Genomic DNA, 138,963 nt, shown 5'->3' with positions numbered 1-138,963 from the left:
AGGACGGGCTGGGATGCTCGGTGGGATGCTCCCAGCATCATCCCGCTCCCTGCATCCCGGGGCTGCCCCGGGTCCCTGCGCCACAGCTTCGTCTGGGCAAAGCTCCGGGGATGTGGTGCACTGCGAGATCCTGACTCGTTTTCTCAGGGTTGTGTGGTCCAACTTAGCGCTGTGCTGGGTTTGTTCAGTCCCCGTGAACTCTGATGGCAGCTCTGATGGGTGGTAGGACAGTTTTCCCATCTCTAAACCTACTTCTTTGCAGCCTCTTGAAGTTTTGGAAGTCCCAAGCCAGGGGCTTAGCCTCCTGCTCCCTCTCCTGGGGCCCAAAGCTTTGCCATTCATCAAGGACATGTCAGCCCATCAAATCCCCAAGCTCACCACCAAACCTCTCCAGAGAAATGGTGGCTGCCTTTGCTGAAGTGGAGGAAATCAAATCCTTTGTTTATTCCGAAGGATCTCTGTTTTATCTCTCATTGGGCTGCAGTAATTAAAGGAGACCTGTGCTTGAGCTATTTGCCTGGCTTTTGTTTTCTCTTAAGGTTATCCTGGAGGATTTTATTCCCTCCAAAAGGGCATGTGGAAACATTTAGTGTTTTCAGCTGTATTTCATTTGTGTACTATTGATTGGCTCTCCAGCAGAGAGATTTTCTAAGGGATGGTGGAATATTCCACCCCAACAGAGGCTTGTGTTTCCGGGGCTGTTTTTTTTCCCCTTCCCCAGCTTTGCCCCTTTTGCTTCCCTAAGCCTCAGAATTCCCTGTGATTCTGTTTGAGGGATACTGTGTGTACTGGGGCTGCTGGTTGGCATTCAGCTTTGTTCCTGCAGGATCCAAAGGGTTCTAGCCAGGGGTTGGGTGAAAAGGCTTTTCCTAGGAAGGACTTTTTCACCTGTTGAAAATCCAGGAGGGTAGAGCATCAGTAGGCTGCCATTCTGGATGTGATGGTGAACATCATATCAGTGAGTTCCTATTCCAGCACCATCTCTGCTGGGATGTGAAATCCTCATCCATCTCTTTCCAAAATGCTGGATTTTAACCTGGCCACAGGCCTGAGGGCAGCCAGCTCCAGAGACCTGCCTTGGAGAGACAGCCCAGCCCTGCACTCTTCCAGCCCAAAAGACCCTTTGCAGGGTGGAAATTACGTGTGAAGGATTTTCCACTTGGCAAACCCTCCTCTGGAGAAATGCAGAGCATCCTCCAGCCATTTTGCATGGGGCATTTTGGGTGCATGGACCAACAGGAGAGCTGGCAGCTGTGTGTGTCTGCTGGGAAGAGTCAGGATGGAGCATTGAGCTGCTCCCAGCTGGTGCAGGATCACCCAGCTTAGCCATGGGCACAAACAGGAACATGAGATATGCTCCTATTTCTGGGAGCTGCTTTGTGGTCATGCCTCAAATCTGATAGCCCTCAGGGCAAGTGGCAAACAGAAATAAGGTCAGGCTGTGGTGTTCCCTTTGTTCCCTGCCCTGGCTGCCTCCAACTTCTCCCCCTCGATCCCCCATCCCTGCTGCCCCCTATCCCTCCTGGCATCTCTGCCCTCCTAACCTTCCCTGTTGCTGCTTCCCACCAGGATGAAATATTTATCGTGGCTCTGTTACTTTTGTTGTCTTGAAAACGAGTTTCACACTTCATTTGCATGAGACATTTAGAGACTTCACGTTGGGTTTTCCTCCTCACTGGGTGTGTGTGGCAGTGTGTGTGTGACCACCCCGGCTGGCCCCTCTCCTTCCTGATGGGGCTGCTGAGGTGGAGCACCCTGAGTGATGGATGAGTCTGTAGCCCTGCTGTGTGATAAATCAACAAGAAGGGGAAAAAAGGTCTGAAATCCAGCAAAGGGTTTAGCTCTGCAGGGGTGACCTGCCTGTGTCCAGTTGCATTGTGGCTCCTTGCTCTGCCTGGGGTGCAGTGGGTGGTGAAAGGAGTGTGAGTAGCAACTGCAGGTGAGCTTTTCCCACAGCTTTATGGAAAAGTCAGTGCTGGACCTGATCCTGGAATGACTCCACTTGGATTTACCACAAACAGTGGGGTTTGGGTCAGATGCTGTGCCCTGTGTTTGACCCCAGAGCCAGCTGTGCCCCAGCTTTCCCTGGTGTGTGCAGCCATGGGGCTGTGGTCCAGGATCCTGATGGATGAGCCATCTCTGGGAGATGGATTCCTGCTGGCTTGGAAAGCAGAACTGTGGCTGGGTGACCCTGTCCATCCCACGGGGTGTCTGTTTCCAGATGGGCTGTCCTCCCACAGCACACTGTCAGCATCATTGTGGGTACTGGGGTGTCTGAACTGCAGAGCAGGAAAGGGGACCCGTGGCTTTCTCATCCCTGCATGGGGCAACTTTCCAGGAGGAAAGGACCCTCAGGTTGATATCAGTGGATTCACTCTGGTGAGAAGGACAGGAGGGGCTTCCCAGTACGTGTCCTGAGGGTGGGCATCTCTGGAGGACAGAGTGGCTGTAAGCTCCTGTTCCCATGGGTGGTGTGGCTGTCCCTGGGTCTGCAGAGCCATTGGGAAGGATGAGGTACGTGGGCTCCTTGTGGGCAGTGTCAGATTCCCTGGGTTGCCAGTGGTGGGGTTTGGGCTGGCTCCCCTCCAGGCTGCCTGGTTTTCATCCTGGTGCCCTCAGGTTGGGAGGAGCAGCTCATCCCTCTGTCATGTCCATCTCTCTGCCGGGGTGACCTGCAGTGGCTCCTGTGCAAATCCCACCCTGCTCCTGCTGTGCTTCCTTGGAAGCCTGGGGGAAGTTACAAACATTTTTGTTCCCAAAGCTAGAAGATGGTCACCCAGAGGCCCTGGAGATGGGCATCCAAGCTCTGGGCAAGTCACGTCTCCTCCCTGGAGCTCAGGGATGAGCAGCTGGTAGCAGCTGCCACATTGGGCAGACAGAGGCAAATGAAGAGAAGATCAGAGAGTTTTCTGGGTTGTTTTTTGGATCCTGATCACAAAGCCTCCCTTCCAGAGCCAGCAGCTGGCCCCGATGTCTGGCCCCAAAAAGAGACAGACTGTCTGCCTTGTGCTTTCGGGGAGGCTCTGAGAGCCCTCCCGACTGTAGTACTGGTGCACGTGGGAGGCTCCTCTCTCTGTATTGCTGCCTGAATGCAATTAGGCTTTAATGAGTCATTAAAATAAATCTCTGTTTCTACTCCAAGCAAACATGCTGGGGGGATGCTGACAGTCGGAGCAGCAGGTCTTGCATCATGCAGAGGAAGAGGCTGCCCTTCCCCGTGCCTTCCTCCCCTGGGCTGGCACCCTCCATCTCCCTTTCCCTTGGAAAAAAAGACATTTCCCAAGCACCATGCAGATTAGCAGCTACTGTGAGAGCAGGATTAGACTATAACCAGCCCTAGGGTTGGGTTTTTTGTTGGAGGAGCTGTGACCTGGGGGGTTGTCTGTTCCCTGGTGCCAAAGGGCACCTGGCCAGCTGGAAGTGGGCAGAGATGTACCTCGTTTGTTAGAGATGCTCATGGCCATGTCCTGTTTAACCCTTACCTGGATATGGTGGGCAGCTGGGAGAGATCTCAGCTGGCCCCATGGCTGGATGGAGATGATTGTGAGGCAAGCAGCAAAATGTGAAAGGGAAAGTGCAGTAATTCACCAGCAGGCATCCATGTAGTTTTCCTAACAGTAATGTAAATGGGATTTAAAGACCTGAGCCAAGAGGGGTGGTGGTGGCCTCTCACCTTATGGGCAAACACAAGGCTCATCTCCTGTCATTCTTCTTAACTGGTAAACAGTGCAATTACCCCTAATGATGTCTCTGCTAATTGAATCCCTCCACAGTGGCTGTCTAGCTGGCACACTTGCAGGCAGGAGGGCAGATGCTGGCAGGACACAGAGGGACATCCCCTGCGTGCCCCTGAGGAGCAGCACCCTTCCAACACCTCCCACTGTTTCAGCCACCAGTCCCCAGGCTGTGGGAGGGCACGGGTTAAACCCTGGGGGCGAGACAGAGAATTTATTTTGTGTTTTATTTTTGCAAAACACGTAAATTGGGTGACGCCGCGGCACAACGGCTCCGCCCCGGTGTGCCGTGCCAGGGGGGCTGGAGCTGATGGGATTACAGAGGCTCCAGCTTCATCCAGAGCTCTTCCCCTGGGCTTTGCTTTTGGGAGCAGAGCTTGCTGCTGCTACATGGAAAGGTTTTGTTTCAAGGCTGGGAGGAACTGGGATAGGGCAGCAAGGACAGATCCATGTGGGAACTGGGAAACTGGGGAAAGAGTTTTCATGGGAATAGTGGAAATGAGGTGGCAAGGGTGAAATGTCATCAATGTCCAGGGCAAGAAGGGTGACAATGAAGTGGTGCTTTGGAGAAGTTGTCCTGGGGGTTTTTTCACAGCAAGCTGCTGAGAAACTGGCTTTATGAAAAATAGTCTTTGGAGGGAAACTCACTGCTCTGCTTGGCTGGATCTTGTTGGGGATGCTCTGTGGGGTATCTCTGAGCAATGCTTCTGGGATCGATGCTCCTCTTCCACTCTGTGCCCGGGATGAAGATGCATTTGTTGTCCCTGAATGGAATCATCCCTGCTGGAGAGCAGAGCATGCACCTTCCTGTGGGGGAGGAGTAAGACAAACCAGGGAGAAGATCATGTATCCACAGAGTGTGTTTGCAGCCCCCAGGGAATGGAGGGCTTTGCCTGAGGTCTTCATGTCCTTGCCCTGATGGGAAGAGCCCACTGGTGTGCGAGGTTGAAGGTTTCATCTTGAAGCAATGAGAGTGCTGGAGAGACCTTCCAGGGTTGGGAATGAACAGTTCAGCATCCTTGGTGGGAGGCTGACACCATCACACTGCTGGGGAGAGTGCTGAGAATGCTGGCTGTGATGCTGGGGAATAGCTGTGCTGTGTTGGTGCCTTGCCACAGGGTTAAATAAGTCATGGGATACCCCAGCAGTGCAAGGGGCAAGCACCAAGGGTGGAATCAGGGTGGAAGCAAATAACCTTTCCTGATCCTTTCCACTCCCACAAGGATCTGTGTCTTTTGCTGGGTGTTGTAAGCACCCATTGTGACAGGGACAGCACGGGGTGCAAGTAAGATCCGTGTCCTGGCTCTCCAGATCTGTGTCCTCCAGGGATCCACAGTGCAGCAGGATCCAGCCTGGGCTCTGGCTCTCCTCAAGCCGTGGCCACAGGCAAGGTCCCAAGCCTTTAGCACATGTGTGTGGGAAAATTCTCCAGCTTTTTGGCCAGGGTCAGTCTCACCTGGGACACACCCAGCACCCTGGCTCGCTCCTCAGGGGCTGTGTGGCTGCTGGCAGGGACAGGGATGCTGGCCAGGTGCTGGCTGGCTCCGGAGCGCCCGTGGGGATCTGACGTGCAGGATATAATCTCAAAAGCCTTTCTCTGTGTGACCTGGCTTCATGCCACCGGTTTTGTCCCTGGTTATTTTGTTATTTTGGGAGCACACGGAGCTTTCGGCAGGACCTGCCCCGGGAGGAGCCCTGGGCACAGCGGCGGGACATGAGCCGTGTGGATATTCCCATCCTGCATCCCGCTCTGGGCTGCCCATGTCTGACACCTTCCCTCTGTCCGGGGCTTCTCCCCGCCCTTCCCGGGACTGCATCCACCCAGCCTGGCTCCCTGGGCTGACTGGGAGCCGGCTGAGCGAGCACAGCGGGGAGGAGACGTGTGGGAGGATGAGGAGGGAGCTGCCATTCTCGCACGCTGGGTTTTAAGCCGCCCTGCAGCGAGGAGGAGCTGCAAATGGGGTTGGAATTGTATAGAGACTTGCCTCGGTCCAGGTGTAGCCCTGGCTGAGCCCACGGGTTTGGTGTCTGTGTGTTTTTGGGGATAGGGTGGGGTGACAGTCCCTTCTGTGTCCCTCCATCGTGTCCACGGCTGCAGTTAATCCACTCAGCAGGCGAGAGGGGATCTGAATAGTCTCTTAAGGAGATAAAGGGCAGATGAGATGCCCAAGTAACGAGATACCAGGATAATCCGTGCCTGAGACGTCCCAGCCTGCAAAGCTGCCCTTCCTCCCGAAGTCTGAGGAGTGCTGGGAGGTCTCCCGGGCAGAGGAATGTGGATGTGCCAGCTGGTCCCAGGATGTGCCACACCTGGACAGAGATCGGAGGGGGATGCTTGGTCCTTTGTGGTCTTTTGCTGTTGGCAGGGAAGTTCTCCTGGGCTCCCACAGGGCAGGATGAGACGTGGTGTGGGAGGCAGTGAACCTGGGTGGGCAAGAAGGTGGTTTTTGGTCGAGTTTGATGGCCAGGAGAAGGGATCTCCTGGGCTCAGAGGGTCAGGAGCACGGTGTTACAGCAGGAGTGCAGCCCTTCATGCCCACCAGGAGCTGGGGTCTGCCTGGCAGCTTCCACCATTGAAGGTGTTTGATTTTTTTAACATTGAAATTAATATATTGCTTTTCCACAAAGCTTTTGCCAGAAAAGAGCTGGTTTCACATCCTTGGTATTTTGTTTTTCTATCCCTGGGCTGGGAAGAGGCAGTGGGGAGCCCTGGGGAGCTGGTCCAAGTGGTGGAGGGAAAGCAAGGGCAGACTTGCAGCAGGGCATAGAATTTTTGGTTTTGATGACTGACTGTGAGTCACTGGAGCCTCAGCTGGGGGACAGTGTCACCTCTGCAACCTGGCTGCCCTTGTGGTAGCCGGGAGCAGGGTGTTGGCTGCAGGAAAACTGCTGGGAAAACCCCACGTGGCTCAAGGCACCAAAGGCATCACAGCAGGAAAAAGCCTCGGGCAAGAAATGGGTCACACAAAACACCCTTTCTGCTGGGAAAAACCTTATTTGGAGTTCTCTGCAGCAGGCAGAAATAAAAGTTTTCCCAACTGCTGCTGTGATTTCTGTCTGCAGACCAGTCCAGACTCCAGTATAACTCCAGCAGAACCAGCAGCAGGTTCAGCTGATTGGGCTTCACATGACCCAAGGGTTTTCCACCTGGGCTGGGGGCGAGCACTGGGACCAGAGGGAGGCTCCTGGGGGCTGCCAGCTGCATCCCACCACATTGCCATTGCTCTGGGTAAAACTTCCTTTGGCTCAGCTCGTTTGTGTGGTGGGGTCTCCTTGGCTCTGCTCCCCCATGGCTTGGCTTGTCCCCTCATGCTTTGCAGTACAGAGCAGCTGAGGTGCAGGGAGTCTGGGGGAGCCCAGCCTTGCCTGAGCACCCACCCTGCCCCGTGGCTGGGGGTTTGCAGCAGAGGGTTGATCCCCCTGCATCTCGCTGGGCTGGGTCCGTGTGGGGCAGGTCGCAGCTGCCTGGGAGCTGCCCTGTTGCCTGCTGCCATAATCTGTTTTGAAAATGCTGGTTTTTTCCAATTAGGCCTCTGGTGAGGCAGCGGCCGGGCTAATTTACCAGGCAGACATTTCATTGAATTATCCCGTGAGCTGCAGAGCAAAACCAGGAGAGCAGAGCTTGGGTTGGGGCAGGACTTGTGGCAAGGTTTGGCATGATGCTCCTGGTGTAAAACTGTGCCCTGCCCCAGCCTGAACCTGCTGCCGAGCTCTGGTGGGAGTGCTTGACTCCCACCAGGGATGAGGAGAGGCTGCAGGAACACCCAGGGTAAGGATGGCAGTGTCTCAGCTGGGCTGGGAGTGCTGCTGGCTGCCAAAAACCTCGCCATGGACTTGCAAACCCTGCAAATCTGCTATGGACGTTAATGAAGGAGAATAAATACAGAAGCCTGAGATGCCCCTCCTCCCCAGAGTCACTTTTCAGGCCCTAACTTTGAGCCGTGAGGCACCATCAATTAAAGAAAATGTGTCTCTGCAGCCAGCGGCTCGGAGAGGAGTTGGGTAGAGCCGCGGAGCCGCCCTCCGCCCAGCCCCGGGGACAGAGTGACAGCGCTCCGGTCACTCCCCGGAGGGCAGGCAGCACGGCAACGCAGCCCTGCTCGTAGAAATCCTGCTTTTATTCAGATGATTCGTGTGCCACAGGGTCCCCGTGCCTGTCCCCAGGCACCCGGGAGCGGCTGAGCAGCGAGTGCCAAGGCATCTGCTCGACCTGGGATATTTAAATATTTAAACAACTCTCGACTCCCTTTTTAAGCCAGAAGGATAAATGGGACCGTGCCTCGGGGAATTGGATTTGTGCATCCCCTCTGTCCTATCCTGCTCCTCCGTGTCCTATCCTGCTCAGCTCACAGTGCAGCCTAGGATTTACAGGATCCATAAAATGTATGGCCTTTTGTTGGGATGGAGGAGTGGAGCTGAGCCAGTGGAGCCCAAAATGCTCCTGGGATGTGCTTGGGAAGGGTGGATGGAAAAGGGGTATGGGCTGGTTCCTGGTGGCAAAAACATGAAAAGGCTGCTGTACTTGTCCTGCCCCTTTCTGGACATACTTAATTTGTAATTCCCAAAACCCCACTTACTCCTGAGACTGTGGCTCTTGCTTCTTCCCTGGGAGGTGTCACATTCCCTTCTTCATCCATGCAGGAGAGAACTGTGGGCTAGAGAAAGCTATTTTATAGTCACAAATGTGGTGGGAAATGAACTTCTGGGCTGCTGGTGGGGAAAGGGAGAAGGGTAGGAACTTCCTCCTCTTGAAAAATACCCCCTCCAAAGAGAAGAGGAAAGGCAGTGCTTCTCTTGTGCTTCATTTTCATTTTTGCCTTTGTTTAACATTCATTATGTTAATAAGGAAGAGCTCAGTTTCTGAGAGGGGCTAGTGAAATGCTGACCCCAGCATTCCCAGAAATGGGACCAGAGATGGGGCACGAGGAAGTGCAGCCATCCTGAGACACTCAGGTCTCAGAGGTGACCAAAGGATCCCCAAGGCTAGTCCCTCCTTACCCAGGGTCATTCTCCAGGGCTGCCTGCTCACTCCAATCCTCAGGCTAATTGGATGCTGCTCTCTGAGCTCTAAATCAAATCACAGCTCCCATGAAATGAAGTTTTCTGGATGTGAACAGCTGCCTGCATCATCCATCACCGCCCAGCTTGCAGTGTGTCTGTCTCGGGGTCATCAAAGGTCAGCATTTGCCATTTTCAGCCACCCACTGTCACCTTTTCCCTGTTAAGGAAGGCACCTGGGAGGTGACAACTGCACCAAAGGCTCCCTGTGTGTCCCCTCACACTCCTGGCAGTGGTTCAGGGTACAGTTTGGTAACAGGGAGCGGCAGCTGAGTGTGTTGGTCTCTATTATTAGCTCTGTGCTGGGTCTCCTGATGGATGGCAATATTAGCTGGGTTATGGACATATTGATTTCTTTGGGTTTTTTTTTTCCTTTGTTTTGTGTGTGAGAGCGGCTCAAGGAGGAAATCCAATGCGTGCCTGCCTTTTGCCTTCCTCCAGGAACTTCCCATGAGCTGAAAATCAATTTGTGGCAGGCAGGATGTGCAGACCACCACAGCAGAGCGAGGAGGGTGGGTGATTTTTGGGCAGGAGGGTTCCACACTGTGCCTGCTGGGACGTGCAGCGGAGAGGGGCCAGGGCAGAGTTGGGAAGGTCTCTCCTGGAAGCTGCCACCTCTCTCTGTCAATTAGAGCCGCGTGGTGAGCGGGTAATTAGATCTCCTCAGCTGCAACGGGCTGGCACTTGGGCCCTATCAATTATCCCTGCTCTGGACGAGGCACAGAGGGACACGGGGGCCAATAATGAAATGTGGCTGTGCTGCTATCGCTGGGGGTGACGGGGCGATGGCTGCACCCACTTCTTGCTACAAGCCCCCAGCTTTGGTGAAACAGCAGATTTGGGGCACGGCATCACCCCTTCCTGGAAGCTTGCTTTATCCACCTTTTCAGCACCCACCTGTCCCAACAGCCTCCCTAAAAAAAAACCAATTTATTTAGCCCCACTGCAGTGAGAGAGGTGGCACTGGTGGGGATGGGGACACTGGGCAGCCCCTTTGGGAAGGAGGATGAGCTGACAGTGGAGTTTTTCTCCTTGTTCTGCCTCCCAGGGCTGCTGAGTCTCCCTGTGGCCATGTGGTGCTGCCTGTCCCCACAGTCCAGCCTGGGACCAGTGTGACTGTGACATCCTGCCTGTCCTTTTCTGGGTAAGTGTCAGTGGGGTGGGGTGGGGGGGATGCTGGGGCCTGTCCTAGAGGGGATGGAGGAGAGATTTCATTTCCCAGCGGCACCTGAAACATCAGTGATGGTGCATCCGCCTTCCTTGTAATAAATTTGAAAGTGGAAAAGGCCAAGTGCTGACTAAGCCAGGCCTGCACCCTGTTCCTGTACAGCTTGGGAAATGCCTTCTTACCCTGCTTCAAATTAAAGAAAATAACATGGGGGTGAAGAAGGGCTTCCCTCACATCCCAAATCAAGGCAAATTCTTGGGAAATGGGAAAAGGCAGGCAGGTGCAAGGGCTGCTGTCAGGCCATGTCTAACCTCTCCCTCCACTTCTTCCAGGTCCAACGCCTCCGTCACTGAACGTGAGTATCCCCTGGGTGCCATGGCATGGGGATGGGCATGGGGGCTGCTTGGCCTTGTAAGTGCAAGGGCTCAGACTGTTGTGGAGTTCAGAGGCTCCCCTTTGGCTTTGCCTGGTGAAAAGTCCAGGATTGCTCCTGCATTTTGAAGCAGAAACTGGCTTTACTGCCAGGAGGGTGGAAATCATCCCTTTTGGATCAGTAAGGGTGAGGTTTTGCCAGTGGGCTGTGGGGTGTTTGACAAAGACCCCAAGCCAGAGCAGCAATAACAGGGAGGAGATGTGATGCTGCATCTCATGTGTCCTCTTACTAAGAGGAGGAGGAGGAGAATATTGGATGAAGCTTTCCCAGCTGGGGAGAGGGGAATGAGGATGCAGTATTTTGGGACGGCTTGTGGGGATCACATCCATGATGTAATGACAGGGAAGGTGAGTTTTGTGTCCCTGCCTTCCAGAGTTTGATGGAGAATCGGTCGGATGACAGCGGGAACTGTTGTTATCACCGGGGGAATCCTAGCAACGGTGATCCTACTGTGCATCATTGCTGTGCTCTGCTACTGTAGGCTACAGGTGAGTGTCCTCTGCCTTGTCACCCCCACCTTGCACTGGAACAGGCTCCCCAGGGCGGTGGTCACAGCCCCAAGCCTCCCAGAGCTTAAGAAGTGCTTGGACAATGCTCTGAGGCACACGGTGTGATTTTTGGGCTGTGCTGTGCAGGGCCAGGAGTTGGACTCTATCCTTCCAGCTTGGGATATTTTAGGATTTTGTGCTCCCTGGGCCAAGGTGCTGCTGCAGGAAGGGTCTGGATGGCAGGGAGTTGAAACCTCCTATCCCCCCAGGTGCTGCAGTTATGTCCTTCCCTCCCCTAGGTGTGGAGGGTACTGCCCTGCGGCTTTTGAGGCTCTGCAGCACTTGCTAATTGAGGTGCAGGCTTGACTGGGTTTGCAATACCAGATGGAGATTTTTATATACTTTTTTTTTTCCCCTTGTAAATTAACCGAGGAGGCTTTCAACAACGGCTAGCTACAACCTCCTGCTCTTTAAAAGTTAATGTGAAGTCTGTGCCATGCAGCAATGCCCGTGTGATGAAAAGCACAGCGCTCACTTGGAGCAGTTTTCAGCCGGCAGGATGAAATACCTTCCCCTTGCAAACCTCACGGGGGGATGGATGAGGGTGAGTTCCCCAGCAGGTGCCTCCTGCAGCACGCTCGGGTCCGGGTTTTGTCCGGCTTCTGCCGCTTCCCAGGACGCAGGAATGACGGAGCAGATCAGCGAGAGGCCCCGGAGGGTTCCTGTGGCAGCGGGATGAGGGGAGTGGGGATGTGGCAGGGCTGCTCCGCTTCCCCTCACACAACCCCTTCCCTCTCCTGCAGTACTACTGCTGCAAGAAAAATGACTCCGATGAGGAAGAGGAGGAGGAAGAGGAGGAGGAGGAGGAAGAGCCCGACCTGCCCACACACTCACACCTCGTCATGTGCAACGCCTGCAGCTCCCGCATGGTGGACGGGCAGGGCAGCCCCGCGCCGCCGCCCAGCGAGCTCAACCAGCACGGGGCTCACACCTACTGCCCGACCTGCTCCCCGTACGGCTCCCCCTTTTACATCCGGACTGCCGACATGGTGCGCAACGGGGGCGAGAGGGTCGCCTACGGCCCCGCGTGCTACAAGGAGATGGGGCCGCCCCTCAACATGGCCTCCCTGCAAAGCTACACGGTGAGCCGCCACGGCCTCCTCCGCGACAGCTTCCCGAACCCGCGGGCCATCAGCACGGAGGTGTAGTCACCATCGCCACTAGCACAGGGTGTCCCCAGCTGGCACCCGCTCCAGGGAAGGGGCTTTTCACGTGTTTTTGAGGAGAGGAGCCCGTCGCCCAGCCCGAGGCCAGCGCGGTCCTGCTGAGGCGCCCAGCACGGCCGAGCCTCACAGGCCAGAAGGCGAGGGAGACCTCAAAGGGCAGCGCTGAACCGGCCACCTCCGAACCCATCATAAGTGTCATTATTATCTACTCTCTCTCCCAAAGGGACTTGTCTAACGAGGGCTATGTACAGTACAACCTAACTTCATTACCCCCTGAGCCCAGCGAGGCCTTCGGTGTCCCCACCCAGCCAGCCGAGGTGATGCCCGCTGCCTCCGGCACACGGAGCAATGGGCTGATCATCCAGGGCCAGCTGCCATTCCCGGTGAATCCCAGTGCCCAGCAGGGCATGGCAGCGCTCCTCAGCCATGGGGAAGTGAAGAAGGGAAGATCCAGGTCATCCTGCTCCCCTCGTACTGCGTCAGTTGCCACTAGCAGTTAGCTTTTCTGTTCAAGTGTAAGATAAGGGCACTGTCTCCCACCTGCTTCGGTCTTTGCACGTGCTGAAGAAGTTCAGGACATGAATTTAGGTCACTGATGGGGGAGGCAAAGTTCCTCATAAAAGTGCTCACCCACGCCAACAGGCACAGGCCAGTCCTTCTGTGGCCAAAGCCCCCACCTCTTCTACTCTTCACAAGCTTTCTTAGGAACAATTTTAACTTGGACCCATGAATATGGCAAGATTTTACTTATGGGAAGAATTGAATTCCTAAATAACCACAGTTTTGGTCACCTTCAGCTTTCAAAGCCCCACCCTGACAGCTCCGACAGCCAGAGGAAGGTTTGCTTTAGGATGGATTTTGCTTTTGACAGCAACAGCAGAGCCCACTGGCTCACATCTCCTTTGCAGGGCCCTCCCACTGGAGAGTGATGTTCAGGTGATTGGTGTGCCCCTGCTTTTGCTTTTGGAAGAAGAGGGTACAAGACCCAAATGTGTCTTGAGCATGTTCTGAACGTGGGTTCACAGGCACTGCAGCCGGCAATGACAGCCAGTGACTCTGCCTTTCTGCAAAAATGAATGTGGGAAAGTTTCTTCTTCCTCCATAAATCAAATTAGGTGAAAAATCACTAAAGGGACATCTCCATCATTCCCAGGAACTTCCATAGCAACCAGTGCAGGACTGCTCTGCTGAGCACTTCTCATTCACAGCAGGGAGGAGGAACCAGGACAGCAGTGATCCCTGCGGATGCTGTTGGAGGCAATGGCAGAAAACCCTTGCTGTGCCTTTGCAATATAGGGTAGGACTGCTCAGAAACGTGAGCAGTGGGATTTTATTTTCACTGTTGTGATTTATAAATCATTCCACTGCTCACAGAAGGATTTGGACTTGACCTTCCCACTCACACACAGAAAAAGTAGATCTCAGCACAGAGGCACACTGCACCAGCCTCAAATGTCCACGTTACCAGGCAAAAGGCTGATGTACACATTGGACCTGCCCATGCCTTGGCACTTCTGATCTGAAGAAAGGAGCCAAAACATCCCAAAACATGGTGATGGTCCTTGTAACCAAACACCTTGCCCCAGCCTGCATTTCACACACACTTCTGAGCAAATGTTATGCACCATCTCCCCCACCTCCAGCCCAAAAAGACATTGCATTTCCATTATCTGGAGACTCAGTCTAGCTGCATTGCTTTTAGAGTCTCTATCCATTCTCCAAATAGTGACAGCAGATTTTAATGTCCTCTCACATTAAGGGCAGGCAGGAGGGAAGATGAAAGTTACCAGCAGCAAAGCTCTCTGGACCCACTGGTCAACAGTCTGTGGCTCCTACTGCCTCCCATCTAGCCAGTGCTCCTCCCTGAAAACATGGTTTGTAACTGGAAGAAAATCTTGGCTAACTTGATAAATCCCATTCTTTCCCACTAGAGCATCTGCTCAGCTAGGTCTCATTGTGCTGGGAGCCAGGAGAGGTTAATGTGTCCCAGCGTGGCCTCTGCCAGACGGCCCCGTGATGCCATCCCCTCGGCAGGCACAGAGCCAGCACACGGACACGGCGGCTCCCGGCATCCAACTCTACCTCTTGGCACACAGAAAGGCTTTCCACCTCCACGAGTGACACACTTCTGGGGGTCACCCTTGTGGTTGAAGGGAGGCCACTCCATTGTCACCTTCATCACAAGCAAATTAAGCGTGACCTGTCGCGGGCTAACGAGGCGCCAAGGCTGGGGAGGCAGTTCCAGAGCAGCCAGATGGCCAAGATGAGGGTTGGCCTTGCAGCCAACACACGCCCTGGATCTGGAATGGCTACAGGGAAATGGGTGAGTCTGGAAGGGCTGAAAACGTGGGGGATGCAGCTGAGAATTAGAGGGTTTGGGAGCGGGTGGAAGAACAGGATGGGGTAGGGGCAGGGATCCCAGGTTTTTTTCCACTTCAGATTCCTCCTGTTACTATTCTCTGTCTTTGTTGCTCAGCTATGGGTCCAAATTCAATGTCAGAAATAAATGAGGACTTTGAAATACAAACCAGAAGTGGTTTCTGTTCTTTTGGCAGGCAACACCAAAAGGGCTTTATCCAGTGCTGCCTGGAAGCTCTACTGGTGCATGGATTTTTCCTCCCCACCCTTCCTGCTCCTGCTTTTGCTCCTCTTGTGTCCCCTCCTCCTCCCTTGGCTCTGGCCTAGGCATATGCATTCCAAATCCATAGTTTTATAGTTTATCTCTTTATTGTGACACAATTTTTTCGGTGTGTTTTGGCAGTTGCCCTTGTAGTAGGAAGCCTGCAGGGCAGAGCAGAGGGATGCTGCTGTCCCTGCCCTGCTGCAGGCTGGCCTCGGCACCTTCAGAGACGGTGACAGCAGGGACAGGCTCTCCCAACTCACTCCTCAGTAGCTTTCTAGGCACTGATGGTTTGTCTTGTGTAAAACCCTCTTGGTGGAGAGGGAACAGTGATGACTAAGTCATAAAAATCCTTCCTCGCTGAGCAGGCTGCTCTACAGGGACTAGCTCCACAGCCAGGCCAAGTGGGGTGGCTTCAAGTGGAAAGTCTGGCTTGAGGGGCTGCTGCCCCTGAACTTGGAAGGAAAGTAGGACCTGGCAGCACTCAGGATGACTTGAGGCGACAGGACCAGCAGCAGGCCTTCCTGTAGTACCAGTGTGAGCACAGCTTCACCTTCAGCACCAGCACGCAGTTGGCCGTCGCTTTGTCTTCGCAGGCATCTTCTGGGGAGCAGAAGCACACACAGAAGGGGTTACAAAGGAGATGTGCTTCCCCAGCACGGACATCACGGGCAAAGCCAAGGGCTCCTCCACCTCCCTGCCCTCCCAGGCGTACCTGGTGCCTCCGTGGGGCATGGCTGGAGCTGGCACGTCTGCCTGGCCTCTGGTTTGGCAGCGGGGTCACAGCCCTGAGCCAGTGCTTCCCCCTGGTAGCACTTCACCTCCCGCAGTCGCACTCCAGCACCGCACGTCTTGCTGCACTGTCGGGGTCAAGGAACAGCAGAGAGAGCATGAGAGGCATTTTCTGGTTTTCTGTAGCTCCCGAGTTCTTTGCTGTACTGAAGTCTCCCAATCCCTGCTTTGGATCCCTGGTCTTGAGGAGGTTTGGGTCAAATGCCACACTGATCTCAAACTTACTCTCGCTTTTTTTTTTGCTGGAGGAAAGCACCCCTGAGTTGGGGTTGGGGTAGAGCAAGGGAGAGTTTGGTTTTTGTCTCTTTGTTGTGGCTCAGAACTAATTTTTTTGGACCGTTGATGCTGTGACAGAAAATGGAGAAAATGGCTGCTATAAGCCAGACACAGGTCCCCAGTCTTCCCATACCCTAAATGTTCACCAGTTACTATCAAGGGAAAGAGGGAAAGACAAAACATAGACTTCTGTGAGTAGAGGAGCCATGTGCATCCTGTATGCTTGGAGTGTGGTGCATCCTCTTCTTGAGGCAATAACCCCCATGCTCCAAGATTTTCTCCAGCCTGTGTGTGCCAGTCTCTTATCCTGCTGCCTGTTCTGCAGAAGAGCAGAACTTGGGGTCCCATCCATAGATCCTTGGCAGAGCAGAACTTGGGGTCCCATCCAGACTAAGCAGATCCTTGGCAGAGCAGGCTGCCAGAGAACCTCAGCACAGGTCCTGCTCCACCAAGAGCCACGAGGCCTCCCCTGCCCCTTCCCCACCACCCCCAGCCCTACCTGGGACCAGGAGGTGGTGAACCACGTTGAACACGGCCTCCTGAAGCAGACAGCTTGTTCCTCAGGCTTCGGAGAGGCCTCGCAGCGTTTCTCAGGGTACTCCCTGTAGTGCCCGTTCTCCAGGCCCACGCACAGCACCAGCCGCGTCTTCACCCCTCGCCCACAGCTGGCGTCACACTGCGAGGGAACAGAGCAGCCCGGTGACAAATGGTGCTCCAGCTTCAGGCAAGAGGGCATTCTGCTCAGAAGGAAGGCTTAATGCCTGTGCTAACACCAGTCTAACAGAGGGAAATGCTGTCCTGCTGCTCCCAGGAGCAGGGAGTGTCTCCAGATTTCCCAGGGAGCAGGGACAGATGCTGGTAATTAGTGTTCAGCTGAGTTCACCTTGGCTGGCCTCGAGTGCAGCTACCACAGGGCACCTGGGGCAGCCAAGCTAGGACTGTAAAAAGCTGTTTCTGTCTGATTTTATGTGTATCTCTGCTCTGAAAATCCACATAGCACATCCATGTAGCAACCTACATCTTGGAGTACTGCCAAGCTTTCTGAAGGCCCAAGGGGACCGAAGTGGTGCAGTGCAGGTGATGTGCACAGACAAGCAATGCTGAATCCAGAGCTATGCAGGCTGAGCTGGGAGGGCTCTCTCCCCCAGGACACCACCAGGAAAAGCAGCAGGAGGCCAGATCTGCTCCCTGATGCCCATGCAGGCAGTTGCCAGTTTGAGATTTCACTGCTTTGAGTCCTTTTTCACCAAAGCAGGGCCAGCACAACTGGCTTGCATCCACCCTTAATCATCCTGAAAACTCAGAGCTCATCAGAGAACACTGTAAAGAAGCTGGCATCAGCAAAGGTGGGGAGCTCAGCTGGTCTTTCAGAGCTCTGCTGAATTTCACAGCTGGGTCACAGCTGAAAATGGCACTTCAGGACTGTGTGTGACCCACACGGAGGGCCAGAGCAGGACAGGGCTACAGAACTGCCAGGTTTAACCAGCCTGTGCTTTTTCCTGGTGCTGGAGAAGGCTCAGCTGAATGCAGTCAGCAGCTATAAAGGGAGCAAAGTGAGAAGAGAGGCTTAGAAATGACTAGAGAGAAGAGGGCTTGGCTGCTTCCCTTATTTCCTAGAAACCTTCTTCCTTAGTGCTATACGAATCCCTGCTTTGCTCAAGACTTCAAAGAAAAAGCCCAAGCCTCACAACTGACTCAATGTGTTTCTTTGGATACTCTGGCATTTGGATCAGCATGTATGGGGAAGCCTGAAGTCTTTTGGCCTTGAGCAACAGAAAGAGAGTAAAAAGATGTGCAGAGACTGAGTATTAGGTGGAACAGAGCACCTGGACCACGTTCACTGGACTGTAATCCCTGAAGCAAGTACACAGTTATGGTCTGGATGTGATTTCCAGCACAGGGATCTGGGCTGTGGTTCAGGATTACCTCCAGCTGTTACTTATCAGAGATGAAGCCGGTTTTGCTCAGACTTTCTCTTTACTGGTGGGAAACTCGTGTCCTCTGTGGGGGTGAGTGAGCACGGCTCTGCTGAGGAGCCAGGTGGGAGAGCAGTTTCCTCAAGATATTGCTGCCCTCCCGTGGAGCTCCTTGGGAAGGCAGCAAATGCCACAAACTTTGGGGTTTTTATGGGGTACGGCAGGGACAAGCTGGGGTATTCACCACTCCTTCCCTCTTTCTAAAGGAGCCAAGGCAAGGATACAGATCCATGTCTGGAGGTCACACTGTACAACTGTGCTCTGCCAAGGGAACCAAGCTCCACCACATCCTGTGGGATATGGGGCGGAAAGGAGGTCTGAGGCCACAGGGCTGGGCTTGGCTTTACCTGCTCCCACTCCTGCTCCACCCAGTGCGCGGGGCAGTTCTTGTCTCCACACGGGTGGACAGCCAGGGGCTTGGTGGCCGGGTCACACTGCGAGCTGGAGATCACCTTGCCCTCCAGGTTGCGACACGCGACGAAGCGGCTCATGCGCCCCTCGCCACACGAACCTGAGCACTTGGAGAGCAAAAGGCATTTAGACACATCAGAAAGCAGGGAATTGGAGAGGTCAGGGTTGGTGGTGCCAGTAGAGTTGAGTCCAGAGTCCAGCCCTGACACTGGGACTGTTCACTGGATCCCAAGGGGCTTTAGAGGTTCATTTAGTCAGGGCCTTCCATTCTCCAGGTGCCGTGAGCTTCCCAGATTATTGACTAGAGACAGTTAACCAAAATATACAGCAAGGAGAGGCAAAACCTGAGGTTATTTCAATTTCTGCAGCTTGGCCCTGCCAGAAGAGAGCCGACAGAGATCTGCAGCAGATCTGGCCAGCTGCTCCCACCCTCCGGCCCAGCGCGGGGTGCAAGGGGCGCAGCACTCACGGGGCCCCAGTCGGAGGCGGTCCAGCGGCGGTCGCAGGGCGGGCCCGTGCACTCCTTCTCGCTGCTGGGCCTGCGGGACTCGTCGCACAGGGCAGCCTCCACGGAGCAGCGCACCTCGCGCTTCATGGTCCCCGGCGAGCCGCACCGCGCCGAGCACTGCAAGGGCCGCACCGCGTCAGCCCCGAGCGCAGAGCAGGGAGGGGAAGCAGCTCTGCCGCCTCCTGTTTTCCTCCTGCTGCTCTAGGAGAGAGGGGAAGGGCCCCAGCAGGGACAGAAAAAGGTGTCTGCCTCTGTCTTTGCTGCTCATTTATTTTGGGACCTAGAGCTCCAACACATCAATGGGCTCTGCCACAAGCAGAGCTCAAGCAGAGCTCAAGCAGAGCATGCAGTCAAAGCGACTGCAATGAGCTTTCTGTATCTCCATGGTACTGTTTCCCAATTGCCTCTCAGTTTGGACCCTCCAGAAGAGAAAGCTTCTCGCTGGCAGGGCTTTCACTTGGTCACTGTCAAAGGGACTGCAATGAGCTTTCTGTATCTCCATGGGACTGTTTCCCAATTGCCCCTCAGTCTGGACCCTCCAGAAGAGGAAGCTTCTTGCTGGCAGGGCTTTCACTCGGTCACTGTCCTGCTTTAGAAGTGACCTTAGAAAAAATGTTTTGCAATGGGCTTTGTCTGCTGAGCAGTGCCAGAACAGGGCAGCTGCAGATTACTGAAACCTGATTCTCCTCCACACTCCTTGTGGGGAACCAGGGTGCAGTTGGCCAGGGGCTTCCTCAGCACCCAACATCTGCCAGCCACCTTCCTCCAGGCCCCCCCCAGCCCTGGCTGCTCAGCTCTGGGAGCAAAGCCTACCTCAGACCACTCGGAGAGCTCCCACTGAGGCCCACAGGCCTTGTTCTTGCAGGCTTTCCTCTCCATGGGCCTGGCCAGCCCCGCTGCCTCGCAGAGGTCATCGTAGACGGAGCTGTCGAAGCCTGGTGCCAGCATCTTCCAGCAGCGCACGGTGCGGTACTGGAAGCCCTCGCCGCAGGTCCGGGAGCACTCGCTCCACCGGCTGGTCTCCCACCTCCACGAGCAGAGAAAGCACAAAGGGACACCCAGGTGAGGGGGACTGGGGGCATGGGGTGGCAGAAACACAGGGCTACACACCCAGGGCTCCCTCACCCAGCAGCTGCTGCTGTGGTTCTGCTCATCACATCGGAGTAAATGTGGTGCTGGACTTTGAGCCAGCTTTGCCCTTAGCAGGCAATACAGGTCCCAAATTCTTCCCCTCTTTTTGCTTACAAGGGGATATGAGTTCTTAGTTTAAGCATACCTTTCAGCCCAAAAATGGCTGTATGCCTTGAGCAGAAAATGATCCTTGGAAAGATATCTCCCTGTGGACAGCTGATGTCACTTCCACTCACCTAGGCTGGCAGTCTCTCCCTGTGCAAAATTCGTGGGTAGGTTCTGGTCGGGTCAGGGCATCACAGTAGGATTCATCCACTTCCACTCCATCATAGCGCACACACATGGCATAGGAGGTGCTGATACCTGCTGGGCCAGCAACACCCTCAGCTGTGCTCCATCAGAGCCAAGAGCCTCCTCCCACCAGCACTAAACAGCTGGAGTTCTCACTGCATCTGAAACTCTCCCTGTCACACAAAGAAATACCAGGATTCTCTCCCTCAACAGCTCAAAAGGACCTCATGTGATCAGTCACCTGAAGCCAAACCTACCTGAAGTGCAGGTGGAGCTGCAGGGGGCATAAGCTGAGACCTTCCACCGATACATGTCAGCCAAGCTGATGTCGTCATGGCCCACGGGGCTCACATCAAACTCATTGCTGTGGAAAAAGGAGGTGGTGTGAGCTAAAAATGAAAAAAAATTGCTGCAAACATGAAATATGGGGAAATTCCTCCTTGCTGTCTTTGAAGATGGAAAGAAAGCCAGTGTTTCTGCTTTCCATTTCCCCCACCTTGGGCAAGGCTGATGAAGAGAGAGTGCAAAGCCTTGATCCACCTCCCAAATTCAACTAGCAAGGAGGAAGCATCATTCATAGTGAGTCTTGTGTGTATCATTGTTTGCTAGCCACGGGGCTGCCCTCAGCCTCAGCTTGTACCTTGCCTCAAGGCATGATTTGTGTTGGTAAGGGAAGCTCAGGCAAGGTCCCTTTCATATCATATAATGTGATAGGAAGAGTTCGTATGTGCCTTGCCAGAAATATTTAAAAGCTGGTCCTCAGTCTCCTGCCAGATGTTTACAGAAGCTTCAGAAGCTTATGTGCCCAGAGCAATGGGACAGAAGGGGCATGACGTGATGGTAGATGTGTATATGTGACATGCTAAGGTTTCCTGGCCTTGTTTACAGCCACACCAGGTCCTTCAGTACCATTTAAATGGACCCTGAAATATGTTCCAGGAGCTCCATGTCAGGCCAGTTGTAACAATCAGTCCTTGGAGGAAGCTTCCATGGATAGACACTGGTGAATGGGGACATCAAGGACAGGAGGGGACTGGCTTGGCCCTCCCTCCCCAGCCAACCATGCTCTGCTTTGCCCAGGAAATCAGGTGCCACCTTTCAGTGCCAGGGGCTCGCAGCGGCTCTGCCTGGCTGATGTTGGCGGTCGGGCTGGCCCCGAGCAGAGGGCTCTGCACAGATGCCATCATGCTGTAGTTGGCTGCTTCCCCCTGGCTCCCAGCAAACACCTCCACCTTCAGGTCCTCCAGCGAGTTCTTGCGAGCCAGGGCTCTGTGGAGGCCCTGTGGCCAGCGGGGCCAGAGCCTGGCCGTGGAGTTCCTGGGGGCTGGCCTGGCTGCCAGGGGCTGCAGCTCCCTGCAGAAGGCAGCGTTGTGAGGCTCTCGGTGACAGAGGTGCTTGAAGAGACGGAGCCTGGAGGATGTCCCATGGCTGTTCTCTGACAGCTCGGGTCTCCTCATGCTGTAGGGCACAGCTGTGCTGATGGAGATTTGGTTGAACCTGAGAGCTGGAATTAAAACACATGCTTTAACTATATGGGATGGCTTGTACTTCCGTGTGTGGCATTTAACAAGGCAAAAAAACATTCAGCGTTCAGCCTAAAAGTCAAACATTTCTACCAGGGAGCATCAGCAGGCTTTAATTACCCTGGCCAAGCCCTCACTCTGTCTGCCCACTACTCTGGAGCCCCATTTAAGCTCCAGTCTGGGCATTCAGTCTTGGGTTGCACAATGTTGCACATGTTCTTTGTTCCTGAATTGTTGTATGGCTCTCCCAGATCGACCTCAGATTTGACTTGTCCCCTTGCTGTCCCCTGATGGTCACTGCCCTGCCTGAAAAGCTCAGGCCCCGTGTGAGTGCCCTGCCTAACCCATATTACAGGATCACAGAACCACAGAATGAACCAGACTGGGAAAGACCTTCGAGATCATCAAGTCCAACCTATGACCTAACACCTCCTCACTGTGGCCATCCTCTCACAGGCTCCCTTCCCTCACAGAGATACTGGCCCTTGCTGCTCCCTGACCCACTATTTACCATCCTTCTCTCCTGTTCACCTGATGTGAAAGCCACCTCAGATTTCAAGAAGACCACTGCACAATGTCTGCCTCCAGTCAATAAAATGGGGGAAGGAAGAACAAAGCAACCAACCCAACTCTGTTTCTCCACCAACTGCTGCTGCTTCCTCCTCCTCTTCCTCTCCTGCTGTGTTTGCATGGTAGACCTGTCTGATCTGAAAGTCGTACTTCTCCTTCTCTTCACTTTGTTCCCAGCCCCAGTCCCGGGTCTGGCTGCTAGAGTTGGTCTGGAAGAAGTGCGGGGGACCAAAGTCTAAATCTTCTTGCCCTTCCCTTAGAGGAAGCTGTTCACTGGTGTCATCTGGTGACAGGGAGAGCCACGTGGCATTGAAGTCTGTCTGGGCAGCTCTGGAGCTGGCTGGAACGGGATGGCTCTGGCTGGTCACTGGTAGGTGGTGATAGAGAGGCCTGGCAAGAGCAGGGGCTGCAGTTCGGAGGGGCGGTGTCCGGGGCACAGTGTAGTCATAAGTTATGTGAGGCATTTTCCCATTAAAGTTATAGTACTGGAGAAAACGGGGAAAGAAAACAAAACTGCTTTTATTTTAAGGGTATGAATTTTCCAAAAGCCTTTTCTAGCCACATGTGTTTGGTGATGGTTGTTAAGAGAAGACAGCAATCCCATAAATGCAAAAGGAAAGCCCCCACCCACCTGCCTGGCTTCCTCAACCCACGTACCCCCAGGTTTGGCTTGGGAACCAGGTTATGTTCCCATTATCTGAGGGAGGCAGGAAAGCCTGAAGCTGGTTCCTCACATACCATGGCATTCAGGGACTGGTTCGTGGGCCCATGAGCTATGATGTACTCCAGCCCATCCGAGTTCAGGCTCGAGGGCCGCCGGTACTTGAAGACGGTGCCAGCCACTCTGAAGTTCTGGGGGTTGTCAATGGCAGAGTTGCCATTGAAGAAGAAATGCCCAGATTCATCAGCAAGTGCTTCAAAGAGAGAGAAAACAAACAAATGGGACATTCTGCAGAGCTCTGGCACTGAGGAGAGCAAAGAGCCCACAAACGAGGAAAGCCCAGCAGAAATAGAACCCCAGGCCCTGCCCATACCAAACTTGGGCTCCAAATGTCTCTCCTGGCACTGGAGATGTGGTAGCCCTGGTTTTTGGAGAGATGAAGCACCCAAGTAGCTACCCTGGAGGAAATGCTCTCAGTAGCTCTCTCACAGAGCCTCCTCCCACTCCCAGGCAGCTGAACTGGGGTCTCCACACCCTCCAGCTCCTCTGCTCACCCAGGATGTTTTCTGTTTTCCTGCGCTCAATGATGAGGATGTCTGTGGCACCAGCAGGGATGTTGGTGATGAACACGTAACCTGAGGAACAGAACAGTGTGAGGAGACCCCCAGGGCAGAATAAAAAGGTCTGAGTGGGAAAAGCAGCTCATGGGACAAGTGTGTTTGTAGGGAGGCAGCACTGCCCTTCAGGAGCAGGGTGCCAAGGACCTAAGTGCATGTTGCGCCAGTCTGTGAGCTCTCATCCCAGATCTCCTCTGAAATCCCATTAACAGATCACCACTACGGATGTCAGTCTGAGCACTGCTGGGTTTGGAGTCGGGAAGGAACTGCACAATGAAACAGTCTGGCTTTGGGGGTGTGGATGAATGTGCTTTCACACTCCTTCTGGCAAGAGCACAGAAAAAAAGCTTAGTAGTGATCAGGGCTGATGCTGAACAGAGGGTGGAAAAAGAGCATAGGTCCCTTCAGCTCCTGACTCCATGGGATTTGTCTCAGGAGTAACATAAAAATTGACCTTTAAAGGGAGAGGAAATAAGAGGCTTTTAAAGTTGCATGGTTTGGCAGTTTGTCTTTCCCGCTGGAAACGCAGGTCCTGTCTGTTCTGTAAGATATTATGAGGGCTGGAATGGGAGCCCAAAACTGTACCCACACTGCTACAGGGGGTAAGACCATTATCCCTGCCCTGGAAAGGGGCCTGAGTGCTTCTCTAGGCTGCTGTTTGTAGGGAGTGAGGCAAACCAGTGAAACAACATCAGTGTGAAATGTGTTCCAAAACATCCTCAAACCACAGCTTGTTAATTACTAATGAGCATACCACGGTGCATTCCTCCTGTGGCTGGAGGACAGGGCCATCAGGCTGTAGGGAACATCAGCCCTATTTCAGAGGGGACTGTCCCTCAGCTGTGCCAGCTGCAGGACTGGGGAAAGCAGGAGATTAAATGCAGGTTGAAAAAATGCTGTGACCCTCATCATAGCTTAAGTTTCAAATGAACACGTAGCACAAATAAAAGAAGATTCATTGATCTCTTCACATTATCTGAGGTGGGCGAGATGCCAAAATCAATAGGAACAAAAAGATCCCCAGCTGCTTCCTATTCTAAACAGGTGAAGGGAAACCTTACCAGCCTAATACAGAGCACATCAACCCAATCTCCTCTGATGATTAAGTGAGAAGGACAAAACACAGGCATTTAAGCAGGGGCGGTGGCACTCCTCAACTCTTTCCACCAAGCAGCTGGGAAAGCTCCTACCCCCATTCAATCCAGTCCCCCTCCGTGCCAGCTGGTGGTAAGAAGCAGCAGGTGAAGTCTCCAGACTGGTAGCAGGGAGTACCTATCTGTGAGATTGCCCTTCGGAAGGTGCCCGAGACACGGAGGCAAGTGCTGCCGTCCCCTCCACACACCCTGCATCTGTCCATGGTCCGGGGCGAGTACAGGCTCCCATCGCACCCCACTGGCTGCAAAGGACAAAACAAGACAGGGTTTCCTGGGGCCAGCTCACCTCCACAGGGGCAGGGTCTTTCCCTGTGTGCTCTTTTAGGGGGTTCTGGGGGGTAGAAATGAATGAATCCAGTGAGAGGCCTCTGTTTCAATTCCCTGCTGGGACCTCTTGGCTTTGCGGAGGACCAGCCATGCAAGTCAAATCCCAGCTTCTCTACTGCTTCCTCCCAGGGCCTCACCTCACACTTCCCATTGATGCAGACCCCTTGATAGGTCCTGTCCTTGCAGGAGGTACCATCCTGTGCTCGGGCCATCAGCTGCCTCTCTCCACTCCGGGTGGTGCACTGCAGGTCACACGGCTTGTTGGAGATACTGGTGTAGTCATCTGCAGGGACAGAGGCACAGGGTCACCAGGCAGCTCAAGGTGCCCAGAGATGGGCAGCGAGGAAGGGGACCTTCCCCTTGTCCCTGCTGATGGTTTGATGTCACCTTGGATGTTCCTGCTGCTCATGATAACACCCCAAGGCCATGGATTTTACATGAAGGGGTCATGGTGTGAGGTTGTACTGGGGACCATGCCAAGCAGAAATACTTCCTGCTGGCAAACCCTCTTCATTGCCATGTCCTTGTAGTGCCATCACTGTGCCCAACACGGGAATGTGCATCAGCAGATCCCAGGCCACACATAAATGCACAAGAGTAAAAAAAGGGCTGTAAGAGGGACACTGACTGTGTGGGCTGGTGGCCAGCTCTGCCCCGTTCACCTGAGCAGGTGCAGGTGTTCCATGTCCTCTTGGCAGCTCATGGAAAAACAGGTGAGTCCAGAAACAGGGTAATATCTTAGGTGAGCTCAGTCTGAGCCTCAAGGCACAACTGGACACCCATGTGAAGTCACTGTGTAGGAAATGGATGAGCATCCTGTTCAGAGCAACCCAGAGCAGCCAGGAGCATCCGTCCCTTGTCCCCTAGGACTTTACTTTTCTGTGCCCAAGAAGATCCTGTGGGTGTTTTCTGACCCTCACCCCCTGTGTGAAGTTGTGAAAACCCACCTGGATAGAGGGGCATCCAGTGGTAATAGTGCTTCCCAAAGGCTTTGGCATTGAAGCTGGAGCACTGCTGCTGTTTGAAGCTTGCTGTGTTGGCTGGGCAGGGCTATGGAGGGAATAAATGCAATCATGAAGCTCCCTATCTCACAGCCATTCTTGTGACAGCTGCTTGTCCCTGCTCCATCCTTGCAGGATGAAAATGCCCTGTCCACCCAGGAAGGAATTGGTGATGGGCTTGGAGGTTCCCTAAGAGAGGCAGAAAGGCCAGGCCTTCATTGCCAAGGGCCTCTCAAAACAGCTGCATTTAACAGCCCTGCAAAAATTCCTTCCAGCAATGGGAAAAGCAGCAACAAGAAAAGCATGCTGGGAAAGCTTCATCCCTCCCCTCACCCCACAACAAATATGCTTTTACATCCTTTTGTCCTGTCTCCCAGTCCCAAAGAATAGAGCCCATCTGCCGCATCCTCAAAGGCACACCATCCACCACCAGAGGATCATATCCTTGTCTCCATCCTCTGAGGGACCAACCCCACCCCCAGTGCTGGTGATTTTGCAGCTCCAGGTAGGACCCCCCTGAGTCCCACACTCCCCAGTAAGGACCAGGCAGAACTGGGAGTGGTTCTCACCTGCTGCTGGCACAGTTGGTAGTGCTTGGCTTGACCAACACACATGGTGCTATTTGTTCCCTGAGGCATCTGGAGCCTGAAAAGCAGAAGTTTCCAGATATAATCTGGAGGTCTGTGAAGTGCCCAGGTACTGAGGATGATACAGGAGTCAGACTTAAGTGGGAGGAACAAGGCAAGTGTGTCATCAGAGCAGAGCTTTCTGGATCTAGACTGGCCAACATCTCCTCTGAAATATGAAATACATCTTCAGTGCTTTTAGGTGGGCTGTGATTTTAGGCTGGTCTTGTTTTGGGTTGAGCAGACAGGGAGCAACTGCAGTATTGGCACCCCTGTGTCCCTTCACCTCTGAGCTCCAGAAGGGCTGATGTGACAAAAAGACAACAGAACCTGATGGTCCATCACTCCTATGGACGTGCCCAGGGCTTGCAGTGACTGGGGGAGGTGATTTCAGAATCCCCTGTGCAATAGGCAGAGAGATGGAGCCTGTCAGGGGGACTGGCCACCCCAGAGATTATCACAGGTACAGGTGATGAGCCAAAACCACAGGAGTTTCTCAGCACTTGAATCTTTCACTCTGGCCAGTGTGAGCTATCCAGGAGATACTGGGCTGATGCAAAGACAAAAAATTCTTGAAAGCTGTGCAGATATATGGAGAGTGGCTGAGACCACAGGTTAAGGCAATGCAGTAATGATCTGCAAAATAATTTAGGCAATGTGTAAAGATCTGCAGCAGACAGTGTGTTAACAGCACTGGGAACTGAGAATACAAGAACACCATAAGCATATTCAGGCTGGCCTGGCTGGAGGTACTGCAGCTGTCCCTCCAGAGCAATGCTTTACATGACACAGGCACAGCCTAAATTTGCAGTAAGACTTCAAAAGTCTCATGCCTTTCAGAAGCAGAGGCTACCTACAGACTCAGGCAGATTTTGCTTTGTGGCCATACCTGGTTCACGCTTAAGCCATTCACCTTAAAGCTGCAAAAGCTGCAAAAGCTCTTTTTTTTTTTAAATTCAAATTTGATCCCTGGACTAAAACACCACAGCAAAACCCTTCCCTGCCCAGCTGGGGAGTCAAGGATAGAGCTGGCATCAAATGGAGAGAAAAATCTCTCTTCTGGAAGCAGGCAAAGGGCAGAAGGGCTGCTCTGGCTGTAGGGGTGCAGGACAGCCCCAGGCTCCCTCCCCATGCTGTTCCCCACTGATTTCACAGGATGCTGGAGAGGAGGAGCAGCAGCAGAGACATCCAGGGAGGCCACAGCCTGAGGGAAGGTCCTGCAGCACATCTGGACCTTCACCACGCTGTCACCCAGCCCACCAAAAAGAAGTTTTGTGCTGCAGGAAGGAGGGCAGGCGGGGGCCCTGCTCTGAGCTTGCTGTGCTCAGGAGTGCAGTCACGCAGAAGGGAAAGCTGGCTGTGCTGCAGGATGCCTGCTCTCATTAACATCCCTCCAGCCCCGAGCAGCAGCTCAGAGCTGCTGGAGGACGAGGAGAGGAGGAGGAGGAGGAGGGGAATTGGTGGCAAGGTAGCTCAGAGAGGACAGCAGAAGTTCAGGCAGCTGCAGTTCCCCTGCTCTCCCCACTCCCACAAACCCAATCCCACCGGTCCCAGGACTGGAACAGCTGTAGGGGACAAATGCAGATGCTGTGAGAGCCAGATAAATGACAGAGGGGAAAAAACTTGCCAGCTCTGCAGGGAATAAAGAGGGGAAATTGCTGAGATGTGGCTGAGCTGGCTGCTGCCAGGAGTAAATCAAGTCCCCATAAGGTGTCTGGCAGCATGTGCCCACATCCTGAGCACAGGAACTGGCCACAAATCAGGGCTGGGCTGCTCAGAGCAGCCATGGCAATAAAGGTTTGTGAGGGAAAGAAGAGGAACAGAGCCAGCCCATAACTCTGTCATCTTCAGGACTCCAAGAGAGGACCAACCCCTTGCTCCCTGTCAGATAAGTCAATCTGAGTGGGTGACATCAGGGAACCTGCCACCACTGCCCACACACAACAGCTGCCTTCCTTTCCCAGAGGCCACAGCTGAGGGGACAGCTGGCCCTGCAAACCCAGGAGGCTCAGCCCCAAAACAGCTCTGGGGCACCCCACTGCCCTGGCAGGGCTCAGGCCACAGCTCACCTCTGTCTCAAGCAGTGCCTCTCCCGGGACGTGACTCCCCCTCCGCAGGACCGGGAGCAGGTGGACCAGGAGCTCCACTCTCCCCACCACTTGGTGACTTCTTCATCCCAGGAGCCAGCTCCATCTGCTGCCTCACTACTGTCCTGACAGAAACAGAGCATTGTTAGCTGGAGGACCTGGCTCCTCAGCACCAAGGGCAGCTGTCCTGTCACCTGGATGCCTCCTGAACACCCAGCAGTGGGACAAATGTGCCAAGGACACAGCAGGATCTCAAAATTAAAAGACTGAGCTCTGCTTGGGAAGCAGGATGCCTTGGGATCTCATGGGATGGAGAAGGGCTGTAGGGCTGGACGTGGGTGGCAGAAAGAGCAGCCTGGCCACAGCATCACTCCCAGCACAGCTCACACCTGCCTCAGGAGAGGAGAGCTGCAGTTCTTGGCTGTGCAGGGAAGCTGGGAATACACAGGTGTCAATCCTCAGAGCTGTATTTCATGAATAACCTTCCCTTTGTGACTAAAGCAGCTCAGATCCAGGCTCCTCATCCCCCAATAATTTTCAAGAGAGCTTCAGAACAAGAGCCTCATCCCCACGAACCCCACTACGTTCAGAGGAGGAATGCTCCCTCTCCCAGCACACCTTGCTGGGTCTCAGCCTTTAAATTTGGCAAACCTGAGCTCCTCTGGCCCCAGCAGGGTTCAGGCTGCTGTTGGCTGTGCCTCCACAATTCCCAGCAGGTAAGCAATTCCGTGGTTTAGTTGTTTTTTTTTTTTCCTGGCAGTATTTTCCTGTTTAGTGTCTGATGGTCTAAAAGCTCCCAGGGACTTTGGCAAACTTGCCTGTGCAAGAACTAATCTCCTGTTTAGTGAAACACAGCTGTGAATAGTGTTGAATGCAGCCCTGAGTTTAACACAGGACAGTGACTGGAAGGGATTTATCCAGCTAAGATGCCAAGTGTTTAAATATTAATGGGCAAAAATTAATACTCTGTGTGTGTGTGAAGTGTGCTTTCTTAAAGCAAGGGCTCAGGGAAGTTGTATCAGTGCTACTGTTAGTAAAACACACCGGGTTTAGTTGGTCCTGTTGTAAACAACCCTCTGCAAAGCAGAACTGATGGATGGGAGAGAAAACTCTGCAGGGTTTGCTCATCTCTAAATGTGCTCTGCTCACTGCTTGGGCTGTCTCTTGGCTTTAATGCTCTTTCACGGTGTAATAAAGCCAAAGTGCTCTTCTTTTTGTCATGTAATTCCTGCCTGAGAACTTGTGTTTCCTCAGTGCCTGCCAACAGAGCAGCCTCTGGGCAGAGGAGATGCAGCTGCTTTATGCAAATGGTTTGAAGTTGTAAGTTAAATGGCTGAAATGTGCATAGTGCCTCTTTCTGATGGCAAACTCTGCTGCAAAAAAAGCACCCTGGTACCTGATGCCTTGCTTTGCAGTGATTGCAATAGCTGATTTCAAAAACAAGACAACAAAACTCTTTGTTGTACTTCAGTGTTCTGGCTGGAGCTGACAGGGACCAAATGCTGTGGGCAGCAGCTGAGCTGCTCATTAGGAAAACGAAATTAAAACATACAGACATGTTTACAAAAATACCTTTTTCTGTTCTTCCAAGCTATCATCTTAACCAATTTCCTATGAGAATTTTTGTCTCATTGTATATTATCAGACTGTAAATGGAAATTCTGACTGTGCAGCTTCCACATTTACAAAGGAAATAAACCAAAAGTCTCTCATTGTAAGGGAGTTTCAGCTAAAATCTTTCCCTGACCACTCCTATGCTTCTTTGTGACACATATTTCAAGGCTGGGGTGGAAGAGCTCTTCACAGCTGTCAGGAAGGAGAATTCCAGTGATTTATCTGGTGTCTGAGTGGAGAGCTCAGCACAAAATTTCTTCTCCCATAGCTGAAGAAAAAAACAAAGCTGGTGTCTTACCCCTTCCATGAGGCACATGGACTGCCTGGACAGAAGATAAAAACATGAGTAGCTGTAACCTACAAGGCAGTCCTGCCCTGAGGATCTTGTGAGAAGGGGCAGGAGGAGAGCAGGTGAAGTGGAATACTCTGCTCTGTTGTCTAGCCCAGGTGCAAAGCAGGGTTTGTGTATTTGGAATGGTGAGAAGCCGCAGGCTCCTTTCAGGGTTTCTGCTCTTGGGGTGCTTTGCCTGGGTGCAAGGAGATCAGGGATGTGGGGGCACAGCTGAGGTTTGGGGAAGATCAGCATCCCTGCCTTTGTGAGCTTCTTTCTGTGAGAAATTTGATAGGACACATCTCTGCACTGCACCTCTCTGACAGGAGGAGGATTTATTGAAAGATGCTGGTCAGGGAGATTTGTTCTTTTAATAGAATGTGTTCCCCATATCCATAATCCCTGCTCCTGCTTCCTCCCTGTGCTGGAGGAATCAATCACTTTTTAAGTAGATTGATTTGGCTCTCAGGTTTTCCATGAGCAAGCTGCCTTGCCAGACCTTCCCCAGGAGCATTTCTTTCCTTGTGTAAGCAAGGACAATGCTGAGCTGTCCCCTTGGCCATGTCCCTTATGGCAGACTGCATCTGAGTCCTAGGCCTGGACTAGGAGTGGGAACTTCAGGTACTTAGAGCTGGGGCAGCTGGTTCCAATCTCTGCTGAATTTATTGTATTGTCAGAAATAAGTCTATGTCAACCATGACACACAAATGGTTCTTGTTTTTAATTGAAGATATATGCATTTTCCAAAAGTCTAGATAATAAATTAAGGACTGTGGGACAGAGTCCAGATTAGATTAACTCCTACCTTCAGTTTCCCAAGCCTCTCCACAAATCCTAAGAGTGAATTCTGGACAAATTAATTCCCCTACCCACCTACTCCTCACAGAGGGAGAAATAAAAGGGGCTGAGTTTTGAGCTCTTTTGCACTGTCCTGGTTATGGGGCATGCTGGAGCTGCTCTAATTTGCACTCTGCTACAGAATCATGGAAAAGGAGCAGGCTAGAAACACCAGAGCACAGGAGATGCACGTGGATCCAGCCTTTATAAAGCTGGATCTGCCTGTGTCTGGCCATGGGTTCTGCCTAAAGGAGTTATGATTCCTTAGGTGATGAGAATTTCCATCCCTAGAAAAGACAGACCATATTCCAGCTCAGCCAGGTGCTCCCCACAAGAATTTCCCCCGAGGTGCCTGTGGTTTGGTACCTGGTGGTTACAGAGCTGCAGCTTTTCCTCTCTGAGGCCAACCAAGGAATTCCTGTGCCTCCACACCTGTGCTGGGGGCCATGGCAGGGCTGCCCTCCCATCCCCTCACGGGGGAGCACAGCTGGGAACCCCAACCTGCAGGGAGCTTTTCCAGGATAAAATTCGTGTCTCCAGACTTGCCAAAGTGTCAAAGGAACATCCCTGTCCAAGCCAGTGCTACTGAAAGCCCTTTCTGCCCAAGCCAAGGCCCAGCAGCTGCTTCCCCTCTCCCCCCTGCCAAACAAAGGCTGCCACAAGCAAAAAATGCTTCAGCCCTGCACAGAAGGGTGGGCCTGGCCTGACATCCTATCGGATTTCCAGGCGGCCTTTCTGAAGTTTAAAGGGATAAAATAAATTCTCCACTGCCTGTCTGTCATGCCCTGGATCAGCTCAGAGCTACTCTGGCTTTCCCAGAGACCTGGGGGCTGCTGCAATCACCGTGTCGGTGGCCCAGTCCCCCGTGTTGCTCATTGTTGTGCCTAATCTTGAGATTCATTAGAGCCTGGCTCCTGGAAAAAAAAGCTGTCTGGGAAGAGAGACCACAAACATGCCTCCTTAATAGAGGAGCTGGGGGAAAGGCTCTCCCTGCAGCCTTGAGGGCTGGCCCACCACTGAAGGGCACAGTAGCTGTTGTAAAACTCAGCCCTGTCTGAGCGTGTAGGACAACTCGAAACAGCAGCTGAAAATGAAATAAATTCTTCCCAGACCTTTTCTGAGGCTGTTAACTGTATGTCCTCTACCAAAAAAATTCCACAATCCCTTTACTGAAGGGTTTCTCTCTACAGCAAACCACGCCACTTACTGAAATACTAAGCAGCTTCAGATGTCTGAATGCCTGGAATGAATGGCAGATTATTATCTGGGAATGAATGACCGTGTTCAACGCCCCTGGTTTGGATTCCTCTTCTCATTCTGTGACTAAAACTGTGGTGATACACTCTACCAGAGCCCTGAGAAAAAACAATAGCAGTTGCAATTATGCCCCGATGTTTCACAAAAGAAGTGGGGTTTGTATAAAGCTATTTCTCATCCTGTCATTGTTTTACACTATTTGTGTAGACTAAATAGTCTGTGTGAGAGATTCAATACTGGAAGCATACGCAAACCCAAATTTTCCCTAGAAAAGCTGAAACAAGGTATCTGAGGAGTTTCTCATAGGGGCAGGTATCCTGAGGTAAAACAAGCAATGCAGAATAATTTTTAAGGGATCAGGAAAAACAGTAATCTGTGGGGAAATGGAAGCTTGTTAAGGATGTGGAATTGCAGCAGATAAGTAACAAAAATCTGGACATATAACGAGGCACAGATGAAAACCAAATTAGAAAAGCAGTGAACATAAGTCAGTGGGGAAACTACCAAGTTCTGTTCATAATCCTGACACGACAGAAAGTTCACAGGCAAGTGCTGCACGTCATCCCAAAATACTGGGTCCGAGTCAGTGCAAGCAGGACAACACTGTTATCTCGGGGCAAGCTGCTGGAAAGGATGGAAAACTGTGAAGGGGGAGAAGGGAGAGAAGGTGAGACACGTCTATCACCAGGTTTTGCAGAGGCATTGAATGCAGCTAGGAAGGAAGTTAGTTTGGAAGTTGCTTGCCCAAAGTCTGGATTGAGGTTTTCTGATGCTCTTTGTTAAATGTTTTATATGGATAACGGGAGGGCAGGGGGAATTCCCCAATGAGCATTTTGTGCCTTGCACCAGAGATCGACAAGGATCAGTACCAGCAGCCGGGACAATTCACAATCATGTGGAATGGGGAGCAGGGGAATGTTCAGGACAGAGCTGGTGTGTGTCTGTCCTCCTCCCACCTGGGGATGCCCTCGTCTGAGGCGTTGTGCAAACACAGCTGCTGGGGGCAGGGAGAACGGAGCAGCCAGGGCTTGTGCACACGTGGTGATGGAGGAGTCCATCCAGATCGGTCCCAAATTAAGGACTTCACATCTGTTTAGCTTGACCTGGCTTGCTCTGCCTGGAGCTTCTGACTTAGCCCTGCAGCTCAGGGGTAAACAGAACAGGCAGCAGATGTGCAGGGAGGTAAAAACAAAGTGGGAATGAGACGCTTGAGCTTCAAAATTAAGACAAACCCCAGAACAGGAGACACTGCTGCTCCTCAAACCCGAGTTATCCCCAGTAAATCTGCAGTGCCTGGTCTTCTCTGTGTCTAAAATGGCTCACGTGGGATTGCTTTATCCCAGCCATGAGTCTGGGGGTGGGAAACACAACCCAAAACCCTCTTCCTTTAGCAGAGCAGAATTCCTTAGGCAGCAAAGAAATCCGGCTGGGTTCCCCTGGAGCAAACGGGAGCGCCGAGGCACAAAGCAGGCAGTGACCCGTGGCGGCAGGGGCACCGCCGGCACCCCGCGAAGCCGGGATTTCTGCCGGGAACACGGAATTCTGCCGGCCCTGCCACGGGAACGGGGGCGATTCACCCCGGGAAGGAGACGGGACGGGCACAGGGGTCTCGGTGCTGCCGTGGAACAAGTGCCACGGGAGGAGGGCCAGGCTGAGGGGAGCTTTGTGGAGGGGAGAAGGGATGAGGGCAGCGCGGGGCTCCGGTGCCTGGGCAGGCACCCCATGGTTAGTGGGAAAGCAGCTGCCTAAAGCCAAGCTCGGGGTGGACAGGAAAGGGGGAAATCTGTTTGTTTCCAGCCCTAAACTTGAGCCAACCTTCTGCTAGGGACGAACGTGGAGGGATGAAGGTGGTGGGCAGCTTCGGGCACAACCCCAGCCAGGGAAAGGCGCCGCGCCCCCGCGGTCCCTCGGGTGATGCTGGGACCCTCTTGGTGCATCCTCACACCCCCGACAGCCTTTTGTGAGCGCCAGGCGCGGCGAGCGGGCAAAGCCTGCTCCTGGGCTCAGCCTGGGGGGGACAGGCGACGAAAGCCCCTCGCCAAGCAGCGCAGGAGCGCGGGAGGGAAGCGCGGGGACCCCGAGCACGGGAACCCGAAACCTGCGGGGAAGGGCGAGGGGCCGCGGGTCGGACCCCCCTCGGTCCCTGCCCCGCCGCGGCTCCCCGAGGGGAGGGAGGACGGGAGGGAAGGAAGGCAGGCGGGAGAGAGGGAGGGAGGGCGCGGGGGCGGCTCGGCGGCCGCCGCTTACCTTATCGCCGAGGGGGGCGGCGGCGCGGAGGAGGAGGAGGAGGAGGAGGAGGAGGAGGAGGAGGAGGCGGCGGGGAGCGGCGGCCATGCCGCGCTGCTGCTGCCGCTGCCGCGGAGGAGGAGGCGGCTCGGCGGCCCACCAGCGGCGGCTGCGGGCGCGGCGGGGCCCGCGGAGCTCGGCCCGGCATGGCTGGGGGAGTTAATGACTTTACAACCTGCCGGGCGGCGGGCGGCGACCCGCGGCGCGGCCGCTCGGCGGGGGAGGGATGGAGGGATAGGATGGGGCAGGGATGGGATGGGGGCCGGGCGCTCCTCGGGCCCCGCCGCGCCCCCCTGCCCCTCGCACCGCCCTGCCGCCGCCGCTCCCGGGGCTCTCTCGGCGCTCCGTGCGGTTCTTCCCGAGCCCCCGCGCTGCCCCTCGCCCTCGAGCGGAGCGCTCCGATCCTTTCCTCCCGTGTTTTGCCGCCCGATTCCTCCTTCCTGCCCTCTGTAGGCAAGCTCTGCTTGCCAGGGCATCCCTCTGTCCGTGCTGGGACAGAGCACAGCATCCCCGGGACACAACACAGCATCCCCGGGACACCGGGAGCTGCTCTTGCTGGGGTGGTGGTTGATTCACAAAATCCTAGGATGGTTTGGGTTGGAAGGGACCTTAGGGACTGCCTTGTTACACTCCCTGCCACGGGGCAGGGACACTTTCCAATATCCCAGGCTGCTCCAAGCCCTGCCCAACCTGGCCTTGGCACTTCCAGGGATGGGGCAGCCACAGCTTCCCTGGGCACCCCCCTGCCAGGGGAAAGAATTTTTTCCAAATATCCCATCTAACCCTCTGACATTCTCCCTTGTCCTGTCACTCCATGCCCTTAACAAAGCCTCCCTCTCCAGCTCTCTTGGAGCCCCTTTAGGCACTGGAAGAGGCTCTCCGATCCCTTGCTCTCTCCTTTCGGGGTTGCTGTGGCCAGAAGGCAGCTTTTGGCAGGATGGTGCCCGTGCCCGTGCTGGCACACCTCCGGGAGCTGCCCGCTGCGGTCCGTGGCCACAGGCTGGGCAGAAATGGCATCAGGTGTGCCCGGTGCTGCCTGCCAGATGTGCTGGAATTAGTGCGGGGAGCGCTCCCTCAGGGTGGAGGCAGGGGAGAGGAAAGACAGGGATGTCAGCTCCTGATCAAAGCTGCTTCCCGGCAGGGAGGGGCAAGGGGAGGAGGGGCCGATCTGCCTCTGACCCAGCCGGGGAAAACGAGCAGCACTGACAAAGAACACGGCTGGGTCTACAAAAGCAGGGAGGGGACAAAAGCTTCAGGCAGCTCCTGGCGGTCCTGCCCCGTGTAATGCTCCTCCGAGCCAGCTCCTGCCCCGCAGATAAGAAAAATCGTGGAGGGGCACGGAGATGGGGAAGAGGCTGTGCCTAAGCAGGAAAAGGGGCTGGCTGGCTCCAGCTGAGCGAGTTTCAGCAGTTTTAGCCCAGTTTCAGCGTCTGATCTCCTTCAGCCGCTCTCCAAAGCAGTGTCCCAGAGGAGCCCTGGCAGGCAGGGAGGCTGGGCACGGATCTCTTGGGGAGGGGATCTGCTTGGGGCTCTGCGGGAGCGTGACCGGGCAAATCCAGACGGGGCAAATCCAGGCGGGGCAAATCCAGGCAGCCTCTCCTGCTCTCCCCTCCTGGGCCTCTCCGTGCCCCCCTCTCCTGACCCTTCTCCCTGGTCCTGCTTTCATCCCCTTTCATCACTCCTGAGCCTCCTGGGCTCACAGGGCTGATACCAGTGCAGTGACGGGGTTTAAAATGCTGCCCTTGTCATTTCACATCCTGAGTTCAGGCACTGTGGTTGTTTCCTCCAGGTGCAGAGGAGGGTTTGAGTACTCTCAGTCAATGTGGGAACAAGGATATGGGAGATAAAGTAGTCTTGAGACACCCCCAACACTAACCTGTGTCTGGGAAGGTTTGGTAACTCAGCTGATTAAATGAAGCCACCACAACTTACTCCCAGCCTCTTAATAATTTCCATTCCAATTGGAAATCTCAATTAATTTTTTTTCCTACTGTCTTTATTGAGACCACTTTCCAATTGGGCCAGCTGGTTCTGCTGTTATGTGTGAGCAGACTGAGCCTGGCATGTGCAGCAGCCCTTGGTGGCCTTGCATTCAGCTCTGCCATCACAAGGGCCTTTCCCCTGGTTGCTTTCCAGTTTCGTGTGTCCTGTTAACAGAAACAGGTCTGTACTGCCACCAGAAAGTGTTTAAATGATTCATGAGTTTGAGGATCACCCCTGTGGTAGCACCCATGGTTTGATCCCAGCTGTGTCTCCATAGCCAGTGTTTTCCATTATAGGATGCCAATCCTGTTTGGGACTGATTCACACTCATCCCCTGCCCTCTGGAAGTTGCCTGGGATCATTTCAGCCTCTTGTTTCATTGAATTTGGTTCCATCAGCCAACAGTTTCCCAAAAAATCCCCCAAACACAATCAGGAGGGGAACCACAGGCCTCTGGAATTGAGAAGCAGTGTTTGTGGCTGCTGTTGCATCAGGTCCTGGTGCATTCTGCTCCCAACTCACCTGTCACAGGCAGCAGCTGCCTTCTCATGGGGAAAGTCTTGGGATCATAATTATAGAGGCTGAGAGTTAAGAAAGATGTATGTGAGACTGGCCTGATGTGGAGAGGTCTTTAGGCACCTCTTTGTTTCCCTGTGTGTTCCTGCTGCTGCCCAGCCTGCTGGAGGGAGCCTGGTGCTTGCCCCAGAGCAGGAACAATTGGACTTTCCTCTCCCTCTGGGGAGGAACCTGTGTGGTCCAGGCACTCTGCAGACACAAACTTTGCCCAGGACTGTGGCTGATCCTTTTTCCTACTGCTCTGAGCAGCCCTAAGGATTCAGCTCTGTTAACACAGAGATCAGGGGCTTCCTTCAGCTCAAGCTGTCATTGTCTGCCCAGGTCTGCTCCCCTGTGGACATTGCCATGTCCTGGGTTTTGTTTCCCTGAGTGGTTCCTGGGCTGCTGGGGCAGGGATGGAGCAGACCCCAAAGGACTGTGAACTCTGTGCAGGCTGTTTCCATCCCTTGATTTGTGCTGTCCTGGTACCTCTGCATCGGCTCCGAGAGGATCCTCAGCTCTTGAGTGCCCTCAGGAGGGATCTGCAGAGCCTCTCCTCAGCCTCAGCAGAACTGCACAGTCCAGCTACAGCAGGGGGATGCCTGCCATGGCTTAGCCCCCTCCCTCTGTGGGCAACACACTTTTAAGCTGCATTCTTTGAGCCTTTTCATGGATCCACATCCCACAGGCTGAGGCCAAGCTCCTTTGTGCGATCCATTGTACAGCTGCTTCCCCTGCAGAGTCTGAGGTGGGAAATAAAAACAGCTTCCAGCTCCCAATATCTGCAAATCTCAATTACAATGGAGGTTTTGTAGGCCAGAAAGTGGCCCCCGAGGGAGCAGCCTTGTGCATGGAGCTGCAGGAGGCTTAAGCTGCAGATGAGCTCACAGGAGAGATGTGGCTGGACTGGGATCACTCCTCTTTGTGCCCTGCCTTCTTCCAGCTCCAGCTGCTGCAAAAAGGTGAGCAGGAATGTGGCAGGAATGTGCCTGTCACAGGGGCAGGGGTGCTGCAGGCAGCACAGGGGGATGTGCCACACCTGGGCAGCACTGGGTGGCTTTAAACGCTGAGGGTGACAAAGCTGCACCTGCTCCAGGACAGCAGCATGTTCACAGGGATAATCAGTGCTGATTTTGTGGTGCAGCAGTCCAGGCTGGCCTTGCAGGACTGGTTGTGCCCCTCAGTTGTGCTCCTGTGTAATTTTCAAGGTGATTTTTAGGATTGTTGAGCACCTTGTGGCAACACATCCTTTCCTGCAGAGACTGGGACTCAAAAAAACCCATCAGTGCACCTTTCTGCCTCTGAGCTTGTTCTTAAAAAACTTTAAAGAGATTTTAAAAGACTTCAGTCTTTAAAAAAGCAGCCTGGTTTTTGCATCAAAAAACTAGTGTTGCTGTACCTGGGGACACCGGGTTCTCATGTGAATCTTTGGTGTAAGACCAAATCTTCTCCTCTGGCATCAAAAAGGAGATGGGTGATGTTTACTTCTGGCAATCCATCACATGGACATCCAAGTGAAGGCAGGTGCCATTGTTATGGGTATTGTTGTCAGGGGACTGAAGAAAATCCAAACTAACAGGGTAAATCCTTTCTTTTCCAGACCTCTCTCTGTTTAGGCTAGAGCTGGGCAAAATAATTCATCACAAAAGTAAAGGTTTGAGTGTGGTGGAATATCAAGTGGAACCAATCTGTTGAAATGAGACATATTTGCTTTTTGTATTTCTGAAACATTTGAGTTGTCAGTGGATTTCAGCTTCATTTATTATCATTAAGTATTATGCAAACCCCAGTGCACTTCAGCCTGGGTTGAATCTTTGGGGGTTTGTTTTTAATTTTGCCACAGTTGAAAAAGCTGCAAATATTTGCCCCAAACAACTGAGAAAAATATTGTTTAGAGTTTTTCCAGGAAAAGCAAATATTCACTTTGTTTGCACAACTACAGCCCTGACCTAAATAAAACTTTGCCTAATATGATGATCTCTTTAGCTTAATGAAAATAGCTGAGAAAAAAGTATGGAATACAGTCAGACTCCACTCTCACCTTGCTGGCTTCTTTTATAATCTCACCATTTATTTTTAAATAGAAATCCTGTTCCAGAAGCAAGCAGATATTTGTCTTTAGAAGGCCATAAAAATATCTCTGTATTGGAAGAACTCAGGTGGGTGACACTTTCAGCAACGGGGAGTTGCCTTTGCATACCTGGGCTATGCATTGCAAACACAGTATGCAAAATGGAGAGAGGGAACATTAAAATACAGATTTCCAACAAAATACTGGCATAGCATGATTAATGCTCTGCTGGTTCTTACATCAACACCCTGCAGAGCAGGATACAGTGTTTTCTCTCACCAAAGTAGTGTACAGCAATAGAAAAGAGGGAGAAGAGGAAGCAATTATCTTCTATCAAACCCTGCCCTGGGCTCCAGCAGGTAGTTCCCACATTTAGCCCAGAGTTTATCACGGTTAAAACCCCTGTGGTCTTGTCTTCATGCCCCCAGCCAACCAAAAAGTCTGTTCTTTGGCCAGAATTTGAACAAATAACCCTTCCTCTTCCTTCATTTTGTCCCCTCCTCAAAGTTAAGGGCCACTACTCTCCTGGGACAGGTCAAGGCACACGACAGGGGGAAAGAAGAGACAGGGCTGTGGTTTTTAGGGTGCAGGGCTGCACCTCCTCAAGCCCTTGGTGGGGCAGATCAGCAAGGCACTGTTGGCAGGAGACCACCCAACACCAGGGTCCAGCTGCTGTAAGGAGCACCCTGATGTGCAGCTGCTGAAAACCACCGTGGTGCTGTGGATTTGTTCTTGTTTGGACACAGAGCCTGGCTCTGCAAGGCCATGATCTGCTACAGCTGCTCCTGCACAGGCACATGGGGCTGCTCCCTGGGGCTGCCCCTGGGTCAGAATAAATGCTGTAACCTGCACCTGCCCCTCCAGGGGCTCCTGAGTTGGCTGCTCTGCCCCACAGCACCTGCAAAAACACAGTGTGCAGGGAAACCACGGTGCTTCCAGGACTTGGATTTCTCTTCCTAGGATGCAGAAGAGAAGGCACGGAAAGAAGCTAATCTGCTTTGTCAAGGAATTTTAGTGTTAATGGCAGAGATTTGGTCTTTACCAGCTAACCCAGCTCTGCTCCTACTTGCTTTGGCAGATGCCAGAGCTCCGTCTGCCTGGCAGGGAGGCAAATGTGCCCTTGGAGGGCAAGGACCTGGTGTGCTACCCTACATGGTTTGAAATACCAATGTTAACATCTACATTCACCAATAGAAGTCACCTGGGGAGAGGCTGGCACAGGCTGCCAGCCCTGCACACAGACCAGAGATCCAGGTGAAGAACAATCTGTTGTGTGGGAACAAAGCATCAGCCCGAGGAGAGTCACAGCCTTTGTGTGGCATAGGGATAGAGTGGACTTGTTTTAGAGAGAGGAAGCTTTAAATTACATTGTATTATTCATTTTTTCACCTGTGTAATCCCTTGAGGCTTCACACTATCACAGTGGCAGCAACTGTTCCATTGCTCTCTGGTTCTGGAGCTTGTTCTCTGGCACCTGGGATCCCCTCGTGGCATCCCTGCCATTAGAGCACTGTTCAAGTGCTGACAACCAGGAATTTCTGGTAATTGATGTTTAGGGGATCTCTGAATTGCAGGTTTGTCTGAGGATCTGGGCTTTGCCTGGTGTCAATCGGGCTGTGCAAGTGGGACACTACTGGGGCTGACTGGTCACACCCTTAACTGGCAAACTAATTTCTTTTTGAAGCAAGCCTTCAAAATTTTGGGCCTTGAGGAATTTGACCTTTCTGTGTTCCAGCAGCTCCCTGGATAAAATATATTGTGAGACTGATGTACACAACTTTAGCAAGCTGAGGGGCAGGGAGAGATGAAAGAGCTGCTGAATCACAGCATCTTTCTGTTCTACTAGCTGTGAACATTGTCTGTTTCTTGATAGAAAGGCTACCTGCCAGGTCCTGTTTTCCCTCCTGATGTTCTCCCATGGAACTCTGAAATACCCCGTTCCCATCTGCCAGAAGGAAGTGTGTGTATCACCTCCAGGACTCAGCTGCCCAAATGTCCTGGATCAACTTCTACCTGCCAAACCTCTTCCCAGGAACCTACAAGAAACAAATTGAAGAGAAGTAACACCAGTTGTGCCTCTGCCTGTACCAGAGCCAGCCAGGACCATCTTTCCAACCCTCCTCGGGGCTCTGGCCACTCGTGTCCCTAGGCTTTGGCATGGCAGCCCCCCTCCTCGATGGCCTGCACCGGGTGTACGGGTAGGACCAGGTGGGAGATGCGGCTCCACAGCCCGCTCAGCTTGTCGGAGTCCATGCGGTCGTAGGAGCCGGGGCTCCTGGCGCTGGTGAACTTGGCCCAGAGGAAGTCACGGACCCTCTCCTCCACCTGCTGGAGGCTGATGCGGCTCTCCAGCACGTCCTCCTCCAGCAGCACCGTCAGCAGCAGCGCCACGTCCTTGAAGGCGGCGCTCTCGTGGTCGCAGTACTTGTAGAAGATGAGGGTGGCCCCCGCGGGCAGCAGCTCGAAGCGGTGAACCACCGCGGCCCGGCCGCCGGCCTGGAACGCCGCGCTCAGCTCCGAGTCCACCTGCAGCTTGGCGTGGTCGCTGTGGAGCCTGGCTTTGTCCCTGCCCTCGACGTGCACCGTGCTGCCGTGCAGGGCGGCCGAGTAGCAGTCGGCCAGGCGGGCGCTGAGGCAGCGCAGGGTCCGCTCGCCGCGGCGGGCGGCCGTGAGGATGACGATGGCCGGCTGCGTGGGCCGCGACGCGTTCAGGTGCTTGCGCAGGAACTTGCGCCCGCGGAGCCACAGGTCGGGGCTCTGGCCCGGGAAGCTGTGCTGCAGCTGCTCGAACTGGGACAGGAACGCCTCCACCGCGGGGTTCTTGCGGGGCTGCTGGGAGCTGGAGGTCGGGCTGCCGAAGCAGAAAATGCACAAGCACAGCACCGTGAAGCCCACAATGAAGAGCCCTGTTCAGCAGGGAGAGACACGACATGGGGAACAGGATCAGTTCCAAGTGACCCGCAGTGACATGCTGGAAAGTAGCTACAGTGGCTATTTCTCCCCTCCCAGAACTTCCAGTGGCTATTTCTTCCCCCTGAACTAGGAAAGTGGAGCAAGTTGGCCAGGAAAGGTGAAGGGGCTGCTGGCTCTGTGTTGTGAGATTCCCACTCCAGTACGCCAGGTGAGGGGGCTGCAGCTCCAGGGACGAGGGCAGGGATTGTGCAAACCTTCCTGAGGAAATTGCAGCTGCCCACAAGCTTTCTTCTCTTTCCCCCTCCTCTGTTTTGTTCAGGGTTTGTGGCTGTTCAGAGCACCACATAGGGAGGTGTCTGACCCAGGTAAAGTGCTGCTTTCACTGCCCTCCTCCATGCTGTGAGTGGACAAAGGCCACCTTGCTCCTGCTCAGAAAACAGAAGGCAGCAAGGTCCAGACACAATGCCCTGTGTCCCCTCCAAGACAAAGCAGTCTCCTTCTAACAGGAGAAATGTGCTGGTGCAGATCAGCATCACTGTCCCTGCTTAGAGCCCCAGGACAGAGCAGGGCTGGGGAGGGGGACGCTCAGCACAGCAGCCCCCAGACCTCCCAGGACAGCCCAGGGCACTCACAGCATGATGACCACAATATGCCAGCTTTGGAGGCTGAAGAGCTGGAGGGGAAGCTGCCACTATAGGCTTGAACTGAGCCTGTATTGAAGGGGATGTTTTTTTTTCTCTCAAACCCTCAGAAGAGGCTGTGAAAGGTCTCGAGAGAGAAGAGTAATTAAATGTGCTTTATTACTTGCTCTTGGAGGATCAGTGCCTTCTGGTCGATGAGTAACATGCAAGGGAAGCTTCTTTTCCTCACCTTTCCACAGGAGGGACTTTTTGGCCTTCTCCTGCTCTGTGTTTTGGGTGGTGATGTTCTGCAGGGAAGACAGAGTCTCTGGGTTTGGGGCTGTGTCCCCTGCAACAGGAGAAAAGAAATGTGCCACTCACTGCTGAGGGAACAGGTAAATGGAGCTGCAGTAAGCCAAGCAGGAGCTCCCAGCTGAGGAAATACTGCTTTGGGTTATACAGCCCTGAGTCTTGGCTCTCTCCTCTTGGGCTGGGCAAGGAGAAAGACAGTGCAGAGTGCAGTGTGGCTTCATGCCTTTCAAAGCACAACAGGAGCAAAGGCAAGAGAAAGAGAGAAGCCAATTAATGTTTTGTACCTTCTTTGCTGCTTGACTCCAGGGAAGTGACAATGGCTATGAAAGATCTCACCCAAATATTATTCTAGTGCCTATGGGAATAGGAAGTGGAAGAGCAGCAGTGTGCAGCCACCAGCTCACCTTTTGGTCTTTTCCTTAATGTGCCTTGGGACCTGCTCTCCTGTGTTTCTTGCCCTTTGGGTGCCTCTGGCTCCCAGTCTGGAAGAGTGGCACTGCTCCTCCCTGCCAAGTGGCCCCTGGGGACATCTTCCACACCAGTCACATCCAAGTGTGTCATTTCACTGTCAGAGCTCCGTGCCTTGCTGGCTGATGAGGCATCTTCCTCTGCTTTGCAGAGATTTTCACACTGCCCAGTTGTCTCCTGGTGCTCCTGTGTTTCCTGGTGGACAGGGCTGCCTCCTTTGCTTTCCAGGTTCTCATGGCCCAGCCCAGCTGTGGGGAATAAAATTCACAGAGCTACACTTCGTCTCTTTTAGCCCAAGAACCAACAACCCTTTCTCCTGCTCTGCCTCCTCTAAGCCAAGGCCCAAGTTATCAGGCCCAAGGGTGGGGAGAGACTCACCTTCATCCAAGTCCTGTTTTTCCAGGGGTCTTTCTGAGACACCATCTCTTGTCTTGTCAGATTCTTCTGGCAATACTTCAGTTTCCTGGGCAGATTTCTCTTCTAGTGTGGGACCAGGTGAACCCAGGAGTGTTGTCTCACCCCCATCAGCAGCTGATTCACACACTGAAGAGCTCTCCTCTGGTTTGCAGGATGTCTCAGGGCACCTGCCTGTCACTTGGTGCCCAGGTGCTTCCTGGGTGTCCTCTTGGTGCACAGGATACTCTGCTGTGCTCCCCACCTCACCCTGGGCTGGTCCAGCTGCTGGGATCAGAGTTCACAAGCCCAGTGAGCCACACAGGAGTCAAGAATGCCCAGTGCTTCACCACCACCCACACAACTCCCAGTTCTGGCACTGCAGAAACATTTACCCCCAGTGAGATGGAGAGAACAGAGTGACCAGAAGTGACAAAACTCTTGGGTTGAGATTCAGACAGCTGAGTGAAGGAGGCAATCAGGATGCAAAGGCAATCACTCACCACCTCCTGCAAGCAGACTGATGCCAGGCCAGTCTCCCAGCAATGGCCACCTTGGAAGCCACCCCCTTTCTCCCTTTGCCCCAGTTTTTGTTGCTGAGCATGATGTTATATTGTGTTCAACAACCCTTTTCCCACCTTGGGTCCCTGCCCAATCTTCTGCCCACCCCAGGGTATTTGCTGGGCAGGGGCAGAAAGCCTTGATGCTGTGTTCAGCAACAGCCAAAACATTGCTCTGTTTTCAACATTTTTTTTCTCTGAGCCCACAAATCCAAACCACAACCCTTACAGCTGCCATGCTAAAGCTAACTCAAGTCCAGCTTATGTCCTAGGTGGGAATGGCAGGCAATTCCTTCCTTCAGTGGTAAAATAAGTTACCACATCTTCCACAGATAGTGGGTTTTCACAGATAGTGATGGATTTGAATAATTCCTAAGGCTGTTGTTGAGTACAGTTATGCCAATGCACTTCAAGCATCTGTCTGAATGTAAATGATAATTTTGCTCATGCTCTGTCTCTGTTTCTGTGCTGGAGCTGCTCTCCCAAAGAGCTATGGCAACATTTAATTAGAAACAAACACTGGAGCATAATTCAATAGAGGATTCTGTGACTGAACAGTGTTTGTGACATATTCTGACTCTCACAGAACCAAAGTGCAGCTCAAATTTCAGGTACTATTTGTGAAAAAATGCTTATGAATGATCAAGCACTACATAAATGATTATGCTATAATTAGAATAAACGCTGATTAAAAGGGCGAGGAACTCCCTTCTAATTTGAAAACAAAGAAAAAGCTGTACTTGTCACTTGATTTTTACATTCTTTGTTCCTGAGTATTACAGTGACACTTCTGACTAGCTAGGACAGACCTGAGCTGGTGATGGCATCACTTTATCACTGACACATTTGTAGGTACTAGTCATAACAAGGCTCCCAGAGAAGGTAAGTACATAATAGAAACTGAAACACGAGGAACGTGGAGATATCCTGCTGTTCAAGCTGGGCACAAACTACTCCCTGCCCTGCCTCTTCCAGAGTTTTTCCAACCACAGGTGGTGGAAAACTGGCTTATTCTTTAAGCATCTGCAGATGGGAAGCACCAGGATGTGGGGAAGAAAGCTCTTCCAGTCTGGCTCTCTCCCTTCAGCATTCCTTGTGCTGCCATCTTGGGACACAGAGTCTAAACCTGTCGCAGATCAGAATCTAAAACTGAAAGTAACTTGTTCACCTTTCAACCTTCAAAAAATGATAGCAACTTGCTTTCCTTGGCCTGGAAAAGATGGGATTCTTTTGCTGGTTTATTTTCCTTCTGCACAGGCTTCTCATGTCACTGCTGAAAACTGGCAGCAAAGGGATTTTCCCAGCAGATAGAGTAAGTAAAGGATTCACTTACCTCCAAGCAGATCCACGCTTGGATTCTCTTCCATTTTCCTTTTCCCCTGGAGCTGTGGCACTGCTTGGTTTCACTTTCCCCGGCGTTCACAGGGAGCTGTACCTCCCTGCTGCTCCGGAGGCTGACCGAGTCCTGCCCTGCTCACAGCCACCATCCCGTCCCGGGCCGCACAATCCCACAAACCTGATAAGCAGAAACACGGCAGCCGTGAATCACGGTGGAGGAAGCTCCTCCTCCGTCATTCCCAAGGTGAAAATGGGCGGATGTCGCCCCTAACCATGAACCTTCCTCCCGTGGGCTGTCAGCTTGCAGTCAGTGCGGGGGTTAAGGCGAACCGCATTTATCCCGGGATATGCCAGGGGGGTGAGGCGCTGCTGTCTCATCCCCACGGAGGCCAGGCCTGGAGTGTGGGGCCCGACACGGAGCAATGACCCTGCTGCTGCTGCTGCTCCCCCCGGCGGGACCCGGAGGCGATCCGGCAGAACCACCCCGCGGGCTCAGCCTGGGCCCTGCGCGCCTGCAGCCGCGATTGCCCCGGGAAAGCGCTTCGGGACGGGGCACTGACGGAGCCGCGCTCGCTGGGGCGGATGGAAAACTCCCAAGAAACTTTCCACGCCGGAGAGCGGTTTTCTGTGCGGAAAGTTCCAGCCCAGCCTCCGAAAGCAGCAGCTTCGCGGCCCCTCGCCCCCAGCCGTGTCTCGGGGGCTCTGGGGTGCAGCGGCGCTCGTCCCTCCCCTCCCTGCTCCCGGCGCTGAGGCTCCGGCAGGAGAAGGAAATCAGCAGAAGAAAGTGGAGCCGGACGCTTACCCAGGCAGGCTGGGAGCCGGTCAGGAGCAGCGAGGCGGCAAGAGGAGGCCAGCGCTGGCCTGTCCCCTCGCCCTCCGTCCCAGAGGCCCTTTGGTGGCAGGGCACAGCGCACACCCTGAACCCTCCGCTGGAAACGTGACGGTGAACTCTGCCCTGCCCTGGCTCCCGGCTGCCTGCTGGGAGCTGTAGTTTTCCTTCCCGCAGTCATTCTCGGGAGCCTTCAGGAAACATTAACTTCCTTTTTTTGGCTGTTTCCTGCATTCCGTAACAGTGTTGCGGATTTGAAGCGAGGAAACGATAGTGAAAGGAGGGAACTGGTTTGCGAGTTGATTTAGGAAAAGTACTGCAAGAAAAGTAACCCAAACACACAGGCAGCGAAGCCCAGACTCTGGAAATGTCACGTTGCCAGTGCAGGGAGGCTGGGGAGAGCGGGGAATGGAGAGTCCTCAGCACCAGCCTGGGGGAGGGATGTGGAGCCCACCCAGCGTCCCCTGGAGTGATTCAGAGACTGCAAAGCAGGGAAAGGTCTGACAGTGTGTGTGTCAGCCCTTGGCTTCATTTAGGGAATGCTTTTCCAAAAAAATACCTGTTCTAACAGGTGGTGCCTGCACGGTGGCATGGGTATGTTCCAACCCCTTCCCCATTGCCCCTGCCCAGGACACGTTTCATGGAAGGCAGCAGCACGGAGAACTCCAGAGGAAAGGCAGCGGCACAGGCAGCAGCAGAACAGAGACAGCAATGCCCCTGGAACTCAGCTTGCTGCCTTTTCACCAGCATCCCCAGAGGAACCCAGCAGGAAATGGCTGAGACAAAACACAGGGAAAGGCAAGTGAGGCAGTGCTGGAAAGGAGCAGGCACTGAGTGGCTGGGACTCCTCAAACTGGGGAGCAGAGGGTGAAAGTGGGGATGGGATTAATGTGTTTGGTTTGTTTTAATTTGATTAAATCCTCCCCCCCACCCCATTAGTACTGGAGGCACATGTAAAACAGGCGAGAGGTTGGGTTCAAATGGGAAGGAAAAAATACTTTATGCTGTATGGAGGAACACTTGCTGGCCCAGGGAGCACAGAGGCAGTGTCAAAGGAGTGAATAAAATGTGTGTGCCATGTTTCCCGGGGTGTCAGCATGTGCACAGGCATCAATACTGACACTGCTCGTGTCAGGAAGGGGGTGAGAAGGCGAGGTGTGCTGGCCACTACTCCTCATTTCTGACAGTGGCGTCCCCTGTCACCCACAGAGCCTGGGAGGGGACAGTGGCCATGGCAGACTCAGCACATTCCCTCGTCATGACCGACCTCTCACCAGGTGCAGCAGAGGCTGTAAACCCAGGAGAATGGAAAAGCAGGAAGGAAAAACTCAGCATGGCTGATTCACAGGAGCCAAGGTCACCTTGAGAGCCCTGCTCCTGGCTGCTCTCACCACGACTTTATCTCCCTCAGCAAGGAACAGCACAGAGGGGCTGCAGGAGGCAAGGGCTTCATGGAAATCCAGACATTATCTATCCCTCTGTCCCTAAAACCATCCAGTCCCTTCAACACAGTGTTTGGGGCTGAGAGGACACCCTTTCCATGGAAGCACAAGTGTCACAAAACTGGTGGCAAGAGTGTGACAAAATCAGGGGGTCATTTCAGCCTCTCCAGGTTGAGAATCTGGTTCCCAAAAAGTAGTTTGGCAGGAAAATTAACTGGCTGGCCTAGGGCATGAAGTCATCACAAAACAGTTACAAAAAAGGATCTTGCCATTGTTATGTTGATTTTCTTTTCCTGGTGTGAGATTTGTTACATCCTTTTATTTTTGCTTTAGAAAACAATGTTCAATGTGTGTGTTCTGCTTTTAGGACGGAAAAGAAGAACAATATTTAGTGCTGGTACAGTAGGAGCTATGTATAACTTACCTCACAAACATTCACTTGCTTTTGAGTGAAACATTTATGGTGTGTTAGTAAAGAATTTAAGGTATTTTTTGTTTTGAAATCTTTGTACAGAGCAGACAGGCACAGGTGTGGAGGCTGAATGGCACTTTCCTCATGCAGCCTTCCTGCTGGATTGCACAATGTGCCAGACTCTCCTCAGTGACAGGACAAGGAGCAGTGGCCATAAACTAAACCACAAGAAGTTCCACCTCAACATGAGGAAGGATTTCTTTACATTGAGGGTGGCAGAGCACTGGGAAAGGCTGCCCAGGGAGGGCGAGGGGTCTCCCTGTCCGGAGAGATTCCAAATCCACCTGGATGTGTTCCTGTCACCTGCTCCAGGTGACCCTGCCTTGGCTGGGGTGGTTGGATGATCTCCAGAGGTCCCATCGAAATGGAACAATTCTGTGAGTCTGTGGATTTGTAAAAGGATCTCTATTTGCTTAGCAACTCGTTTCCAAGCTGGTCTAGAGCTGCTGGGGAGGGAGTCTAGAGGAGACCTTGCAGTCCTGTCAAATTGCATCTTGAAAACCTCCAGCCATAGGAACTCTACCACATGGCTGGGTAAAAAAGCTTTATCAAGAATGCAATCAAACACATTTAAAAATCCCCGTTTACCAGTAATGCATGTGAGCAAACAGGTAAGTAAACTCAAATGCCTAGTGAGATATTATAGATCTGAATAACCAAAATGATTCCCACACTAAGGAACAGAGCAGTTCAACGTTTTCGGTGCCAGAGGCTCTCACGTCCCCCGAAGCACCTCCAAGTTTGCTCTCTCTGCTACTCAGCCGCTATTTGTGCTCATTTCACAGGCTTTCGTGCCTCCGATAAAGGCACAGCCGGCCTTGCGGCGCTGCGGTGGGCTCGCACACAGAGAACAGCGCGGTGCGGAGCGGAGCGGGCCCGGGCAGCCCTCAGGGCCGCGCCCGCCCCGCGTTTCCCTCACTGGGGGGCAGCAGCCGCGGGGCCGCCCGCCGGCCGTTGCAGGGGCCGGGCCCGCTCCGGGCCCCGCGGGCGCTCCGGCGGCACCGGGGCCATGGCGGACGGGCCCCGGGACCCGGACCCGGACCCGGACCGGCCCCGCTACCACGTGGCGGCGCGGCGGCCGCTCCGCGCTCGGGCGGAAGCGGAGGGCGCGGGTCCCGCCCCGCGGGAAGTGAGGCCCGCGGAGCCGCCCCCGCCGCCGCGGGAAGGCGGCAGCTGCAGGCCCGAGCAGGCGGCGGCGGGCGGACGGGGAAGAGGACGGGGCAGGGGACGGGGTCGGGGCAGGCGGCGCGGCGCGGCGGCGGGCGGCATGGTGGGCAGCGGCGACGACGAGGCGGCCCCGCCGGACGGCCCCGAGGCGGCTCCGGCGGACGGCTCCGGGCTGAAGCGGCGGCGGAAGAGCCCGCGGCTGGCGGCGGCGCGGCCGGAGGAGGCCGGGGACGAGGTGGACAGCGCGGGCCTGCGGGGTGAGCGGCGCGGGCGGGCGCAGCGGCCCGCCGTGGATCATGTGGTTGAGGGCGCGGTGGGGCGGCGCGAGGCGAGGCGGGCGGGCGGCGCGCGGCTCCCCTCCCGGTGTGTGGTGAGGGGGCCGCGGGCTCCCGGTGGGCCCGGTGCTCCTGGCGGGCTCCCAGGCCGGGCCCCGGGGGCTTGAGCTGAGTTACCGGCTGTGCCCATCACCCGTTTGTCGTTCCAGGGGACGAGCATCACTTCGGGACGCCAGACTCCCTGACGCGACCCCCGATAAAGGCGTACAGATCGCCAGGTAGGCTCCAGCTCCCGGGGCTCCCGAGGGGCTGGAGTGCCCAGGAAATGGGGTTTGTGGGTTCTAGCTCCTTGGCAGGTGTTACCGTGGCACATAGGCGAGGAAATCCCGCTGTGGCTCTTAGCCCATACACAGGGATGGGAGGAGAAGCGATCCTTTAAAGGCTCAGTGGATGCAGAGCACGCTGAAACCCTCAGGTGGCTGGTTTTTGTAGGGCGTCACTTGGAACAGTGCCACAGCATCCAAATTTTACTGACGCTGCTTGGTTTTGAAAGGCAGGATTTAAATAAGGGATGCTGAGCAGCAGGAAGTGCAAAACTGGGGTTTTTCTTCCTTTGGAACACCAGGGATGCTCTGGGACTTGCTCCTGGACAAGCTGCTGTGCTAGCACTGTGTGGCACCCACTTGTTGCTTTAGGAGATGGAACCTGTGTCTTTCTCCAAGCTATAGAAACATGCTAACTCATTGTAACATAGTCACATGGCTTTAGCCTGTCATTCCACCAGGAAACTGTGAATAAATTGTGCTTCCTTCCTCTTTTCTCTGTTTTGGAGTGTGGCACTGCTCAGGGATATGTTGGGCTAGCCTGAGAGTGTTCTCCATTTCCATCTGTGTTTTTGTCTGCCTGTATTCTGCTCCAGAAGCAGAATTTCCAGGAGGCATGGGGAAAAAAAATTCTTATCTTGAGGAAGGTTATGAGTATTTCTTTAGGCAAATACAGAAGTTTGTCTATGAAAAAAGCTCTTGCTCCCACGTGGTGGCTAACAGGGTATAATAGGCTCAGTGTTTTAAACGTGGCTGTGCTGCTTCAGGAGGTACAGCTGAGGTTTTTAATTAGATGGCTCTAAAAATGAGGCTCCTCTCCCTCCCACCCTCCCCAGCTCTTAACAGCTGTATTGGATTATAGGCACAACAGGTGTAAAAGTATGACAACAGACTCTTAATAGTTCATATAGAAGCAGAGGATTAGTTTCCTCCCCATTTGTAGATGTGCAGTATTTTGCTTTTCCTGCAGAGTTTAGGGGATGGTCTGTGAGGCAGGAATAAGCAGGCTGGGTTGTTGGGGGAGCATAATTGTCCTGCTTCCCTGAGAACTGAATGGGAGCAAAACCACACCTTGAGAAACTGGTTCCTGGCTTCCACTAAGAGGTTTTAAATACAGGTTAGGCAACTTGCCTGGGGAGCTGGAAAGCTTTAAGAGCTTTGAGAAGAGCTTGCAGAGTTTTAAGAGCCTAAAACCCCCTGCCTTGAATCAGGGCAGCTTCTAGATCAGTGAGCTGAAGATACATGTTAGCAGTCTCCATGGAAATTGTCTTACATTGTCCTTTCTTTTCTACAGCTTCTAAGAAGTCTCTGTAACACAAAGAATAGTGGTTGATCCCAAGAAAGGGAGAGGAATTAAGAGTAGGGACTGCCTGAGTAGCCCTCTTTAGATTAATTTTTTTTTGGGGGAGATTTTCCTTGTAAAACCTGGGTACATTGTGAAATATTATGCATATGTAGTTTGGCATTCCTGAAAATAATTTGGTGAGGAGCTTTGTGGGAAATCAGTCACTTAACAGCTTTTTAAGATGGGTTTAAAACATAGGGGCCACATTAAGTGTGTGCAAATACTTAACTGTTGCACCTGTGACTTACCATAGTTTAAAACTTACATCTTTTTCCCATTTTCTGTGGTTTGGATGGGTTTGGTGGTTTTGTTTTTCTCCTCAGTATGTTTGACATACACTGGTGTGCTGAAGCTGCCAGAACACATTAGGAAAAGGCTGTTTTCCTAGCTGAAATAAAATGACTAAACACTAGGTGGCAAGCTGTGCCTTGCCCTTGGCATGTGGCAAAAGAGCTACAGAAACACACTGAACCCCAGCAGGAACCTGGGTTTAAAGAGTAAAAGGGCTCAGAGTGAATGGTATAAAATAATTACCAGGTGTATTCTTGCCTTTGCTGTTTGCTCTGCTGATGCTTGATAGCTGTGCCATGATCTCTGTTCCCCAGCAGCTTTTTATTCCATACCTGAGCTTTTTCTTGTCAGCCTCTTGGTTCTGGGATTGCACTTTGTCCTCTCCTGCATTTGGTTTCCCAGCCCTGACCTTTGCTCTGTGATCTCTGATGTCCTGCAGGGTTTACTCTTTCTAGTTAGGGGCATTAACTGAGCTGGGTTTCACAGCTGAATGATTGTAATTTGGCAAACAGCTGAAAGATGTTGGTTTAGATTCTTCCCACCTACCTGAGGGGTGAAATTAGGTAGCTGTTATGGATTAGGAGAGAATCAGAGCTAACTAAAGGATGGCTTGGACTGCATTAAAATATTTTCTATATTTGCTTCTGTCTCTTTTCCCCTCTGCCCATTGCTGCATAAAAAAGACAGCACAATTATTGTTTGGAAGTTGAGTGCCCAAAGCTGTGGGAAAAACTCTTTCATGGTCTTTACACTGAATCCCCTTAGTGTAAGGAATTTCTTGGTTCCTAGTATTCATGTTTTTAAGCCAAGAACTCCTAAAACTTTATCTTTTTTAAAGAGATGTATGGTGTAGACAGCTGTATTTCTAGTGAACTCAAATTTACCATAAGCATTTCAAGTCTTAGTTGCTTTTTGTTGCATTTTAAGAGGGTAACTTTTGGGAGTTCACAACTTGGAAAATCACTGATTTAGGTTATTGATATTCCAAAACCACAACTTGGTCCTTCAGATTTATGATGTTGCCAATCCTCTTTTTATTCTTTTTTTGCTCCTGGCAGGTGGTACTACAGTTTACTTTGAACAGAATCCAGTAAAGGAAAATGCAAGGGCTCATGACAGTAACAAAACTGAGAAACCAAATGTTTCTGCACCATTAAGAGGTAACAGCTTTAATCAGTACTTCTTCCATGGCATAACAAATCATTGCTTAAATGTATTAAAATGATAATAATTCAGTTCTTTTAGAAAAGGGGGAGTTTTTGAGTGGAAATCTGAATGGATTAAGAAGGGTTTCTTTAAAAAAAAAATCAGTGCCTACTCCTGCCTGAGCCAAAGTAAAACTGGTTATAATATGATGATAATCTGCTTGGGTGAAAAACGTTAAAGTTCAAGAAAAGACAGATTTCAACTTGCATAAATATCCAGCTGTGTGGTTTTTGAAAAGCAGAATGGAAAGAAGTTTTTTTCCTTGCTTCAAAAAGCTTATGAGAGTGGATCTTTGATTGCCCCAGGGAAAGAAAACTAAAACTGTTCTTTTTCTAAAGAGGTGAGTTATCTTTGACTTTAGCAGGAGGAATGACTACACCAAGCAATTTCAAGCTGAGGGAGCAGTTTGCTCATTGCTCAGAGATTTTTCTCCATGTGTATTGCAGAAGCAGTGGGGAGATACAGTGAGAAAAAAATGGGATCATTTTTAGCCACAGAAGGAAGTTACATCTCTTTTTAAAAGAAGACATAAGAAGAATGATTTGTCATATTGGCAGAATCCTTGGGGTGAAGGGCCAAATAAAGCTCTTTCTAATAGATAACAGCAACTTTCTCCAGCTCAGAGGGGTCCAAGAGGCTGTGCCTGTGCTGCAGGCTTGGTTTGGCAGCACAGCATGTCCTCCTGCCCTAAAAAGCCTTGAGGATTTCACAGAAAGAGCTAGAAGCATGTATGGCTGGTCTGTCCTATTCTGACCTTGATGTGGTAACTGAGTTCTTCCATGGGTGCTTTGCTTTCAGAAACAAAGGCTGACTTCCTTGAGAAAAATCAAGAGTGCTACTCAACTTCTGCACCACAGAGTAAGTAAAACAAGGGAACCTAGTCTTTCCCTGTCATTAGATGAAAAGGACAGAGTTATTTTCCTTTCCTCTGCTCCTGGTTTTTCTTGTGCCCTGGGACACTGTCTGGGAAGATGGGCATGCACTCAGGAGGCAGATTGAAACAGAAGCTGGAGAAGGCAGCACATTCCAGTCAGAGCCTTTCTATGAGGCTATTCAGCCTGCTGACCACAGCAAATGCTCCACTTTCTCTTTTATTTTTCTTTTTGGAGTTGACTCATGGGACAGTAAGTGCAGAGCATGGAGTAGAGGCATTGTGAGGTAAGCTGAGGAAGGGAACAAAAACCTTCACCTTTGGGTGGCAGTGGATGTTAGTTTGCACACAAACCTTCTCTTTTATCCTTTCCCTGAGAAGTGGTGGCTTGCTGTTTGTCTTATATTCCTGAAAAGGAGCAGCATTTTTCTTTGCTGGTAAAATCCAGTCTGCTCATCTAATGACCAGCTCCCAGTGTTTCATGAAGTTTTGTAAATCAGATTTCAGTCTGAAGACCCTGCAGAGTACTTGCTGCTTTTTGGTTTTGTTGTTTTGGCTGGGTTGTTGTTTGGTTTTTTTTTTAACCATGGTGCTATCAGGAAGAGAAGTTCATCTTCTGTGGTAGCTGCACATCTGTGAAATGCCTTTGAAAAATGAATTGATGCAGAGTGTCTATCTTGTCTGGTAGTTCTACTTTTTTATGCCACTCCAGGTGCTGCAGGAGTGGTTAGTTGTGTGTAGGGTGAAGAGCTTTGGAAGATCACTTAGAACTCTGAAATCTTTAAGGTGGCTGCAGAAGTTAGACTTTCTGAATTAAGCAAGACAAAATTTACTGGGCCCTTGTGCAAATTGTGTTGTAAACAATGCACAATTCTTAGGCAGAGTAAGACCTGGTTTTAGACTGCTTATTGAATTATTTTTTCCTTTAGTGTAGGAGTTACAGCTGTCACCCAGATATGGAGCCTGCTGTGTGCAAACAGAGCTGCATTGTGATGTTTCACAGAATTGGGGTGATTTTGAGCTGTTAACTCTTAGAAGATTGAGATAAGCTTAGCCAGTGACAAGCTCCATGGCTGTGCCCTTTTGGGGTAGGGGGTTGAAATTACAGAATAGGGCAGTTCATTAAGCCAGTTAAGCCCCAGCTTAAACCAGAGCTGCTTTTAGCACCTTCTGCAATTACATTCGCACAGAAACAAGGTTATGGAGTTTATTTCAGCGTCTTTAAATAACTACTGCAGGGTATGTTTGTTCAATTTATTCTCAATAGTGCCATTGACGGTGTCCTGATTTGGTTATATATTAAAGAGCTTCAGCTTTGAACCAGTTGCTGTTCAACAAGGAGACATAAATTCTCCTGTCTTTTTAATTAACTGGCTAAATGTAGAAAACATGCTGACCAAAAATTGCACAGTATATATTCATACTGGTCTCTTGGGAAAGTTGTTCATAACACTTTATGGATAATGCCTCTTGTACTTTGCTGTCTGAGGCCATTTAAATAGACCAAAAGTATATTTTGAAGTTGAAAGCTTGCACTTTTTGCTTTAAAAGCATAATTCATCTCAAGAAACTGACTGCTGATGAAGCAGGCCTCCAACCCAAGCTACATGGAGAAGGAAAAGAAGACTGCATTTAACATATTGCTTTGTTTTTTCTGTTTAGGTCTTGCATTATGTTGTTTATCTAGTGTGTCCATTAATTAAGTTTCTATTTTTACGCCTCTCAAATTCTTGAGCAAAATCAGGAAACTTAATTGGGATATGAGATCCATGTACAGAAAATAACAGATTGTTAAATCTCTTCCATTTTATCACCTTGTACTTGAAATTGAGGTTCATTTGCATAATTCTTCAAGAGTTGAAAATCTTTGGGGGTGATTTGTGTTAGGCTGGGGACTTGTGCTTTCTAGGCAAGGTTGTGAGGATGGCTTGGGAACTGGCATTTGGCAAAGAGCAGAGACTGAGATTTGCTCTGACAGCTGAGTGAGACTTCTCACGCTGGTAACAGTGGTGAAGGAATCATTTACCTTGTTCAAGATGATTCTGTTGAGCACAAGGGGGAGAATGATGTGGAAAGGAACTGAAAACCCTGGATTGACCCTGCCCCACCTGGCATGAGGTGGCAGCCTCACCTTTGCTGTGACTTAGCAGGACTGGGTTTGGTTCAGCAGGGTGCTTTGTTACTCTTCCTGTAAGCTTGTGGAATTTTGCATGTAAAGGCATAACTAAGAACAGCTTTTTGTTGAAAATAATGCAGTTTGGTGATTTCAGCTCCCTGCTGGAAGATTGGTCATAATGTTCTTCTCATGTTCCTTTCTTAATCTCTTGACAGGCAGAAGTAAATCTCGGTATCAGTCCAGTACAGAGAAGCAGTCACAGCCTTTGGCCAAAAGTAAGACTTCTGCTTTCACTTCTGTTTCATGCTTGTGTAACATTTAACCATTTTTATGCCCTTCCAAGTATTTCAGTGTCTGGGAGTTGGTGTTAAGCTGAGGGTCCTTGCTAGAACAGATGATTTGCTTGCTGGGATGTGTCATTAGCATGAAGGAAGGAAGGGTGTTATACAATGGATAACATTTTCACCTGAATTTGAATTTGAGGTCTTTTATCTGTAGTGTTTACAAGATTAAAACTGAGGCAGGGCTAGTGGTGGTGTTATTTAACCATTGTTGTGTTGCTGTCCTGATAAAAGTTAGGGTGTAAATGGTAACAAAAGGAATGCAGTTCTTCCTGTTTCCAGGAAGATGGGTGTATTTTGTCACTCATTTTACTGGGAACAGAATCCTTTTGTTTGCAGTGCATGAAACAAGTGTTAATTTAACTGTTCAAATAGGAAACCAAATCAAAATATCTGATGTTCGATGTACACTGCTGTGTGTACTTTGTGAAGCTCACTGATCCAAAGGCCACAACGTTCTGTGATAGTGTTGACCAGCAGTGTTTGAGATGCAAAAATTGCTGCAGGAACTATTTTTATCCTAAGGGAATAGGAAAGAAAAATAACACAGAAACCATTCAGGTGCAGCCAGGTTTTCTGTGGGACGCTTTCTGCAGGCCATAAATGTAGGAGAAGCTTTGACCTTTTTCAGAACCTTTTTAAGCTCTTAGTTTGGATTTTATTCAATTGAATGGAATATTGATGAACTTTAAGAGCTCCTTTTTCAAAAGAAGGTATAATTTAGTCTTGATGTGGGAACATGTAAAAAATGTTCTCTTTTTTTTTAATGTTCTCACTTCACAAAGTGGCTTGAGTTGAAAACTGTGTTCTCTGTTGTATGGTTTGTTTTGTTTTAACTAGATCATCTTTTCTATCTTTTCAACAACTGTGCCAGTATTGAGAATGGGATGATTTCACTGTTTCCTCTTCTTTTCCTTTCACTTGTTGACTTTGATGCCTTTTAAAACATTGTTTTGTTCTTGTTTGCTCCATCCCTCTATAGACGACAGCAAATCACAGAATGGATTTCACAAGATGTGGACTTTGTTACTGGTTCTGTTAATTTGTGTCCCTCTGCTTTATGTCCTGTGGAGCGGAATTCAAGGTGGAACCTCCTCAAGGAGAGATGCTGAAATCCTGCAAGAGTTTCGGGCCCGGATGGAGAAACTAAAAAACACTTACCAGAGCCAGGACCCCAGACTGTGGAGAAAAGCCCGTGTGTCCCTGGAGAAACGTCTTAACTCCTCCCACGTGCATCTGGAGCCTGCTATCCTGCTGCTCACAGCTGGCCAGGAAGCTGAGAAGGCCCTGAGGTGCCTGAGCAATGAGATTGCCAATGCTTTTGCCTCCTCCCAGAATGCCACCACCATCAGCATCGACGGCGTGGACAAGGCTGTGCTGGACAGTGACGTTGTCAAGCTGGAGGTGGACACAGAGCTCAGCTCTGGCTTCAGTGAAGGCAAGAAGGTGGCAGTGGTGCATAGATTTGAGTCCCTGCCTGCAGGCTCCACCTTAATCTTTTACAAGTACTGTGACCATGAAAACGCAGCGTTTAAGGACGTGGCCCTTCTGCTGACAGTTCTCCTGGACGAGCAGTCGCTGAGGAAGAGCCTCACCTATCAAGAAGTGGAGGAGAAAGTGCGGGATTTCCTCTGGGCAAAGTTCACCAGTTCAGATGTCCCTAGTTCTTACAATGGCATGGACACAGATAAGCTGAGTGGACTGTGGAGCCGGATATCTCATCTTGTGTTGCCTGTTTGGCCTGAAAAGGGCCTCCCTCTAGAGGGGTGCACGTAAAAGTTGCTGGAGAGCACTTGGGAAAGGAGGAAGACACAAAATGTGTGTTGCAAGGCAGAACAGGGAAGAACTTAGTGTGGCTGCTGAGCTCAGGCAGCAGCAAACCAGTCCTTTCTGTGCAGAGCCTTTCCACCAGCTGGCAGAGTTGTTTCTGCCAAAACAACTGGGACTTCTCTAAGTGAACTGCAGAGTGTAAGCAAGGAACTTGTTGGTAAATTGTATTCAGTGAGGCATTCAGCCTTGGTGTGCTGGAGCTGAACATCGCTGTGCCTCAGTTCAGGGTCACTCATGTGCCTCTGAACCTGTGTCGAAGCACTGTTGGCTGTGCTGTGAGGATCCTTCTCTGGTGGTGCTGAAAGCTGGTATCACATTTGACAAGGTAACAATGTAAAACCATCACCTTCATCTCCCTGAATTGCTTACTTTACTTCTAACATAAGAAATAAAGTGAAAATGATGATAAAGTGATGTGAGTCTAAGCACAAGCTTCTTCCTGATCCATTGGATCACAACATAGGTGTCAGCTATCTCTGGCCACTTGCAGAAGTAGCAAAATTGCTTAAAAGATCTGTGACCTGTAGAGAACCTTTCAGCAAGCATTTCTTCCTTAAATGAGCCTGCCCCAAACAGTTCTGGAGAAGGAGAAGCAGTGAGGTAAAAAGGTTGCTTAAATTCAGTAGTAATGTCAGTTAAATAATTCCTCAGTACCTCTTTGCCTGGCTGCTTGCAGGAGTTCTCTACTCTTTTTCAAAGTTTTGCAAGTCATAAAATTTGGATGGAAATAATAAAATGTCATCCCCATGTACATACTATCTCCTTTCCAAACAAAACTTTAGGAAGATATAGGTTATTTCTCCTTTACTAAGATCATTATTTTTGCATTGAGAGAATCTATTTATTTGTGGTACTTGAGATCCTAAAAAAATAACTTTTCTTCTTGTATCTGTGTATAGCTGGCTGCTTGCTGTATAAATTTCTAGCAAAGAACAGATTTGCAGAGCATGCTTTTAAAATGTTTTTTAGTCTCTCATGTCAGGAGTTCCTCACAAGTACCTGTTTCTATTGTTAAATACTTTGGGTAAAAAAATACAGAGAATAGCAGCACTTCCATTTCATTGCTGTTACTTCATGCTCTGAGCTATTGGTCCATGTCCATTTGGTTTTATTGAGTATGAAGGAATTTGTGAAGATGCTCTCAGATTAATAGTGTGTTTTCTTGTGGCAGCTGAGAGATTTGGCCCTTCCTTCATTCACAAGCCCTTTGAACTGTCCTGTTGCAAAAAAAAAAAAAAAAATTAAACCAGGAAAACCTGTTGAGGAGCTGGAGCTTCTGGCTTCTTTCTGCTAGGCAAGGTTTGAGGGTGTTAAGTGGAATTGACTAAAATCACCTGAAGCATATAAAAGAGCAGAGTTTGGGAGACACAGAGCTGTGGTCACTTAAACCTGAGGTGGATGTTTCTAACTGTTGAGAGCCAGCAATGGATAATGTTTCCTATTTTAATGGGCAGAAATAAAAACAGTATGAAGACATGGAAGTGCTGTTGTTCTGGATGTTTAATAGCTCAGGAGGGAAAAGATGGCATTTACATTTTGAACATTTCACTGGACAAATGCTTTTTCTTAAAAAAACAAAAAACAACTGTGACTTATTTTCAAATTTGTCCTCATAGCATATTTGTTTGTATATTATGTAAACTATTTTAGTAATGATTCAAAATAAACATACTTGTTTGTTTTATAAAGCTGTTTTAAGACTTGCCCACTGAATTTTAAGTGCTCAGACTTTTTTTCCCCATGTTTAAATTGCTCATTTCACCTTTGACCAATTACAGATGCCAAAAATACAACCTTTTGCAAAATTCAGAACTTTGAAGAAACTTGAGTGGAGTGGTAGACACTGGGATGCAGATGCATTTATTTCATAATATCAGGGCTTTTGTGTGCCAGGGAAAGCTCCAGGAAATGGCTGTGAATTGTCTTTTACTTGGTGTTCCTGTACTAATTCCCCAGTTCTGATTTCAGCTGGAACTAATGATAAGATATGGTTCACTTGTTTCATTAGCCCAACACAAGAGTCAGCAGCTGACAAAAGGGATGACTTCATCCTTGTTCCACTCCTAGCTGCATGTTCTGTACTTTTGGTGAACAAACCAGTGCACTGTGAACTGACTGGAGGGACAGTCTTACTGAAAAGTAACTTTAAAAAAAAATATCAGAACTGGCCACCAAAAAGAAGACAAAGTTGCAATGTGAAGACAGGAGATTGCACACATATACAATTAAAACATATTTAATACAGGTTATTTTCTGTTTATAAATCTTCTCTTCCTTGTAGGTGTTAAAGAGCTGTATTCCTGGTTCAAGAGAAAATAGGAAGGTGTCTGGAAACTGAAGACTTAATGTTGTGCTAGCCAAAGGAAGATCTTTCTTCTTGTTGTTGTGAACTGTGGGGAAAGCCTACAAAGCTGTACTTCCAATTGTGTTGTGCTGCTTCGTCTGAAAAAAATTAAAAACAAGATGACATAGTCAATTGCCCTTTCCATAGGAGGGGGAGAGGATCAGGATTAGAAGACTCCCTGCTCTTGAAGCAGCCGGTCCTTCTGTAGCTGTTTGTGGCTTTGTCCTTAAAAGGCTCTCATTAAATATCCACAGGTACTTAATGCAGATCTCATTAAGCAACTCCTACTCAGCCAGAGGTGAAGAGTAATGTCTGTCTGTTCCTCACAGGCAGCTGATTACTATCCTCCTTCTGTAATTATTTCATTGCCTGGGGCAAACAGAGCCATTTGATGTTTTCCAAACTGCAAAATAGTTTGGCTCCTTCTAGAGAAATCTCACTTGTGAAGTTGAAGTGACCCTGACTGTCAGCAGATCAGGAAATTAGTATGTGACAGAAAAAATGTGGTTTTACAGAGCAAAGACACCAGAATTGGCCTTGAGACCAAGAAGGGGATTTTCCTTCCTCTGTGGCCTTTAACAGAAAAACTTTTTAGTTTTGAACATGATCTTTTGGGGGAGGGCTGAACCAGCTACAAACCAAGCTGCAGACAGGATTTCCAGCACTCTGCAAATTGGACTGGAAATGGTCAAAGTGACCATTGGGTTGTGAGCAGATGGAGCTGCAGCTGGTGAGAGCCCTTGCAGGTGGAAGGGGGAGTGTGGCCCCTGTCCTGCTGTCACCTGTGGGCACCTGCAGGATGGAAATGCCTTACTGCCCTCAGCATGGCTGCTGTGAAAGGGACCCAGAGCAAAGCACTGCCCAGCTGGGGTTACCTTGTCTCTCACACCCTGCTCTGAGTCATGCTGTGCTGAGTGTGGAGCATGCTAAGCAGGTTTGGAAAAAAATAATTAATTTTTTCCACAGCAACAAAATCACACTCTTTCTGCAAATTAAATTTAAAAATAAGTTGTGGCTTTCATATCCTTGTTTTTTTTTTTTAAATTATGTTTGTTTTGAACGACAAGTCCAGCTTGAACTGAATGCAAAAGGTAGGGTGAGAGCTCCACGTTAAGGCAGGCATAAATTATTTGTTGTACAGGACACAGCTATATGCACCATCTGCAGTGCAATTGCCAGCATGCTGAATTTAGGGAAAAGAATCTGGTTTTGGAGGGGTGTAATGAAACACGAACAACTTGCCAGATTCTCTGTTAGGACCCTGTGGTACAGTTGGAAAACTGCGGGAAGAAATCTGAAGTGATGCCTTTATTTCATAAGAGAACAATTTTTCATGCATTGTTTCTGCTGTCAGATGGACTGCAAAGGCGTAGGAGTACAGAGAGGGAGGGGGGTGTCCTGTAGTCCTCACAGCTGTCCTGTGTCCTGTTTTATTGTCAGCTCCTGACAGTTGGATTTATAATTGTATGCCTGGAAAATCTCATTCCATGTCCAACAGGTGGAAGCACCCTTACCCAAATTCCTCCGTGGCTCTTGGGAGCCACGTCAATCAGGGAAAGGGGGCAGGGAGTCTGGGGGCTCCTGGCTGCAGGAGCCAGCTGCCCCTTTCTAATTTTAGAAGGGGTGTGCAAGAGCAGTGTGGAGTGGAAAACTTTCCAAACCTCTTTCTTGAAGCTGCAATAAGCGGGTGAGTGAAAGATGAGAACGTGGCTTTTGCTTTTCTCTTGCTGCGTGTCCCCATCCAGCGCCGCTCGCTGCTCTGCCCTGCCCTGCAGGGAGCTCGTCCAGCTGCAGAGTTCCACTCCTTCTGTCCTCCCACCTGGGGCTGTGTGCAGGTAAACACTTTTTTTTATTTCTGAATTTCACCAGGTGACTGTGTTTTCCACGAGAATGCCTTCTTCTTCCTCTCCTCGTGTCGGGTGTTTGCCCATCAGAGCTCCCCACTTCACTGCAAGGGAATTTTGAAAGTGAAAAAGTTTCACTCTCAAACCAGTTAGGTTCCACTGGCAGCTACAGAGAGCAAAACAGGACCAAAACCAGAATACAAACACTGCCTTCTAATTGAGTTCATTCCACTGCCTTTAAACCAAGTGATTTCCATGTTTGAGAAAATCCTAATGTGATGCCTAGTTTGCCTGGAGATGAGAAGGAGGAGCGTGAAACTGGACTAACTGCTCCCAAGCAGAAAAGAGAAACTATGTTTAAAAGCATAATTAAAGAGGCAGAACATTACGAAAGTGCTGAATAATTTAAATGGGCTGCCAGTCCAGCAATATTAAGCAGTAAATTTAAGCAAACACTATGTGATGATGGGGAATGTAATAATTTCATTTGTCCTAGTCTGCAATCAGGGCTCCCATACATTGCAGTAATACTGTTTGCATTGACTGAAATGGGCATTATTATTATTACTTTCATTTTCCTGCATTTGGGAGCAGCAAGTTTGCTCTTTGAGGACTCAGGAGGGAATTTGGCACTGCTTGCCACTCTTTCCCACTGGACCTGTGCTTGTCTTTCCATGTTCAGTCATTTTTTCCCCCTCATCTCGCAAAATAAAAATAATTATAAAATATAAATAATTTTCTTAAGTGCCTGAGGAGCACTTTGACCATTTCCAGCCCAATTTGCAGAGTGCTGGAAATAAAAACAGTTTCCAAATGTTTAATCACTGATATCTCGAGTTTACCTCTTCTTTCAAAGAAGGTATACTTGTGCAGGAAAATGTACTCTGTAATTAGTTTGAATATGTAAAAGACCCAAATTAAGGCTACATGAACATCCTGTAATTGTGATGTGATTAAATTCAGCATTGCCTAAACTTCATAGCTGTAATCTCTCAGTATTTAGGGTGTTTTCCTATGATGTTCCCATACTGCAATAACTTACATGCAAAATGATCAGCATTTACTAGAGGAGAGGCTATGTAGAAATAGGTTAAGCCTTTCTAGTGAAGTAAAAAAAAATTAAAATAAAGTAGTTCTGATAGTTACAGTGATCCTTTCGTGTTTGGGTAGATAACTCTCCACCCCCGTGCTCCCCCAAGAAATTTGGCACCAAACAATCACACTAATGACTGAAAACCAGACTGGGGAAGTTGTAGACAGGCCCCGAAGGGAACATTCCCAAAATAACTGTCAGAAGAAATTCTTTTTTCCTATTCTAATAACTTTCCTTCTTCAGTGGAAATAATTTTGCTATAGCTGGATAATATCTTAGACCTATTTTTGAAGCGTGGGTGGTTTTAATGTATCTTCAGGGTGGAATCTATGGATTAGAAGTCAGTATACTAACAAATTCTTAATTCGTGTTTATAATGAGTGATAAAAGTGAAATGAAGCCCACGGAACTCAGTCATGTCTCTGAAGTTCTGCAAATGTTTATTTAAATTTAAATTTGCGAGAGTGTAATTGGAGACTCTTTCATTTGCAAAAAAAAAAAAAAAAAAAATTAAAATTAATTACTTTTCTGAAGATGACTTAGCTATGAACACAAATGACTAAAAAGCGGTGCCCCAGTTTCGGCTGGAGCCGCTTCAGGAATGCCAACATCAGCGCTGGGTTTAATTAGCAGTGCCAAGCCCTGGCCTTGCACCAACACCCAGGGCTCCGCACATAAACCCAGGGGGAGTGCCCCGGCAGGTCAAGCCTGTAGAGCCGTGAGGGGAGACAGGAAAGCTCCGAGGCAATCCTGGAGAGCGAGGCTGTCCCGCCGCTGAGGGAGGGCAGGGCGGCCGCGCCGCGCCCAAGATGGCGGCGGGCGCTGAGGGGGCCCGGCGGGCGGGCGCCATGCTGGGAAGGTCGGCGGCGGGCCGGTTCTCGCGAGAGCTCCCGATGCGCCGCCGCCGCCGCCGCTCCGTGTCAGTTGCGGGCCGGTAATGGCGGCGCGGAGCGGCCGCTGACGGGCCGCGCACCGCGCTCGGGCCGCCCTCCCTCCGCCCGCCCTCCGCGGCATGTGCCGCCACCTGCCGCCGGCGCAGCGGCCGTCCACCAGGTGAGGAGGCGGCGGGAGCGGCCCGCGCCGCCGCCCCAGGCCGCGCTCGGCCGCCGGTGCCGCCCCGCCGGGGCGTCGGGCGAGGTGGGGCCGGGGCGGGCCCGGCCCGCGGAGCTGCCGGCTGTCACTTGGCTCGGCCGCGCCGCCCGGCTCCGGCGTCTCCGCCGCATCCGCTGCTCCGTTAAGTCTCTTTCTTGTCTTAGTTTTAATTTGTTTTCCGCCGCCTGTCGTGCCGGGGGGTGGCGGGTGAGCGGGGAGGGTTGGGGCGCTCCGTTTCGCTGTTGTCTTTCCGCGTCGTGGGGGAAGCCGCCGATGCCGGGTGCTGCTGCGGCGGAGCAGAAACGCAGCCCGCGGTGGCCCCGCTGCCCTCGGAGCCGCCCCGAGCACCGGGACGGAGCTTTTAAAGTTTAAATGTGCGCTTTTTGCCTGGGCTGTGCCGGGCGTTGCGTCCTGCCCCGGCACTGCGGCACCGCTCGGTGCCTGCCCGCTCAAAGTCCTCCTGACAGCCCGCAGCATCTCCCCGAGCGCGCTCCGACTGCATCGTGCCCTTCCCTCTGCCTGTCGGAGGCATAAAGGCTTTATGCTGGGGTGGTTTGTTGGTTTTTGGTTGGTTTTTTTTTCCTGTGGATGCAGTTTTGGGTGTTATACTGCCTGCTGTTCGGTGTAGGTTTTGTGGAATAGTTAGGGTGGTCAGGCACTGGAATAGGTTGCCCACGGAGATGGTGGAGTTGCCATCCTCAGAGGATGTTTGGTGATCTTAAAGGTGTCTTCCAACCTTGACAATTTTCTGATTCCCTGATTGTTTCTGTCTGTTTCTGGATGTAAGCTGTAGCTCAGCAGCTGAGCATCTCCTGGCACATTGTGTAAGTTTGCAGGTAGAGGTTTGTCTGTCAAATAGCTTCATTGTGTAGATGAACAATCCACTGTCTTGAAGCTGAAAATTTAGCACTTGACTGGTCGGCTCTGGGGGGAGAAGGGTTTTGTCATCTTAAACTGCTTCAACTGTTCTACTGATTTGAAAACTCGAAGTGTTTGTGGGACAAACGTGTGGAGCTGCAGGTGATTCACTGCTTTGCCTGTGAGTTCTCAGTGTTCTGTCGGGCTGTCTGCACCGACGGGCTGAGTTTTGCTGTCTCTTTGCTATAGTTGTGGTTGCTGCAACAGTTTCATTAGGTAATGCTGGAGATAATTAGATACACCTGAGGGTGTGGCCAAGTGAACACTGTAAGCTGTCCAAGGCTTCGGTTTCTCCGAGTGACGCTGCTTTAAACAGAGGGTGTCCTGCTCCCACCAGCAGAGCAATTCGATTTATGGAGTAATGGCACCTTGCTGCAAGGGGCCAGGGTGCCCTGGAAATTACCTGCATCCAGAGGAGTGTGGGCAGCATCCTGAGAGAGGTGATTGTGCCCCTCTGGTCCTCTCTTGTGAGACCTCACCTGGGGTCTGTGTGCAGCTCAGGTGTCCCCAGCACAGAAGGGACATGGAGCTGTTGGAGCACGGCCAGAGGAGGCCACAGAGTTGGTAAGAGAGCTGGAGCAGCTCTGCTGTGAAGAGAGGCTGAGAATGTTGGGGCTGTTCAGAGAAGATTGTGTGGAGACCTCACAGCACGTTCAGTGTCTGAGGGACCTACAGGGAGACCAGAGAGGGACTCTTTGTTGGGAACTGTAGGGGTAGGACAAGAGGGAATGGCTTCAAACTGAGAGACTGGGATTAACTTAGGCACTGGGAGGAAAATCTCTGTGAGGGTGGTGAGGCTCTGGCACAGAGCTCGCAGAGCTGTGGCTGCCCCTTCTCTGGAGCTCCAATCCCTCCACTATCCATCCTGGGATATGGAAGGTGTCCCTGGCCAGCAGTTGGAACTAAATGATCTTTAAAGTCCCTTCCAACCCAAACCATTGTAGGATTGTGTGTTGCTGATTGGCATGGATCATCTCGTAGGCTGCCTGGGCTGGGTGTGGTGGTGACTGAGAGAAAGTGATTTTAAAATTATGAACATCATGTTTGCGTGGGTTTGTTTTACTAAGCTTTGGTGCGTAGCTCAGGTTTGAACACTTTACTGATAAACCAGTCCCAACATGGATCATGTCTTTTATGTCTTCAAATAACTTTATTGGCAATTTCTGTCACCACGGCAAAATCAGCCCTTAAATGGGTAAGAATCTAATCTTGGAGTTGCCACATCTGTACTGAAGGTTTTGTTGACTCGCATGTGATGAACTTTGTGACTCTTTTCACCCCTCTACCAGACACAGCTGCTTTCTGCTAAAAAAGATTTCCTTGTATCAAGCAGACTTGTGGATAAAGTCATTAACGGGTTTAGTCCCACTGACTTCAGAGTGCTCAGGTGAGGCTGCAGTCCTGTTAATGCATTTGCAGTTAGGTTTGAAATCAGGAGTGTCAGTGCACACAGCCCTGGGTCTATTCTGTGTTACCATCTCTGGGAGGTGAGTGAAGCTGCACAACATAACGTGAATGGTGTGATGTACTGCTGCTGCTTCTTTCCTCCTGCTTTGACTGTCCTGGCAGAACCTGATAAACTGAAAGAAAAGTCACCATAAAAGAAAAATTATTCATTTCCTGCCAGGTTAGTGAGTTGAACTGGCTTGTGATACAGTCAGGTGAGCATTGCATCTCTGACAGTGACATGATTGCTAGAGAAGATAGCAAGGAATATTTGGATTCCTTCATCATTGTGGAGCTGCTAAATCTGCTCAACTCTACCTTGAAGATCAGAGAGCCAGCTTTTTATCAGTACAGCAGAACTGTTTAACTCTGCTGTTGATGTACTTAAACTAATTCATGCTATTGAAATCAATACGAGTGCTAATATAAGATCAGGTGTAGTGATACACTAATGATAACAGAAGGACTTTGGTAGTTGAGTGCAGAAAGAAAACTTTCCCAGTGCACTCAATATATTAGGCATGATTACACCAGAAGTGTAAAATTTATCCATAGATGTAAGTGCTTGGAAGATAGATGTGTATCATTGTGCTAATGATATAATAGGCTTTAATGGACTGCTCCATTGAGAATAAAATTACTTGTATGCCTAAGTCTGAAACCTTTGTCAATATACTAGAGAAAGAACAGAGCAAATAAATGAACTAATCAATTATACCAGGTCAATTGAAACTTAGTGAATGCTAACAGAAGTTCTGGCTGGTTTAGCTTCCTAAGAACACTTCTCACTGATGGCAGAATTTCTCTCTAAGTCACATCCATGGCAATGCACCAAGTGGAGTTCTCATACTGAAACAGAAAAACTTTTAAATGGATGGTGGTATTTAAGCATGAGAAAATATCTTATTGCTACATTTAGCTACATCAAGAAAAAGTCTTTTAGCTGGTATCTGCCTTTGTAATGCCAGGTCACAAACAGAGCTGGTGGTCACTGTTCAGCTTGTGAGGTTTTTGTGTTTGGGGTGTTTTGACACCTTGTGTTGTAATTGAGGCAGTATTTAGGTGCTCCTTCTGAATGCAATTCTAAGCAGAGGCATCAAGGGTGAGAAAGTGGCATTTGGGACATTTCCCTGAAGTTTTCATGCACTTTGCTTTGAAAGAAAACAGCAGTCATCCTGCAGTTGACACAGCTGCAGGTGAAGTTGCTTCTCTGCTCATGGTTCTGTTGAGATGTTGAAAGCTGCTGTCTTTCTCAAAATTCACAGGTCTGATTCTTGTACCTGGCCTGTGAGTTCTAAGAAAGCTCCTTCACAGTGGACTGTTCCTTGTGAGAGAAGTCAGAACTTGAAGAATTTGAGCATATTTTGCTGAATGGATTTATTATGGGCTGCAAGAATTGAAATCTTCTAATGTGAGGTTTCTGGTAGCTGGAGGTGGAACAAGTGAACAAAGTCTTGTTTTGAAGGCTGAGGAGAGAAAATGCAGGAGTACTTTATTGGTTCTAGGAACTGGGGTATTTTCCTCTCTGTCATAAATGCTAAGATCTTTGAAGTCAAAGAAAATTCAGAACTTGTGAATGGATAGACAAACCCTTGTGTGCATCTCCTTAATAAATGGATGCATTCTCTGTGCCTTTGTACTCAGATTTCTTCATGAACAATGAATCAAGTTACACTAGCTGTCACAACATTCATTTCCATAGATTTCCTCAGAGTACCTCCTGGCACGTGATGCAGCAGAGGAAGACATTCCATTTCAGTAGAACCACTAGTCCCTTTTTAGAGCCAGTTTTATTTTTTATCACTTCTTCATCACTTATGACGAAGCAGAGACACTTTTGCAAGTTGCCATGTCTTTTCATAGCAAAAGAATGTGGTAAATGTCCTTTCTCAGCATACAGTTGGAAGGAATCAGATCCAGAAATGTTTCATTTATAGAGAAATCTTCACTATAGTTTGGATGCAAATTTAGCAGCTGACTGGTGCCAGTGATTTAATCATAGAACTCAGGAAACATATTTGTATTTTCTTCTGGGTTTTTTTTTTGACATTTGATGGATGTGTGTTTATATCATTTATGTTCCTGGTTAAAAGCTAGAGGTAGTAACACATGCTTTGAAATTTTTAAGTGCTCTTCTGTCTGCAAGTATGTGGTGTATCTTGATTGCTCTTTTTTGGGCTGTCTTAGTATCCTTAAAGTTTTCTTGTTATCTAGCTTAAGACAGATCAAATTTTATTTAATTTCTTTTACTTACGAAGCTTTTGTTTTATTTTCCAAAGTAATGATGTTTGGAATGTGAGTTATTCTGGTATTGCTTGTATTACAAGACAAAACACTGAATATTATCTAAAAGTAGATCACTCAGAGCAGCTAACATTCATGAGCTCCTTGGGCATTGCTGGTGTTCACTTCCTTTGCATTTCATTTGAAAGCTTATTGTATAAATGAGATTGGAAGAAGGTGGAGGGAGGAGCTACCTCGTTCTGCAGTGTCAGCTGTAGATTCTGGAGATGTGGAGCTTTTTGGACAAACATGTCATGCATTTGTTTGTTGTGCTGGAATTTGTCCCCAGTCCTGAGGAAGGTCAGTGCATTGCCTGTATCTGATAGTGTTGAAAGGCAAAGTTTGCTTAAAATATGCCCTGGCCAAAGAAAAAATATGTCACTCCTGTATCAAAAAACATTTTAAAAGCCCCCATATACATAACCAAAACAAGTCTTAAAACAATGTATTACAGATATTTTTAACATTCATTTAAGTGACATAATGCAGTATGGTAAGGATTTGGATTCTGGAAAAACAAGTAGGTTAATGTTATTTTTATTCCAGACTCAAGCATATCATAATAAATTGTATTTTGTGGTATTTGAGAAGACATAGAAAGTGTTTCTGGCATCTTTAAATATAATTTCCATCACTTTCAGTGGACTGGCTCAGCAAAACAATTTGTTCGACTGTGTCTGCCTGTGCCTGTCCACCTTTGTCTGTTCCTGCCAGCAGTGCAGAGCTTTAGCTGCACAGACAGGAGCTCCAGAGGGTCTTTTAAGATTCAAAAGTCACCTTTGTATTTATACATGGAAACTTAAAATGTTTTTGCAAACAGGAAAACACAATTATTTGTGTCTGTGTCCATTTCCTCCACAGACAAGTGTGCACTGTGTGAGGTGTGGGTGCAGTGGGTGCCCTTGAGCTCCAGTGCCATCTCCACTGGGAATAAGAAGGTGAATGCTTCTTGTTTTGCTCAGTCCCCTCTTCTCCTCGAGGCAAAGGCAAGAGCAGCAGGACTGAGGCTGATCCTGCCAGTGTTTCCATCCCTTCTCGTTCTCCTTGCATGGAGGGTGTTGTTTACTGTATGACATAGGTAAAACCAGTAAAGCAAAAAACAGGCAGAATTCTTTTAGCCTGTACCAGACTCCCAGTTCACTTTGCTTTACCACATAAGCCCAATGAATTTCTGCCTGGATCAAGCAAAGAGACACCCAGGCATAAGGCAAGGAAAAGATGGCTTCTTTTATTGGCACTGGTGCATTATTTTTGCTTAAGCTGCATGAAATGTTGTCCTTGTGCACTGTGTACCCAGTTTGTAGCAAAATCTGTCCCTTTGTGGATAAAACATTTGAGAATATCCCCTAGAAGTCAATGTTAATAACTTGTTTCATTCCATACTCTTAGCAAACTTTCATAATTTATTTTGTAGTATCCCTTTCATTTAGTATCCCTTGTGTTTTTATAAGAAACAAAGTCTTGAGGAATACTGTTCCCTGTGCATACTTGTGGGTTTTTTCCCCATAACCATGAAATGTTAGTGAAAATAGCAGTGGGTGATCTCTTGCTCACACTGTCTTCCTTCTCTGAATCTGCACAATTCAGTTTCCTCTCCTGTTTCCAGTGCCATGACTTCTGAGTTTCCTCTTTTCTTACCAAGTCTGTGCTACTAAGGAAAAAAAAACCTTACCAAGGATCTTTGAAAAACTTCCCAATTGGACCAATGCACAAGTTTCTTTTCTTTCTTTTTGCTGCTCTCTGTGCCACTTCTTTAAAAGATCATTGCATTCCTCTCACCTTCCTAGCTTTCTCGTTCTCTTCCATTTTTTATCCTGCTTCTCTCACAATTTTCTTTCTCTTTTTCCCAGTCTTGTTTTTAATCTCTTCACATTTTCCTATATCTTTGCTAAGCATATTCTGCTTTCATATCTCCCACTTTTTGTAAAATGCTGTGCTCTTAACTGTGTTGACCTCTTGATTTGCTGTGTGTTGTACATTTCAGTGCCATCCTTGGTACGTTTCCTATTAAATGTGTGGGTTTCTTATGTTTTTTTTTTACATGGCAGTGGTTTTCTCTTTGTTTCCATTTCCTCCTTTCCGGTGCTTTCTCATTCATTTTCTGATCTGTCAGTTCTCTTCAGCGTCTTCTTGTAGGAACAGTGTTTGTAGAAGAGAGTGGTTGTCAGGTCCTGTATCCATCCCCCCTTCCAGGATTTGGAGTGTATTGTTTCCTGTTGTGTTTCCTCTTAGGTCCTCATCTGTAGCAGTTCTGCTGTGCCTTTTCTTGAGTATTTTTATTTTATGGACATGTGAATAAAGAATGAGATGAGCACTTGATGTGGGATTGAAACATCAGAACACAGTGGTGTTTGTATCTCAGTCACTCACCCCAGGAGGGGCTTGGCAAGGCAGCCTTGAATGGACCTGTGTGGGATGTCTGTGTCTGCAGGGAGCAATCCAATAACCACCCATTAGTTCTGTTGATTCCGCAGTCTTCCACATTTTTCTCCAACAATCTTAAGATTCTCAGAGCCTTGTGCAGCCTGCAGATAACCTTGTGCCATCAGTGCTGTCTCCTCAGAAGTTCTTTGGCATTTCATCTTTTGAGCTCATTCTCTTTGTTTAAGGTCAGTATTAAATAGAGATGGTGATTTAGTTTAGCAGAACGAGATCTCTTTGAAGCAGTCATTTCAGAATGATTTTAGTTTTTATGTATTTTATGTAAAAGTTTTTTATGGGACTTTGAGACAACTTTTGTATTGATGGAAAATGTATTTTAAAACTAATTTAAATTTCCTTCGTGTAAGTTTTGTTTAGTATTATTCTCTGATCAATATTAATTTCATTGTATTTTAGTGTTTAACTGGTCTATTATCCTGCATACAAGTCCTGTAAACAGACATGGTAACTGTGTCTGGATTTATTTCTTTTTTATTCCCCACCCCTTTCTGTACTCCTGGTAACATTAAAGAATCTTCTCTGTCTGATTGAACTTTTTGCAGAGGCAGGGTATTGAATTGTACAAGTATTTGTTGTTGGTTTTTTTTTAATAGAGTGCAGGTTATTCATGTCAGCTGTAGCAATAGAGAGAAGTTATTTTAGTAATAGGTAGGAATTAAAAGTTTATGGGAATCAACATAATTTATTTGTATGTAGGTTTTGAAAAGCTCATAAATTTCTCCCACCCTTCCAAAGGATTGGGAGGGAAACACCTAAACCCCAAACCCTGAGAGTCATGATTACATCAGGACTGAAGATTCCTGCAGTGTTGCCTTCCTGAAGCCGTAGACAGCTCCAGAGTGCTCGGTTCTGACGTGTTTTTTTTTTTTCTTCAATCAGCAGCACCCTGAGTTAAGCAAAACTGCTCAGTGTGAAATCTCCGGGGCTGCTCTGGAGCCAGGGAGGGCCAAACTTTACACTTGGAGCTGGTACTGCAGGTGTGCCTCAGGATAAGCACAGCAAGATGCTTTCTGAATTCTGCCCAGCTTGGAGGAGAGATGGAATGGCCTTTTACTGAGGGGCATTGGAGACTTTTGAAGGAGTTGAGATAGAATTATTGATCACTGGTGATCATACACCTGTGGGAATACCCCAGTGTCTGTTGCACTGTGTACAGGGTGCACTATATAAGGTGTTCTCTGAAGTGTTTCACTGTCTGAATGAGTTCTGTCCAGCTCAGGTAAAGGACAGGCAGTTTTTAGTGTCAGGATGAAAGCTATTAACAAGCAATTTCAGATTGTTTAATCTGGTACTTTTCATGTAGATGTAAGGAGTACACAGAGCGTGTTATAATTCTACATTTACATGGCTTCCTAAAATAAAAAGAACAATTATAGTTCCTGATTAAGTTTTCTTATCTATACTAATAATTTTAATGATAAGAATAAATTCCAAGCAATTACATGAAGATGGATACTTAACCCTTTAATAGATGTTTGCTTGTCCAGAAGTTATCCAATGCTAAATTTACATATTGAGTAGGTTTTGTTACATGAGTGTTTGGGCAAGAAACTGATACTGGTATGATACAGTACTTTCAGCAGTTCTCTATGGAAAATTCCCTCATTTTTATTAATATTTATTTTCTGCATTTCAAGCCCAGCAGCTCTTTTCTCCAGTGATGGAGAGGATCAGCTGGATGATTTCCAGGGCAGGGCAGTGCTGTGATTTACAGCGTGGATGATGTGAGGCACAGAGTGCTGTTCTGCATGAATGAGCTCTTCAGCACCTGTCCTAGAAGCAGAATTTTCTATCTACACTTGGCTTAATGCCCATAGCTATTGGATACTTAAAAACTAACACACCCACCTTCCTTTCTAGAATTGCTGAATTATTGTGGGCTTGTGTTTCTGTACCTACATATATAAGCTTACATGTCTTTTCCTTACTCTGTCAAACACTTACTTAAACTCATCAAAAAAAGTCACAACTAAAGGTGTTTTGAGGACCTGTGTTCTTATTACTGATAGTTTTCTCAGGGCTTAAGAGCACTTTTTGAGATATCTTACTGCAGTAAATACAGGATATATGACTGAATGTGAGACCAAACTTTACTGCTGGTCACTGTGAGTATCCTTAAGACCATAAATGATAAAAATCATTGTCACAAAATCTATGGGCAAAAATCTATTTCAGTAAGTAGTGGATTGTGTTACTTTTGGCCTACTTTTACCAGAAGATTGATCTTTATATTTGATTGCTTTTTTATGTGGCATACAGTGTAGAGAAGTAAGAGCAAAAGAAATTTTCAGTAATTAAAAAGTAAGGAAAATGACATTTGGGAGTTCATGAAAGAAGAGAGAGGAGAATGTGCTTTTATGACTCCTTCAGAGGTCTGGAACTTCCTGTTGGAATTCTGTGGTCACCTGATTTTTGCTTTCCATAACAGAAGTGTTGTCAGTGTGTTATGAAGACAGCTCACTAAGCATGTGCTGAGTTATTTTTTTGTTGTGTGGTTGTTGTTTTTTTTTTTTCCTTTTTTTCTTTATAAAAACTGCTTTGATGATAGTGGCTGGGAGTTCACACTAATTTTAGATTCACTGTGAGTCTTAACTACAAAGTTCACAGGAAAACAATGGTGGCACCAGCCTTGTCTTTTTTTTCCTGGCTGTGCTGTCCTGCCATGCAGTTCTGCTGTGCCTTTTCCTTTTGCAGAGGTTGGTGACACATTCATTGTGTCCCTGCTGGAGTTGGGTATTTTCCCCAAGCACTTACAGGTCCAAGCCATGTGGTGCTGTCTCTGTTACTGAACTGTGTGTTCAGTATTCCAGGGTGGACTTCTTCAGACTTGCTGCAGTACTTGTTACTCTGATCTAAATTGCATCGACCTCTGGGCTTCCTTTTATCAAGTTAATGTTTCTTGATGACAGAGAACCAAATCAAACCCTTCTTTGTCCATGGAATTACATGGTTTCTGCAGGAAGCTGTGACCACATCTGTGATTTCATGCTGGTTATCTGACCTTGTTCATGATGAAGGTTTGAAGTCATCAGATGAGGTAGACATTCATCATGATGATCAAGGTTATGTTCTCTTTAGACTAAGATACATTTGCTTTTCCTTTTACAGGACTAATTTTAGGTAATTTTTTTTTTTTAGGTAAATTGACACGATGTGGAGCAACAAGTCTAATGAGGTGCCTCTACAAAATCCAAGGCATAACCAAAGCAAGGATTCTACCAGAGGTAAGGGTTTTCTCTGTTCTGCTGCCTTGTTTTGGGAGATATTTTGTCATGAGTTGTTTGAAACTTTGGGGAATTGTTCCAGAAAGCATTCTCATGCCTCAGTTCGGGAGCTAAGAGCATGTGTTCTGTGGCTTCCTTTTTGCAGATAGCAGTTTTGTACTCTGATCTCTGGAGTATTTGCTGATCTGCATTAGCAGTTGCCAGCCTGGGATATGGTTGCCAAGATGGCACAGAGACAGGTTGTCTTTAAGTGCTGTAGAGGAGGAGCAGTGCAGGAGCAGAAATTGGGAACTGTTGGCTCTTGAAGGAAGTGAGGAAGAGCCTCTGACAGTTGCTCAGTTCCAGTGGTGGAGACACTTGAGTAGCAACAGTGCATCGCTGCTAGGATGACTTTTACAGCACTTCTGTCTCCCTTAGCTGGAGAAATCATTTAGCTTTTTATTGTTATGTTTACTGTAATTTAGGAAAGGAGGAGGCAGAAAAATTTTTAAATGACAGTACTTCCCTGAAAATATTTTCCCTGAAAGGAAGAAAGGTCTCATCTGTAGAGCAGCTGAGTCGTGTGCTAAGCCTGTGGTTGGAGATTGATCATATGATCTCCAGGATGACAAAACTGGACTCCAGAAGTTGTTTTGAAAGCAGAGGAAAATTCTTACTTTATCTGTAGGAGAACATTATTGCTGATTATTTCCTGTGGTATGGTCAGTTTCTTTTAAAATTGCCTACTTTTTGAAGCTGTAGTGTGCTGTGGACAAGAAGCACTATCTGTAGAATCCAAAGCAAAGTTGTTTCTGTGCTGCTTCCCTAACCCTTCCTTTGTGTTATTGCCTGAAATGAAACTGGAATTTTTTTTACTATGAGAAAGAGATTATTTTTTTAAACTCTCTGTTATTACTACTCTCTGTGGTTCTGACACATGGATGTTGTGTTTTATAAACCATTAGATTGTGAGAACCATTAGAAAACAAAAGAGGGGAACTGAGGAAATAAATATTTATAGAGGAAAACACTACTACATCCTCCTGAGCTCAATTGCTTATAGAGTAGGTGCTGTCTGTTTAGATTAAAAGGCTTGGGTTAGTACCTCGTGCTTGTTCACAAACATTATTTCTGTTTTGTTTGTAGGGTGTACAGTTCAGAAAGATTACTGTTCATAATTCTGCCCTTCGGAGCTTGGGTTTTGAGTAGAGTCTTTCAGTGACCATGTATTCATGCTTAGTTTACTGAAGAAGAAAATGGAAGGGGGAAAAAAAGGTAGTTAAAATGTAGTATGATAGAAAAATATAAAGTATTTATGTTGGGGTAGATAACCAGCTTTATTTTGTCTTCTAAACATCTCCATATGTGGTGGATTTGATTTCAGGTGTCATCAGGCATTCAACCTAACTTAGTAAACTCATAATGTGTTACATTAAATACTTCATAGCTTTGCTAAGATGAACCTTGACTGATAACAGTCTTACATAGAGGAGATTTACAGATGGGAGCTGTGTTGTAAAAAGAACTTTATTAGCCAGAGCATGAAAGTTGTTTTGAAGCAACGTTTTCTTTCATTGTTTTTCATGTACTAATGAGAAATTAATTTCTTTGTTTCTGCCCTGGAAGATCTAACTGCAGCATGGGCTTCTTTTTCTCAGACTAAGGCTGCTGTAAGTAATTTTTTTTTTTTTTTACTTTTTTTATTCCTTTGGGATTGTTTGGTTTGGGTTTTGGTTTGTTTTTTTTTACTCATTTTCAAATCAGTTAGTGGCTACAAAAGCTTTTACCAAATTATTTTACTCAGTGTTTGTCTCTTCAACAAGTTGTGAATAGCATAAAGCCATTGGAGTATGTAACATTACTGTATTTTGGAAAAAGTTTTCTGCACACAAGGACACACTTTTGCCACAGCAAACTTAATACCTTTTTATTTAACAAAGTGGTGATGCCACATTTTTCTGAAAACTTGAAAAAATTGCTCTCCCCTGCTTACTCAAACCAATCGGATACTAGGGCAACACCAGTGTATTTAATAATTGTCCATTCTGAGCATTGGGGTTGCTTTATTTCTGTGGGAATTAACATAAGATGATGTAGTTGTTTCTAAAACCTGGCTTCAGTGAGGCCAAGCAGTTTGGGTTTGCATGGAATGCAGCTCTTTCCCATAGCCTTGTCCCTCTTTTTTCTCAGTAGCTGAGCATCAGTGTGGGGTTTTACATGTGGAATTTGTATCATGCTTCATTTATAAGGCAGTATTACAGAATTTTTTCCAAGTGGAATTAATATTTTATTCAGGCTAAGCATTAAGTTTCTGAATGGCATGCTATTAATTTTTTCAAAACAGCCTATTTAAGGGAACAAAACTATGCAACAAAGCCTAATCTAGACAATCTTATTAAACAAAACTTAATAGTAGTTTCTGACCATAAGACCGTACAGTTTTACAACATCAGCCTTGTGAAGTTGCTCTTGCCTGCAGTTTGACTCATTGTGAAAAAGGAAAAATTTGTCATGTTCAGGGGGAAATGAAAATACAGCTTAAAAATAGAAAACACTGTTCTAATTTGCATTATCTTCCAATTCTAGCTACGTCATATAGAGAACAAATTGGAAATAGCTCCCAGCAGCACGGCTGTGTTCGATTCAGTCATGGATGCCAAGAAGCCCTCTGCTAGTGCCAGCAGGAAGAGCAGCAGGAAGGGTATGTATTATTGAGGAGAGAACGTGTCAGGCAGCATAAAGCCACTGCATTCTGGGAAAGCTTGGGTTCTCCCTGCCCCCAGCTTGTCTCCTCCTGTGGTCTTTATTCCTGAGACTCTAATTGCCCAGAAGAAACTGGTGTTTCCTTCCCTGAGCTTAGGCAGGAGAGTGTTCTATCCCAGTCTCTTGGTTAGAGGGGGTGACAGGGCTTGCCCCACGCAGTGCTTATCCCACTCTGACAGGAAGTTTGATAAATCTGGTGCTGTGTTATCTAACTGAAGGAGAGCATTTGCTTATAGGAAATAATCCCTCATTTTATATACCAAGAGCATTCTGGTGGTGTGCTACTGAAGAACAGACAGATCGACCTCTAGTGGCAACACTGCCAACTTCACAGATTTAATGACTTATAATTAATCTTCAAGCATTATTGTCTCTCTTTAAGTATGGTCATTGATTCAAGGCTTACTGCCTTGCTCCTGGTTGTTGAGATCAGCTTGTTGAAAGAGAGAGCTGCTCAAACCCAAGAAACACTTATGTCAATGATTGAGCCCCAGGAGCTTTCTCTTTCTGGAGAGGTGGCTGCATGGAGCATTCTTTGTGTTCTGCTTCAGGTTCCCGCTCCTCCAGCCAAAATAAATCAAGCAAGGAGAAGTCCTCACGCAGCCCTCTTCGAGCAACCACTCTGGAAAGCAATGTGAAAAAATGCAGTCGTGTGGAATTCCGTGAGCCATTGGCTTCATACAGGTCAGTGCTGGGACAGCTGGCTATTGAACAAAAACATGCTAAGATTTAAGCTAACAGTGGTGGTTTTGACACCTCCTTAAAAATTGGTTTGCTTTCTTCCATCACCTACCCACATGACAGCATGTGTTGTTGGACTTTGTAGTAAATATTACAAATTTATTTTTTATTCAGTGAATATAAGTTTAAAGTCAACTGTTTTGAAATGGGGCCAGGTCATCAAGTGATATGACTGTGGCATTAGTGACCTGATGGGTTTCATAGGTATTTAGTTTCAGTTATAAGAAACAAAAGGAGTGCTTCCTCACTCTTTTCCAGCTTTGTTTCATTAGTTCTTTAGCATATGTTTCTAAATGTGTTACCAAGGCAACGTGGAGCAAGAGTAGTACTACAGGTAGTACTAAAGTTACATTCCATTTTTGTGAATGTGAGAAACTCATACAAGAGCAGCTTCTCATGGAACAAAAGTGGTACAGAACACAGAAGAGGCCATAGAACAAGATTATTATCTTGACATTGAAGTTCTGGTCTCTTTTTCCATTACTTGAGTCAGCTTTGAGGTGGTCCTTCTTGTTGCATGTGACAGGGGTCAATTGACCCCTGATTTGGGTCAGTTTTGTTAATTGAATAGCTCATGTACTAATTATGCTTCTCTTAAGTTCTATACTTGTTATTTAAGACTTTTCTCTTTTAAATTAAAGGGTGACATTACTGCTTGCTGATTTTCTAGTCTTCAACGTTATATATAGTTCTTTTCAGACAGGGAGTGCAACAAATGAAATTTTGAACAGAAGTCTCCTTCTGTTTCATCAGACTTGCACTATTAAATGTGAGGTGGTCAGACTTTAAAAGAACTTGCCTTTGAAGTGGAGCCAGGGTAGAGGAAGTCATTCATTTAGTTGATGAATGTGCTGATTGCTGAGGTTGAAGGTCCTACATTTGTGTTTCTGACAGTGATTTTTTCCCCCTTCTGTAACATCAGGGATTTACATAGTTCTCTGTCTTATCACAGTTCTAGCCAGCTTGAGGCCAAGCAGCTGCTATCTAGCTTGGAGCTGAGTGAAGCAGAAGGGAAGAGTGAACTCCCAGGCTGCCTGGCACACGAGCGGGACGAGCGGGACCGGCACAGCAGAGCCCTCGACAGCCCCTTCCCTTCTGCTGCAGACCAGACCATCGTGAGGTACCTCAATGACCGGCCAACAATCAACGCCCTGCACACTAACGAGCCATTTCCTAGGCTTGCAGCACTTTCAAGACTGGAAGAAGAAAAAAACAGTGGCTCCAGGGGGGATGAAAGTAGCTCTAGAGCTTCTCAGAGTATCACATCCCAGGACAGTGAACTGAAAGTGTCTTCCCCTTCTGCCACGAGTATCTGCAGTGCTCACAGGCTGGAAATCCTGAAGCAGCGGCAGCACGATGCCAAGTTGGAGAAGCTGAAGGAGAGGATCCGGAAGCAGTGGGAGCATTCTGAGGAGCTCAGTGGCAGAGGGCAGCACGTGGGGTATGCTGAGCAACCTGTTGTGGTCACTAACGTGGAGAACACGGTGACTCCCAAGGTCAGGAAGGTGACAGCCGTGCCTGCTGCTCCATCATACAGAGGTATGGAGGTGCAGATCCCCTCCCTGCTGGGTGTTTGGGATGAGGGAGCAGAGCTCAATCCACTGAGCAACATTTCAAAGCGTGGACCTGGCTCATAGCTCTCTTTGGGCAATATGGGAGTGCATGGTTTGATCACAGATCACAAGTAAAAAGAAATTCTTGCTAAATTACTGAAGTGCGAATTCCTTTGAAGTTTTTCTTGTCTCTTAGAATTACTATAAAAAGAAGCTCACTGGTCTTTGGGTTGATTGCAGTATTTTTTTTATGCTCTCAGAGCTTAGTAACATTGTATTGATTGAAAAAGCATTTTTAATAATCTTTTCCTCACCCCTTCTGCTATTTTTCAACTGAGCAAGTGGCAGACTGGTGTATTGCTTTCTTCTAATTTAGCATTAGAAATTCACATAGTTACTTTTTTACTTGGCAGTTTCCAGCCCCTTCCACTCTAACAAAGCTGTATTTACATTTTATGGAGTTATTTTGAAGTCTTGAATTGTTTCCTTTCAGGTTTCAATCCTGCTGAAACAAGGATTCGCACTCCAGATGGAAAGATCTGGCATGCAGACGAGTTTCGTATCGGTCGGGAGCTTTACAGAGATATTGCACTCCAGTTAAAAGGTGAGCCACAAGTGGAATTGATTAAGCCACAAAACTTTCTCTAAGAGGCAGAGAAATATATTTTGTACAAGTCTACAAAGTCATGAGAAGAAAAAATTGAAGGAAGGGGTGTTGAATATATTGTAATTCTCTCCATGGGAGGAATAATTTACTGACCACTAAAACAACTACAAAATTAGTCCTTCTCCCAGTTCTCTCATTCAAATACTTCTAATAAAAAAACAGTTCTGAAAAGAATGCCAAGTAATGGCATTTCTTTGAAACAGGAAAAAAGAAAGTCTCCATTAGAATAACTTTTGTTTAATTTTGTGGCTTTTTATACATGTTTGCATGAATGAGTACAATTTCCTGGTTAAAAGGACAAAACCCACTTTTAGTTTCTGTTTTCAAATGTACTGCTCCAAGACACAATCTTTATTCATTTTCCACTCTGAAAAACTGCAATACCATTGGCAGCTCTTTTCTCTGGGTGAGCTGGAGTAGGAGCCCAAGTGCTTTTTTAATTTGCTAGGCTGGTTACAGTGAAGTGCTGTAGGCTTGAATTGCCTCTGACTGAGCTGGGGGAGTGGGAAGAGATCAGGTGAATAAAATGGAAGAAAATGGAAAATAAAAACCCCAGAGAACCTCCAGTTTTGCAGTAAGAGCTTACTTATTAAGAATAACTTTTCTCTTTGCTCAAAACCTTTAAGACTAAAGGAAAATGCATTGAGATTTAAATCTGTAGGTATCTGTGTAGTAATAAACCAATTTGTCTTTTTTCCTTGTACAACTCAATAAGTTACTGAGGACTTTATGGAATCACTCATAAAAAATTTGTTCAGAAAGAAAAGATGCTCTTTTTCAGTAACTTATTTTGCAAATACACTATTCAGATCAGTCTGTGAAATTAATGCCAAATTTCCACCGGTTTTTAATCTGCACTAGCATTTTTTTTTTACTTTTGGCAAGCATAACAAGCTGTTTATAGAAATTCAAATATTTTTTAAAGCTTTGTTGAAGAGCTCCAATTAAAAGGCATTTGGATCATGTGTCCAGTGCCTACAAAAGGAAGGAGCTGTGTGTGTGTTGATCCACACTTCTGTCCTGATGCCATGTGTAGAACAGCTGTTGTGGAACGTGTCTCCTTTCTGAGCTGAAAAGATTATACTGAATAGCTGATGGCTAGTAAACAAACACTGGTGCTGCACATAATATGTACTGTAAATGTATTTTTAGGTTGTCAGATTATCTATCCATGTGTTACTCTGTATTAAATTTACACCATGTGGTGTTTTGGGTGTGTACAGTCAGTTGTATCAGAACTGTTCTTTGCTCTCTAGTGCTGAAATAATCTGTTATATCTCTAATACCTACAGCAGCACTGTTCCTTCCAACAAAAAGATTTTTGTGTACAAGCATAGACCAGACAGGATGTCTTCATCTTTGCATAGCAGTTAGGCTAAAGGATATTGTATGGATCCCAAGTTTCCAGTAATTTTGTCTTAAAGATGTTCAGGATTTGCCATACTAGAAGAAAATTGCTGTAATAGGAGCAGGGTGAGAAGCAGCCTGTACTTTGCTGGAGTCAGGAAAGGGCAGTGACTGGGATGTTAACTTTCTGCAAATGCAATCACTGAGGCTTGTGGTACTCAGTGCATTGATTGTATTACCTGCTCTTGTCAGCCTTAAAGGCAGCTAGAATGTTTGTAAGGAAAGGGTGCTAAGGGTGAGAAAGACTCTAAAAATTCTGTTCTTATATATTTGAAATATGACCTCCTGTTCTGCCTCTGATGCTTCCTATGGACATCCATCAGAGAGTGGATTCACATGAAATTAGGGGCTGTGAATGTTTGCATTGGCATCTAAATAAAGCTTCAGATCTGTCCATAGAGGGGGTTGCATCTTGGTTTGTTTAGTTTATCTGATCCCATTCTTTATTGAGGAGGAACCAGAAAACAGTGGTAACAGTGGCCACAGAGTTCCTGATGTGCTGAATGTGCTGTCATGCATTAAAGTGGAAGCAGCAGCCCTTGTGTTCAGGAACTACATGTCCTTGTGGAACATTAGAGCAGTAAAATGCAGTATCTGTAGCAGAAGAGAACCAACAGTTGTTTATATTAAACTGCCAGCATTTCTTTTAGAATTGAAAGTTAACTTTGTAAATATATGTGATGGCCTTGCTGTGGCTTCATTGCCTTCCAGTGCATAGGTAAACAGACCTTGATTCAAAATTCTGTGAGGATTTTAAAGTGCTGGACTGGAAGTCATTGATCTGGGGGTATAGTCTGGGAAAGTCAGTGAATTCTATTGTGTTTCTCTGAGTTCTGGTTTTTCAAATGCTGAAGCAAGCTTGTTATTCTATGTTCTCCCCTGTGGGATATCACTTAACAGCTTTTGTTTGTTTTTAGAGGATTCAACAGTGAAAGGAAAATCCAGTGAGAGAAACAAAGAGAAGAAAGCTACAAGACCAGTGCGGAAGGTGCAAAAACTGACACGATTGTCAAGTCCAGAGTCCAAACAAGGTGACTATTTCTGCTGTAGAGGGAGGATTGTTACATGTCCTTCAGAGATGAGTTTTGACTCAAGAAAGAAAAACAAAAGTGTATTCCTTTAAAAGCCTTCTTAGATGTGCAACAGTGCTGTTGTGGTGAATTTGTGTGCTGTGCTGCATTGGGGGTTGTGTATGGTTTTGTTGTTGGCCAGTGGCTTTGTGCACTTTTTTGTGGTTTATTTTAATTTTTTGCCTTTCCACTTGCTGTGTGCACCTTGAGGAAACTGCTGCAGAGTGTGAGTTTCTTGTGGGGAGAGGTATCCTTAGGTACCCGTCAGGGTAATGTAGACAAAAACAAGCAGTAGCCCTGCTCTGGATCCTGTCTCTGTTTGGCCTGTGACAAAGCTGGTTAAAGCCTGACCCATGGCTCAGTCAGCAGTGCTGAGACATGATATTAAAATCAAGTTGCTTTCCTGTCAGGTGAGGAGGGGCTGCAGTCAAAGGTGTTCTCTTGGATGGTTTCTCGGTGGGGAAGCAGAGAACAGCATGTTTTTTCACTGGTTGTTGTTCTTCCATGTTTCAAGTTGTTGCTATTCTACACCTTCAGTTCTGGCTTTTTGAGTTGGTGAAAGAATGTAAACACACATTCTCTGAGTAGTCTTCCAAATCTTGGTATTTTTAAATAAATGTTTATTTCTTTTACCAACTGATAACTTTTCCCCACTGTTGTCTGACAATTCCACTGATTGTTAAATACAATTTAATTATTTGGAGAAGATGATGCAAGCAGGTTTCTCTAGAGCAGTGCCTTAGAGAAGAAAATAAAATTAAACATGTGTGGAATTCTGACAGTGCTTCTTAGTTTTCCAGTTGTGTGAATCTTTGATATTGGCAGCAAAAGAATTAGGAAGACTTTCAGATATGCTTTGTGTTTGGTTTTAGTTTTCATATAAAGTGAGTAGCTATGGCTGCAATCACACACAGAGCAATTTCTTTTCTTTAAATATATGCAAGTTTACGCTTGTAATCTGTAAACATTAAAAAAAAAAGCAACTTTAAAAATTATTACAAAGGATTTTTAGAGAGTGAATATGTGCTTCTTCATGCTGTAAATCCTGCTTATGAATATTTTGTGGTAAGGAATACTAATACTTGAAGTGATAAGCATGGATTGGCTCCCTCCTATGCTGATCAATCCATAGTTAAGGAATCACACTCATCTGTCTTATATATTTATGACAGTTCCAAGTGAGGGAGGAACACAGGACAGCCCCAACAATCCTACCCTGTGCCTGAGAGTGTTGTCCAAACCCTTCTTGAGCTCCATCAGTCTTGGGACTGTGACCAGTTCCTTGGGGAGCCTGTTCAGTGCCCAAACACCCTCTGAATGAAGAATCTTTTCCTAATATCCAACCTAACCCTGCTCTGACACAACTTCAGGCCTTCCCTTAGGTTCTGTCACTGGACACTGTCCTGTCTCCTCCATGGAGGGGAGATCAGTGCCCACTCCTCTGCTTTCCCTTGTGAGGAAATCCTCTGTGCCCTCAAGGGAGTCAGCAGCTGTAAGCTCCATCCCCTCCATTACATACAAAGCCTCCCCTGTTGGAATGGATTAAATGGGTGGAAAATGATGGCCTGAACTCCCTGGAAGGTAAGGACCAGCTCTAAGTGTCACGTCCATGCTAGTCCATGCTCCTCCAGTCATTGCAGTGAGGAACTGCTTGCCATGGCCAAGGCTATTGATAGCCATGGCTCGTGTTCTGCCCCGTTGGCGTTTTTCAGTCAAACAGCTGACTGGAGATGGAAGGTGACACTCTGCACTGGCTCTCTAAACACACACAGAACTGATGTGAGAACAGTGAGTTGTGCAGGAGAACCCCCTTGGCTGATGCCTCTGTTTCAGAGAGGCTTGTAGTGACATGTTTCAATTGACAGCTCTTTTATAAAATACTGGATAATTTACAATGCAGGCAAAGAGTTCTGCCTGCAAAAGGTTGAGTAGAGGCCTGCAGACTTCTAGGTTAAAATAACAACAAGAAAGGGGGTTGGAAACTGAGTACTGGGATTGCCAAAGCAGTTATTCTGCTGTGCAGGATTTCACTTGACATTGTTGGTATCCTGTCTTCAGAGTGCTCTTGGGCCCAGTATAGTGCCTTTTTTGTTTGGCTGTGGTGATCTCATGCTGCAGTAGCTGGGTTTCTTTAGGCAGAGTACTTGGAGGTAGAGCTTGAAGTGGAATTGTTAAAAATCAACTGCAAATTATATATTCAAGTTAAGTGCTTTTCTGGCAATTAAATACCCCTGAAAGGTCTGATTAATTTACAGATCATTAATTATCTGGATTACCTAAATAAATTTTCTTTTTTATACTGTGTTTTTCTCCAAAGCACTTTTAAGACCATTATTAAAAAACAAAATATTAGTACTGGAAGTTAGTGTGTTGAAAGGTGAGTTGTATAAACCTATCACTTAATCTGCCCAATATTAGGTAAAGATGCCACCATAACCCGTTGTTATAATTTAATTATATGTAAGATGATAAAATAATCCTAGAATATTTTGGTTTGGCTTCTGTCACCTGTAGGGTATTTTGTCCTTGAATTAAGTATCCACTAATAGGGTTTATTCTTAACTGCTTTTGGTACTGGAACAGAAGTCCCAGCTAAGGGACAGTGAGTTAGCATTGGTGTAAAACATCTGCTGCTTGATATTTTTTAACCTCCTCACAAGACATATCTCACCAATTAATTATTTGTAAAAGCCTTTCAAGTAGTTTTTTAGTAGGTCTTTTCCTAGAGTATTAGCTAATATTATTTTGATAGGAAGCTTAAGGGGCTTTTATATATCACCTTTATTTTGTTCCTCTTATTACAACAATTTAGTTGCTTTTATGTTTTTATTTCTTGTTTTTAATTTTGAGTGGTGGTGAGCAGCTCTAGAAATATTACCCCTGTCCCTAGTAAGGCTTGTTTCTATATTTTACACCTGCATAACCCATTCTTCTCTTTTAAATCAGTTTTTGTAGGGCTTTAATGTGCTGCAGTGTGTTTTGGGTGTTGCACTGGGACATCAGTGTTCTGGCTGTTTGTGTAACTGCAGCTGTACCACTAATGCAGAATTAAATGGTGCAGAAATGATGAATGGCTGCAATGATACTTCTTTCTGATCCCAGGGCAAATCCTCTAGACCTTGGCTTTTGTTTATTCTTTATTTTGAAGGTGGAAACTATGTGATAAGTGCATCGTCCTGGCGGGAGGGACAAAAGCTGGTAAAAAAGATCCTGGGTCCAGCTCCCAGAATAGAACAGGACAGGAGAGCTGTATCCAGTGACAGAACAGGCCGAGACAGAGCTGCCAAGTCTGGTAAGTTGTTCTTTTATCAATGGACTTACTTCATTTTACTTTATTATATAACACTGCATGTCTGCAGACTAGAGCAGACTTCTGAGATAGAGTTTCTTATCAAAATTGCTCCTATTTTTAACCTGTAATTTGAGGGAGATGTGGGAAAATGTAGCTCACAGCCATGGTTGGGCCACATAACCTCTGTTCCTGGGTGCATTGTGGACTTTTTTTGGTGTCATGATCCCTGCACATGGGACTTGAGGGGTGGCATGTGCTTGGGGTATTGGAAAAGATGAGATATAGGCTGCAACCAAAAAAATCCACCACCTGCAATCTGTCTTTGCCTCTTGAAGCCAGTGGGGAAAGGAATGGCTAGCAGTGGTCCACAGGCCAGATGAATTTTTCAAGTGTGCTGTACATAATCCATAAGCTGTGATTGAGCATCCCAGTTTAACAGATGTGGTTCTTCCAGATGCGGTTTAATGTCATCCATCTGCATCATAAATATTTATTGATTCCTCCACCAGCCTTTTTCAGAATTTATCCAGAATCTCAGCCAGGATAAATGAGGCATGCTGAGAACTGCTGTGCTTCTTATGCCTGTGAGGTGGTGAGGCTGGTGAGAGTAGAAAGGGTGTGGGCTCAGTGTGAGCAAGGGCTGCCACATTCAGACTGTGACACCAGATGAAGCAAAGACATGTTTACAGCAAGATCTGCACTCCTCCCTCATCCTTCTTTTTGCAGCTGTTTCCCAAATTTGATTGTTACCTGACATATTTGACATCTCATTCTTCAGCAGGCTGCATTGGAAGGACAGGTTCTGATTCTAGACTGGATGTTACACGTAAAAGCTCTTCAAGAAGTTCTGAAAGGTCAAGAAGTAAAGTTAGGTCTGAGACCAATGTGAGAAAACTGGAAGCTGCTCTTCCAGATGATAACCAAGAAGATCATGCCTCTGTAAACAAGGATTTCCTGCCCGTGGAGATACGTGGAATTCTTGATGACCTGCAGTTGGATTCCATGAGTACAAAGCAAGAGACAGATGCGGAAAAACAGAATCAAAAATGTGTTTTGCCTGCTCAAACTCAGAGGAGCCACAGTCCAACCAAAAGGAAACCAGACAAGGTAGCAGCCGGTGAGGAGCCTCAGGTGATCTCTAAGAAACGCCACTACGACAGCGATGAGGTTCGGCAGTACATCATCAGGCAGCAGGAGGAGAGGAGGAAGAAGCAGAATGAAGAGAAGAAAGCACAAAAGGAGGCAACAGAACAGAAGAACAAAAGGCTCCAAGAGCTCTACAGAAAGCAGAAGGAGGCTGTTACTAAAGTGAAGAATGTGCCTCCTCCTGAGCCTTCAGCAGCCAAACGGTTACAGGAAACCTATTCCAAATTCTTGCTGGAGCAAACACTTTTAGAAGAGCCACCTCAGCTGCCTACTGTGCAGGAAACACAGGTACAGCTGATACACTAACTTAAGGTCTTGCAGTTGTTTGCAGGAATAGGAGCTCGTATGTTTAGGGAGGTTGTGCCTTGTGCAGTTCTGGTAGTTATCAGTTAAGAAAAAAGAGCAAATCAAAATGTGTAGCTTTGCTTAAACAGAGTGATTTCAATGTACAGCCTCTTTCCTAGTGGCTGCTTTTTGGCCCAGCAAGGCCTACTAGAAAGTTGACTGAAAATCATCTTTCTATTTTAAAGAGAAGCTGAATTCTGGATATTAGCTTTTTCAGTTGTAATGAGGCAAGAGCTCCTAAACTTTGACATACTTTTGAAAATGCATTTTTCTGGTTGTCTTCATCTCTAGCCCAGACCTGGTTATCAACCATCTGGGGAATCTGACAAAGAAAACAAGGCTCAAGAGCGTCCTCCGAGTGCATCTTCCAGCAGTGACATGTCCCTTTCAGAACCACAGCTGCCACTACTGAGGTGAGCAAATGGGGCCTTGGGGGAGAGAGGAAAGTGCTCCTGCTTTCATCTCTGAGAGGAGAAAATAGCCTTGGCTCTTGAGTTCCTGTTCCAGTGACAGTAATTGTCTTTATGTCAATTACAGCATTTTTCTCACAGCAAAGAGGAAGCTGATGCAGGAAACCATATGAAAATTTTGGCTATGGCTGATTTGCAGTGTGCAAATAAAGTGAATAGTGGTTGCTGATAATGTTTTGTTTACGTCAGTGGGATGTGTATTTCATATTGGGACACTCTTATTTCCTCTGCCATTGCCATTGGGCAAAATCATATGAATGTATTTGTTGATTTTTCTTACTTGATTTGCCCAGTGTTGCTGTTTGATCTGTTGTCTTGGATTCAGCATTAGTTACTCTCTATGAAGTACCAAACACCTCAGCTTCTGCTTGGAACTAGCCTTTCCTTCTTTCTTTTCCTGCAGCTTTCCCAATTTTGAATTGTTCAGTGTATTATCAAAGTTTTCTTACTGCAAGTCAAGATGCCTGACCAAACACTTAGATTTAAGGAACTAAAAATCCTGAAGTTTCTTGGTTATCCTTAAATCCTGTTGTGCAACTGTCTTCATTTTTAACTACATAATGAATGTCTGCTTCCCAAATGTATACTTGCTTCAGTATGTGTACTCTGACTTAGTAAGTGCAGTGAGACCTGTCTCCCTTCTAGAAAAGTTCAAGGAAGCTCACTGGGAATGCCATGTACTACTGTGTGTAGAACAAAAACCTAAACCGTGTGGTAAATGCTGTTAGTGTAACATCATAAAGAAAAAATGTAATTGCTAATAGTAGAGGAGAGAGGACTGCATAAGGTATTCAGAGACCCTCATAGTCATCAGAGATGAAATTTTTTGGGGAACTTTAGAGGTGTTCTGAACACGTACAGGTAATAAGGAAAAAAAAATTCTCCCTTTTGTAGTCAGGAAGTTTTTGGAGAAGACTGCTGATAGTGAAGAACCTCAGCTTGTTACAACCCTGAAACAAAGAGTACACCATCAATGGCATTTCAGATTGGGGAGATGCTGTGTTGTTTGGTTTGTTGGTTTTTTTACTAAATAACATTGTATTTACTGTCCCATTCCCTGCCCCTCTGATTCCACCAAAAAGTATTTTGTCCTGAAATGAAATCTGTGGCAACAATGCTTTTGTCTAAGACATCAATACTCGTGTAAATCATGAACTAAATGTTGACTTTTCATTTCAGGAGCGATCTGATGGAGCCTCCATGGGTGCAGCCAGACAGGTTGAGCCCAAGAGTGCAGCTCCCCCACCCACAAGCTCTCTTGGGCTCAAGTGCAGGCCCTTGTTCCCAGCCCTGGAGTCTGGAGCAGATGGACCTTCTGTCAAAGGAGTGTGATGCCATGTTGGCAGGCAGGAGGAGCCATTCTGCCCCTGTGGGGTCCCTGATGCCTCAGTTGTACCTGAATTCAGCTGCTGCACAGGAAAACCTCTTGGTAAAACCTTCTGCCAGCCAGTATAAGAGCAAATTAGATCGCCTTGAAGCTTTGAAAGCTACAGCTGCTTCCCTTTCTAGCAGGATTGAAACTGAAGCCAAAAAGTTGGCTGGTGCTGGTATCAACTATGGAACCACGTGGAATTCAGAATTTGTGCAAGAAAACCAGGATGAGGGACGGTGGGCAAAGGCTGTGAGCCCTCCTGTGAGGGAGGAAAATGAAAATACTTTTTCAGCCAGAATTCAAAGGATGTTGGGTGCTTGTGTGTCTCATACAACCTTTGATGACAGCCTTCCTGGGGTAGGCAACCTTAGTGAGTTTAAAAAGCTCCCTGAGACCATCAGACCTCTTACTGATGTAATCAGCCTTGGATTGAGGTCTCCTGCTGCCAACAGGCATGAAGGGATCCTGGGACACTTATCCAAGAGGCAGATGGACTCCCCAGGGCGTGAGAACCAGGCATGTCCTCTGAGCAAAGCTGCTACTCCTCACGAGTCCAGCATTGACTCCATCAGTGAAGGGCCTCTCCTGAGTGATGAAAACCTCTCTGAAGAGGAAGGAGACCAGCACAAGCAGCTGCCACTGAAGATGTTGGAGACATTAAAAGAGAAGGATTTCTGCATTCGGGAGAGAAATGCTTTTGAGCCTATAAAGGAGTTTCAGAAAGCAGCTGAGAGGTACTCACCACTTTTCACTCAGACAAATGACGCACACAGCAAGGGGCCCTGGGAGGAGCTGGCCAAGGGAAGTCCCCACAGTGTCATCAACATCTTTGCAAAGAATTACCAACTTCATGGAAAAGGTAAAAATGGAAACATTTTTCAAAGCTCTTGTAAATTGCTATTTTCCTAGTCCTACTGCTCCATGTACTTCATACTTCATAGTTAAGGAATGTACTTTTAGAGGTCTCAAATATGAATTTGTGTAAGACGTCATTTATAGCTGTCCCATGCAGGATGGCTTTTTATTTTCATTTTTTGTACAAATGTATTCCTCTTTTTATGAGTACTTTGTCTCTGCCCTGGAGCTCCTCATTCTGAGGAGGAATGTTTTCTGACACGTTGATTTTTGTCTTGTGTTTTTTCTCAATTCTTTTTACCTTCGTATTATTTTATTTAAAATGATTACACAAAATTTTTCACAGATGACTCTACTCTAAAGCACTGTGCTCTTCAGGAATGTTTTGGTTGGAGTATGTAAATGAAGTAAAGAACTCAATAATTTACAAAAAGAGGAAGACTCTGCTTGTTATGTTGTGTTAAAACTGCCATGGCACAGCTGTACTGCTGTTCTGATGATTTTGTGTTTGAAAGGAAGTTGTTGTAACTCATGCTTGGCGGCATTTAAATTCCTCTTACCTACTTGATGTATGTTTGTATTTGTTATAATTTTTATCCTCTCCCTTGTCTCCCCACACCTCAGTGTTTGAAGAAAGGCTGAACGGAGGCTCTGCCCCGCTGCGCCCTCTGCTCCCTGCCATGAGCCCTCCGGAGAGCGTGGCTTCTTACGAGGATGACTTTGCCTCATCTCAGGGAAGCAGCACTTTAACAGACAAGAAGATTTCACGTGACCTCAGGTAACTGTGTCAGACTTCCTAGATAAATAAAAATGCAGAATTCAAGAGAAAATAGTTAATACAAGACTTAATTCATAATATGCTGGATATCTTTTCTGCCGTGCTGTACTGTACTAGTTGAAGTGATGAAATACTTTCTTAGGACCTTGCAGTTAATAAAACAGCCAGCATAGTTCAGGTGGAGTCAAGTGTTCCTATTCCAGAGTCCAGTATTCCTGTTCTCTGTCTAATTTTTGCTGTTCTTTAGCCTGGACAGGTAGCTTTAGACAAAATTCTTTTCCTTTGAAGTCTGGTGAAAATTAGTTCTCTGACTTGTGTGGCTGCAATAATGCTCAGTTGGGTAGTCGTGTAATTCAGAAAAAATAGAAAAGTTATTTTAAGTCTGAAAATGCCTTCAGTGCTTCAAAACTTCGTGGTTAATCTCTAATTGCTTTCAGTAAGCATTTGTCAGTGCTTAGTAATGGATACATAAACTGTCTGTAAGAATTTTTAAAAGCTTTTGTTCAGATTAAAATTTGAAGACTGTAGATCCTAGATTCCCCATGTCTACTACATGGCTTCCTGAATTTTCCAAGACCCTCTTTTTTGTAATGAGCTATATTTATGTCTTTTGGGCACCTTGGGGGAGGCCACAAGTGTGTTTGTACCCATGATACTTCAGAAGAAAAGAAGTTAAATGGCACTTTGCACACTGAAAATTATCCTTTCTGATTAAAACTTCTTTCTTCTGCTGGTATTATTTAGTGTATGATGCACTGGCATGTCTTTTTTAATCCTTTGTTGATAATTGCTCTTACTTCTGGCAGCTGATATCTGTATGCCCAGAGATTATGTGAAATGCAGTCACATTTTGAGTCATTCTTACATTGTTCAGGTTTGTAGTCAAATAGGTCTTAAGAGTTAAAATTGGAGAGGACAGTTGTTATCCATCTTTTAGTGTTCCATATTATTGGAAGCATGTTCCATTGTGTTCAATGTCATATCAAACTTCCCAATGCCTTAGCTGTCATAGCTTTTAACCTCAAAACCAATGCTTTTCTAGGTGAGCTGAGTAGTGCAGTTTAGTCATCTGTCTCAAATTCCAAGTGTGGTCGTTTCCTTGTGCACAATGTAACATGGGAGCTGGAGGTCCTTAATCACCATCACTGTGCTCCTTTCTAGCGTTGGTGGCAGCAGTAATTCAAGCATTCAGGAGGAAATTCCCAGTAGGAAGTCTCCCCTTGAGGCTCGCTCTGTGGAGCTTGGTTCTCAGCACTCGTCTGCGCCCCGCTCTGCAGCGTCTTCCCGCTCCTCTGCTTCCTCCAAAAAGAGGGGGAAAAAGGAAAGTAAGTGCAGTACTTGGCTGTGGAGGATCCCTTTTTACTAAGGCTTTTCTTGTTAGGAAAATTGCAGTACTACATATCTGGAAACTGTAGTCTAATACTGATAGAATGATTGATTTATTTCTCCAGTGATTCCTTCTTAGATTCTTTTCAACTCTGGTTATTCTCTGACCTTAAAATACAGTAATTTAAAGCTGAAAAAGGAAGAGGTTGTTAGCAGCATTGAAAAGTTTCCTTTCCTAAACCAGCCTGCTAATAAATAAGTTAATTTTAATATTGTGTGGGAACTAACCTTAGATTCTGTACTGAGAAAATGCCAATAGGCTTCTGAGTTAGGGTTATGTTTGTGAAGGTGACAACAATTTTGCCTGAATGCCTTGTCTTTGGATCACAGTTAGTTTTCACTGGGGCACAAATTAATAATTACATTGGTTTTGAGTCCATAAAGGTACATTACAAAGGCCTGAAGAAACTTGAGGCTTGGTGCACCCATAGTATATAAGGAATGGATAAAAAAAAATCTAGGTTTTAAGCCAATAGAAACATGACAAAAATAGGATTAGGCATTCTGAATTATCTCTCTTGCTATTTTTTCAAAGTTCTTTACCTTTCCCCCAAAAAGCTAGCCTGTGTTCTGATTATTAGTAGTGAATCAAGTATGAATTTTCCTTATTTAAAGTGATAGTGTGCTGAAATGAAAGCTGAGTGACAGTTTTGGCAGTGAACACAATATATAGAAGAGAACCTAATTGCCAATTCCACATTTCTTGCTTGTTGATTTTATAGACTTCTAACTCAAAGGCTGCTTTTATCAGGGAAAAACTTCTCAATTCATTTTTTTGGGGCTTGTGATGCTAAGGTATTCACATGTAGAACCAAATAAACTTTTGACACTGTTGTTGCTTCTTAGGGTTGGATGCTTTCAATGGAAGCTCTCACCACTTTTCTGTGGAAGAAGATAAAATACTGTCTGAATTAGAGAGGGGATCCCAGCAGGCTAAGAAATCCTTATTGAGTAGCAGAATTTCTAATAAAGAGCATGAGCAGAACCCAGATACAGACAGCACACTGGAAAACTTGTCTGGACACTCCCTGATGAGGTAACAGGAATGTTATGAGACTTCATGCAAATATAAAGATGCTTGGTAATGTTACTGGCTGTGTCTTTGGGTATGCAAAAGGGAAATAACAGAAATGGCCAAATGTTAGTAGGATGTGCATGCAGAAAACATTTCTTCCCTGTACTTTAAATATGAAACCGGGTGTCCTGTCATGTGCAGTACCTTAGGCATTGAAATATATTTTTTGTTTCCCTCATCTAGAAAAGGTCAGTTAGAATGTGTCAAGGTTTATTCAACCTGTGCAGTCACCTTTCTTTTTTCAGTAGATACACATAATTTTGGCTGTACTTGTGTTCAGCCAGTACTCACAAAGTCTGTCCAGCTCTGTGAGTGGATGCCTTTTGAGTGATGAACCCATGCCTGGAAAAGAGTGTATTAAAAAAAGAAAGAAACATATGCTTTCTGTTGCCATCTCTTTTTGTCTAGCTAAAAATGCAATTTTTCTGCTAATTTTCCAATTAAGGTGGTTCTGAAACACTCGGTTTTCACTGCACTTTTTTCTAAAAAGCATCAAACAATTTGAGTGATCTCTCATTCTGTGTTGGTTTAGAGCAGTTCTGAGGTATTGGTTTCTATTGGTGACTGTTGCTGACATCCAGGATTGGGTTTGAAAGGTCCTTTGACCTCCTAAGATGTGCCAAGTAAAGCAGAATGTCTTCCCAAAGGATTTAAACAGCCACTGTTAATCCTCTTCAACCTAATAAAATTGAAATAGTAAATTTAAGAAGCATCTCTATAATTTTATTTAAAAAAAAAATGTGTTTTCTCAAAAAGTGTTACCATAGTATCTTAAGAGTTGTTCAAGTCGTGTTTTGGTCTCCATTGCATTTTAGGAGAGAGATCAAGATTCAAGACAGTGGCTTGTCACAATCAGTTGCATCCATGTGCTGATAGTAGATTGTTCACTTTTTATAATACAGGTGCAGATGATTGCATCCTGACTTTCTCATGCCAGGCTCCTAACAGGAGGCACTGAAGCTGCTTGTCTGGTCATGTAGAACATGAAGATACTCTGTTAGTTTTTTTTTTTTAAATTAATGTGTTTGTGTATGTGCTAACTAGGCTTAATAACTGGGGAAAAATAGAGTGCTCTAGAAATTTAACTCTGAACTGGGATTTAGGGACAAAACTCATCTTGTGAGGCCATTTCCTGAAGATAGACTGGGTCTGTGCAAACTGAACAGAATGTTCCCTTTGCATGGATCTATTTGTGTGTAGGAATGGAAGAACAAGGCTATTCCTTCATTTTATCAAATGGCTGGACTAGGAGAATTATTGACTCCTTTTGGTTTTTGTTTCACTGTCAGTTTCTCAGACAAAGGAAGACCCCAGAAGACACCAACTTCTTCCCCATCTTCTGGCTCACAGAAAGTGTTGCAGTTGGATTCTGTAGGCAATACAGCAGAAAGAGTCAAGTCACCTGCTGGCTTTTCTGGAGGTCCAGCCCCAGGGCTGAAGGCAAACGTGGCCTTCCCTGACACGGGCCTGGGAAGCAGCAGGTCTGCAGCAGGAGCAGCCTCAGTGAGCGGTGAGCGTTTGTAAAAACCATGCTGGTGCCAGAGCAGTACAGCATTTTTCCTTGAGTTACTGGTGTGGGGCAGTGAGGGTGAGCAGTGTTTGTTGCCCTGCAGGGTGCATGCGCTTCTCCCCCGCGGGGCTGCAGCACCGGCTGTCAGCAGAGCTGAGCTACCTGAGCGCTCTCGAGGAGTCCGTGCGGCAGCTCTCGGACCTGGAGCGGGTACGAGGCATTTCCCTTGCCCAGCAGGAGAGTGTTTCTTTGGCTCAGATTCTCAAGGTAATGGGGAAATACGTCTTAACCTTTCTGGGTTTTTTCTTCTGTTGTTTGCAAAAAAATTAGTCAAGTTAGGGCAAGTTAAGTTTTTGTTAGCAGTGCAGAGAAATCGTAATGGCATGATAGGGCATCTCTGATAATGGCCATTTTTTAGGATGAATGTCTGTTATCTTTCTTATTTTAAGGTGACAGGAATAGCTACTTCCTTATTTTAAGGAAGCAGCTACTCTGGAATATGTGTTGTTAATATACTCTTAGCTGGAATCACTGTTTTGGTTGTATTCCTTGTTTTGGTTGTGTTCCTCAGATAAAAGCATGATTGTTTACTTTTATTGATGTTGAGTTCCAGTGCCATGCAGTGTAGTTGTTTGGGCTGGATGATTTGTTTTATTCCACAAACACAATATTTTTAGCTGAAGTTTCCTTATGTTGACAAGATTGTTTATTCTAGTTTGTTGAATTAATTGATCTCCTAAACTCCTTTCTGCACTGTGATGGAAGAGTATGGAGAATGTGCATTGCCTCAAAAAGAAAGAGGGTCAGTGGGTTAAAAACTCTGTTTCAGCAGAAGAGACACCCCCAGCACAGTAGATCCAGATCTTTAAGAAGGTAGTTGAAACCAGTGGCTGAAGCAAATCACATCTTTACATTTAACTTGCATGGTTAAAACTTGTTTTCCTGATCTGTAGGCACAGCAGCAGCGCCATGAGCGGGACTTGGCTCTTTGGAAAATCAAGGCTGAACAAGAAGCTCTAGAATGTCAGAGACAACTAGAAGAGGCAAGGCAGAAGGCAGCTCAGGTAAGGCTGCCCTTCAAAAATACTGAGTGTGTAAGAGGCAGAATGTTGTAAGTAAATCCATGCCTACAGGTATTCTTAATTTGAACCTGTGAACCTATGGAAGTGCCAAAAGGATTTAATAGCTAAAAGAAACTCTCGGGCCTGTTTCAAACTTTTTTTCTGCCAGATTTTGAGAAATAAATCTATAGTTACTATAGCCAGGCCATTTTGAAGAACTGAACTGTCTGTGTTTTCTGCCTAGGTCCATGCAGAGTCTCTGCAGCAGCTGGTGCAGTCCCGGCAGGAGGCTGGGCAGGAGCCCCCATGCAAGGCTGCAGCCAAACAGGCAGAACCTGCACTGCTCTCTACAGATGCAACTCACCAGCTCCGTGAGGTGAGGCCACAGGGAGAGAAAAAAGCTATTTTACCACTGTGAATACTTTTTTGCCTTTTTCTGTTTGGTGTCATTCTTGGTACAACTTCTTCACTTTCATAACATGACAAATGATAGCACTTCAAAGGAGCTGCTCTGGCATCATTACTTAGAAGTCAAATCAGCAGCCTTAAATCCCTGTTCCATGTTCTTAAGATCTTCCAGTTAATGAACTGTTAAGAAGTTTGTTCTTCCAGGACAGATTGATGACAGTGAGCATAGCATCTTCAGTTTGTAAGAGTTGCTTTCCATCAAGAATTGATCCTATAGCTGTTTCATGTGCAAATCAAATTAGAAAAGCAAAGAATTGCAATTTTGCTTACTGCTGAAGGTAGAACAACAACAAATAAAATTTAAAAAAAGGAGAAGGGAGAACCTTCAGCAAAGCTCTTGACTTGGTACAGAGTTTGAAGTTTCCTCATATTGAATCTCTTTGTTTTTCTTCTGCTATACAGAATGTTTATTAGTTTTCAGGTTTTTATATCGGTTTATGAGTTTTTATACTTCTTGTTTCCAGTATGTAGCAGCCGCTTCAAACATGGATAAGGAACACAGTAACCAAGAAATGCTCTTAGTCCATCACAGTTTAGAAACCACTGTGACTGTGGGTCAGTATTATGGGATGGAGTGCAAAAGGCTGATGAGTGTGAGCAGAACTGTTTCTTCACAGCTTGTGCACATGTTGGTGCTCGCCAAGGCTGGTTTTATGATGAGTAATGGAATTGTAGAATAAAACTGATGTACTTGTTCTGGGCTCTGCCAAATAATTGAAATAATTTTTGAGTAGACAGGATTGGGTTAAAGGAGCACAAAAGCTCAGACACCTCAAACAGATGCAGTGTATTGGTCATTGACAGTAGATAGTGAAGTCTTGGATAAAGACAAGGAAACATTTGTAGTTTACAGAGCTGAAGTGGGTGGAAACCACTTAAGAAACAATTGAGAAGAAACAGGAAAGACAGCTTTTATTTGGTGTAGGGTTTTAACCTCTTCAGGTTTTGATTGGGGTTTGAAGTCTGAGCATAAGAGGTGCTGGTGGAGAGGCTGATGGGGATGACCTGGTCACTGATGCTGGGTCAGCAGAGTAGCTTTTCCATCTCTGTTCACAAGTGACTCCAGGTACTCAGTTGAGCAGCCATTTGTTTTAACTGGAATGCAGCAGTGGAGACATCTGTCACCAATGTGCTGGGAATATTTTTGAATGTACACTGTAATTTATTATGTGTAAAGGAATGGAGTATGGAGGAATATATATTCACAGAGCAGTATGCACCTTTACCACCAGAAGTGACCTGTATTGTTACCAACCATTGTAACCCCACGTCTCACACAGTGTTACAAATCACTAAATTGCCTGCCAGAATGATTATTCTCTCTTCCAGAAGCAGTTTGGTGCTGATAAGCTCACTGTGTTCCCATGTTTTTGCTGTACTCAGGTGACGGGGTTGGCACGGGACACTGTCAGTGCCCCAGCTGCTCCAGGCTCCGCCTTGCCTGACCACCAGCGGCAGCACCACTCAGAGTTCATGAAGCAGCTCAGGGCCCGAGCTGATACAAACAGGTTTGCCTGAATGTTTCACATCTTGGGAGTGGGGAAGTAAGATTTGTTAGGTTTTGCTTCACCTGTTCTTGCAGAAAATGTTAAGATGTCATAATGAGTGAGCATTTAAGATGAACTTGGATTCCATCTTTATGCCCCTAATAGCATACACCAAAGGTGACATTAATTGGTTCTGTGAAATTCTACATAAAGTGGTAGGAAAAGTTGATCTAAATCTTTTGTGGGATGATTTAACCCAGTTTAAGCTTTAAGAAATCTTTTAGCATTAATTTTAGCTGTTACTGCTTCTAGTAAACTGATGAAACCTCATGAAAACTGTATTAATCCTATGCTTAAGACAATGCAGATTTGCCCTAAATGCTTCTTATTTCCAGGAAATGTGAGTCTGGTGCCATATCACAAGGTAAAGAGGAGACAGGTGACTCAAAACAGATGTACTCACCAATGTTTGATAGTTACTCTGAGTCCTCGAGATCAAAGGTTCATGATCAGAGGTAAGAAGCTTTTTGTGTTCTGTTCACTTACCTGATGTAGTTAGGTCCCATGAAGTTTCTCACAGCCCTTCTCTGATCTTGAACTGGAAGAATGTTGTCCTCTGTAGTTCTCCTAACTTCTAAAACAGAATTTCTAACTTAGTCATTCTTCTAAAATCTGAAAGAAAATGTGTTTGCATTTGTTTATCATCACTGCTCACTGGCAGGTAAAGGATGTGCATACCTTCAGACCACATGGATTTTAAACTAGAATTAAACCAACAATCAGTAATTTGGTGAAACTTGGAATTTTAAAGTAGCCAAACTGCATTTTGAAACTAAAACCAAACCCTCTGCATGTTGTTTATTGTCGTGATGTTAATCATGGTGTGTACAGTAGTAATGTAACATAAGTATTTTGAAATGTGCAAAGTATTTTTAAAAACATAATCTCTGGATGACACAGTAGTACCAGCAGCCGCCAGGAGAGCCCTTCAGTTCCGTCTTCTAAGGAGAATGAGAAAAAACCTTCTCGTCATGAGAAGACAGCCAGCAGTATTGAAGAGCAGGCTCAGACTGCTGCAGATGATTCCCTGCCCAGTGACAGTGTTTTGTCCCTGCCAGATGAAAAAGGTTGGCTCTGCTGCTGGTGTGTGATGGGTCTGAAGGTGGGGAGGGGGAGGGAGGGAGGGAGGGTGGTGCTGTTTCAGAATGAATTTCTGAAATAAATGAGGGAAATTGTGTGAAGAAAGCTGAGCCCCAAGTGAATTGTAGTCTCTTAAGAGGTAACACAGATTGGCACAGTGAGAGGGGAGCCTTTGAGATTCTGCTGTGTTAGCTTAGCCACATGCTCACATGCTGAGTCTGTAGGCACAGCACCAAATGTTTCAGCAACTCCAGATGTGTTTATACCTGTGTGCACAAATCTGTTAGGTCTCTCAAAGCTGGATAATAGATGTTTTCTAACTCAAAATCACTCTTTCCTGAACACCCATTTTTCTACATTAGTTACCTCCCTGTCTTTCTGCCCCCCCCTAACATTAGTGGGATGAGACAGACTAAAATTGCATTCATGGTGCAAGTGGAAAGCAGCTTCCCTGATTTCTCCCTCAGATTCCGCTTCTGTTGCAACAGAGTATTCCCTGAAATTTGATGAGTCCATGACAGAGGATGAGATTGAAGAAAAATCTTTTCGGTCTTTGCTGCCCTCTGAGAGTCATCGCAGAAATAATCTGGAGAAGAAGAGGGGCAGTCGTGATGATTCTGATGAGGAAGTGTCCCCAGACAAAACAGCTCTGTCATCTATCAAGGTAGATGAGGCAACCATATTTAAGTTAAATTAAATGAACTGAGCTGACATGGTTAAGCTGATAAGCTTCAAGTGAGCTGTTCTTAGCTGTGTTTGCAGGGTTGAGGATTCTTTTCCTCCCTGTGGTTCTCTGAGCATCTCAAAGCAGAGAGATGTGTGAATCATGCTGTATGTCACTGTTGTTCAAGTGTGGTGACTTAAGAAACAATCCATCCAGGCCTCTACCTTGTGGCTTAGGAGGAGTGACTTTTTGAGGTAGGTTTTAGAAGTGGATTAAGTCCTCCAACTATACTAACACAGAGCAAGGAAATACAAGAAGATGCTTCATCCCTCTGGCCAAAGTGGGGACCTCCCAAAACTGTCACACAGGGCAAAAATAGCTGGTCTGCACAAAGCTCAAAGAAAAAACAGCTTTCCTTCCTGCATCTATTTTTGTGTATCTGTGTATATACACACACAGACATGCACTTTGTAATTGAAAAAAAGCCATGGCATTTCTGTGGGTTTGTGCCAACTTTGTCTTTCCTTCCAGGAGCTAAGCATGCCGTTCTCAGGGGGGCAAGACAGTTTCTCTAAGTTTACCATGGAGATGGTAAGGCAGTACATGAAGGAGGAGGAAATGCGAGCAGCTCATCAGTCCTCACTCCTCCGGCTCCGGGAGAAGGCTCTCAAAGAGAAGACCAAGGCTGAGCTGGCATGGCTGGAACACCAGAAGAAGTAAGGCAGCTCTTCAGATACATAACTGCTGACTGACCATTTCCTTCTACTTTTCAAGGTTTTGTTTCCACCTTGCAGCTCCCTTACTAAGTATTAATGGTTGAACTCATCTTCTGACATCAGTATTCTGTACAGTTGTTAGTGGGAACAGGACCCAGTTTATAAATGTGCTTTGATATTTACATTGAATGGGGTTTGATTGAGAATTTCACTGAAAGAGTAGAAGAGTAGATGTTTGTTGTCAGTTGGAGAAGGTAGTTGCCAACCATTCCTGTGCACATCTTAATTCAGGAAGATACAGAACTGTCAAACAGTTTGACCTTTCTTTGCTTGATGTGTATCTGAAGTCATTTTAGTTGACTCAGGCCACATTTGGTGAATCTTGATACATGTTGTGCTTAGTGATTTGTTTCCAATCTAAGATAATGCTTTGTCCTGAAATCCACTGGAAGTACCCACTCATACTAGTAAACAGCAGTGGCCAGATTTAATCAGTAATTTTCTCTGCACGAGAGTACCATTGTTCAGCAGACATTTTCTTACAATGTCTTGTTATTATGGATTTGACAAAGGAGCATTAGGTAGTGAGCCAAGTGCCCTTTCTTGTATGTTTCTCAAGTGGTGAGTGTGCTACCTCTGCAGAGCTTCTGTCCATTCTTGTGTGATCTCCTATTACTTGCACTGGCCTTTTTACTTGTGCCTGTCTGACCAAACTATGCAAAATATTCCACCACAGAACATGCCAGGGATTGAGGTATATACTCGTGTGCAGAATATGAAAAATAAACTTTTTTTTTTCACTTTAAAGAGTAAAAGGCCTGTCGTGCACTTTTTTAATATTACTTTATTATTATTTATTGTTATGAAGTAATTTCGGTACTTTAGTTATACTTCTTTCTTTCAATCTATTTGCAGGCATTTGCGAGACAAGGGAGAGGATGATAAGATGCCTCCTATTCGAAAGAGGCAGCGTGGTCTGCTGCTGAGATTACAGCAGGAAAAGGTAAGGAATGCCCTCAAGAAAAGTCCTGTTGAAAGCTGTGGGTACCCACTAAAAGTTTCAGACACTGTAAATATAGGAATGGAGAACCAGCAGTATTTCTTACCTGTAAGTTTTAATTTGCATTTCAGTCATATTCAGCACGTTGTTCTCAAGGGTCCTTCTCTATCTGTGATCTCATGATTGAGACTCTGAAATGTTCTCATGCTGACTCTTTTACACCTAAAAGGCAGAAATCAAACGTCTCCAGGAGGCAAACAAGGCTGCTCGGAAGGAGAGGCAGCTCATCCTTAAACAGCAGGCGGAGATCGAGCGAATCCGTCACACTACGATGAAGCTGCAGGAAAAGCTGAAATCTGCAGGAGAAAACAAGCTGGTGAGTGTTCAGCACAGAAACTGGAGTCTTCCCTCTTCACCATGCAGCTTCAGTGTTTATAGGAATGGAAGGATACTAGATTGGACCTTTCACTTGGAAGTTTTGTCTGCCTGAAGTGACCACACCCCTGTATCTCAGCAATTTATGTTTAATTTCTTTAGAGCATCATTTAAGGAAATGCCTTTGGAGAAGCTACAAAATGTTTTAAACTTGCAGTAGATGATGTTTTTCATTCTCAAGGTGAACTAATGACTTTGGGAATGTGAGTTTTTTGATGCTTAGATGTCTCAGGCTTTGATTTTTGTTTGATTATTCGACGTGCCCAAAGTACTAAATATAAGCACTAACCCCAGAACTTCCTGCTGTGTGTGTTAGGGTAATTATGCTAAGTTTATTGCATCTACTTGCCTCCTTACAAAGTTTTGAGAAGACACAAGTTTAACAACAGTACTGTAGAAAAGATTGATTTCCTGTTTGGGTAACTGAATTCTGGTGGTTTGTTGCTTTGGCGGGCTTTTTGGTTTGGTTTTTTTGTTGTTGTTTTTGTTCTGGATAAAGTTAGGGGAAAACTTAAATTATGGAGAGAAAGGGTGTGCTAAAAGCTGTGTGTCAAATAAAAGTGAGGTTGTGAAGATAAATCTGCAAGTGGACAGCCTTATCTGAAGCAGTATTTCATATAATTTAGAGATTACAAGCTAAATTAACACAATTTTAAAGGGATTTTGAAATAGTCTTGTAATACTTCGTTTTTATTTTAACTCTTTAACTGCAGGAGCTTCCCAGTGAGGATGAGATCAAGCAGAGCAATGGTTCCAGCCCTCTTCCAACTGATGCAGAAACACGCAGCCCTTCCCCAATCTCCATCTCCAGCAGTGAGACCAGCAGCATTATGCAGAAACTTAAAAAAATGCGCAGCAGAATGGATGAAAAGTAACTATACCTTTTTTTTTACTTTTAAAAAAGTTTGCTGTTTTAATGGGACAAGTTGGTTTGGCCTAAATCTGCACTAAAAATGTCCATCAAAAATATTGGTGGTGTTGATATCACACTTGGATCTGAATTGCCTGAAAAACAACTGATTGGAAGCATGAATAAAACTATATTAATTCTTGTTCATAATAATTTAAAGGCTACAGTTCCTGCATGATTCAAACATTATGGCAGACCATGTGGTCAAGGTTTTATTGAAGAAGATTTGGTTTAATATTCTTTGTACTTGATGGAGTTGGTAGAAGCACAGCAGCTTAAGAAGTGTTGATGTTTGTAGGTACAAGGAATATGGACAGGTTGTGGCTTCACAGCACATCCTGTCAGAGTTTCTCTTGCAATGAGACCTGAGGTCAAATGGTCAAAATGGTGCCTGTACTTTGTATCTCCCCTTTAACCTTAAAGAGTGAAAAAATATAGGGAGTGAGATTCTGGAATTGCAGTGCACATTTTTGAGTTGAAATGTAACTTGTAACAGCAATTATCTTATGCAAAAACTAGTAACTGAGTTTCAGATCTGGCTCACAGAAAGACACTGAGGTTGTCAGGTATGTGATTTCTATCTAATTATCCAGCTGCTGAATTTTAATTCTGATTGTATTAAAATCAGCTAGGATGAACTCTTTAAATAGTAATGGAAATTATATGTATGTGATTGAGAATATATGTAGTTTACAGGTTGGAAGAATGTTGAAAATGTTTGTTAGGCTCCAGAGGAAATAACAAAATCTGTGTGCAGTTCCTGTGTCTGAAAAACTAAAAGGAATCTCCTGATTTTGCCTGTGAAGTTGTTTTAGACAAAAAATTATTTCTGCATCCTTTTGGTGTAGGAATCATTTTGTGTGCATGAAACATCCCAAACACTTTACCTACTTGTGCTCATTAGTTTGAAGCCCTAAATTCTTATTTGAGGCTAATTCATTGAAAGTCTGGCTTCTGCCAGTTGTCACAAGAAACAGTCTTTGCTTAAACAATTCTTTTGAGCTTGGAACCAAGACAGTCACTGCACTTCAGTCCATGTGGGTGATCTTTGGAATGTGTTTTCTCTTGAGACTCCAAACACAGCTGGATAAAACATGCCAAAGCAAGCAGTGCCATGTAAAGGCCAGCTGTCCTTGGCTCCTTGGCAGCCTGTCGCTTGCAGTCATTTAAGAAGCACATTTCCCACCCATGCATGTGTTTGATTATGATGAAAATAAAACCCAACAGCAGTAAGGAAGGCTTTGGTGTGAGTGGGGAAAACTCAAAACCTGTTGTAGTTTCACGGCCTTTTTGTCTAGCCTGACTTGGTTGCTGTTTTATTCTGACTCCTCTGGTGGCATCTGTTAAACTGAACAGCCAAAATCACTGATAATTAAAAGTTTCTGAGGTGTCATATTTCTAAAACTAAACTCACGGCATTCCAAACTGTATGAAATGAAAACCACCCCATTATCATAGTGGCAAATTCTCAGACTATCTTTTGAGACTGGTAAATGACTTAAGATAGAGACTTGAAAAGTATGTGTGTTGTAGGCCATGCTGACTTCTAGGGTTTCAAGAAAGTAATGTTTTTCTTCTGATCTTGTTTTTTTTTGTTAAAAGATGATATTTATCTTATTTTTCCCCACAAACAAATTCAACAAATTTCAAATGGTGATAAAAAACAATCAGCAACTTAGGAAGTTTGAGATACAGTATTAGTATTAAAAGAGATGACAAATATACTTGTATATTCAAAACTTCTTTGCTACTTTTTATCAGCTAGTGGCTTTGTCAATATTGTTCTTGAAATTTATTTTTTCAAGGTACATTCATTTCTAAGCCACACTTAAAATTGTATAAAGACTTATGTATTACAAGGGATAGTAGCAGATACAAAGTATGTTCTACCTTTAAAGATATTTTAGTCATGATTTGATTATTATTTTATGTAGTTGGAAATATTGCTCACCTGGAGAATACTTTTCAAAAGCTGGATACCAAGATTTGAGATGGAACAATTGCTTGAAGCAGAACAAGTGGAAATTGTGTGTGATCTATGTGGTCATGTGTTTTTGGTTTTATGATTTTAAAAGTCTTGGATTGTTTTATATGTTAAAAGGAGGAAGTAGTTTATGTAAGCATAAATGACTCTCTAAAACTTGATTTCCCTCTTATTATACAGTTTTTGCACACCTTTGGCAGGTGTCTAGGTAGTGAGCAGTGTTTAATGTTTGAAAAACAGTGCTGACTTGGTATCTTTTTGTTAATGCCTTCATTTGTAAAGCACATAAAAATAGCAGTAAGATGTTTGGTTTGGGGTGCAGTGGCAGCAAGCTGCCATTTGAGGGGAATCAGGGTGGAAAACCTGATTCAGGGTGGAAAATGGCTCAAGGGAAGAAGCTGGATGATAAATATAAAGGAATTAGAGAAAGGAACTGGGAAAGCCTGCTGTGCTGGACTTGCTGTACTCCACAGCAAGGTGGAAATCCTTTGGCTTCCTTACTTAGGAGGCAGCTTTAATATTTGTCTTGTGCTAAAAGGGGAATGAATGAATGAATGAATAATTCTTTTTCATTTTAACTGATGAGTCTGTGTAGCCTGCATGTGAACAGGAGCATGCTCTGTCAAAGAGAATTAACCACTTTCCCCTGGCTTTCCTTGCATATGCAGCATTAATGATAATCTGTGCAATAACAAATTAAATGCTTATTTTCATTTGCTTTTCCTTAATGTGCTTCTTAGCTTGCATTGTAGTTGATAGAGCTAAGTGGAGCATGGTATTTTTCTATAAATTTGATAATTCATTGGGAATTAGCTTAAAATTGTAATAATTTTAAGAAATACCATTTTAAGCAGAGCTGTAAATTATGTAGATTTTTTAATACAATAGGTGTTATCTTTTTGCAGTTAATACTTCAATGAAATATATGAGTATTCTGAGATCAAGTCTGTACTTCATTGCAAAAAATCCCAATTAGCAGCTATAATGTGATGGCAGGTATATCTGGAACTGTCCATGTTTTAAAAGTGAACTATTTAATCTACTTTTCTTTGCTCTTTTCACTGGTGCTTACCTTACTTTAGAAATAATTTTACTGAGGTTTCGCCAGGTGAAAAAAGTGTGTTTAAAGTTTCAGACCAGGGAACTGTTGATACTGCAAAACCAGCATGCTCTTTAATACCAATAACACACTCTTTTGAGAGAATAGCATGAGAAGGGTCAGGCTGAGGTATGTTAACTGGTGCCTCTGGAAATCTGCATCAAAGTAATAAAACTCTCCAAAATTTAAAGAAAAATACAGCAATGTGAAAGTAGCTTTTCTTTCATTAACAGAAAACCAAGTGTTGCAAGTGTGTGTTCTATAACCTTCTGCATAACAGTGTATAGTTTTTGTACTGCAGATGTTGGGTATTAACTATACAATGTTAAATGCAATTAATTTGAAAGTTCTTTGCCAGATGCTATCCTTTTCTCATTCTTTCTGCCTTAATTGCTATCTTAGTTTTAAACTCTTCCTCCTTATTTTGTAGACACTGCTCTCCTGTTCACTACTTCTTCTCTGTCTTTACGTCTCACCACTGGGCCTCTCTCAGTGTCTGTTTTCCCAACCTCCACCCCAAATTCCAGCTGTATATCTACAACCAATTGGTCAGGTAATTGTATATTTCTCCAGTGATAGACTCTTTGATAGAGCATGCTCTGTTCAGTCCTAGAAAGTCCAGAGGTTCTTCAGCAGTGGACATGGTGGACACTTGCCTCACTGTTTGCAGATCTTTATCAATGGCATAGGCAGGGGATCACTCCACCCTCAGCACCAGGCTGAGCAGTGCAGGTGATTTGCTGGAGAGAAGGAATGCCATCCAGAGGGACCTGGACAAGCTGGAGGGGTGGGCCAGGGTGACCCTCATGAAGGTCCACGAGGCAAGTGCAAGGCCCTGCTCCTGGGTCAGGACAATCTCCACTATCAGTTCACCCTGGGGAGTGAGTGGATTGAGAGCAGTTCTTCAGAGTAGGACTTGGAGATGCTGATGGACCAAAAAATGGGGTATGATTCTGTAGTGTGCACTTGCAGCCCACAAAATCAACTCTGTTTTGGGCTGCATGGAAAAACAGCAGGTCAAGGGAGGTGGTTCTGCCCCTCTACTCCACTCTGGTGAGACCCCCCTACCTGCAGTCTGGGGTCCCCAGTGTGAGAAGGACATGAACCTGTAGGAGCAGGTCCAGAGGAAGCCACAGAAAAATGAAAGAGAGGGAACACCTTCCCTATGAAGAAAGGCTGAGAAAGTTGGGCTTGTTCAGTCTGGAGAAGGCTCCAGGGAGACCTTATTGTGCCTTTTCAGCATATACAGTGAGGTTATGAGAAAAACGGAGACAGACTTACCAGGGCCTGTAGGGCAAGGGGTAATGGTTTTAGGCTGAGAGAGGCTAGATCTAGATTAAATATAAGGAAGCAGTTCTTTGCTGTGGGGTTGGTGAAGCACTGGAACAGCAACCTGTCCCATCCCTGGGAGTGTTCAGGTCAGCTGGAACTTTGAGCAACCTGGTCTAGCAAAAGGAGTCCCTGCCTATGGTAGAGGGGTGAAACTAGATGATCTTTAATGTCCCTTCCAACCCAAACCATTCCAGGATTCTAATCTCTTAATCCTACTATGTTCTGTGGGGCAAACAGACAGTTCACTTTGCTTCCCCTGTCTGGTTGCTACTTCAGAATAGCTGCTGAAACCTCATTGTTTGGGCTCATAGTCAACATACCTTAAAATGTGCAAATACGGTTTAAAGCAGCGGGTTAATACTAATATTTGAAATGCATGGATAAAATGTGTGTTGTTAGCAGGAGAGAAATATACTTTGAAGTCATGCTGCTGTAATCTGAGTGCTGCTGCTTCCTCATTGCTCCCCCACATTTCCAGCTGCATAGATGCCAGATGTGCTTTTGCAATTTTTTTTCTGCTTTTGAGGATAAATGTGTACGCTTGGTGTTGCAACTGGAACCCTCTAGACTGCAGTAAATATTAAGGCAATGCATCTGCTGTTTTGTGGCTCTGGCCTTTAAAACCCCAGGGTTATGAAAGGGTCTGCATCTTTGGCCATGCTGCTTTGATCCTCCTCTTCTTGTGGGTTTTTTTGTTGAAATCTTTCTCTTCTATCACTTCTGTTGACTTATCTTTCTTATTAAGTAGTTCTTCTGTGATAATTATTTTCATGGCAATTTCATTAATTCTTCTCCTGTTTATGGTTTTCTGGGTTAATTCATTTGACATCTGCTTTTAAGGATTCCTGCTCTTTGAATTCATTTATTTCAGCCTTTCTCTGCATTTTATTTCAACTTGACCTGCCTCTCTCAGGACCCAGTAAACTGCAAAACTTCCTGATGAAATCAAACAGTAGGTGAAGAAAGAAGAAACAGTTGCTTTTTGCATTGAGGTCATTGTAATAATGACCTCTAAAACAAGTTCCACATGCATGATATGCTGGACTAATTGGAACTGATGTGTGTGTGAGAGTAAGAGTGGATAGATCTGATAGTGCTGGTGAAAGACAGAGCATTATCATGACTGTCCCTGTCACATTTGTAATGCAATTGCTGTTGGTAGTTTGCTCTGTTAATGACACCAGCTGTCAGTTTTGCACAAGTGTAGATGATGTTTGATGTTTGTCCATAGGAATTGATAAAATTATGCAGAAAATCATGGAATCTGGCAGCTTGAAGGTGGCAGATGTTCAGAGATTCTGGGGTGCTTCTGTTTTTCTCCTCCTCTTGCTTTGACCATCAGAAAGAAGACTGTGAGCATCTCTAACTGGCTTCTGAAACTTTTCATGTCATAACTTGCTCCCTTTGTCTGAATCTGTCTTAGAGAAGGATTTATCTGAATCTCAACCTTTCTGATCAACTGCCAGCTCACTTTTCCAGGGAACAGAACAAACACTAAGTGAACAAATGAGAAATGTCCCTTAGCAGGCAAGACATGCACATTAGTCTTGGCTATTGCAGACTCTGTAAATAAAAGGGTTTTTTGAAACATGAGAGATTAAAACGCACAAATGAGATTATTATCTGCTTTGCAGCTTAAAAACTTTGATGCTAAGTGCTTGAGATGGCTTGAAAGTTATAAGGACATTTGCAAAAACAAAGTATCACAAGTCTTTGAAGTCTGCCTTCTACAGCACCACAACTTCTGTACCAATGGCAAACTATGGACTTCCTACAGAGTGATTCTGTGACATCTTAAAGCTTTCAGTATAGGAGATTAATAGATTGATAGACACTCTTCTCTAGACTTGGCATGCCAGAGGAAGTGTGTGCAGTTGATGTTGAATTTGCTCCCAATTTACTGTCTGAAGGGTTAAGTGCTATGGTTACTTCAGTGCTCAGAAATGAGACAGGAGCTGGCAGAGAGAACAAGTGTGTGCACACAAACCTATTCATACCTACCAAATCCTGTGAGAGTTTTGTCAATTCTAAGGTTTCATGGATCACTTAAGAGCTCTTTGTCAGAAGGAGAATATCTACGAATTTTCAGCATGAGCTTTAATTTTTATTTCTTCTTAAACTACCAGCCAGATATGTTAGTAGCTGGGAAGAAACAGTCTGGCATGGTTATTCTCTTGATGCTGTCAGCTCACAATTAACATTCCAAGTGTACCCGTCCATAGAGATGATGCTTAAAGGAAGAAGGATTAAAGTTCCAGGAGGACTATTAATATAGAATCATCTTCTCTTATAATAATGTATTTGGAAAAAAACCATGGGGCAACTGAGGTTACAATTTCTGCATCATTGGGATTAGCAAAAAAGGAAAGTTGATTTTTCAAACAGTCACGGCTTTCTAGAAGGTTCCAGTTTAATACCACAGGTACATTTCATGTCCTGAAATTGGGAACTTTTTTCTGTTTAGTATAGTGCATATGATCTTGATGATTTTGAAGATTTTTTAAATATAAACAGCCTCTTTACAGTATAGTGTAGACTTTGGTGTATTATTTCCTGCAGAGAAAAGAAGCCTTGTCTACTTGTGGGGATTTTGCAGCAGCACATCAGAAATCTGGGAGATAGCAGCTATTGTGGCTATTATCCTAGAAAACAAACTGAACAACTGCAGTTCTGGGAATGGTGGCAGTGGAGCATGGGTGCTGGGAGCTCGGCGTGGCTGGCTGCTGTGGCATTGTGTGTGCTCTGCCTGCCAGGTTCCTGACCAAGCGGGAGCAGAAGCTGATGCAGCGCCGGCAGCACGCGGAGGAGCTGCTGGAGTGGAAACGGCGCCTGGACGCCGAGGAGGCCGAAATACGGAGGATGGAAAAGCAGGCTCTGGCTGCCTGGGACAAAGAGCTGCTCAAAACCAAGATGGCCAAGAAAGAGCTGGGGGATCAGAGAGCTGAGCCCAAAGGTAATGGGGACTGGGGAGAAGTGACACATGTGGTAAGAGAGAAGGATTGCATAGGTTCATTTCCTTTTCTGATATTTTGGTTGCTTTCTGGACTCTCTTGGAATCTCAAGTTCTGCGCTCTGTTGCCTGTTTTACACCATAGTTAAATGTGTGTTTCTCCTTTGCTATGTATCCTCCCAAGTGAACAGTGCAGCACAAGCCCATCAGTCACTTCTATATACAATTTTTAAACTGTATTTCTGTCTTTGAAAGTAAAAATATTACAGTATGGCATGATTATAGCAATGTATTGAACAACTTGGACTACAAGGTGCATGAGCCATTTTCACTTATTACTGTTCTTACCAGGATTTTCTCAGGGCCCTCTGGAATTCATCAAGGTTACTAGGGCGTAAACTGTGCTAAAATAAGAAAGAAGAAGCTGAGAAGCCAAATTCCAAAACCACGAGAACTCAATAATGGGGGGCAGCAAAGCACATGGACTGTAACCAATCACATATTTTGAGAAGTGCATGCACAACATGTCAACAAGCAAAGGCACCAATAAGAAATTTGTGATCAGTCTGGGCAGTAGAGTTAGAATGTACAAATAAATGCATAATGTAAACAATAAACAGCTCCTACTTAATCATATTAGTTAATTGTCCAGGAGTCCTGAATTTCTCACACATGCTCTTTTGCTGGTAGTCTTATGAACTTACTCTGTTAAAATCATTTTCCCCAGTGGTGAGCAAAGTGTCTCTGCTTGTTAGCTTTAGTGCTAGTATTGGTGAGGATGGCTCCTGTCAGGGGCTGCTTTACCATTGTCTAAGTTTTCAAAAATTGAAATAATTATTTTCTTCCCTCTGTTGTTAATGCCATCTGTTTGAAATGTGTAGCTGAGGTAAAGTATGCTAGGATGTAATTAATAGAAATATAAATGATGCTGTTGTGAGGGAAAATTGAATTCCCAGATGTTGGAAGCTACAACTTCACAGTTCTGTCTAAGTGGATCATGCTGAAGCACAGGGAACTGAATTGCAGTGAGAGAAAGTGATTTCAGGGATTGTTCTAAAAACATATCTATTTTTCTTTTTCCCCCCCTTTACTGAAAGTAGGCCCATCCTTTGAATGTGCAAAGGGAATTCAGAGTAATGTCCTATTGCACTTGTTACTGAAAGCAGTCATGTGGATTTTAGGCATTGTAAGACATTTTAAAGATGATGTGTGTATGGGTCAGTAAGTTCCCATGAACAAAAATTCAGCACAAATGCTGAATTCTTATCAATAAGTGAAACTGATTGTATCTATCAGTAAACATTGGAGCACAACCCTGCTTCAGAAGGAAAAGTCCTTCTCCCCAGCCTTTACTCAAAGACTGAATAGTTCTCCATGGCTGCCTAGTAATGCCATGACTCCTGCAGAATTTAGTAAACAGGAATATTGGAAACCCAAATTATTATTTTGTTTGTTGCCATATGAGAGACTCATGATGAAATCATAACATTAAAATGTTTTCTGCAAGTACTGTAAAGGAAGCAATCAATTCTAAATTCAAGATCTGGCCTGCAGATTATATGCTCCTCCATGACTTCTTCAGACTAATAGTGACTCTTGCTTCTGTATGGTCAACTGGAAGGACAGGTTTCCTTTAACAATCTTTTCAGAGTGTGTTGTCTGCAAAATGTTAGAATATCCTGAAAACCTCTTTATTTTAGATATTCAGCAATCACTAAGAAGGTTGGGCAGTTCTCACAGATGCACAGAATCATTTGGATTGGAAAAGGCCTTGTGAGATCATAAAATCCAACCTGTTACTGATAACCACCTTATCAACTAGACCAGGGCACTAAGTGCCACATCCAGTTGTTTCTTGAACACAAATCATGCTTTAAATCTTACTTCTGTGGTACACAGGCTTGTTCTTGCTAAATATTTCCCCATCAGTGTCTAGGTGAGTGAAATAATGCTTGTTTGACATGTACTGCTAGCAGTTACTACTTTATCTGCAGACAGCATAGAAAGTTTTCCTTCAACCTTATGCCTTCAGCCTTATATACCTTCAGCTTCTGCACATAAGATGGTTTTGATGTGCTTTGTTTTTTCTCTCATTGAATCTCAGAAACAGCTAGTGAGGAAGAGTCTCCAGTGCCTTCTTGCTCTCATCTGAATAGTGAAAGCTCTATCCCAGAAGATCTTGGCAGTCTGGCTGCTGAGTCTGTCCCATCAGAGCCCATGGGCCATGGACAGCCAGAAAGCCCAGATCAGAGTACAATTAATGAAGAAATGGCTTATTCTGAAGATTTCAAATCCTCTGCATCACCTGGCAAACTGGTGAGTGAGCTGCTCTGCCTTTTGTACTCTTACACACTATCAGAGAATTGGCAAGTACAGCCATTCCAGTTGTCAAAGGAGATATTGCACTATTAACTAAATCTGTTTTCTGTGTTTATGATACCATTTCACATTACTGTGAGTAATCATTGTGATCAGATGTGTGCTTTGAAGTCTTGAGGAAATATATAAATATTTAAACGCACAGAGTTTAGATATTTTTTAAATTGTGGGTAGTCTTGCAAAACAGTTTACGTATGTCACGTAGGTATGCAGGGCTGAGTGGTGGAATAGTGACCCAGTTTAGCAGTGTGAATTAGCTGTAGGCCAGCTTGTTGCCATTGTATAAATTCTTTGAGGCCATGGAAGCTATGCTCTGTTTTTCCACTTTGCCTGATTTGCAAGTAATGTATCCCAAAGTGTAGCTATAGGATGAAGAAGCAGACCTGTAACCTCATGCACAGTCCTCTGGGTTTCAGATTGTGTCTGCTTGCTGCTTAATTCTGCTTTATTGTTCTATTCTAATTATTATTTCTAGTTGGATGATAATTTTAATGAGTTTCATCCTGATAACTTTGCCCTGTGCTCAATAAGACAGAAAATTCAGTGCCTGTGGGGTAAAAGAACTGCTTATCTAGACTTATTGCAAATACTTTCTTGGCAGATTTGCTGAGGAGATAATAATAAAATGTCTAATGTGTGCCAGAGGTTATGTCCAAGGTGTCTTAAAGGTTTGTAGGATAATATTGAAGCATTAAGCAGCATTTTAGAAGAACATTTACTCTTTGAGTTTTTGCCTGGCCTCAGAAAAATAGTGCTCTGTTGTTTCAGTGATTCAGAATGTTGTCTTGCACCCTTTACATGAAGTGGTTAATTTTATTAGTTTATTTACTAGGAGTTCCTATTGCTGCAGATGACACAAATGTATTGAACACGTGTGAGTCAGAGCCATGTCAGTTCACTTAGGTGGTAGTAGAGTAGTCTAGGCAGGTTTATTGAAATCTAGGCTCAAAGTAAGCAGGCAGCTGTTGCTGCTCTTGTTATTATTGTTTTATTGTCTAGAAAATATTAAATTCTTCTTAAGATTGTTGTATAGGTACCACTGTTTGAGATGTCCTCCTGTCCTGCTGTTCTTTCCTTGTAAGTGGCTCCTGATGACAGTGATCTTTTACTTTCAAACTGCAATCACTTATTTATCCTTTTCTCTTTCAGTCTCCTCCCAAAAGCAGCATATCTGTATCAAAGCAAGACTCCAGCAAAGGCAGCCACAGAACTGGAGGACAGCTGCATTCACCTGTGAAGTCCCACCAGACATCTCACAACTGGTCTGATGAATCTTTATCTATGACACAGTCAGGTAAGTGTAATACCCACTTGGGTTTCTATTGCTTTTTCAAAGCTTTTGCTTTTAACAAACTTAAAATGCAGACATAGATGTGGAGAGGCAGACAAATTCCTGGAAATAGCCAAGGCTTGGGGTTTGTGGGTGTATTTTCCCATTATGTAATATGATCTCTTCAGCTGAAGATCTTAATTTAAGAAGGTTTATGCTTTATAACCTCTTATAGAAAGCAGTACAGGTTCTGCAAACACATGTGAAGAAGATAGGAGTCCATAGTTAAGGTGGTCCTAGGACTTAAAAATCCCTTTTTCTGCACCCAACTTCAGAAGCAGAACAGCTCTGTTATGTGGCAGTATGGGAGAGACCTTTGAGCCTGCTCTGCCATGTGCAGAATCAATGGATGCTTCAGGACTTAGGGGTTTATTTGTGGAGGAGGGTTTGGTCTATGTGCAGTAAAACAGGGCCTAAGGTGGCATTTTGAGCTATAAAATCTCCTGTATGGACTCATACCCTTTATCCAGTACCCAAACTGCCTGCCAGTAAATGCTGAGGGGAGGAATACTGGAAGTGAAGTGGTTCAGAGCAGCCCTTTCCCTGCTGTGCTCTCAGCCATGTGGAGTGCAGGGATTCCTGAGCTCCATGCATTGTGCCACCATCATCCACTCTGTTCACCTGGGAAGCCTTTTTTGACTCTTTCCATGCTTTTAGTCTCTAGAACATCTTGTTTTCCACAGTGCAATTGATAGAGCACCACGCAATACTTCTTAGCAAATGAGATAGCATTTTCCTTCTTGGGTTTTTTTATGTTAAGTCTTCAGTGGAAAAATAATTAGCAGGTTCTCTTGTGTGTTTTGGCTGTTGTTTGTGATGGTTGGTAACTTACTGTGAGAAACACCTACGTATTTGCACTGAGTAATCTATGTTGGGATTCTGTTTGGAGAGCAGTTTCCAACACAGTGAAGCTTTCAGCACCTTGATAAAGTTATTTTAAAGCTCAGCAGTCATATAAGGAAGCCATTATGAAATGTAGAGCAGTCAACAGTGATCACAAAAATAAGCCTTAAAATATTGACAGTCTTTAATTTCAAATTCTAAAGAAAGGTATCAGAGGTGGGAAGCTGATCAGGATGGTGCTGGTTTCACAATAAATCATTCCATTGTGAAGAGACAAATGTTGTGGCCTGCTGACAAACAATGAAGTCATTGCCCTGTCAGTGTGATGCATGCGTAGACAAGGTCCTCAAAGATGAAAGCATGTGCAGATCTTTCCCTTATGAGTTGATCAAGAAATGCTGTAATTACACACTGGTCACTTACTGTTAGGGAGGAGCTGTTAATTACAGTGGCATCACAAAGTGTTCCTGATTAGCAAGTGAGATTCCATTCTTTTTGTTTGGGTTTTGGGTTTTTAAAAATTCTTTACGTGGTTAACAACAATTGTTAATGCAAAAAGAATACATCAGTTTCATTGCATTTACTGGCTGTTGCTGAGAATGGAATCCTTCATTATGGTGGTTTGCTATGTTCAGAAAGGAAATGAATTAGGGAAATGTCAGCTGCTCCTGCTAGCTGACCAAAGCATATTGATAACTGACTTTCTAAACTACCAAGTAAAGTAATCAGCACTTATGAGCACCCAGAAAACACTACAGGTGATACTCAGCATTAGAAAAAAACAAACCAGCCAAAATCCTCCTCTTGGGAGCTGCAGCTGTAGAAGAGGAAGGGGTACATCAGCTCAGGGAGGAGCCCCAGTAAGGCTATGTCAGGCAGTACTTGGAAGAGTTTTTATAGTTAATTGTGGTAGCAGCAATCTGGGACAAGGATCTTGTTTTGCACTATGTTGGTACACATTTAAAGCAAGAAACAAGTGGGCATGGTCAGGTGCGTAGAAAAAAACAACTAATGAGAAACTGAGGCAGTCTGTCTGTAGAGTCTGAGAGAGTAAGAGGAAATGAGGAAAACTGTTACAGCAGAAATAAAAAAATCAGCAGAGTTACTGGTAGAATTGGGTTACCATGCAGAGACTGGATCTGAGTATCTGGGGACAGTGACAATCTCTGCATTGTTCAAACTGACTTCCCTTCCAGCTGCTGGCCAGTCAGCTCTGTATTTCATAGATGTATTTAGTCTAGGTGGCAGAAAATCTGCATGGACCAGAAACTTACACTTGGTTTGAAATACACTGTCCCAAGTGACATTCTCATCCATGAAGTGTACTCTGCAACTTGAAACTCTGTATTATAATTTTAAGCCTATGTTTCAGATATATTTTGGTGTGCAGCTCCAAGTTGTATTTTTAAATACAAAAATGAATTTCTGCAATACCCAACATGACAAGCAGCTGATGTTGAAGAGCATAAATGTGTGGTTGGAGTGAATAAACTTGGTAACAAGTTATTGTATCAGAGCCTATCTCTTTTAAATTAAGCAAGATGCAACATCTTTTAATACCTTTCACACGTAGTAGTGAACACAAAATCCCACCTTGAGAGTCTTGCTAATAATAATATAATAAATATTATGTTGGCATTTCATTCTTTGACATTTTTCTTGGACTGTATTTTGTAATTAGTGAATGACGGTTTATTGCTTTGCTCAGAATTGTTTTGTGAGGTGCAAATTTGTAAAGAATAAAACTAAACTTTTTCAGAAACCACCTCTGATCAAAGTGACATCGAAGGACGCATCAGGGCCCTGAAGGATGAGCTACGGAAAAGGAAATCTGTGGTGTACCAGCTGAAAAAGGAGCAGAAAAAGAGACAAAAGGAGAGACTGAAGGCCCAGGAAGCCAGTTTGATCAAACAACTAGAGGTTAGGAAGAGAAGAAAGAAGGGCAAAGTAACAGATTGTTAGCCTTAGATAAATCTTGATAGTATGGACATTGTTGGCAAAATATTGTATCAACAGCTGTGAAAGACACATTGTTGTGATAGAAGTGTGACTATTGCACAGAATCACAGAACAGTTTGGGTTGGAAAGGACCTTGAAAATCCTTTCATGCCAACCCCCCTGCCATGAGCAGGGCCACCTTCCACTAGACCAGGCTGCTCAAAGCCCCATCCAGCCTGGCTGTTTAACCATTTCCAGTCATGAGCCAGAGCTTTGAGGCAAAAATGCCATTCCCTTTTAAAATGTGTATCTGTAATGGGCTGCTAGCAGCATTCTGGGGGTTATGTATGTTTATACACATTACTGTCCTAGCTGGGATTAAAGATTAGTGCTCATGTAATTTGGTTTTGGAAGTAAAGTATTGAAATTTCTAGGATTGCAGCTGTAGATTTTGGAAAAGTTAAATAGATTGGTTGATAGAGAAAGTGGGTGTATTCTTTATACTCACTAGGTTTTGATTGTTGAATTGTAGTTGTGGTTTAGTGTATTAACAGCTGGAATTGTTTTCCATGTGCAGTCATATGACGAGTTTATCAAGAAGACTGAAGCGGAGCTGAGCCAAGATCTGGAATCATCACCAACAGCCAAACCTCAGATCAAAACTCCATCCTCAGCTGCTGCTGAAAAACCTAAGATCAAGGCACCACCACTCCATAGGTAGCTGGGATTTCTCTTTCTTTTTGAGACTGTTTTGGAGCTGATTGCTGATTTAGCCAAAACCATGGATGTAAGGAAAGCTGCTCACTTCTGTGCCTTAAAGCACTGGACATTGGCAGTATCCAGTTGACCTATTTGCTGCTGTCACCAGACCCAAAACAGATAAGATTTACCATGTCTGTAATCTTACACACCTCACTCTTCTCCTGCCCAGCCTTTCAGGCTCTATTTTCAATTTTTAAAATAATAATAATTTTCTGTTGTACAAGAATTCTGCCAGATACTGTGCATGGGTTATTAGCCTGAAGGCTTTTTTGTTTTCCATTTTGGTAATGTCCACTGCACTGTGTAAGGCAAACCATTCATCTTTGCAACTTAAATCTGGTTTAGATCTTAGGTTTTAAAGAGTAGAGAATTCAACTGATCTTCTGCACTTCCTACTGTATTTTTAAGCGTTCATTTTCCCCAGCAGATGGTGCAATTTTAGTGCATTCAGATTAAAAAAAAACAGAAACCACCCAACTTTTTTCTGTCTCCCCCCCGCTTTTTTTTTTTCCTGGAAAGAGATAATGTTTGATTAGTCTTTTTAAAAAATTTGTTTCCAGGACTCTCCAGACTCTCCTCTGTCCCCATTCCCATTTTATAATGTCATAGTATGTTGACAAAGCAAACTGCTTATGTTATAATTATAATGCTACATTAGTGTGGTGTTACATTTACACATGCCTTTATTTCCATTTTTATCTATTAAAAAAAGAACAAGCAAACATCACCCACTGGTGTAACTGTAATTCATGCAATTTGATTTTTCCAATTTAGGCCTGAGACAGCTAAAAACTGGAAATCACTGACTGAGTCAGAGAGATCCAGAACATCTTTGGAATCTGTTTCAGAACATGCAGGTAGGTAACTGGAAGAATCCATGCTACAACTTAAGATCTTGAAGACTGACTGTTTTAAAATTCTTGAACCTTCTCCTTCTTGATTTACAATGAGGTTTTAAGAGAGGGTGAAAACTCCATAAAATGATAGTGATGGAGCTGTATATTTTGCAGTATTATTTATTGTATTTTTTGCAGAATACCCCGTGTATTCAGTATTTAGTTTACTCTTTCTGAGGTGTATATGAAACCATAATTAAGTGACAATCTTTTTACTTTCTTTTGTTTCTTGTTCCTTTACCACTTGAGTTCGGATACTTTTCACTGTTTTGCTGTTGATGATTATCTCATTATCTCCATTATCTTCATTGTATTTGTGGCTTGCAAACAAATAACTGAGTCCTTACCTTAGGGTGCTGGTTAAAGGAACATAAGTAGAAAGAAAACTTTATAACCCTGGAATTGAGTGGAAGTTGCTTCTATCAATGTTCATAGGACAGCCAGAAGTATGTGTTTCCAAGGCACCAGTTTGTATCTTCTTTTAGTACAGACACCTTGATATTAATTTAGTTGCCTAAAACAACAAGTTTGCAGTAAAACAATATGGGTTATATAATCTGCTGAAATTCACTTTTTATTTTCCTTCCAGATGCTGTGTCATCAAGAACCGAGAGATCTGTGTCTGTGCACACCAAGAAGGTGGCTGTGACAGCTCTCCATGCAGGAGAACCTTCTGGAACAGCTTCCTTGGCTTCAGTGTTACCAAAGAGTTCCAGAGCAGGATCTGGTGATTCCTCAGATAGCTCTTCAGCTCTTCTCAAAGATATGAAAGACATTAGCAGGAGTCTTGAATCAGTGAACAAAGTGGTAAATGAATCCAGTGCTGGTCCTATCATTAGCCATAAATCTGAGATTACGGAAGACCTGGAATACATAAAGTCAGAGGAATATGAGAATGGAGGTTCTGATGTTAAGCCTGTGGAGAGTTCTGACGTCTTGCTGACGTTAGACGAAGGACGGGAGAGTTCACTGGGTCACTGCTCTGAAAACAAACTCTCTCTGAAGGAACTCTTAGATGTAGCTGTGGAAAGTCTTCATGATACAGAAGAAATCTTAGAACAGAGACAGTCAAATAAAGATGCTGTAAGTGGCCCAAGCATAGAGGAGACTTCTCACAAACTCAGCAAATTTGCAGAGGAAAAAGGTGATCTGCTTTCTGAACAGCTCTTGAGTCAGAAAGAGCCATCGTACCCTGAAGACTTTGAGGAATCTTCTTCCAGAAAACAAGCTTCAGCTGAAGAAACACTGCCTGGGGAACGCTACAGAGATGACTTTGAGGATTCCCTGCTCTCTGCTAATGGGAAGTCCCTGAGGGAGCAGTCCCAGCACACCCAGGCCAGCCGGAGCAGATCCACCAGCCTGGGCAGCGATGGTGAAATCAGTGAGTGCCTCAGTGACAGGTCTCTCTCTGGCAGCATGCACTCAGAGAGACTGCTGGAACTGAAGTCCCCAACAGAACTTATGAAAAATGCTGAACGCAGAGATGTGGAGCAAGAACAGGCTCCTGCTTGTTCACCACTGTGGGCCTCAGCTTCAGTCACAGAAGAAGCAGATAGTTTGGCCAATTTCAACATTGGAGACAGAGTACTTGTGAGTAAAGTCCAGCCTGGAACACTGCGCTTCAAAGGGCTTACTAAATTTGCCAAAGGGTTTTGGGCTGGTGTGGAGTTGGATAAACCTGAAGGGAACAACAATGGAACTTATGATGATATTAAATATTTTGATTGCAGAGAAAAGCATGGTATTTTTGCTCCTCCTCAGAAAATCTCTCACATTACAGAAAGTATCGATAGCCACTTAGACACAAAAAAGGATGATGAAGACTCATTCTTTGATGATAGACTGGAGAAAAAACACAAAGCTGAGCAGAAAGATAGAGAAAGTTCCAAACCTAGCAAAGAAGCTGAAAGCCAGAGCAGAAATGCAACAGAGAATTATTCCCAGGATAAAGCTCCTGTGGACACAGCTGCTTCAGAAGCCTCAGCTGAGGAAAGGGTTGAAGAGGAGTTGTCATCTAAAGCAAACAGCATAGAAGAAATTTCTGTAGCTGCTGGTTCATTTGCCCAAGAACAGTCAGTGGTGGATTACCTGAAGGATGCTGTAAAAGAGGAAGCCAGCCACACTCCTCTCACTTCCAGTGTTGTGGATGAGATTTCCACTGTTCAGTTGGATGACATGTCAGATTTCCTTTCCGAAAAACTGGAGAGGCAGAAGACATTGGGAGAGGAATGTGCTGAAAAGTTAGATGATCTCTCTCCTGTTGTGGAGAAGCCTGCAACCCCACTGCTGGATTTGCTGACAAAAGAAAAGAACCAGTTAGAAGCACAGCTCAGCCTGCCTCTTAGAGAGGAAGAAAAGTCAAAAGACCAGCTGGAAAAGGTCAGTTTGCTGACAGACAGTCTACTAAGAGATTTTGTGAAAGACACAGTCAATCAGTTACAGCAAATAAAGAAGATCAAAAATGAGAAAATCCAGCTCAGCAACCAGGAGCTCTGTGATGTGAAGGAGGAAGCCACTACTCCACCCCAGCAGGTGGAAAAGCAGATTCCAGACGGACTGAACAACTTCTTCCTAAGTTCTGATTTGGAAGATGACAGAGAAGAGCTTTCCTCTCCAGACATGTGTCCCAGACCAGTGAGTAGCAGACACCTTGCACTGATTTTAAGAGTTGATTGTGCCTTTGACTGGGGATGATTAAATCAGGAATGTGGTGTGGCACCAGTTTTTCTCCCAGTTTCTGTTGGATGATGTGGAGATTACCTGTATGTTCTGTATGTGTCTTATACATTTTTGTGTATCCCAGTGCATGGCTTGTTTAGGTAGCCATTTATTGCCAACTACATCAGTAAAGCATTTAAAAATGTGAGCTGAGGGACACAACGGTGTGACACCACTTTGACTTTTACTCTGTGGCTCTTGATTCGCAGGAGAGTCCTGTGTTTGGTGCCAGTGGCCAGGAGGAGCTTGCCAAGAGACTGGCAGAGCTGGAGCTCAACCGGGAGTTCCTGAGTGTGCTGGGAGATGATCAAGACTGGTTTGATGAGGACTATGGCCTGAGTTCCCGTAAGCTGCAGCAGAAGCAGGCTGAGGAGCCAGCAGTGCTGCCCCAGGCAGAGCCGCAGAAAGTGCCCACCAAGCCGAGTGAGGAGCCCCTGGCTGTCCCTCACACTGCCGTGGAGGTGGAAGGGATGGTGCATGCAGCAGCTGAGGAGCTCTGGAAACTAAAAGAGCTGGGTCACGATCTTCAAAGCTGCAGCCTTAAAACAGATCTTAGTGGTACCCTCCAAGAGCAGGACACAGACACCATAAACAAGCAGGTTTATAGAAAGGTACAATCTTCAGGCATTTTGGTCTTGCTCTCCGAAAGTTTATCCTGGACAAAAAAAGCCATAACCTTTACTTCTTCCTTTGTTCAGGTGGTATTTGATTTAACAAGAGAGATATTTGGGGAAATCTTTGCTGAGGACCCTAATCTGAATCAGCCCATTTGGATGAAACCGTGTAGGATCGCATCTGCTTATTTTCGCCGAGTCAAAGATCCAAATGATCTGGATGAAATCAAGGTAGGATGAAATCTTTGTTGAGCAGGGAAAATAAGATGAAAAACACTGAACTGGCATTTACCTGAGTGTTAGAAGATCATAAGAGGTGTACCAGCAAGAGATGAGTTGAGAAAAGGAAGATTACCAACCTGAAAGAAAATTTGTCAGAATGGTCCTTTTTTACTCAACAGATTGGCCTCCCTGTCCTTATGACTTACTGGTTGTTTTTAAACCTCAGTCCTCTGTGCAGAACTGCCAGGATGACCTTGATCTTATAAAATTATAAAATTGGTGTACTGACAGCCTGCTGCTGTAGCAGATTTCTGGATGGCTGAATTGGAATGGATCCAATACTAGGGTTGGGCCAAATGGGATGAGCTAGATTTTTCACTCAGACACACACACCTATACCAGCCTCTCTGAGGACAGCAGGAGTTGCCCAGAGGATCCCAAAATTTGACTGGTGAGGGAATTGTCATATTTGACAAGCCAGAGGAGGCCTCCATGTTATTGGTGGTAGTGCTCAAGGAACAACAAAATCACAGAGCCTGGGGGACAAGCGAGAGCCTGACTGGACCTAGGTTAAACTTGCAGAGCTGGACATTGGGAAAAAACCTGTCTCCCTTAAAGCCCTCCACAAAGAACCTTCCATATGGCTCATCAGGACACAAATGAAAACTTTCCCCTGCACTGTTTCTTCTGAAATTGAGGGAGTTGACTAAATTTTGATTAACCTGCTGAAGATACAGCATGTTAACTGTCCAGGAAAGCAAAGAAAATAAAGAAATCGTATCTAAATCACTCTGTTAGTTGAGAAGACTTTCAAAAGCATGTGGCTGGGGACAGCAGGGACACAGGACGAGGACACCAAATTCCCACCCTGCTTTTCTTTAATATTTTCCCATAAAATAAATTGTCAGAATCCTCTTTGTGTAGTGTTGAAAGTGTCTGTTCTCAAGGTTGAAACAGCAGTGGGTGTCTTGTTTTCCCCCCCACTTCTGGGTTTAATAATTGTCCTGCCAAGCTGATGTGAATTCTGTAGTGTGACTTTTTTATGGGAGCTGCTTTGTGCATACTTTTAATTTCTTAGCTCAAGTGTGATAAATCTCACCTTTACTGTTCTGTAGAACTTCATTGCAGCTGAAGTACTGAAGTTGTTCAGCCTGAGGAAAGAGCCTAACCACAAAACAGACTGGCAGAAGATGATGAAATTTGGGCGGAAGAAACGAGACCGGGTGGATCACATACTGGTAAGTGGATGGAAACAAACAATCTTGTCAGATACTGTCCCACCAGACTGAAGTGTGGCATATGAATGTATTTTCAGTATTCAGTCATGCTGTTTAAAAAATACAAAGTGTACATGAGGTGTCAGAAGTCCAGTGCCAGTGAGGGAAGGTGACTTGAGTTAATTCTGCCTACTCATTTGACTGCAGTATAAATTCGCTCACTCCCAAAAAGTTGAAAGCATGAATTTCCAGAAGGAAACAATGAAATATTTGACTGAGAGTAAACTTTTTCTTTGAGATGGGAATATGTGTTTCCTCTTACTTTAATATAAAATGTTTTTATTTTGAAGTAATACTATTTAATTTGAGACAGTGATACAGAGAATGTAATTAAACTAGTGAATACAGCTGCCAGTGGGGCAGAGACTGTGGAGTGTTAAAACTGCCTGAGATGGAGCATGTCTGGCTGTGTACAGTTTTTGAAAGTTATTTTGTTGTCTTGTATTGCCAGGTTAACATCTTTATTGGCTATAATGATAGTGAAGGTTCTGCTTGGGAATATGAGTCGTCATTAACACTGCTTCACTTAATTACACCTGGAATTGATTCCACACAACGAGCCCATATGAGTAATTTGGATTTATGGGTCGTGTGGTCTTTTAATTGCCCATCACTGGAGGGTTTCCAACACAGGGGTTTAATTGTATGTAAATAGAATATCTATTTATAGATCCAAATACATCCTGATACACTTGATTCTGGGATATAGAGGTTATTAAATTGTGCACAAAAAAGTTCTGTGTTTAGATCTCCAAGGGAACTAATATTACAGCTACTATGCATGTGTACCAACTTCCTATTTTTTTTGCAACATAGCTAGAGAGAGAGATTCCTGTCTGGAAACATTTGCTCTAGTTGAAGGCATCCAGAGTGCTTCAGGTGATGTTTGAAGTTCAGACAGTCCAGTCTGTGATTTACATGCAGAGCCAGACATCAAAGATTAATGGAGCTTTGACAGGTTTGGCCTAATAAATAATGTGTTTAATTTTATTTTCTTTTCACAAAATAATGGTAATAAAACTTCAGCTGAAGACTGGGAATAATTCTGTGAAGGTTGCACCATGCCATGCTTTATGAATAAGGCAGTCCCAGAGGCATTTCTTACAAATTTATACTGTGATGTGGGGCACTATCAGAGGAACTTTTAACTGAAAACCTAAAGAGATAAGGCAAGAGAAATTGAACTCCATGTTATTAAAATCTCTGTGAAACATGAAGTATTGGACAGCTTTCTCTGTCTCCTAGTCATCCCCAGCTGAAGGTCATGAGTTCTGTGCAGGGCCAGGAGAGGATATACAGGTGCCTATCCCCAGTAGCTCATGGGGTAGCCCTAAACTGAGAGGCCAGGTTTAGGATTCTCCACATTTTGTTGAAAGTGTATTCAGGTAGTACAGGAGAGCAATTTCCTGAAAGAGAAAATGAGATTGTTTTTGTAGGTTTAGGTGCTGTAGAGTTGTCTTTGAAAATCACAATTCAAAATACTTAGTTCCAGTTTTTGTATATCCCACTGCAGGGTATGTGGGGATGTCATGTGAATACACGCGTGAGCTGATTGATTTCCCACCTCCTTTTGATGCTTGTAAAGACAATTACTGTTAAAATAAAGCATGATCTCTTTAAAACAGAGATTAATATCAAATTAACCTTAAAATGAAAACATCCCCTTACAGTTTTCTGTTGAGACAACTGTGTATTTTAGTGATGTTGAGAAGACTGAACACACCTGACTGTCCAGTTCTGTCTGACCCAGGAGCTGGGCCTGACTTTTACTTCTTCTGTAGGCACAGAAACAAATGCCAGGCTGTTTTATTGAACTTATTCTCTCCCTGATTATGCCTGGATACACTGTTCTGGGTTTATCATATTAAACTTAATTAATTCCCAGTTCATCCCTGTGGGAAAGGGCACAGCAGGAGAAGCAGCACTGGTGATCTCTGTGACACTGGGACTTGCAGGTTGGCCATCACACCTCCTGGGAGCAAAAGGGAGAGCAGGATGGATTAATCCTTTGCCTCCTTCTCTGCCTTGAGCTTTGCAGCTTCCTCCAATCACTGCACTTTTAGTTGCATTTTCACTTTGGTCTGTGCTTTCCCAGCGTTGACACCAATGTGGTGAGTCATGTTTTAGTGCCAGTGACAAAATAACATCTTTCTCTTCTCCTTTTTGCAGCATTCTTTTTGTCTTCAATCAGGCATCTCTGTCCTCAGAAAAGAATTTATATTGGGATTCTTCAGGGATCCCTCTGATATGCTGGATATTTGCTCCAGTTACTAACATTTACAGCAAATCTTGACTTTCAATAAACAAGTACAGGAGCTCACATTTATGAAAAGCTACATTGTTTAAAATCAAGTTAAAGGAATGTCTGAGTATTTGCTTTCTTCCCCTTTTGTCCGTTCGTGTTGTTCCTTTATCACATGTGTGCTGTCTGTGCTTTGTAGATAATGTCAGATGTACATTTTGGTACATCAGGGCTGCCAGCATCTTTCAAAACCTGTTTTTAAACTACAGCAAGAACCCTCATATCTCATTATTTTAAGTTCAGGTGCTGACAATAGATTGTTTTCACTCCTTTTTATTTTTTCCACTTGGGTCTTCAGCCAAAACTCTCTGTGCTGATCTGTTTGCATGGGGCTAGAACAAACTCTGCCATTGCTGTCCCTGCCAGCCCCCTTCTCTTTTGTGTGGAGCTTGAGAAAGCAGAGCTCACATGATAGTGCCAAACCTGTGTGTTTGGTTTTCACACCTGAGGAGCCTGCCAGCAGAGTGCTGCAAAGTGCTTGATCTTCTGACCTGTTGATTTAACAGCCAAAATGTTACTCTGTGTGCAGAAGCTCTGCAACAAAGCAGGGCTGTTCTTACCCAGCTGGCTTAATTGGAAAGCTGGAGGTGCCCCTGCTGCAGCACCCCAGATCTAAACCCAAGGGGAGTGCACAGTAAGAAGAGAGTGAAAGGCTGTTTGTATGCTGTGTCTTAAGGTTTCCAGGCACTCTGAGAGCAAAGGGCTGTGAGAATGCACCTGCCTGCCTTCCTCCTGCTGGCCTCCATCCAAGACACTACTTTGTATCTCATGCTTATTCTTTTCAGTCTCCCAAATAGTCTGCTGACTCCTTAAATGTAGTTTATTTTAGAGATATTCGTGGGTTTGAGCAGGAATCTCAAGAAATCAAAACATGCTAAGTCACTCTCTAAATTTCCTTCTGATTGTATTACTTCATGTGGGGTTTTTTTAGGTGCTGTGACATTTAGTGGAAGGCCAGAAGGATCATGTGACCATGTTATCAGAAGGATCATCTGACCATGTTATCTCCTTGTTTTTCTTTTGTGTGCATGCCCCCTTCTTTAAATGTTTTTTTTTTTAATAAAAAGTGTGCATACAGAGAAAAAACTACCACATAACCTTCTGCATTTCATCACTCTTTATGTTTTCATGTAGATGGAATTCATTAAAACTGTAGTTTTCCTGACTTTACAGAAATGCAATTTATTTCTGGTATATAGATCTTGCTTCCTGGTATCAAATATGTGAAGTTTTACTTCTATCACGAGAAAGTAAGAAACCCATTTCCATGCAAGCCATGATAGTTGTCAAATGTTAAAGAAACTGCCTCAGTGACTTAGGAGCAGTTTGTGGTAACACAACAAATGGATCAAACCTTTCCCAGACAAAGGAGTCACAACAGCCTTGGCTCAGATGGTGCAGCCAGGGCTGCACAGCAGTTTCCACACATGTTCTGAATACACTATAAACAGGACTTGCCTGCAGCTGCAGATTACACGTTCTCACAGCTTTCCAAAAGTATGCTCGAGGAATTCCTCCTCATGCCAAAGGAAATTGTGCCTCTGAGAGAAGGAACTCTGCCTCTGAGAGAGGTGGGAATGATACAGGCAAGAGAAAATTAATCATTGATACTGTTTTTCTTTCTGGTGCTGTTAAACATCCAGCCTTTCTCTGCCTGGATCAAGCACCTTCTCCTCTCTCGTTTACTTTTACTTCTTTATCTCATGTATCTCTTTTCACTGCTTGAGGACAGTAAAGAAATTGTCTCATCATGCAGTTGCCAGGGAGACAGAACAAACAGCACCTTAGTGTGGATCTGGACATCGGGGTTTGTTCAAGGCCTGTAAGATCAGAGCCTTTAACCTGCTTGATTATTTTACTCACTAGCTTCCCCCACCCCCAGTGTTACCTTCACTGAGTCTTCACTTCACTTCACTTGACTTTCAGCAGTGGAGTGGCTGCTGGTGTGGGAGGGCCAGGCAGAAAATCCCACCAGTCACTCTCATGCAGCTGATGGGTTACCAGCCGTGGATGTCATCAGTCAAGGTCCCTGGGCATTCCCTGGCATTTGTCTCCACCCACCTCCTTCAGGATCTTTCCCCATTTTCGGAATCTTTCCTGCAGCAGCCGTCTACACCCTCTCTCTTTGAGCCCCTTGTTTTTTCTGAAATCACTTCTGCTTTTAGGGAATCCTTTTTCAGTATCAGCTCTTCTTTTCATGACCCCTGTCTCTTCCTTATCTAAATAGTCTATGAAGCAGACACACAACACATGATCAGTCTGCAACTTGCTGCTTCTGTCTTATGCCTCTTTTCTGATGGGAGGACTTGGGACATGCTGCTGTTTACTTTACCAGAATTTACAACCAGCACATAGAGGTTGTAGGCAGTACATTTCTGTGTGAGTTCAGGAGTCTCTTTCAGACATTCACCTCCACACAACTCCACACCAAATTATCTACCACTTGTTAGCTTTCCATTTAAATTATCTTTCACCTACAGGACTCCTTCAAAGTTTGATTGCAAATAATGTTGCTTCTTCCTTATTAGTAACAAGCCTAATGAAGCCATTAATGCCTTGTCCTTGGCAGCTGTGTGGGAAAGAGGCACTTGCTGTGGTAGCACAGATCAGTGAGCAGGCAGTGTGACTCTTCCAAAGCTGTTTGCAGAATGAGATCCCTGCCCCTCTCCCCAAGCTCTCTTAGGAGAGGGAGAAAGGAGCTGTCAGCCTGAAGCCCCGTGTCTAACCAGGACCTTGTGAATGGCTGCAAACCCTGCAGTAGTGCCAGTTCCCTGGGGTTCCCAAAGCAGCCTTTTCTTGGGCTTCACACTCTGCTGGGGTTATTGAATCGGCATTGTGCCACAGCAGCTGTCAGCTTCAAAACAGACCCGTTTCTGGGAGGTTTAGCTTCAGGCAAAAGGAAGAGAGCATCTTGGGGCTGTAGTTCGTGTTCTGTCTCAGAAAACAACACTGTTACATTCTGATCCTGGGTTAGTGGGTTTTTCAGTATGCTTAACCTTAGTTTGGCAGCGTGTAGGTGTCTGCCCCACTTGTACAATGTAAATGTATCTTGAGGTCAGAGTGTAGGATTTATGGGCAAAGGAGGTTTCTGCTGAAGCTGAGCAGACAGAGCTTTTACCAGGTTTTTGTTGTCATTTTAAATACAAGGGATGTTTGCATTCATTCCTTCTTTTCTAAAATGTTTGAACTGTGTTAAGATTTGTCTGTAATACTGAAATGGTCAGCAAGACAAATTTTTAATAAGTTTAATTGAGGACATCCAGTTTGGAGAGACTCTCAATAAGACTTGATTTGCTGAATGAAATTATATATTTCATTCTGATTCTAAACTACCTATTTGTCAGTAAGCAGTAAAAGGGGATTTTCTTTGTCAGCAGTTCAGTAATAGAACTGTAAGTACTCTTTGAATGTACTGGTGCAAAATTCCATTTGTAGTAATGCTGTCAAATCCAATGAAGCATGGAATATTCTGTGCAAATGAGTTATATAACACATGCAAACATTTTGTCTTCCTATGCAGAAGCATTGGAAATTAGTTGTTTCCTAAAATTTTCTTATTACATTATAAACTGAACTGCAGTGAAATCTTTTCTTTTTCCCCTTGTCCTGTTCAAGGCCTTTCCATTACTTCTTACCAGTTCAAGCCACAAGGAATCAACTTCTTGCAAAAACATAATCAGGGACTAATTAATTAATAGAGCTTCTGCTGTTGGTCAAGACTATCCCATTAGCTGAGTCCTTTCAAGTGAAAAACTTGTGCAGGAATATGAAAGCCTTTAAAATGGATGGTGCTGCAGTGAAAAGTAGAAAACATTCATACAGTGAAATAGGCTGGTTCAAACAGATCTGTGTTCGTTTTGCTATTCCAAGCGTTTCCTGTAATCTCTTACAAAGACAGATATGTTGTTGACAGACAGACTCTGCTTTGGATTCTTTCGGGAACTTTGCAGGCAATATTATTTTAAAGCAACAGAATTGTAATGTTTCTATTGCTTTTCTCCCCTCCAAGGTGCAGGAACTCCACGAGGAAGAAGCGCAGTGGGTGAACTACGACGAGGATGAGCTGTGTGTCAAGATGCAGTTGGCAGATGGGATCTTCGAGGCCTTAATCAGAGACACTCTTGATGTACTGAACCAGATAAACGAGAAACAGCGGAGGCTGCTGCTTGTCTGACAGTGCTGAAGTGAGCTCAGAGCTGCCAACCACGGAGTCACAGGCCTCTCTGACTCCTGACCTGCTCTCCTCCCTGCACGCGCTGCGGCTGGACTTCCACGCGTGGGGTTCCCAGGCAGTTCAGATGGGATGAAAAGAACCTGAACTGGCTGCCAAGACCTCGCACCAGATTTATTGTTCGGAACAAGCTGATCCCTCGCTTGAGGTTGCTTTGAGGAGTGCTCAAGACTGTTCATGTGCCAATGCAGTTATGTCACATAACTGTCAGCAGCTGCCCGGGGCCCCGGCTCGGGGCTTTGACATGTTTGGCTTGTTCCCTGAAAGGGTTGGGTTAAGTTGGGGTAGTGGCTGTTTTGCTGGAATGGTGGTCAGCCATCAGTACTCAACTTGTCTTTAGAAATGTGAGTAATTTGGAGAAGCAACAGTTTGGTCAGGTTTTGGTCATAAACAGAGACTTACCATACTGAACAGTGTTATAATCTTAACACATCTTCTCCTGCAGTCCTAACAATGTGCATCAGTTCCTTCTGCTTCAGAGCCTATTTAATTCACTTCTCCGTGAAGCTGGTTTTCATCTTTCTTCTGTGATGTGGTACTGAGCATGGTGCCAGTCCAGTCCAGGGAAATTAGATCATGTTTCTTCCTGCCTACAAGTAAAGAATTCTTGCTGCTTTGCTCTGAGGCAGAGCAAGATAAAGCCTGCCTAATGTCAAGTGTGAAAGATGAGCCCGTGGACAACTTTGCTCCTCCCGTGTAGCACTTCTCTTCCTGGAGCACCAGCTGCTCCCAGATAATGGATACTCAGGATTTTCTCAGGCACGAGACATGCAGGAGTGGAAAACATTTCCTCACAAAAATTTGGCCTTCAATCCCTCAGCTTTCTCCCTTACTGTCACCTAATGAAATTGGAGAAGCTGTTACTTGAACAATTTAGAGAATGGAGTGTATTCACCAAAGAAAGCGGTGTCTGGTGCTTGACTGGTCTGCATGTTTTGTGCTTGTGGGTTTTTTATTTATTTTCAGATAATTTATTAAGTGGATTACAGGAGAGTGTCCTGTGCAGTTGGCTGCACTGTCTTGTGTTTTGAGACAGACGAACTTGAGAGAGCATCTGGCTTGGAAACTTCCAGAGCCCCGTATTCTTCGCACAAAACCTCCAGCTTCATGAGAGGGGGTGAAGGTAGGAACAGCCAAACCTCAGTGACCAAGGCTGGGATGCAAAGACAGGTCTAGGAATGGAGCTTGAAAACCAAAGCACTTGGTTCAGAGACAATGGAGAGCTGAGGGGGCTGAGCTGAAAAATTGTGTGAAAATTCCCAGCTCTTTCTATTGCCTTCCTTTCGCAGAACTTCTGCACCATGTTATGTGGTTGATTTTGGTTGATTTGGCTGGATTCATCTGCAGTATTGTTCTGCTGAGTGCTGCTTCCTGACCTGTTCTTCCTGTTCTTGTGTTTTTCTTGGAGGAACATGGAAAATCTGGGGTCAAACGTTGATGCCTTAATAGTGGATGTCTCTGTTTGCTAACCTGGGACAAGACCCAGAGGAAAGTCAGATTCTCCAGGCACTGGAGTATAGACAGACACTTGGAAGCCCTCAGAGGTGCCCCAAAGATGCTGCAGCCCACAACAGGCATGGCAGGGGGCATCTCAACTGTTTCATTCATCTGCTTGGTTCTTGGGCTTCCTGCTGGGCATACCTCTTCTACTGCTCCAGTTTGGTTTCCCTTTTCCACCTTTTTTTTTTTTTGGTTGGGTTGTTTATTGTTTGGGATTTTTTGAAAGCTATCATTGGAATATTTGTATTTTGCACAATGACACACAGCTGGTAATTCTTCAGGGACAGCACTGGGAAATGTTGGATTTGCCAGAGGTCCATACAGATTCTCAGATGTAGTGTTGCCAGCACCTCACTAATGAGTTAGTGGTGAGCCATATCCATGGGAGCTCTGTGAGTGGAAGAACAAGGAGGAGGTTATGATGGATAGGGACACCTCCAGTGATGCATGTCTGTCCCTCAGTAGTGGGCCTTTTGGCTGGCTGGAGGTCAAATGGTCTTGGTGGAGCATTGTTCAGCTTTTTTTCCTCAAGTGATTCATTTGTTCATGTAAAATGTCATGATGCTGAACCAGGAAACCCTTGGATGCTTAAGACAGAAGCAAACTAAAGCTGCTAGATTTAACCAGCATGGTGTCACTGATTGGGTCACCACCTCAGATTCCCTTTCCTGGGTGTATCTCTTTCAATAGCAAGGATTGCTATTTTTATAGGCAGCAATTATGGAAAGAGGACAGAAACCTGCAGAGTCTGTTTGTACCTGGAGCATCAGGTCAGGTTCTGTTCTGTAGATTCTGTGGCCAATGTTGAGAAGGTTGTCCTGCATCCCCAGGGCTTTTTGCTGTTCTGAGGGGCTCATGGGGTGTTTCTGGTCTGTCCAGCAGGAGTGGGGAGGTTGTGCAGTCAGGCCTGACAGGGCATGGGGCCTTTTGGAGATCATGTGCCTGTTGTCTTTTGGCTGTAGTACCCTCCACAGAAGCACTAACTGTTTTTAACAGGTGTTTGGACAGAAGGAAGCTGTGTCTAAGTAATGGCTTTGTTCCTTTAACATCACTGATTTATTTTTGGTAGCAATCCTTGCTAGGAGCAACCCTAAAATGACTTGAACGTACGTGAATTACCTTCTCAATACCTCACGTGTGTTGAGTTGCTTTGAGTTGAGTGTATGTTCAAAACCTCAAGTGGGTTGAGTACTTGTGGACTGATGATTACTGCGATGAAGCAAGGGTCAGGCTGGGTCAGGCTGCTAGTGAGGAGATATGGGGAAGCCTGGGGTCCCACAAACAGGCTGAATTCTCTGCTTCTCTCCCCAACCTTCCCTCTGTAAGAGCAAGATATTTCTGCATCCTGCTTATCTCGGTGCAACCACATAAGATTCAAGGCTGGGACATTTTGCTGAGACCCCTGAGTTGTTGGGGCAGCAGCTGTCATCACTGGGGACATGCTGCTCCATCTTTGGAAGGATCTCAGAGCCAGGTGGGAAAGCCCAGGCTTGTGGGAGCACAGAGTGTGAGTACCTCTGTGACAGCAGGATGCTCTGTGAGCCAAGCCCTGGAATATCAGTACTTCTGCCTTTCAGAGAAGGCTTGTTGCTCGCAAGGTGGAATGAGGGATTGAAAAATCCCATCTTGTTCCTTTTCCTTTCTTGAAAAAGTGGCCTTAGCTTTTTGCAATACTTGAATAAGTGTGTACCTGCAGAAGTAGCACAGTGACAGAGACCTTTTAAGTGACTATTCTGCGAGGAACTGTGTGCAGTTCCAACTTTCATATCTCTTTGCTACCTTGAGAATATTAGGAAAACAAGTACTTTTCAGCAGACAAGCAGTTGAATCTTACAAGGTATTTAGTGCATCTGAAGTGTTTACAAACCAACTAAAATGGAGAAAAGCAAACTATTGAACTTATTTGTAATTTAAGTGTTAAATGCAAAATTATATACAGATGAAAAAGGAATACTGTAATTAACCTGCATTTACTAGGGGTTTTTTTTCCTTGATTTTGCAGAACCTTTTGATACACATTTGCAAAGCCGCCTTTTGGGAGGCTCAGTCTCCCCGTGTACTGTGTTGTGGAGATGCTGAAAAGAAACCCATTTACTGTGTATGTGTAAATAACCTGGTAATTTGGGGTTTGGGCCAGTTTCAGCTCATGTTCACATCCACAGCAGCTTTGCACAATAGACAGATGCAAGGATGTGGAGGGGTTGGGGAGGTTTTTTTGTAATTAAGAACTGTAAAATAACCAGGATGGTCCCTGTGTACACCAGTGTAAATATCTTTGGTAACGGAAATGTACTTTAAGAGAACAAATTCTGTAAATAAACTGATTTATAAATTAATCTTGTTTCCTGCATTTTATAAAATGGAGCTTTCTAATTACCCAAGCAGTTGCTAATTCTGATGGTGTCCTGGAGATTTGTCCCTTGAACGTTCCCCTTTCTGTCTGATGCTGTACTTGGGATGCCAATCACAGTTTACAAAATCCCATTAGACTTGCCTTAATTATAACCATAACTTTATTAGAATTTCCTTATTGTTAAAGCTGACTGTTGATAACACCAGAAAATAGCATTGAGCAATCATTGCAGGAGTTCACTGTGGGAGAAAAACTACTCCTTGCACATATTTATTTAAAATATGTTTTAAAAGCTCATGACTTAAAACATTCTTATGTTAAACAACAGTTTTGGAATTAAATTCTTCAGAACCTCAGTCTTGTTTTGTATTCCTAAATTGATGCAGCTCTGTAGAGCTGCTGTTAGCAGCACCAATCCCTTCCTCACCAAGGGACAAATATTGCTCCCTGTTGGTGGAACTTTTCTAAATCTTTGCTGTTTTCTTTCCAGGACAAGAGAAGAACCAAGTCACTTTAACACATGAAAGGTCCTGGAGCTCTGTAAGAGGACAGCTGAGCACTTGCAGTGCCAAACCACAGGTGTGGGCAGGTGGTGATGGAGTGGCAGCGTGAAGGTGTGAGCCAGGGAGCACAGATGTTTATTGAGCCTCCTCAGTGCCTGTGGTCACCTGTTTTGGTGCCTTTTATTATTCATGTACAGCCCAGCAGAAAAGGCTTTGCTTTCCATTTACTGCAGACCCTGTACAAAACCCAGCATTGGTCTTTCCAGCTTGGAGGACCCTGTGTGACTGTCAGCTCCTCACCTGCCTGGGAGGGAGGTTGGCATTAAATGGGGGGGACCTGTGTGAGCTAAACCATTGCAGTTATTTGTTCTTTGCTTTTCCTCAGCAGAGCTACCTCATCCTGGAGGAGGATTTGCTGCATTCAGGCTTCTGTTATGGAAGAAGCTTTGCTGCAGTCCGGGTGTGCCACAGGGCTTGTCCTCAGTGGAGCTGGGGACACCATCACAGCCCTCAGACAGACAGGAGGACGTCACAGCCCTCAGACAGAAGGACATCACAGCCCTCAGACAGACAGAAGGACATCACAGCCCTCTGAGCTCAGCAGTTGAACTGGCCAAACTCAGTGGTGGGTCCTTGGACGTCCAAAGGGCTGAGGCCAAGTGGTGCTGCAGCCTCTGTGTCCTCATTAGTGAGCAGCAGAAGAGTATCCGTGCCATGCCTTTCCTTGCCCTGCAATGATTTTACTCCATGAGTCCTGTTTTTTTGGACAATTGTCTACTTGCATCCATCCCTGGAAGGGGCTCAGAGTACATTTCATGTTGGACAAAAAAACCTGAATAAGAGGCTTCCTTTAAAAACGGCTCAAGCTGTGGGAGTGCTGCCAAGGTGCTCCGGCGGGTGACGCAGCAAAGTGCTGCATTGCTCCTGCTGTCCTTGCCCAGGATACCCAGCAATCAGCGTGATGAAGGCTCTCATTTCCTCATTTGCAAGTCTACGTTGCTTCACTTTGTCACTGACTTTCTACCCGTGGTGTTTGTGCAACTCTTCCCAGAATCCTTGGAGCATGGTTCCCTTCAACAGCTGTTTCACGTGTGGACCTGGTGAAACTTCTGGGTTGGGCAATGGCCAGCAGCCACCTTCCTGATGGCACCCTGGATTGAGTGGGACTGTTTGGTGCCTCCCTTCCCAGGTACAGCCCCACTCCCAGGTGCCTCCCTGGGGATGTGGTGCCAGCTGCAGCCATCCCACGTGCTAAAATGCCTGGCAGAGCACTGGAGTACTTGAAATGTTGACTCTGCTCCAGGCGTGCTGTGCCCTGCCTAGCACAAGGGCTTCTGCAATGTCCAGGCTCTCATTAAGAAGAAAAGGAGTTGGTGGGGAGCTGCTGAACACCAGCAGCTCTTCAGAGTGCAGGAAGGAGAGGAGGGGGGCTGCCCAGCTGCTGGCACCCAGCCCAGAGCATGGGCCATTGCCTGGCAGGAATGCAGATGAGATGCAATGGAGTTTGAAAGTGTAGGGCACTCTCTGGGATGTCAGTCTGTGGGAGAGAGAAAGGCACCCTGTGAGACCTGGAAACTGAAGCAAACAAAACCCCTAGCCCCAGCCCTGTACCTTCCTGCCTCCTCCTGAATAAGGTCCTGCAGAAATTTGGGGAAAAGGAGGAGAATAGAGTAGCTCTGTTCAGGAGGGTGATGGTTGGGCAGGTTCAGGGGCTTAGAGGAGACTCCTGGGGTACAAATCCCTTCTTTTGCTTGCCAAGAGTTCTGATGGCCTGGAGCAGGTGGTTAATTCCTGCTCTGAATGTTTCTCTTGGCCCCAGTTTTCCAGCCCTTTGCTCCACCTGTACAAGACCTGCTGTGTCCCTTGGGCTGCGTTCCCTCCCTGATGTGGGTTTCCAGTGGCTTCCTCTTGCAGTCAGTCTAGGCTGACTCAAGCTCAGATTTTGTCTGAGAATTTGCTGGAGGTGGAAGTAACGCCACTTCTGGGGGGTGTCACAGCTATGATTTGATTTTATTCCAGCAAAATAAAGGAGGCTGCAGGGGATCCCACTGCTCACGTGGCTTGGCTTGGGGAGCCCAGCAAGGAGCCTGGTCCAGTGTCTGTGTCTGGCTGTGTTGCTCCAAGGACTGATGGAGCCAGCACTGCTCAGTGTACCTGTGATGGGGCACAGCAGTCCTTGGAAGGTGAGACCTTGCTTACGTTGCAGGACTACTGTCAGAACAAGAGAGGAGTGCTCCGTTGTCATCCCTGTGGTATTCTCAGTTTCGTGCGCTGCAATTAAACCACCTGCCAAATAATGATGTGGCAAATCTGGGCGGTGTGGCCTCCTCCAATCTGCTTCTTAAAGCTGGGAACATGAGCTGGACTGGAAAATATCTGCTCTGTGCAGCCTGGGTCATGGTAATCATTTATGACTGTTAGTAGATCTGAAATTTGCAGGTAAAACGTTTCCTACCCAGACATACCAATGACAGTGCCAGTTCCTCCTGGTCTCCCTGGGTTCTTCTGAAAAGGGAAGGGCAGCATAGCTGCTGTCCTTTGGAGCAGGGATGAATCAGAAGAGGTTGAATAGCAGGAGGCTGGTACTGCTGTATTCTCTCTGCAGATGCAAACTATGTGAACACATTCGTCACATCCTGAGAATGCACCCCAGATTTGCTTTTGTGCCTCTTGTTATTACAGGCTGGTTGGGCTTGAAAGGTAGAAATCAACGATTTCCAACCAAGTCTGTCTCGTGGAGTCAGCAACTCCCAGCTGCCAGGGGGGCTTTGAGGGGCCATCCTGGTCTGACAGGTGTCAGCCTGGCAGAGCCACTGCAGAGTGTGGGAAGCAGTCGGGATTCACATCCCCTCGGGTGTCTCAGCAAAGCTGGCAGGTTTGTGGCACAGGTGCTGCCAGAGGTCTTGTCTGAAGCCATATCTCAGCTGAGGTGTGACATGTGCCACAAAGAAAAAAGTGCCACCTGGATTGGAATGTCAGGGAGGTGGCACAATTTCCCTTGCTCTCTGAGGGAAGTGAGGGTTTTTCTTTATTCACAGAAGGACCACGCTTTAAGCAGTGCTGTGCTGCAGATCAAAGAGGACTTCCTTGAGTTCATCATCTTGTGAAGCCTGGAGAAAGGAAAACTGCTGAGCTTCCTCCAAGGTGCTTGCAGGGGAGTTGGATGCTAACCTCTCTGAGCAGGCTCCAAAATGCCAGTGACGGGGTTGCCGTGATTGTATCATGAGTCTTGCATTGGTTGCGTGTTTTCCTTGGAGTCAGTTCCTGGAATCACACAATTAGGTAGGAACGTGTTCTATAATTTTCAAGGAAGAAAGTCCATTTTGGGATCTCCCTGTGGCCCTGAACCTTCACAGCTAAAGGGGAATGAGGAGGTCCTGGGTCTGCTCTCCTGGCCATTCGGAACATTTCATAGATGGATTCAGGCTTTTAAAAATGGACAATAAAAGCCTTTCTCCATTTTCTGAAATGTAGTCATTTTCCATCACTTCAAGGGCTGAACACATAAAATCTAACCACTCTTTCCTTGATTCCTCTCTAACTCAGCACAGAGGTGATCTGAGTGGCTTTGTGTCTGAAAATGATCCATTTTAGGTGCACGAAACAAGTTCTGCAGGGCTTAAATTATTTTGGTGAGGTTGTGGCCGCCTTTTGAGGTTCTCAGCCTGTTGATGTTGCCCACGCCTCACTGACTTCAAGGAGATTCCTGCTGAGTGTTAGTCTGGGAAAGGAGATTTCAGAGCTTAATGAACTAAAGCCACTGCTCAGCTTCTGCAGAGAAATTGTGCAGCACAGGAATCTCTGTGGTCATCCCATGGCCTTGCTATGGAGTGAAGCACAACTCTCCCCAGAGTTAAGGATGCTGAGGTAGGCACGGAAGGCTTTGCTGGGAAAACCAAGCAGGTTCCTAAATGTGCAGTGAGAGCCTAAAGCTGGCCTTTTAGGGCTGGCTGGGGCTCAGCAGGTGGGCATCCAGCATCATCCAGCACCTGTGTCCTCGTTTTGCTACCTGCAGGTTCTGTTGGCAGCC

At 46.2% G+C, this 138,963-nt stretch overlaps 5 protein-coding genes and 1 long non-coding RNA gene across 17 annotated transcripts in view; 3 read left to right on the top strand and 3 right to left on the bottom strand.

Annotated features, from left to right (window-relative positions):
- The window catches only part of LOC135304823 (protein FAM163A-like), a 15,024-nt gene extending 306 nt beyond the window's left edge, over nt 1-14,718 (top strand). The window contains exons 2-5 of the mRNA XM_064427660.1: nt 9,841-9,936; nt 10,293-10,315; nt 10,767-10,881; nt 11,685-14,718. Coding sequence (XP_064283730.1) covers nt 10,789-10,881; nt 11,685-12,089 — 498 coding nt within the window. The 5' untranslated portion in view covers nt 9,841-9,936; nt 10,293-10,315; nt 10,767-10,788 and the 3' untranslated portion in view covers nt 12,090-14,718. The remainder of the gene's footprint in view (nt 1-9,840; nt 9,937-10,292; nt 10,316-10,766; nt 10,882-11,684) is intronic.
- Nucleotides 14,719-14,812: 94 nt separating this feature from the next.
- LOC135304821 (ADAMTS-like protein 2) lies at nt 14,813-35,258 on the bottom strand. Of its 3 annotated transcripts, none has more exons than XM_064427657.1 (18): nt 34,965-35,258; nt 28,661-28,803; nt 26,535-26,610; nt 25,912-26,014; nt 25,102-25,247; nt 24,756-24,879; nt 23,421-23,501; nt 22,944-23,119; nt 22,261-22,690; nt 21,208-21,616; nt 20,370-20,476; nt 20,058-20,187; nt 19,504-19,717; nt 18,652-18,807; nt 18,119-18,289; nt 16,295-16,471; nt 15,443-15,587; nt 14,813-15,330 (listed from the first exon to the last, which is right to left on the bottom strand). In XM_064427657.1, the coding sequence occupies exons 1-18, from the start codon at nt 35,049-35,051 to the stop codon at nt 15,212-15,214; spliced, it is 2,994 nt and encodes a 997-aa protein (XP_064283727.1). In that variant the 5' UTR covers nt 35,052-35,258; the 3' UTR covers nt 14,813-15,211. The 3 variants fall into 3 exon arrangements, with proteins under 3 accessions (XP_064283727.1, XP_064283729.1, XP_064283728.1); XM_064427659.1 differs by having other exon boundaries at nt 14,813-15,327; XM_064427658.1 differs by having other exon boundaries at nt 20,058-20,184.
- A 4,320-nt stretch (nt 35,259-39,578) lies between these two features.
- Nucleotides 39,579-47,177, bottom strand: TOR1AIP2 (torsin 1A interacting protein 2). 3 transcript variants are annotated; one of them, XM_064427655.1, is made up of 6 exons: nt 47,019-47,177; nt 46,212-46,394; nt 44,304-44,603; nt 43,862-44,173; nt 43,330-43,494; nt 39,579-42,518 (listed from the first exon to the last, which is right to left on the bottom strand). In XM_064427655.1, exons 2-6 carry the CDS (start codon nt 46,243-46,245, stop codon nt 41,758-41,760), a joined length of 1,572 nt encoding a protein of 523 aa, XP_064283725.1. In that variant the 5' UTR covers nt 46,246-46,394; nt 47,019-47,177; the 3' UTR covers nt 39,579-41,757. The 3 variants fall into 3 exon arrangements, with proteins under 3 accessions (XP_064283725.1, XP_064283724.1, XP_064283726.1); XM_064427654.1 differs by having other exon boundaries at nt 44,304-44,606; nt 47,019-47,175; XM_064427656.1 differs by having other exon boundaries at nt 43,396-43,494; nt 44,304-44,606; nt 47,019-47,175.
- Nucleotides 47,178-49,308: 2,131 nt separating this feature from the next.
- On the top strand, nt 49,309-60,412 carry LOC135304818 (torsin-1A-interacting protein 2-like). The gene is made up of 7 exons (XM_064427653.1): nt 49,309-49,336; nt 49,745-50,383; nt 50,611-50,679; nt 53,419-53,520; nt 54,365-54,424; nt 56,769-56,828; nt 57,877-60,412. The coding sequence occupies exons 1-7, from the start codon at nt 49,324-49,326 to the stop codon at nt 58,668-58,670; spliced, it is 1,737 nt and encodes a 578-aa protein (XP_064283723.1). The 5' UTR covers nt 49,309-49,323; the 3' UTR covers nt 58,671-60,412.
- On the bottom strand, nt 50,901-52,904 carry LOC135304820 (uncharacterized). The gene is made up of 2 exons (XR_010366051.1): nt 52,604-52,904; nt 50,901-52,421 (listed from the first exon to the last, which is right to left on the bottom strand). It is a non-coding gene; the product is annotated as an uncharacterized LOC135304820 (long non-coding RNA).
- Nucleotides 60,413-64,907: 4,495 nt separating the features above from the next.
- Nucleotides 64,908-138,273, top strand: CEP350 (centrosomal protein 350). 8 transcript variants are annotated; one of them, XR_010366048.1, is made up of 42 exons: nt 64,908-65,058; nt 75,325-75,410; nt 77,016-77,059; nt 77,976-78,090; nt 78,704-78,836; nt 79,846-80,432; nt 80,940-81,050; nt 83,438-83,551; nt 86,739-86,882; nt 87,661-88,316; nt 88,665-88,786; nt 90,023-91,074; nt 91,695-91,848; nt 93,010-93,173; nt 94,081-94,270; nt 95,599-95,819; nt 95,923-96,086; nt 96,773-96,883; nt 97,125-97,256; nt 98,732-98,856; nt 99,231-99,350; nt 99,796-99,962; nt 100,443-100,639; nt 101,171-101,355; nt 102,271-102,358; nt 102,585-102,731; nt 103,504-103,661; nt 107,214-107,336; nt 110,869-111,068; nt 113,170-113,381; nt 114,594-114,738; nt 117,377-117,537; nt 118,133-118,272; nt 119,092-119,174; nt 119,803-121,847; nt 122,141-122,542; nt 122,630-122,776; nt 123,883-124,005; nt 130,356-131,700; nt 134,080-134,175; nt 134,921-135,009; nt 135,322-138,273. XR_010366048.1 is itself a non-coding variant. In XM_064427647.1 (39 exons), exons 2-39 carry the CDS (start codon nt 75,338-75,340, stop codon nt 130,518-130,520), a joined length of 9,417 nt encoding a protein of 3,138 aa, XP_064283717.1. In that variant the 5' UTR covers nt 64,908-65,058; nt 75,325-75,337; the 3' UTR covers nt 130,521-134,413. The 8 variants fall into 8 exon arrangements, 7 of the variants coding, with proteins under 7 accessions (XP_064283717.1, XP_064283718.1, XP_064283719.1 ...); XM_064427647.1 differs by lacking the exons at nt 134,921-135,009; nt 135,322-138,273 and having other exon boundaries at nt 87,664-88,316; nt 130,356-134,413; XM_064427648.1 differs by lacking the exons at nt 134,921-135,009; nt 135,322-138,273 and having other exon boundaries at nt 99,799-99,962; nt 130,356-134,413.
- The last annotated feature ends 690 nt before the right edge of the window (nt 138,274-138,963 follow it).

The sequence above is a fragment of the Passer domesticus genome, chromosome 7, assembly GCF_036417665.1.
Source record: "Passer domesticus isolate bPasDom1 chromosome 7, bPasDom1.hap1, whole genome shotgun sequence".
In the NCBI taxonomy this organism is placed as follows: domain Eukaryota; kingdom Metazoa; phylum Chordata; class Aves; order Passeriformes; family Passeridae; genus Passer; species Passer domesticus.
This window is presented reverse-complemented; position numbering and strand designations above follow the sequence as displayed.

Bases quoted from the DNA above. Each gene is read 5' to 3' on its own strand.
- LOC135304818 (XM_064427653.1), top strand. The intron at 53,521-54,364 runs GTAACAGCTTTA...CTTTGCTTTCAG, and splicing joins TGTTTCTGCACCATTAAGAG to AAACAAAGGCTGACTTCCTT. The intron at 54,425-56,768 runs GTAAGTAAAACA...ATCTCTTGACAG, and splicing joins CTCAACTTCTGCACCACAGA to GCAGAAGTAAATCTCGGTAT.
- CEP350 (XM_064427645.1), top strand. From the start codon at position 75,338: ATGTGGAGCAACAAGTCTAATGAGGTGCCTCTACAAAATCCAAGGCAT. The intron at 83,552-86,738 runs GTGACTATTTCT...TTTATTTTGAAG, and splicing joins AAGTCCAGAGTCCAAACAAG to GTGGAAACTATGTGATAAGT. The intron at 97,257-98,731 runs GTGAGGCCACAG...TGCTGTACTCAG, and splicing joins CAACTCACCAGCTCCGTGAG to GTGACGGGGTTGGCACGGGA.
- LOC135304821 (XM_064427657.1), bottom strand. From the start codon at position 35,051: ATGGCCGCCGCTCCCCGCCGCCTCCTCCTCCTCCTCCTCCTCCTCCTC. The intron at 25,248-25,911 runs GTGGGTTTTCAC...CTGTCCCTGCAG, and splicing joins CTGGATGCCCCTCTATCCAG to ATGACTACACCAGTATCTCC. The intron at 23,502-24,755 runs GTACTCCCTGCT...TCTGTTCCTCAG, and splicing joins AAGGGCAATCTCACAGATAG to GTTACGTGTTCATCACCAAC.
- TOR1AIP2 (XM_064427654.1), bottom strand. From the start codon at position 46,245: ATGGAAGAGAATCCAAGCGTGGATCTGCTTGGAG. The intron at 44,607-46,211 runs GTAAGTGAATCC...CTCTGATCCCAG, and splicing joins AAGCGTGGATCTGCTTGGAG to CAGCTGGACCAGCCCAGGGT. The intron at 42,519-43,329 runs GTAATAAAGCAC...CCTGCTGAACAG, and splicing joins CACTGATCCTCCAAGAGCAA to GGCTCTTCATTGTGGGCTTC.